Source organism: Cryptomeria japonica, chromosome 9 (assembly GCF_030272615.1).
Source record: "Cryptomeria japonica chromosome 9, Sugi_1.0, whole genome shotgun sequence".
NCBI lineage: Eukaryota > Viridiplantae > Streptophyta > Pinopsida > Cupressales > Cupressaceae > Cryptomeria > Cryptomeria japonica.
Window position 1 is genome coordinate 642,105,258 of NC_081413.1, and position 144,179 is coordinate 642,249,436.

General features: G+C 36.4%; 1 protein-coding gene across 1 annotated transcript; it reads left to right on the forward strand.

Annotated features, from left to right (window-relative positions):
- Window positions 1-138,690: 138,690 nt before the first annotated feature.
- On the forward strand, window positions 138,691-140,262 carry LOC131858142 (ER-bound oxygenase mpaB-like). The gene is made up of 2 exons (XM_059211192.1): window positions 138,691-139,175; window positions 139,283-140,262. The coding sequence occupies exons 1-2, from the start codon at window positions 138,715-138,717 to the stop codon at window positions 139,980-139,982; spliced, it is 1,161 nt and encodes a 386-aa protein (XP_059067175.1). The 5' UTR covers window positions 138,691-138,714; the 3' UTR covers window positions 139,983-140,262.
- Window positions 140,263-144,179: the final 3,917 nt, after the last annotated feature.

Consider the following 144,179-nt stretch of genomic DNA (forward strand, 5'->3'; position numbering starts at 1 on the left):
CCCGAGCGCCACGGTCCCGGACATTTTTTCTGAAATTTTGGGAGACTGTCGTGATTGCATTTAACAGCTTAAATCTAGAAGATTGGCTGATTTTACTGAAAATTGCTACCTCTAAAAATCAAAATTTTCTCTCTCTCTCTCTAGTGCATGAGTTTTACAACAATAAGCCCTACTTACACTATTCCCGTTAGACGAAGCCGTAGAATTAAGTCTTTCCGAGATTTAACTACCGAGGAGATAGAACCTAATTTGAATAGCCTTTTTAACGAGGACATGGGTAATTCCTCTAATCCTCCTAATGATGAAGAAGCTCTCCATGAGGTTTCTATTGAACAACTTGCGAAATTGGATAATCAATTTGACGATTTTCGACAATGGATGTCTCAAGAATACCCCGATAGTCAAGCTCTTCCTTTAATTGAGGGTTTAAAACATATGCTTCAAAGTGATAAGAATGGAATTGATATTTTGCGTGGTATTGCACACATTGTGGATTCGAATGTGATGCCTATGAAGAGTTGTGCCAAAACTTTAGGTTATACACAACCTCCCACACAAGTTAATCATTCTATTCCTTTAACAACTTCTATTGCTAGCATACCTACCTTTACATCAAACATAATGACTACTTCTATACAAGACATTCTGCCTATGATCACTAGTCATGGGGGCAATCCTTCCTCTTCAATTAACCCTCTTCCTTCATTCAATCCGACTTCTTCATTCATTCCTTCAACGAGTGTTCCTATTACATCTCCACAAATGAACATGACACAAGGGGGCAATTCATTTAACCATTCCATTCCTCCTTGTAGTGTTCCTCCTGTCCAATCATCTCCTATGACTAATTATCATAGAGTCCCACCACCTTACTCTTTACCTTCTTTCAATAACATAACACCTCCATCTCAATCTAACACATCTAATATGAATTCTTCGACTGAAGCGACCATTAATAATCTTGCACAAACTGTCTCTTCTTTACAGCAACAAATTGCCTCTATGAATCAATCTAAGTTTAGTGTGCCCACATTTGATGTTGCGAGCCCACTTTCTCTTGACATTGTTCGAGCTATCCCTCCTAAACATGTTGAAATCCCGCATTTGGAGCTTTATAATGGTAAAGGTGATCCTCTAACACATGTTAAGACTTTTCAAACAATTTGTACCGATTTTGCTTATGACCAAAGGTTGCTTGCAAAACTATTCACTAAAACATTAAGAGACAAAGCCCTACAATGGTATTGCTCATTGCCTTCTTATTCTATTACTTCTTTCGAACAACTTGCAAATGCTTTCATTCAACAATTTCAAAACAATATAAGTCCTAAGGTTACTTTGATTGATTTAATACATTGTAAACAAGGTGTTAAAGAAAAAGTGACTGATTTCATTGGTAGATATAAGCATTTGTATGCTCAAATTTCTTTTCCAGTGCCTGACAATGATATTCAAAGAATATTTATTGCTGATTTACAAAAAGATATTTGAGACAAACTTCTGTTTTCTGAGTTTACTTCTTTCCAACAGTTGTGTGCAACTCTTCACAATTATCAACTGACTGTGAGTCAAATGGAACAATCACATCCTATGGCTCCGAGTGATAAGGGTGATAGCAGTCAACAACCATTTGGAAAGTTTAAACCGAACAGAGATTCTATCAAATTCAATGAAAACATCATCAACAACAATGTGAATGCAGCATCAGGTGTGCCTCCTATTTCTAAATTTTTCAAGAAAGAAAGAAAGTATACTCCTTTGAATGAATCATTGCATAGTATTAAGAATAAGTTATTGGAACAAAATGTGCTTACTCTTCCTCCTATAAGGCAAATTGATCCTACAAAGATTACTTCACCCTATTTTGATAACAAATCTTTTTGTCAATTTCATCGTCAGCCTGGGCATGATACTGAAAAATGTTTTTCTTTAAAGGGTAAAATTCAAGATTTGATTGATAATAATACTATCTTTGTTTCCGGAGTGAATGATAAAGGCAACACATCTGTAGCTCCTCCTAACCAAAATCTTCAGATTTTTACTGATCCATTACCTTCTCATACCTCTAATGCGATTGAGACTAATGATTCCTCTCTCTCATCTGATGGTCTTGTGTCTATGACTCCGAATGTGATTAACTTTGTAGAGCAGCAAGAAAACCCTAAAGAACCTTCCATCACATTTGATTCTAATGAAACTATCAGGGCACCTGATGGTCCTTTATACATAGTTGCAAAAGTCAAGAATACACCTTGCCATATAGTGCTTATTGATCCTTCGTGCATGGTTAATGTTATTACTGAGGAATTTCTTTTTACTTTGCAATTGAATCAAGTGATCTATGACAAAAAAGATGTGATTGTGAAATTATTTGATGCATTTTCTTCTCCTACAATTGGATCTATTACATTACCTATTGAGGTCCATAACAAATCCCTTGATGTGAACTTTGCTATTATTCCTTCGTCCGAACAATTTCGTGTGAAGCTTGGCTATCCTTGGCTATCTTCCATGAAAGCTATTGCTTCTCCTATACATAAATGTTTGAAATTTCCCCATAATGGTGAAGTTGTTACTGTCAATCGTAGTCTCTTTAAACCAACTGAAAGAACTTCTAGCGTTCCTATTGATTATTTTTGGCCTAAACAATTCCAATCCCTTCCTCCGCGAAGTGATCATCTTTTCAAATCTTATCAAAAGTGGAAAACAGATATGATCCTATCTCTAAGTGAACCTAGAACACCCAAACTTGATATTCCTATCGTTCTTGAGAAGGAAGTTCTTCCTTTGAAAGATAAAACTAATGTCTTTCCTCAAGAAGATTCCCAACCCATCCCTATGGATGTGACTATGTCTATGCCTAATAAACCTTCTAAAAGTAGACCTATACCTCCTCGTCATGATGGACTTGGTCTTCTTCCTAAACCAAAAATTCCTCCTTTGTATGGAGCAGTTCCTCCTCCTTCCTTTTATAGAGAGAAGAGACCTTCTTCTTCTCCTATTATCCAGCCTAAGAGACCACAACCTAAACACCCAAAAGATAAGGATGAGAACATTCCTCCTCCTCAATCTTCTCCACTTCCTACTAAGACTAGACGAAATCATTCTGCACATGAACACCGATGAAAGCGTCGTCTTAGAGCTCAAGCAGTTGCTTCTCAAACTTCGCAATCTCCAAAAACACCTTCAACAAGCATTATTCCATTTTCTCCAAAATCTCCTAAACATAAGATGCATGATGGTCTTGATCCTGTGCGAGTTAAAGATCCTATTTTTATAAATCTTGAAGATGACATAGATGAAAATGTTTTTCATGATGAAAATGTTACTTCTCTTGCTTCCGATAGTGAATATGAACTTGTTGATATTGATAACCATTTATCTAACGAATTTTCTAAAGCACTTATCCTAGCTCCTAGACAAGAACAACGTGGCTTGGAACATGAACATAGCCCTTGTTTGGATCTTGTGATAGCTCCATCTGCTGTGTTGGATGTTCCTCCTCTAGCATGTTCCCTGCCTTCCTGAAACATTGATCAGCAAGATCGGGGGGTAGATGACATGCTAGACTAGTTACATTAGCATAGCAGACTCTCTCCTCCTCTCTTTTGTTACTTCTTCTGTGTTATTCTCATTCTTCTATTTGTTGTCCTTAGTGTTGTCTACTTGAGGACGATGCAAAACATTGAAATCTCTTTTGGTCTCTCTCATGTTGACTCAAAAGACACATGTATTCCCTTCTTCTAGATGACCTTCCTTGATTGGGGAATGAAGAACAATTATGCATACATACATATGATATATATACATGAACTACCATACAGCATACTGACCCCGAGGAAAGCGAAGTCACCTCATGCTTTGTGTTTTGTGTCTATTATCCTTGGGTTTATCTCACACTTGGGGGCTAAATCTTTGTGATAACGTGCTCCTTTTCTTTCTCATTTCTTATGTGTATCACTACGTTAAAACAATCACCCCTGTTGAGGCGTGTGCGATCGCTTTAACGTAGGGGGGCATACACCCCGTCTATCCCTTCAAGATACTTGAAAATTTCTTGGCAAACTTAGCTTTGCCTTGAAAATTTTTGGTATTTTTCTTGCATGACTCGTAGTGAGGGAACCTTACTACTGACAGTCATGGTTCTCCCTTGTGATCTTCCCTTTTACTTTGTCAATCGAAGTCGTAAGATCCTTAGTCCATTTGGGGCTTGGTGTATCTTGCCTCCTTGACGTGGTGAAAGTCTTTCAATGTTATTTTCTTGTACTTTATCGGAAGTATGAGCATACATACTCCCGCTAAAGTGGGGGCTAAATGTAGCGTCCTAAAATTGCGACACTTGCAATTTCGACTGCATTTCGGTCTTCAGGATGGTGACACAACACGGAACCTGAATGGAGACCCCGAAACCTGTTTATGACACCAAAAACTGCATTTTCAAGCACCCTGGCCTGAACCTCCTTTGCACCCTGCTGTCCCGGGAGGTGGGACCAGAGCGCCCAGCGCCTTGGTCCCTGGCCCTATTTTGGGCCCGGTCTCCTTTGGGACTTTGGGTCTTTTTGTTTGCAATTTGGAAAATAACATTTCCTGGTCGGCCTAAGGTCGGAAAAATCAGTCTATCAACCCTAATTGGCAAGTATATAAACTACATTTTCCTCTCCCATTTGGCAAGATGAATGGATGGAAAAAAGGCGAAAGCGATACTCAAACATTCAAGCATTCAAGCATTCAAGCATTCCCTCTAAGTCTCCATTCAAGGCTAAGTGTTGCATTCAAGACAAGGATTCAACCATTGAAGAGGAGATCACTTACTACATGCTACATACAACAAACAACAACATCTATACCTTCGCACATAAGGATACAAACATCCTTACAACAAGGTATTAGTACTTGTTTTACATTAAAGACATTTACATTTACAACATTTCTCATTTCTTGGTTAATTCCAAAACCGGGGTTTGACCTAAAGGCAAACCCCTAATCCCTAGCCCCCCAATCGTCTTCGCTTTTCTATGTGTAGGTTGCAGGTATGCGGCTAAAATTGAAGATCTGAAATCCTTGTGCAGAGACGAATAGATCCCCCTTCGTTTCGCGGATTTTTCGGAGGACCGTGTGCACGCTGGGCGCCATCATCCCGTCAACTTTTGCTCAAATTTGCAGGACAACGCCGTATCGACATTTTACTACTAATTCCAGGTCCGCAGCTTCATCCTATATCCCTATCTCAGTTTATAAGCGAATCTTTCTCACTTTCTATGCATTCCTAGCTTAATTCTCTTATCAACATTCTTTACAAAAGAGGGTAGCCTTGCTGTCTTAACCCTTGAATCTCATTTAGCATCCAATCTTGCATTGTGTGGGATTGGATCTTGTGGGTTTCAACCCCTCTTTTGAATGTAAAGTCTCCCTAAGTGAAAACCATCAACCCTAGCAACCTCCCTTCTCTCTCCTTGGAGTTGGAAGAGGGGAGAGCAACTAGGGTTCGATCGATTTTCTGCTTTACACAAAGCATTTGAAGATTACTGTTCCTTAAATGGGATTTGAAAGTAGAAGACAGTTCCAGGAACTCCACAGGAAAATGGTGTGTCAGAGAGAATGAATAGGACCATCATGGAACGTGCGAGGAGCATGAGATTGCATGCTGGATTGCCCTTACATTTTTGGGCAGCTGCTATACATACTGCTGTCTATTTGATAAATAGAGGACCTTCAACCCCTTTGGATGATGGTATTCTAGAGGAGGCATGGACTGGTAAAAAGGTAAATTATTCTTTTCTAAAAACTTTTGGTTGCGAAGCTTTTGTCCACAAACTCCTGCAAGTGTTAGACATTCTACGAGGACAAGTAGACCCCCTGAAAGATTTTCTCCTTCTTTGTATTCTATTTTATTAACGGATTCTGGTGAACCAGAATAATATGAAGAAGCAATGCAGGTGGATGCCAAACAACAGTGGCAACTAGGCATGAAAGAGGAGATGGACTCCTTGATGAAAAATAAGACTTGGGAATTAGTCCCTTTACCTGCAGAAAAAAAAGCCTTGCCTAACAAATGGGTTTATCGGCTGAAGGAGGAGGAAGGAGGTCAGAAAAGATATAAGGCCAGACTTGTGGTAAAAGGTTTTGCACAGAAAAAGGGTATAGATTATGATGAAATATTTTCTCCAGTTGTAAAAATGACTTCAATTAGAACTGTACTTAGTCTTATGGCTGCAGATGATTTACATCTTGAACAATTAGATGTCAAAACATCTTTTCTCCATGGAGATTTGGAGGAGGAAATTTACATGTTGCAACCATAGGGATATGAGGTCAAAGGTAAGGAGAACTTGGTGTGCAGGTTGAAGAAAAGTCTATATGGCCTAAAGCAAGCACCCCGACAATGGTATTTAAAATTTGATAGTTTCATGGCTGAACACGGTTATCATAGATGTCATTCTGATCATTGTGTATATTTTAAGAGATTTGATAATGGCAGTTATATTATCCTGTTGCTTTATGTTGATGACATGTTTGTTGCTGGGTCTAACATGCAACATATAAATGATCTTAAACAGAAATTAGCCAGGTCATTTGCTATGAAGGATTTGGGTGCAGCTAAGAAAATTCTCGGTATGAGGATTACACGGGACAGGAAAAATAGAACCTTGAATTTGTCCCAAAGTGAGTATATAAAGAAGGTGTTGAAAATATTTAACATGCAGGATGCAAAAGCAGTTAGTACACCTTTGGCTAGTCATTTCAAATTGACTAAGGAGATGTGCCCAAAGGCACAGGAAGAGGTTAATAAAATGTCTAACATCCCGTATTCATCAGCTGTTGGTAGTCTGATGTATGCAATGGTATGCACAAGGCCAGATATTGCACATGCAGTGGGAATTGTGAGCAGGTTTATGAGTAATCCGGGTATGGAACATTGGAATGCTGTGAAATGGATTCTTCGGTATTTGAAAGGAACTACTACGAAGGCATTATGTTTCAAAGGATCTAATGCTGCTCTAAGTGGATTTGTTGACTCTGATCTGGCGGGTGATATTGATTCACGGAGGAGTACTACAGGGTATGTTTTTACTATAGGGGGAACTGCAGTCAGTTGGATTTCTAGGCTGCAAAAGGTTGTTGCACTTTCAACCACTGAAGCTGAGTATGTTGCTGTTACAGAAGCCAGCAAAGAGATGATTTGGTTGCAACGTTTTCTGAAGGAATTGGGTCAGACACAAGAGCATAGCCCATTGTATACTAATAGCCAGAGTGCCATTCATCTTGCTAAGAACTCTACTTTTCATTCAAGGACAAAGCACATTCAGCTCAGGTACCACTTCATCCAGACTATTTTGGAGGAGGGTCAGTTACGGCTTGAGAAGATTCACACAAGTGAGAATCCTGTCGATATGTTCACAAAGGCAGTTCCACAGGAGAAGCTGATTTCTTCATCAGTTTTTGTTGGTCTTCTTGATTGATAATTGTGGAATTTATACCAGTCAAGTCCTAGTGTTTTATCCAGCGAATGTTACATGTACAGTGGTGTCATGTAGTATCAATCTCCAAGTGGGAGATTGTTCGGTGTGGAGCTTGATTAGTCTCCAAGTGGGAGATTGTTGAAATGTGGCGACTGATCAGCAAAGTACTGTACACTCAGCACGTATCCTCGCCGGGGTCCGGGGCCGGGCCAGGCCCTGGGCAGGGGTTCGGGGGCGGCAGCCCCCGAGAAAAGCGGGGGTTCGGGGGCGGTAGCACCCGACAAATTTTTTTTGCCATTTTTTGTTGATGAAAACCAACATTGTAATAAAACCCTAAAAAAGGCCGACTTTGTTTGTTGCCCTAAAAACGCATGTTATAAGCGGCTGGGATGCTTAAGGCATTGTAAGGTTGATGTATTGTTTTGCTGGATAATAAAAAAGATTGGACAACTGTGTATGGTGGACGTAACCCATTCTGGGTGAACCACATTAAATCTCTGTGTTATCTGTGTCCTTTTTATTTCTTTATCTTTTGTATTTAAATCTACATATAATTGTTAGTTCATATTTGCTTCGGATCTGCTTGAAACCCTAACATTACTGAGTATGCCTAGATTCACTGAACCTAGGAAATTGTAATGTAATCCTATTGGACCGACATGAAATCAGATTCCTTTAAAAGGACATCATGTCTAGGGTTTTTGAGTTGTTGAAGAAGTTTGCGAATAGGTTTTATGTTGAGCTAGGGTTTAAGGTGGAAGTGGAGATCGATCTTATCAAAGAAGATTGAGTTGTAACTGAGAGAGAGATAGAGGAGACTGAAGTAATGCTGGAATGCATTAGTTGTGAGCAATATTGGATCTAACCAAGCAATTTGTGCTAGTAGATAGATCAAACACTTGTTGATTGCTCACATCTTTAACAAGTCAGTAGCCCTTAACCGTGTAGGCCTCAAAGCCTTTGTAAAATCCTCTAACAAGGTGGTTCACACATGTGAATATAAAATCCTCTAACAAGGTAGTCTTTAATCGGACTTATCTCCTAACAGAGATTGAGATTCCTAACAGGATCTGTTTTGGTGAAGAACATTGTAAGACCTTAATCGGTCTGACCTTAACCGGTCTGGTTTCTATTCTGCAGATAGTGACTTGTGAGTTCCATCTCACCGTGGTTTTTCCCAGTTGGGTTTCCACATCAAATATCTTGTGTTATGGTTGTATTACTTTTGTGGGTGAATGTTTTATTCGCATTTTGGTTGGTATGTGTGGTAACTGGTTTTATTGTCAGACTAATTTGCCGGTTTATCTTTAGACTGTGTAAGTGTTTTAGTGCAAATATTTTTGGCATACTAATTCACCCCCCTCTCTTAGTATTCATCACTCTCTCCCTCTCCCCATCTCCTTTTCCCAATATCCCTCTCTCTCCCTCTCCCCCTCTCCTTTCCCCAATCTCCCTCTCTTCCTCCCCCTCTCCTTCTCTCCCTCTCTCCCTCTCCTTTTCCCAATCTCCCTCTCTCTCCCCCTCTCTCTCTCTCTCTCTCTCTCTCTCTCTCTCTCTCTCTCCCTTCCCCTCTCCCTCTCTCCTTTCCCAAATATCTCTTTTTCCCAATGTCCCTCTCTCTCCCTCCCCCTCTCCTTTTCCCAATCTCCCTCTCTCTCCCTCTCTCTCTCTCTCTCCTTCCCCCTCTCCCTCTCTCCTTTCCCAAATATCTCTTTTTCCCAATGTCCCTCTCTCTCCCTCCCCCTCTCCTTTTCCCAATCTCTCTCTCTCTCTCTCTCCCTCTCTGTCTCCCCCTCTCCTTCTCTCCCTCTCTCCCTCTCCCCCTCTCCTTTTCCCAGTCTCCCTCTCTCTCCCTCTCCCCCTCTCCTTTCCCCAATCTCCCTCTCTCCCTCCCCCTCTCCTTCTCTCCCTCTCTCACTCTCCTTTTCCCAATCTCCCTCTCTCTCCCTCTCCCCCTCTCCTTTTCCCAATCTCCCTCTCTCCCTCGTCCTCTCCTTCTCTCCCTCTCTCCCTCTCCTTTTCCCAATCTCCCTCTCTCTCCCTCTCCCTCTCCCTTCCTCTCTCCCTCCCCCTCTCCTTCTCTCCCTCCCTCTCCCTCCCTCTCTTCATCTTCCCCTCTCCTTTTCCCAATCTCGCTTTCTCTCCCTCTCCCCCTCTCCTTTCCCCAATCTCCCTCTCTCTCCCTCTCCATCTCCCCCTCTCCTTTTCCCAATCTTTCTATCTCCCTCTCTCTCTCTCCCTCTCCCCCTCTCCTTTTCCAAATATCCCTCTCTCCCTCCCCCTCTCCTTCTCTCCCTCTCCCCCTCTCCACCTCTCCTTTCCCCAATCTCTCCTTTTCCCAATCTCCCTCTCTCTCCCTCTCCCTCCCCCTCTCCTTTTCCCAATTTCCCTCTCTCTCCCTCTCCCCCTTTCCTTTTCCCAATCTCCCTCTCTCTCCCTCTCCCCCTCTCCTTTCCCCAATCTCCCTCTCTCCCTCCCCCTCTCCTTCTCTCCCTCTCCTTTTCCCAATCTCCCTTTCTCTCCCTCTCCCTCTCCCTCTCCCTTCCTCTCTCCCTATCCTCCTCTCCTTTTCCCTCCCTCTCTCTCCCTCTCTTCATCTCCCCCTCTCCTTTCCCCAATCTCCCTCTCTCTCCCTCTCCCTCTCCCCATCTCCTTTTCCCAATCTCGCTTTCTCTCCCTCTCCCCCTCTCCTTTCCCCAATCTCTCCTTTTCCCAATCTCCCTCTCTCTCCCTCTCCCTCCCCCTCTCCTTTTCCCAATCTTGCTCTCTCCCTCTCTCCCTCTCCCTCTCCTTTTCCCAATATCGCTCTCCCCTCTCCTTTCCCCAATCTCCCTCTCTCCCTCCCCCTCTCCTTTTCCCAATCTCTCTCTCCCCCTCTCCTTTTCCCAATCTTGCTCTCCCCCTCTCCCTCTCCTTCTCTCCCTCTCTCCCTCTCCCCCTCTCCTTTCCCTAATGTCCCTCTCTCCCTCCCCCTCTCCTTCTCTCCTTCTCTCCCTCTCTCCCTCTCCCCCTCTCCTTTTCCCTCCCTCTCCCTCCCTCTCTCTCCCTCTCCCTATCTCCCTCTCCCTCCCTCTCTCCCTCTCCCCCTCTCCTTTTCCTAGTTCTACATAGCCTGTACGGGTAGAACTAAGGCCAAAAATTCTAGTTCTACATAACCCATATGGGTTATGAGAAATTGTGAACGTTGTCATATAAGGTTTCCATAACCCGTATGGGTTATGGGTAAATCTTTATATATTTTAGTCCCAATGGCCTAAAAAACAACATTGCAAGTTGTTTGAAGGCCCCACTACTTTTGCTTTGGAATGATTTATTTTTAAGTTATTTTATAATTGTTACTTTAGATAATAACAAAATCATGATCATTTGTTGTTTTTTTGCTTTGATTATGATTTATTTGTCTTGTATTTTGGTTTTTTTTGAAGTTATTTTATTATTGTTACTTTAGATTATAACAAAATGATGCTCATTTGTTGTTTTTTTGCTATTTGATTGTGGATTGTCATCATGATGTTATGTGTAGGACAATGGGAAAGAATAAGAGAGGAACAAATGAACAAAGAGAGGCAGTAAAGGAAAGACAAAGGGAGCATATGAAGAGATTACGTCAAGGTACATCATCTAATGCACCTAATGAAAGTGATGAACATTCAACAATTGAAATTGATATGATTAATTCACCAAATCAAAATGATCAACATACACCAATTCAAATACATATGATGAATGCACCTAATGAATGCAATGAACATAGACCATTTGAAAATGATTCGGTGAATGCACATGTTAATGAAATTGAAGAAGATTTACCATTTGAATTTGATGTGATCAATGCTCATAATGCACCTAATGAAAATGAAGAGCATGCACCAATCTTAACACCTCTTAGAATAATTCGTAGAAAACCAAAGTTCCTAATAGATATTGATGACAATATTGTGAAGCCAATGCATGATAAAATTTCTGAAAGAACTTGTAGAAGAACGGTTAGAAGAATGTGGAATAACTATTTTGAAAACTTAAATCAAAGTGGAATATGCCAATTAGTTGTTGAAATGATTAAAAATCTGAAATTTAGAGAGACAATGAAATTTTTAGGGTTAAGAACATCCGAAAATAATAGTGAAAGAACCATTGTGAGAAATATTTTTGATGCATACCAAGCCATTGGTTCAAAATCATGCACTAAAGATGCTAATGTTACTCGTCATGTCCTCACATCAACCATAATGGGAAAGGAAATGAAAAAATCTCGTTTAATAAGCAAAACAAGCAAGTCATTAAGGATAAGTAGAACCACATTACACTATGCCTTAGAGAGGCGAGAGAAAATTGAGGATCCTAACAATAATTCTCTTTGGGCATTCTCTAGTAGACTCCCACGCAAGGACAAGGTTGTTGTTGATGCACTAAGAACGCTAATTGAGAGATTTTGGCATGACAACATAAGGGTTTCACCCAACTAAAGAGATGTTGTTAGAAGGCGAATTGGAATTAGTAATCGTGAGCCACATCCAAAACACTATTTAGATACAACGCAAACACAATTTTATGAAAGGTTTCTTCAAAGATTTCCTCAGATTAAAATTAGTCAGATTTTTTGAGATGAAAAAACCATTTTATGTTAAGATTAATCATGCACGTACTACATGTTGTTGTAGGGTCCATGTTGAACGAAAGATGCACCATTTTGCCACCTCTCACTGACGGTTTTTGATGCGATAGAAAAAATCTCACCACAAGAAAATGAAATCAAGTTGCTTGAAATTGAGATAGGATTTTGTAGGCAGCAATAACATGACCCCATAGGTTCAAACAGAACATCCATAAGTGCCATGGTCTCTGAGTTAGGCTACGTCAAATTTTGATCATTTTTTTCACTTTGAGCGCTCTAGGGAAAATGTCGCTACGAGGTGGCTCGTAACGATAAGAGGCCTTGGGGAGAAATACAAGGGTACACCTAGCATAAAATTGGCCACTCGGATGCGCTCGCGCTGACGGTTCGTTCCCACGACAAGCATAACGAAAGATGCACTATTTTGCCACCTCTCACTGACGGTTTTTGATGCGACAGAAAAAATCTCACCACAAGAAAATGAAATTGATTTTCTTGAATCTGAGATAGGATTTTGTAGGAAGTGATAACATGACCCCATAGGTTCAAACGGATCATCGATAAGTTCCACGGTCTTCGAGTTAGGCTATGTCAAAGTTTGACCATTTTTCCGCTTTGAGCACTCTAGGGAAAACGTCGCTACGAGGTGGCTCATAATGATCAAACACCTTGGGGAGTAAGACAAGGGAACACATAGCATAAAAATGGCCACCTGGATGTGCTCACATTGATGGTTCATTCCCATGACAAGCATAACGAAAGATGTACTATTTTGCCACCTCTTACTGACGGTTTTTGATGCGATAGAAAAAATCTCACCACAAGAAAACGAAATCGAGTTGCCTGAATCCGAGATAGGATTTTGTAGGTAGTGATAACATGACCCCATAGGTTCAAATGGATCATCCATAAGTTCCATGATCTCCGAGTTAGGCTACGTCAAAGTTTGACCATTTTTTCCGATTTGAGTGCTCTAGGGAAAACATCGCTACGAGGTGGCTCGTAATGATCAGATGCCTTGGGGAGTGAGACAAAGGCACACCTAGCATAAAATCATCCACCCAAATGCACTCGCACTGATGGTTCGTTACCACGACAAGCAGAACAAAAAAATGCACTATTTTGCCACCTCTCGCTGACGGTTTTTGATGTGACAAAAAAAATCTCACCACAAGAAATCAAAATTGAGTTGTCCGAATCCAAGATAGTATTTTGTAGGCAGCGATAACATGACCCCATAGGTTCAAACGGATCATCCATAAGTGCCATGGTCTCCAAGTTAGGCTACGTCAAAGTTTGACCATTTTTTCCGCTTTGAGCGCTCTAGGGAAAACGTCGCTACGAGGTGGCTCATAACGATCAGATGCGTTGGGGAGAAAGACAAGGGCACACCTAGCATAAACCCGACCACCTAGACGTGCCCGCACTGATGGTTTGTTCCAACGACAAGCAGAATGAAAGATGCACTATTTTGCCACATCTCGCTGACAACTTTTGACGGTTTTTGATGCGACAGAAAATATCTCACCACAAGAAAATGGAATCGAGTTGCCTGAAACAAAGATAGGATTTTTTAGGCAGTGACAAAATGACCCCATAGGTTCAAACAGATTGTCCATAAGTGCTTCAACTCTTCTTTTATAGGTGATGAAATGATGAACTTCACTCCATAAGCATGAAATGATGATCTTAAGCATGAAATGTCTTAATTGGCTCTTGAAATGATGAACTTCACTCCATAAGCACGAGTTTATGAAATAATAACTTCACTCCAATCTCTTCATGCAAGAAGGACTCAAAGCAAATTCACTCAATCAAAATATAGAATATCAACATTATCGGTATCAGTACTTGGGTATACACAATATGAGCAATAGATAGTTTAAAAGTATATGCCATATGAGTTACAAGTAATGAAAAAATTGGATCACATTTCAAGACATATACACAACTAACAAATTTGATCACATTTCAATAGCAAATAACTAAGTTTCAAGAATATCATGTTTCATATATATCAATGAACAAATTGGATCGAATATCAAGTTTCATATATATCAAAATGAACAATAATCATGTACATATATCGAAAAATGGCATAGATGCCAAATCAATAATAGTTACAAAAATGTGGCATGTGCCATGTTTGTCAAAGTTGATATATACATATACAAATGTCGAATATATAAAAAATTGGCCCTTCAATGACCAAAACTATAACTATATGTCTCTATCCGTATCTATGACTGTGGCGGATCATCAAAATCGAGCCTCTTTGAAGTAGTACATGACTCTGCAGGTGGCTGCACAAGGGCAATTCAAATGTCTAATCAGATATATTTTCCCAATATAACATCAAAATAACTAAATACTGAAATCTAAAGTGTTTGAAGTTGAAATGTTGATTACCTCATCTCTGTCTTCTGCAATTCGATGAGGCTGAGGATTCATGGGATGTCCTGCAAGAGGCTGTAACTAGTAAAACAACATTAATACATGTTAATGACATATATGTCAAATACAACATAATAACTAAAAATGAATAGACTAAAAACGTAAAGCATACTGGAGCCTCAGATGGATGTGCTGTGGTTGTAGAAGGCAAAGTCATAGATGAATCAGTTACGACCATTTCCTATATCCATGGTAAGTGATCCAAAAGGAGTCAACTAGACGGTTTCAACTCCATTGTGCACTTAGTGAAAAGGAGTTGATCTAAGACAGACATACCTTTTGCCTTGGTCGTGTTGGATCCCATAATATACATGTAGGACTTCTACTGAAATGGAATGGTAGAATAACAGTAGGAAGTTTGCAAGGGGCCTGTAATAGTTTAAAGACAATCATACAAGTTAATAACCCAAAGTTGTTGACAAACTACATAAAACAAATATTTTTAACATATGTAGAAAAAATGCACACCAAAGCCTTGTATAGTTCTCCTGGAACCTTAGGAGGCCTAGTCGAATCTGATGCAGCTATTACCATTTCCTGTATGAAAAATGATAACATATGATATAGACATAAAAGGATTTAGTTATTTTGAACAAGCAAGAATGCAATCCAAAGTGAATATGAAGATATCACCTCTTCCCTCTGCTGAACCTCATCGACATCAGGTGCATTCATTAATTCTGTAAACCCCATATGTTTTTGTATATAGAACAAATAAATTAAGTGCATTTATCAATATCTACATATACATGTTTAACCATAATATATTTCGACAATTGAATTTAAATTGTAGTGAATTACCTTTTGTCATTTGGGTGTCCGAGAGGATATCTTTTTCTGCCTCTAAGTGCTAGAGGATGGCTTTCTCACACAAGATGTCCTCGAGGTAGGTGGGGTAAACTAATGGAAAAAAATTAACATAAGGGAAAAGAGCATGTATTTAATATATCACTTAAGTAAAAAATATATAAATCTAAATGGTACCGCATAGCTATCTTGGCCAAAGTCAATGGTTGAAAGCATGAAATCATCAAGTTGGGACATCTCAACCACTGATAAGCCCTACAAAATATCAAGTAATGATACATATAATTAACAAAATATATTTTGAATCCAATGTATTATTATATTTTTAACAAATTTACAAATCTTTACCTCTGGTGGTGAAACTACTCATGACCGTGGAGTCGACTGAACAGTATGTGGTGTACTCCCACCACCTGTTGCACCCTGCAATGCATTTTATTTATATGTCACTTTAAATTGTTCTAAAAATAAAAATTCATTTCTTTTTATAAGATTTAGTCACTTAATTGATAACATGTCATAAACAGAATTAAACACACCTATGTCTGATAGAGAGGGTACAACAAATTTAGCAGTTCATCGGTGAGGGCCACATCCTCTGAAGTGGAAGCATGGAATCTACTCCCACAACATGTACACAAGTGAGATGTCCCACCATCCTCGTCCGCATCAATGTCTACACCAGAACATTCACCCTGACAGGTGAGGCACATATGCTGAATGGGTTGGCTCGTGCCAAATGATGCATGAGGTGCTGTTGATGAAGGAGGTGTCGCTGAGGAAGGAGGTACTACTGATGAAGGAGGTGTCACTGATGAAGGTAGTGCTGGTACATCCTCTGCTCCGACCAGCTATGTCCCATGCTGAACAATGACATTAGTCAATGATGTAGTTGCCTGAAGAGTCTATAATTCCATAAACTCCTTCAAGGATATAGGGACAGTGACATGAACCATGGGTTTAGGAGCTGTACACCTCCTATGTTGTGGATCTACCACCCTATGGGCCCCAGGTCTATCCTACGTAGAACCTCTCCCTCTACCCTAAAATTGTCAGATGTCAAAGTAATTCAGCTTGTCGCCGAGGATAAACTCACAATACAACTTTCTCAAAAAATATAGAGGCACCTCCCAATTATTACAAGGTGGTTGGTCAAAGACCATATACCACCTATCCCAAAAAGCATCTTTCAACCTAGCATGAACACACCAATGTATATGAAACCGAGTTGTATTTGGTTCTAGGTTGTTACTGGTAACAGGATCGGTGAAAAGATGACATATGTCAGCTTTAACTATGCCATTTTTCTTCACTTGATCATATGACAACCCATCCGCATAAAATATTCGACATCTATCCCTCCATGAACCCCATTTCGTAACCTCCTTAGATACCTCATTTGCACTATTAGCCATTGTTTCTAGTGTTCTTGCAAGGGTTTAGTGGTGCTCAAGCTTAGAGGTCCTCAACCTATTCACCAATATAGAAATTTGGGCACTATTTTGTGTAAGACGATTGATGAGATCCTCTTGTGTGGCATCTACATGATCTAATGGAGGACGTGGAGGGTTTTGGGGTGGTGGTTGTTGTTGAGGAGCAACATTTTCAGGATTTTGAGGGTTTTCTTGTTGCTCTTGTGCAATGTTAACAGGGTTTTCTTGTGTTGCTTGTGCAGGAGGAGGTCTTTGTTGTCTATTTCATTTTTGGGGATTGCTTGAAGAATCTGACATCAAATTAATAAAAACAAAACTTAAATCAATTAAAAAACCCTAATTTAATTAAAAAGCAGAGAAAAATAATCAAACAAATCAAATCTTACCTATTCGATGGGGTGCCATTGTTGAAAATTTCTTTCGATGATGGGAAAATAAAAAATTGTTGCAAACCCATGCGGGTTCGATGCTTTTTTTGGCTTCTCCTTGCTACTGTTCCACAAAGTGAACTATTTGAAACATTCAAGGAAGAATTTTTAGATGTGAAAATATGTCAAAGAATGTTTGAGAGGTTGCACCCTTTCTTTGTGCGCATAAATAAGGTATGTGAAACTTCTTGTTGAAATCATGTTAGTTTCATCTATACTTAGAGTCATATAAAAAAGCTATGGCAGTACTTAATCTAGATATGGTCATCCTTGGAAGTATGACACAATTTTTGAAATCAATTTAATGTGATAAATTAGAAGATTTAGATGACTTCAATGTACAGTGTATAAAAAGTACATGCATTGATTATGGAGATTTGTAAAAATTTCCATTTCAAATTGAGAATATTGATATTTCAATGCCAGTTTTGTGGAAGAGATTTCAATATGAGACATATCTAACTATGTTAGGAGATGAATCCAAAAAAAATGCATTGAAGGAGAGTGAATTGCCCTACCTTGAATTTATGAACAGATTTCGTACTATGATTTATCCACATATCCAACATTGTCATGGTGCATGATGACAAGCAAAACAATTTTGTGATTTCAAAAATTGTTTTCCATGTGGTTGTATTCTTTCAATTGTAGATTTCTCCCATAACTATACATTTGCCCCCCAATCACATATTCAAGCTCAATATTATCATTCTGATCAAGTTGCAATATTTGTGCAAGTGACCTATAGACATGCACAATTTGATGTGGATGGGGTAGAAAATTGTACTGATCCAAATGAATGCATTATCATCAAGGAGGTTCATTTCTATATCAACGATGATAAGGTTCATGATAGGAGCTTCGTAGCTCATTGTTTTGCAATGTTTTCTGAAGATCTTGTAAATCTTGGGATAAATTTTTCACAACACTGGATTTGGTCGGATGGTTGTGCAGGTGAGTACATAAGTTTTAATTCATTTTCAATTATATGTAAATTTGTATTTGATTTTAATCTGATAAATTTTATTTTAAATTTTCAATTTTACATGTACATGACATACAACTTTATGGAGTAGGACAATTTAAATATGCAAAAGCCTTTAATTGGCTATCCATGCGACATGCTAGATACAATGTTAAGTTTATGTGGAACTTCTTTGAAAGTGGACATGGAAAAGGAGAGAACGATGGAGTAGGAGCATGTGTAAAGCGTGCACTTTGCCAACATGAACTTGCAGGTACTGTTAATTTTGTTTTCAATTTGTTTGTATCTATTTCTTAATATAATTTAATTTAAAAAGAAATGCACATAACAACATCTCTAAGTTCTTTTATGTAGGTAATAGCATAGAGAATGTAAACAAAATTGTTGAATGGTGTCAAAGTCATTTTGCTAGTCGGGACATGCCATACAACAAACATTAGTTTTGGGAAGTGAAAGGTAAAATATTTTTGTTCTCAAGAACTCTTAAAAAATTTCATCAACTCTGCATTTCACTTTTATCCTAACTTAGTTGATCTTAAAATGTGCAAATTTCATTTCATATTTGTAACATGTATTGATCGATCTAATCCTTACAATTGTTAAACAATTGTTGGTATTAGAAGTTTACATCAAGTGATGACTATAGGACACCAGAAGCCTCCATTGATTCAAGTAAGAGAAAACCCATGCTTTTTTGCTGATTGTGTTGAGGACAATCCAATGAGTCAATGCGAGAATATTGCAAATGGATATGTCTCACAATAGGATATGAAAGAGTTAATCAGAATGTCTCCTTATGAAGATGATGAAAATGACATAGACATTCATGATCCTATATATTCAGCTAATTATGAACGTGTTTCTAATTTAGTCGTTTCAATTGTGTGTGTGCATACATGTTCTTTTATTTAGTTTTAATTTAAATCTTGTAGTGACATGTTCAAATTTTATAGATACATCTTACTTTTCTTTTAAATTTATATGGTGTCATCTGGATGTACATACATGTAGGTAATATTTTTGTTGTGGTTGCGGATCCTGACAATATGGAAGGTGTAGATTATTATTGACTAAGATGCACGAAAGCAAAATTCAAATTGCCAGAAGTAATTGTAGACGGTGATGGACAGTCATATCCAACTAGTTCAGTTGTTATAGAAGGCACCTATTATCAGCAAACTAAGATAGACAAAAATGGTGTTCAATTTATTGAATACATGTCTAGAAAAACAATTCTACATTACAGTCACTTGGTTATAGCGACAAAGCTGCAATTTGAGACATTGCCAAAAAAAGGACGCGGCAACCAAAAGTGGAGGTTACCTTTTGAAGAACATGAAATTTTTTTGGAGATAATAAAAGATAGAGATGATCCAGACTATATGTATCAGGAGCTAACTTAGGCTATGTAACTTGTTTTTGTAGCTTGAATACTTTTATATTTGAACTAGAGTTTGAACTCATGTTTAATTTGAAATAGGACTGGATATATATATTTTTGGACCATATTAAAACTTAGAGATGATTTTATAATATTGGATCATATAGATAGTTTTTTTTTTGACATGGTGAACAATGGTTTTCATATATTGTTATGCATGCTCAAGGTTGAAATGCTTTTATATTTATGATTTTATGTATTCTTCAATTACATACATACATGTGCTTTTACATGTGATATACATCCCCTTCAGACAAACGCTTTAGACATCCCCTTAAGACATTGTCTTTGGGCATCCCCTTAAGACATCCCCTTTGGACATCCCCTTAAGACATCCTAATAGGCCCCCTTAGATTATTATTATTAGTGATTATTAGTGATTATTAGTGATTATTTATATTACTTGATTTAGATTATTATTAATTATTTATATTACTTGATTAAGAAATTATTTGTAATTTTTTATATTTCTTGATTAAGAACAAGGCACTAGTCATAATTGCATTATTCATATTTATTAGTGATTATTTCATTGACATCCCCTTAAGACATCCCCTTAATAAAAGTTAGGTATATTCCTAGGATGTAGTTTTAAATAATGTTAAACTGTAGATTAATATCAAACTTATCTCTTACTTTAGTACTAGTTGTGAAGAAAAGCAAGCATCCCATACTACTTGTGGTCATCGTCATTACAGTTTAAGTGTTACAACAAACACAACATGTAATATTGTTAATAATATTTCCACAACCTACTAAAATGATCCATAAACCTATATAAATACCAATACCAATACCAATACCAACCATAAAACCTAGTATATATTATTTGGATATCAATCTAACTGAAATGTAGAAATGATTTGCATATCAATCTAACTAAAATGTAACACATGAAATTTGAACATTGTAACACATAAAATAAACATGTAACTCAAAATTATGAAATTTCTATAAACACGTAACACAACTAAGTAGACAAATTCAATAATAATGAGTTCAAAGAAATTGAATACTAATTTAGCATGTATTATGATCCCCTTAAGACATCCTTTTTCGACTAAATTATGCACTAAATAATAAATTATAAATATTAAGAAAAGGTGTTTCAATGAATTAGGAGAGTGATCTAGTGTGCACCTAATTCAGAGTGAGAGCTCATTGTAACACATAAAATAAACATGTACAACACATGAAATGTAGAAATAAACATGTAACACATGAAATGTCTAGATAACATGTAACATGTATGAAATGTCAAGGTATAATGTCTAAAATAAGGCTACAAATGCAATGTCCATAGTTCATGTATAATATCTAAATGTCCACAACATGTATAATAGAAATCGAGTGCATAATAAAAATATAATGTTCACAACATGTATAATAGAAATGTAAGATATACATAATAAAAGAAGCAAGCATGTATATATAAAAATATAATGAACTATGTCACGCCTTGTCCCAATCCCTGATTTGATCCATCACCTACTCCAGGGGCCTACATTGTGTACACAATTTCTATGTTAAAAACATTATATATATGGTGGATCTTGATGAATAGGAAAAAAATAAGACACATCAATTTAAATTTAAATTTAAATATAAATTTACCTATGTATCTTAATGAATATGATCACCAGGTGCCTGCAAATCTCCATATCTCGCATCCATCATAATCTCCTGTAATATATATTTAAAATTAAAAAAATATGCCAGTACTGTGAATACATAAAAACTTTATATATACAACTAAGTTAAAATCAAAATTTCCAATTTCTTACCTTATTCCTCTCCTTGAATGCGCGCCCGATGCCAGATATCTCCGAAGAGTTTAATGACACAACATCTGGATCAATAAAGTCATCCATAAGAAAAGATGGAAAACCTCATCGCCGAACTCTTGGAGTTTGTGGTGTATGATGCATTGTAGTCTCAGGAGTTGTAGGAGGTATCAAAATATCCTCCTTCCTGGAACTACCAGGCTCTGAATCTACTCCACCATGGCTGGTACTAGTCAAGGATCTTTTCAGTACTCGTCTAATGAACTCAGGAAGCTATTGAGGAGTGATCCCATGTAATGTAGAGAGATCCTGATAAGCATCCACAAGATCACTCACTAAATAGGAGCTCATCTGGGGCATATGATCCTCCGATAAATATGCGATCTTTGTAGGCAACTGTAGCTCATAACGAATATATGGGTCATAAAATGGACCCGTCTCATCAACAATAGGGGTAGTACAAGAACGCAACATATATCTCCCCACGTGATCAGAAGTCATCTCATCAACCTGAGTAGCAATGTTCACAATACTAAAATACATGCCAACGCGTGCCTCCTCAGCTACCATATCACCAGCACCACCTGTGGAAAAATCCAAACCACAAAAAAACCGAAAGGTTTAGACCCACCATTGCCCTCTTACTAGGGGACTGTGTATCATGGTGTCTAAATCTGTCTGCAAATCTGCCCCTACCCTGCCCAGCATGTCGTGGAAAGTCTATGTAATCAACATAATATCCTAGATGAAATTCTGCATACAGATGTTTGCAAAAATATTGTGGCAGCTCATCCTTCTGCGGCCACCTATGATGTGTCACCAACCATATAGGATATATGAATTATGTGACAATAGGGTCCTCACATCTAGTGACCCGATATCCTCTAACCACAACCATTTCCATGTAAAATGGGAACATGGATTTCACATTCATTACAGAAACATCTCTATCTATTGTTTTCTATTTAACCGTGCCATAGACAGTGTGAGATAAAGTCCTATAAAAATGCTCAATGTGAGGCTCATCATATGGGTTCTATGATTGACACATCAACTCATCTCTAATATGTTCTAATTTATCTCTATTGTCTAGCACATAAGTGTTATTTAAAGTCAGTTGTAACTGTGCTAGAGAGGACTGCATTCTCAAAATAGTCTCAGTATGAGCAATCTCTGAATTCTTAGGAGTACTCTTAGGAGTCTCAGACCTATGTGAGGTCTGCTGAGGATCAGGATGCACTCTGCTCAGAAGAAAAATGATGTGAACCACTAGAAGCCATATCTAGATGTGATGTGAAATGTATGAATATATATATGTGTGAATCTACATGTATACATTAAATTGAATTAAAAAAAACTCATATACAATGTATGCCACAAACAAGATGAAACATTGTACAAATATGCACTTGAGTTAAACATTTTAAACAAAACGAATCAAATGAACTGCGACCTATAGACATTGCAACTTAAAGATTACATTGCAAAACAAATTACATGAACATACACATTTACTTATTTAACATAAAAATTATAATATGCATATGCAACTACACCATTATAGGTAATGATTATGAGATCATTTTATTAAACTAGAAAGTTATGCCAAATATCATGTTGATAATAATAATCATTCTAGCATAATTGTACTTCAAATATAAAATTTTGTAATAGGTATATAATATTGGAGTAAAATAGACAATGACCTAATTTATTAATAAATCATTAATTAGATTCCTTTTATTTTATCTAGGGTTTTCATTTTGCTTTTATAAGAAAATTCATTAGTGTAAAATTTAATCTAGTTAATCTAGTTTAACAAAAGATCACACAAAAGGATTGAACCAAAGATCAAAGGACCAAAAATATTTAAGAAATGTAAATGAAGCTATTAAAATGTTCTAAGAATTCTAATAAAAATAATGATTAATGGTAGGGAACCAACATTTAGAATCATGATTTGGGGGTAGAACTTGAGAGAAGTAGGGGATATATGGAGCCAAGACTTAAAAAACAAAAGTTATAATTAGAAGTTGAAATGATGAAGCTCACTATATAGTATTTATTGCACCAAAGGGTTCTAGGATCTCAAAAGGTTCCACAAAGTGATATGCAAGTTTGGAAGACAAAAATTAATCAAGCTTGTCAGTGGCTAATTTATTAGAAACACTCTCTCCGATACATGACTATTTTGATGTATATATTTTTGTCATTTATAAATTTTCTAAAAATCCACTGCATTTCCCAATTGCTAATCAATCTAAGTTTGGTCTTTCATCCTTTCTAGTTCATTTGGATCCACAACTACCATGTCTGATCCTATTTGTTAAGCATACGATACTTGACTTACAAACCTTTAATGAAGAAATGAGAAGTGTGTTTATGGTTAGTGTAACTATCATATGCAAACTCAATTAATGGTAAGTAAGTTCCCATCTTTTTGTTCACTAGTCCTCAAGAATTTGGTTCTCTCTTTTTGTTGATCAATCTTAAGGTGATGGGTTGATCTATAGTCCAATTTACTTCCCAATTATGTGTATGTTTTTTTGAAACCTTGACATTATCTAGGTGTCTCAAATATGATCTTATCAAACTTGCCTTCATTAAATATGATATTCTTTGGTACTCCATGAAACTAAAAGATCTCCTAAACTCTTGGAAGGTATACATGGATGCTTGAATGTAATTAGAGAGATTGTTTGTAAATTATAATCTCTTATATTGTTTGTAATTATATGTTTTTTTGGTTGTATATGTTTTTTGGTTGTATATGTTTTTAATTATATGTAGTTAAAATAATATATATACATATATTATTATTAAAATAATTAAAAAATTAAAAATCTATACATATAAATTAATAAAATAATCAAACAATTAAAAATCGATACATATAAATTATTAAAACAATTAAAAACAAAAAAAAAATATAAAAAATTAAAAAAAGCCTTTCGGCCCTACCTTGCTCGATCAAAAGTCTTCTTAGCCCCCCTCCCGCTCCAGCTATTTCAGAGTGTGCAAATGGGGGGCTCAAAGAAGGAAGGCGGGTATATGTAGAGCCGGATAGTACTCGACTGAGTATACCTTGCCACCTGTCCTCCACGAAGGCGTCATGTGGCACCACATAGACTCAACCAAGGATGACTTCTTTTTGTGTTGCACTTAGCTAAAAGTGCGACACAACACTATGCTTTCACCCCAAAGAGATCACTAGGTATCAACTTGGATAAGAAAAACTAGGAGGTGCAGGCGTCCACAAGACCTTCTACTAGGACCAGAAGCAAGCATCATGGAAAATGTAGTTCGAGGTTCATTATGGAGGAACTACAGGAGATTAATAATAAAGAGATCCAGAAGAATGTTGAGCTTATGAAAGATCTTTATTAGTTTTTTTTTCTTGTGCGTCTTGTTTAGGTCTATTTTTTTTATGGTTTTCTGTTATGGACTGAATCCCCTGTTTCTGTTGTTGTTTAGCAACTGGTTAGACTCTAGTTTCTCTATTTATTTTTTGGATGGATTTGGGTTTCAGGTCCCTGTAAAACCCATTTATCTTAATAAAAAACTACAACCATATTATGTCTAACATAATCATAGGGCTTTTCAAATATCCTCAAATACCTTATCATAATTATTTACTAATATGTATTCACCACATAAGGGACTAGTATAATGAGGATTATTTGGCTCAAATATCTAGTCCATAGAAATTTTTTGTATGTGACTACAAGCTTCCATAGAACTTTTGATATAGAAAAAGACCCCATCGGATAATTTTCACATGTAGTTTTATCATATTCAACTCAACAACCAAGATCAAGAAATTTGCAATACCAAATAACCTTATGCACATAAGATAGAAACAATAAAAGATGCTTCATGAGCTCATCTAATGTAAACAGTTCAAAAGATGTTATTGTACCAAATAAGGATGCAAGATCAAAACTATAAACATGAATACAATATGGGAAAGATGCTCAAAATATAAAATTTACAAGAGAAGCCTTGCCTTTAAATCTAAGGTGAGACTAGAATAAAATCTAGGATTATGTTAAATGTCACAATAATATGATATGGGACATAAATAGAGAAGTATAATATGTGCACCTTACATAAGACTTAAGTAAACTTAAGAGTTGGGTGTGAATATGTCCTAGAAGGAAACCAATTATCAAATAATCAATTTTACATGTAATAACACTTACGAAATATTAGATCAAGTTTGAAGACTTTCTTTTTAGTTCTAAATTAAATTTGTAAAGAATGTAAAATAGAGAAATGATGTATACCAAAATGTTTACAAAAAAATACAACAAACTGAAACTCAATTTCATATATGTGTAGGAAACATTAAATAGTGGTAGTTGGATGGATTTTATTCTTACTTTTTCATATTAAGAAAGAAAGGCATTCATAGTAGTGATCCTATTTTGAGATTTGATAAGGAGAATATTAGGCCCATTGTGAAACAATTATGGAATATTGTGAACACCGCACTTCATACAAAAACCTATGCTCTAAATCTCAAATAATATGTACGAAAGATTGGGAAAGAGCATCCATCTCATGAGGAAGAATTGAAAGAAAGGCTGATGAATTCTCTATGAAAAATGTGTACTAATGAGGGTTTTGTCTTTTAACTCATCAACTAGCCTTTTTCATTCCTTGTTATTCAACCTAAAGCAAACTAAGGCAATGACAAATAAAGATACATTATCTTAAATTGACACTATTAAATGGTGAATGTCATATGGTTAGGATGCACTGGGGTTGGTGGTGCTCTCCTTTAGCCCACTTTCACAAGTTGCTAATTATTTTTTTGCAAAGAAGAATTGGTCCACATATAAATTCGTTGAATCAATCAAGGGGAACAACATTTACCTCTGATTGATCAAAGAAGTTGGAGATCGCTTATAATGTCTCGCAACTACAAAATCAGTAGATAATTTTGATAAACTATTTTATTTTAGTAAAAAAAATTTCAAGTTCAAACTTCATAGAAATCTCATGACAATGGGAGAAATATATCCTAGATTATTGTAACAAGTTCTTTTATGTTGGATCTACTAAAGCATCGCATGTATCAATACTGAAATTACCTAAACATTTGGCATAGTTGTTCTTGAAATTAGAAATTAGAAGGCTAAATAAGTTAGTTTAAAATCTAAATTCTATGAGATAGTTCAAAAGTAATTGCCAAGTGAGTCATACAATCCAAAGAACCAAGTTAATCAATATCCAATAAATTCTTCAATATTTTAGAATAAATAATATTCATAACATACCTCTTTAGAAAGTATTTGTTGCTTTAGAAATTGAGAAACGCAAAAGTTAAGAGACTATTTTATTTACATTTGGTCACATGTCCCCTTCAAACCACTCATTATGATATCCAATAGCTAGCATTTATCCTAGAGCTTGATAAAGCTGAACCAAAACTTATATTCAATTGTTCATATTTTTTGAGACTAATAAAATGATTCCATAAAATTAAGGGTAAAACATATAGCATGAATTATGATTTATCAATCTATATTTAATTGATGAATACACATATTTTGTTTAATTTTTGGTAGCTCATACTTTGGATGTTATATGTGGCCACTAAAAATAACTTCTATGAGTCTATTGTTTTTGCTAAGAGTGAGTTGCACAAATACAAGCTAACAAATGCACATTTGAATGTGAATTGTATGTGTAATCTTTCTCCAAATTAAAAAGCTAAATTTAAAAAAAAATAAAAAATAAAGAAAAATAATAAAAACAATCAAATACCAACGAAAAAGGATACAAAAAGTGACTAATTAATAAAATGGATGACCCAAACTTCCTGACAAAATTCCAAATCTCCCATTTTTACACAGGCTAATCGCATTTGGTTGGAAGTATATAAACACTTTTCATCAAACACAATCATAACATTCAATGAGACCACATTTCTTTGGGGCATTTGTGAAATGGTTAACGTGCCTCCTCTATGCTTTCATAGTTTTGCATAAATGTCTAGCCTAATAATATGCTTTGATGTATGTCTACCCTATTCCGAACCTCCCATTTTGGCATAGGTAGGGAGTATGCTCCAAATAAAAATTGACGGAAACCTGTTCTATGTGGGAACACTCTGAATTCGAAAGTTCACAACGATTTTTATTTGGACACAAGGGATGGGAATGGAATGACAAGTGAAAAGTCTGGGCCAACAGCTACTTAAGCGGTCAAAGGCTTAGTGTGTGTTGTTTAAGGCTGATCGTAAAAAAATGGAAGGCTTGAATAGTCGATGAGTTTGTCCATAATTTAATGGTAAATCTCATAATTCGATGAGTTGATATGGGATTCAACGTAATTGATCCAATATGATTTATTTGATATTTTTTTGAAATTTGACTTGATTTTTTTTTTAAAGAAATTTATTTTTCATTTTGTTATGTCCATAAAGGTTGCAAATAAAATAAAATAAATTAAATAGACAAATATCAAATTTATATTCAATATAAACTAAAATATATAAACGAAAATGTAAATAACAATAGTGCATATTTTAGTGAGGTGAATATGAGCAGTGTGAAGGTGTAGGAAGGCGATAGTGGAACTAGGGTTAAGAAAAAACTTGATGGAGGTTTGTTGGATGTGGATCACATCTCTAAAAGACATGGAGGTGAGGGTGCCTCCAATAGAGAGTCACAAAATATTTCAGGGGAAGCAGTTTAAAAAAATGTTGTAGGAAATGTTAATCTGCAGTTATCAGATGCCATCTCTTGCATCTCCATCCTACAGTCTCTCCTTAATTTGGAGGTTGAGAAACATAGAAATTAGGATATTATTGTTAATTTTGTTGGCATCTAACAACCAATTGAGAGGATTCAATTCTCTAATGTGTTTTTGTGGCCGATTGGTAAAGCGCTACAAGTTTCATTTACACGTTACCTTAAAGCCAACCTATTTGATGTTTTGAAGCCCACGAAGGGTATATATATAGAAGATCAAGCTTATTGATAAATTTAGAGAATAGATGATGAAAGAGATAAGAAAAAAATATAAAAGAGAAAAAATAATACGGCATATAGTCATCTTCAAATCTTAGCAAGTATATTGTTACGAAGTTCTAACCTCCTTGTGCAAAATAATTATGAGTTGTAGGGAGTAGTGAACTTCATTTGATGATAGCCATAAATAATGCTATAGAGATTGACAACTTCCTTTGAGTTTAAGTGATGTAGGAGCATCCCTGGTTCTTGGCAATCTTGCATCAACGAAAAACATTTATTTTCAGTTTGTTTTCTATTTTGCAATTTCAACATTTCTTTCTGCATTTTCTTACATTTGCTCACCAGATCCTACATAGATGGATTATGGTCAAGGATATAATCATCTAACTTATTCCTGAACTACAAAATGTTTGGATCTTTTTCCGGGCAAGTTATCGATTATGGATTTCGAGATAGTTTTTTGGCTTAGAGCTCCGGAACTGTCGAGACCTATCCTACTATTGGGAAGCCTTGAAAATCTTTTCTATTGCTTGCAGAGCCTTAGTTTATTGTTCCAACATTCATTGGCATGTGGTCAACCTTCCTTTTGATTAGCACTTCTTCCTATGGATTTTCCAGAGGATTCTCATTGGTGGAGGCCGACTTGGTGGGTTTACATGTTTCATCATGGTCATCATTGTTTGATTCTCCTTAGGCCGACCTGGATCCCTCTAGACCATATAAATCAATGTAATCTAGCTTGTAGTAATAAGTTTGGGAGAGCCGAGAAGATCTATCTGGTAGATAAGTGGTACGGTGTTGACCAAGATTGTAATTGAGTATGTCTGTAACCGGCCAATGAGCCAAATCTTGCAGCCCGCATGTTGTCGGCAAATTGTAAATAGTTTTTCATGATATAATAAATCAATTCTACATTGGCTCCATCATCTTGTCTTGCTTTCATTGTGTTTCACTCTTGCTGCACAGTTTGGATAGATCTCATTGAGGTTCCTCCTCACCATGGCTGCAGCAAGTGGTATCAGAGCAAGATTCTGTTATGGAGATTGCGTTGTCCTGAGGATTTTTGTTGAGGGGTGGTAGATTGTGGATCCAACCTAAAACTGAAATGGACTCACGTGAAAATGGTGCGAAGAGGAAATAGGAATGGTGGAGCACATGGGAATGTACACTCTGCTATGATGGAAATGCTGAGAGGAATTGCAGCCCGGTTGGAAGCTGTTGAAATGACCCAAAGAAGAGGTTGACATATTGAAGATGTGGGCAAAGATGAGGAAGAAGAAGAACCGACAGAACAAGTAGCAAATCCTTCTATGATCGATCTAGATGAAGAAAGGTTCATGAGAGTTTTGAGTAGGGAAAATACCAAACCACATTTTACCCCATCGGAGTATGATGGCAAGTTGGGTTCAGATGAATTAATGGATTGGATCTCAAAGATGGAGAAGTATTTTGATTTTGAGAATACTGCAGAAGAAAGAAAGGTGAAATATGCCTGTATTAGGTTGAAAGGTCATGCATCTCTTTGGTGGGAACATTTTTAGGTTGATAGAAAAATAAGAGGTAAAGAGAAGATCGAATATTAGGAGTGGATGGTTGCTAAGTTAAAATCAAAGCCAGCCGATTACCAAATAAATCAGTTCTGGAAGTTACAAAACTTGAAGCAGAAGGAATCAAGTGTGAAGGAGTACATCGAAGCATTTTACAAGTTGAATATTAGATTCAGACATGTCGATGATGAGGTTGAACAAGTTGCAAGATATTTGAATGGGTTGCGGATGTCTATAAAACATGAACTCAGTTTGATCAAGTTGCAGAGTGTTGAGGAAGCTTACCAATATGCCCTAAAAGCAGAAGAGAAGTTGAAAAAAACATGAGTTGAGATAGAGAGGTAGAGGTGGAAGGTTTTCTGAAGGAAGATTTCAAGGAGGAAAAGGATATTCTAGAGGGAAAGGAACCTGTACAGATCAGAAAAAAGAAAAGAAAGTAAACAAGGAAGGTAGTTCATACCAAAAGGAGGATAAAAACTTCTATCAGAGAAGAGAACCTAAAGGTTACTGGAATGAGGTTTTGGGAAAAGACAACAGAAGATAGGAAAAGAGAGTATTTAGAGGAACTTGCTTCAATTGCAGAGGAGAAGGACATCATGCATTTGAATGTAAGAAGACAGAGAACACTGGGAGAACAACATTGGTAGAAGAAGACAATACCGGATTAGATAACAAACAGAAAGATGGATAACTTTTGATGATGAGAGATTTATGTCATACCAGAGAAGATGAAGAACCCTTGCAGAGGAGAAATTTGTTCAAGACCAGATGTAAAGTATCAAATAAGTGTTGTAAGGTCATTATTGATAATGGTAGTTCAGATAATATTGTTTCAGAAGAGATGGTGAGTAAATTGAAGTTGGAAAGATTGAAACACCCTAAGCCTTACCAGATAGCATGGATTAAAGATGATCATAAGCTGTTAGTAAGTGAGCAAAGTTTGGTGAAATTGAAAATTGGGAATTATCATGATGAATTTTTGTGTGATATTATGCCTATGGATATTTGTTACATTTTTTTGGGCAGACCTTGGCAGTTTGATAGTCAGGCAATACATGACTAGGAAAGAATATATACACTTTTTTGCAAATGGGATGAAGCAAACCTTGTTACCCTTGGAGGAACCCTTGAAGAGTGAAGTCTGTACAAGTGCTAGATTCTATTTGTTGGATGGAATGAAATTCTTGGATGGAATGAGACATGAGAATGTGTGTTTTTCTTTAGTTCCTAAAAAGACTAAGAACCTGGAGCATGAAGAATAACCAGAGGAGATAAAGGAGTTGCTGATAGAGTATGAAGATATCATTTCAGAGAATATGCCTCATGGATTACCACCTGTAAAGAGTATCTATCATTGCATGGACCTGATTCTTGAAGCTAGTTTACCTAACAAAGCTACACACCGGATGACACTGACAGAGAATGAAGAGTTGAACATGCAAGTGCAGGAGTTGTGAGGAAAGGTTTGATCCGAGAGAGTCTGAGTCCTTGTGCAGTTCCAATAGTATTAGCACATAAGAAGAATGGAGAATGGAGGATGTGTAACGAGTCCAGAGCAATAAACAAGATCACAGTGAAGTATCTATTTCCTTTGCCTAGGATGGATGAAATAATGGATTGTTTGAGTGGAGCCAAATACTACACAAAGATAGATTTTAAGAGTGGATACCATCAAATCAAAATTAGAGAAGGAGATGAGTGGAAGACAACATTCAAGACAAATGAAGGGTTGTATGAATGGTTGGTGATGCCTTTTGGGTTGACTAATGCGCTGAGTACTTTCATGAGATTGATGAATGAGGTGTTGAAGAAATTCTTGGGTAAGTTTCATATTGTATAGTTGGATGTCATTCTAATTTTCAGTAGAACAAGAGAGGAGCACTTCTTGCATTTGAGACAAGTTTTTCAGAGATTGAGAGAAGAGAAGTTGTCGATAAATCTAAAGAAATGTAGTTTCATGAAGTAAGAATTAGTCTATTTGGGATTTTTGATATCTGCGGATGGATTGAAGATGGACCGAAAGAAGGTTAGAGAAATTATTGAATGGAAAACACTAGAAAGCATTGGGGAGGTAAGATCATTTCATGGATTGGCTATTTTCTACCAGAAGTTTATCAAAAATTTCAGTTCATTTTGTAGCCTTATGATTGAGACAATGAGAGGAGATAGGAAGGAATTCAAGTGGACAACTTGAGCAAATAGGAGTTTTGAAATGTTGAAATAGAAGGTGACTGAGCAGCCTGTGTAAGCTTTACCGAATTTCAACAAATTATTTCAAGTGGACCATGATGCAAGTGGGAATGCAATTGGAGGTTTTAGAACACAAGATACCACTGAGAGGGTGGTGAATCAGTGGTTATCAACAACCTTAATCCTTTTAAACCTAAAGATGTGTATCGGTTAGAAATTTTAAGACTAAGGAAGTATATCAGTGAGATAAAGGAAATGATCATAAAACAAGCACACACATAGACTCATCACATAACACCAGATATACGAGGAAAACCCAATGTGGGAATAACCTCAATGAGAAATGTTGCTGGAGTTTACTGCTCGAATCCAACCTCACAATAGAACAACAATATTACAATTATTTAGGGCAACAAACCAAGGAGCACCAACCCCTGCTGATTTAGGGCACCAATCCAAGGAGCACCAACCCTTGCACCGAGTACCAACTTAGTGATGACAATGAATTATATATTTAGTACAAAGTAAGCACCTTGTTACAAATGAGTTTTGCAACCTCTATATAGACTTCACCCTGTCGGTTCAATGCCTCTCTGATTCTTTGCTTCTCATTACTGCCAGTTCTATTCACTCGCACAGTTTTGTTCACTCTGCCGGTTCTGTTCACTCTTCCTGATTCCACTTCTGCTCAACCTCAACCTCACCTAACATCTTCTCACTCTCTCTCTCTGCATCTTTCACTCACTGCTGTTGACTTACCAGTTTAGATTCTGTTGGTTGTATGAACTGTTAGATCATGCACTTGGCTACCAGTTACTCTGGTTACCAGTTTAACTCTTCTTACTGGTTCTCTAAAGCACTCATTCACTTGAATGTTCTTCGATGAACTCTCTAGCTAATTAACTCTCTGATGCACACTCACACTTTGTTCTTCAATATCTGGCACCACAATATCATCAACGTAAATCTTTCGTTTGCATATTAATCTTTGAGTTTTCCCACCAAAACATAAATTCAATCTGGGCATGCTAGGGTTTCTTTCACCAACTCCATTTGTATCAGATCATATCCGATCTGATCTCATCTTCAAGATTCACAACCTGCATCTGAATAGACAGTACTACCATATTTTATTCTTCCAAAACATGTTTACTATCTTTAGCAAACACGACCCTTCTTTAGTCAATCACAATAAATGAACCAACAACTTCCTCTTCCAGATAGACAAGATGATCAGATATCTTGCTTCGATCAACTCACCAAGAGTTGTCCTTCGATCTTCTTTAAGCCGCAATCCTCTGGAACTCATCCCTTGATTTTTGTAGTCTACATTAATACTGACTTAGTTGAAAACTACTCCACCGACACACCCTTCATCTACAACTGCACATTTGCCTCCTGGAGACCACGTATCTGTTAGCATTATGTGAACCAGTATGAGGACATAATGACATTGTATGTTGTCATTGATGTCAATATGCTGAAGAGGTGAGAACCGACATAACACTGTGAACCGACATTCATGCCAAAGTGAAGCGGTGTGCTTGTTCAAGGTGAATCGGCATATGGTTATGGGAACCGGCACATGGAAGCGTTGTATGACTACCGGTTGGTAGTCTCAACTTTAGGGTTTTCGATTGAAGTGCTTCAAGCCTGTGTGGCCCAACCAGTGACATTGTGTGATGAGTTAGTATTGTAATGAAGAACAGATCATGTTGCCACGTCAGCCTTGTGCGCGTGAAGGATCTTGCATGAAGGAGATTGTTCCTATCTACCTCGGGAATGTGCGAAGTCTGTTAAATGGTGATAATGTGTGATGGGTTATCAACCACCATGAAATCGGTGAAAATGGACGATGGAGAATGTCTTGAGTTTGGATCAAGACTGTTGCAATTAATGGAGTGTTCTCAACGGTCAGGATTGAACCGTTTGAATTCCTTAACCTAACAGGTTTAGGGTTTAGGGTTTATGCTACCGACCTATCTATTTTCCTATAAGGTCGATGTTGTGTCTCTTTCTGAGGTTGTTGGCAAAAGTTGTGTGTGTGTATCCAAGAGAAGGGATACGAGATTCTTGCCAGACCAAAAGAAGAGAAGTGATACCTATAGAGTGTAAGTGCAGAAGGTGAAGAGGAGCTTAAGCAGATCTGCATTGGCATTGAGTGTTGTTACCAGATCATTGTAATACCTATTGATCTCTAACCACCTCAACAGTTGGAAAATCCCTTAACAGGGTAGCCTTAACCGGCTTGCTGTAAATCATTTAACAGGGTAATTCAAAGCTATTGAGTTCGAAATCCTCTATCTATTGAGTTCTTGAAATCCTCTAACAAGGTAACCTTTAACAGGGTTTAACCCTTAACCGGGTATTGTAGCCATCCCTTAACCGGGTGATCTCTAATAGGATCGGTTCCTAGCAGAACCTTTTGTAATGTCTCTAACCGGAGAAGGCTCCTAACAGAGCGAACTTTTGAAGAGTTCAAAAACAGCTTGTGGGTATTCATCCCCACCATGGTTTTTCTCAGTTGGGTTTCCACGTGAAAAATATGTGTGTCATGTGTGATGCTTTGCTATTGTCTGTCAAGCATATAATGGTTCTATGTGTTATGCCTGTCAATAAAACATGTTGAACTAGCTGTTATTACAATCTAATGGTAGATTACCTATTTATGCGTAAGGGAGAAAAGGTAAGGTAGTCTTGAGTTGAGTGAAAAGCTACATGAGTAACCGGTTAATGCTTGTCTCAGTCAGTCTTAGCTTTATCTGTTGCACTCTATTTCAAATTGGTGTTACTGTTTGCCAGTCATTTGAAGTGTTTGCTGTCAGACTGGTTTAGGATTGTATTTTTGTCTGTACTGATTCACCCCCCCCTCTAGTACCAGATTAGTACTTTTAGTTCATCATTGAGTTATCAATTGGTATCAGAGTGTCCTCTAGGTCCTCTGTGTTATAAGCTTAACTGCTTGAGGTAAAATCCCAGTCTAATGATGAAAAGGGAAGGTCCAAAGTTTAACAGAGAAAATTTCAGTATATGGAAAGACATAATGAAGATATTCATTAGAAGCATGGGTGCTCAACATTGGAGCTATGTTGAGACTGTCTATGTTGCTCCTACCGGTACCCTTATCGATGACCAAAAGAGAGAGATGCAGGAGAATGGACAAGTCATGGAAGCCCTAATTAGTAGTTTATCTGACATTGAGTTCATTGATGTTCAGGATAAGGTAAATCCCAAAGAGGTATGGGATACTCTTGAAAATATCTATGGTGGTGATGAACATGTAAAACAGGCTAAGGAAGAAATCCTTAGAGGGAATTTTGAATATATGCGAATGGTTGAAGGTGAGACCATTCAACAGTATGGAATAAGAATCAAAACTGTTGTTGGAGATATCAAGAGTGCAGGTGGTAAAATAGAAGATGCCACTATGGTAAGCAAAGTCCTGAGATCCCTATTGCCGGTCTATGCAATAAGGTTTGCTGCTATTCAAGAGCTAAGATCAATAGACAAGACTAAGGTATCCCTAGATTCCATCATTGCAAAGTTGACAGCCTATGAGCTAAATAGTTTTGATGGAAGTGTTCAAAAGACTGAATCAACTTTTAAAGCTTCTGCAGTACCATCCAGAAAAGGAAAAGAAGCTAGCACTAGTGGTGAACCAAGACAGGGCAGAGAAATGGATGATGAGGAAATTCTAATGGCATTTGAAGCTCTCCTTTCCAGGAAACTTCAAAAAGGAACTGGCAAATATAGAGGTAAGCTACCTTTGAAATGCTTCTCTTGTAACTGGATAAGACATATTGCTATAAACTTTCATAATGGTGACAACAAGGACAAACCGAAAAGGTTCAAGAAATTCAAAGGAGGAAACCGAAGAAACTATTTTGTGGCAGTTGATGAAGGTGTCATAGATGAAGAATCAGAGGATGAAGAAAATGAAGATATTGTGTTTGTTGTTTTCAAGGAAGATGTGTCTAACAAGAAGGCTCTTGTCTCCCAGTTTGATAATTCCAATGAGTGGACCATTGACAGTGGCTGTTCTCACCATATGACTAGTGACCAGAGCAAGTTTCTATCATTGGAGGAGTATGATGGTGGTGTGGTTCGCTTTGGCAATGATACACCATGCATGGTCAAAGGCAGAGGGTCCATCTCTCTGAATGGAAAGAGTAGTGCTGACAATGTGTATTGGGTTGATGGTCTTAGACACAACCTTTTGAGTGTTGCCCAGTTGAATGACAGTGGCCTCACTCTGGAATTCAAGAATGGAGTTTGCAGAATCAAAGGAAAGGATGGTGAATTGGTGGCCATCGGCATGCAAACCAAAGGTAACCTATTTCATCTGAATGCAAATATAAGTACATAATATAAGTACATGTCTTATGGCTAAATTTGATGATAGCTGGATATGGCATAGGAGACTCTGCCATGTAAACTTTGATAACATTGTGAAGGCTAGTAAGATCAAGGCAGTTAGAGGGTTGCCGGTGCTAAGCAAACTAGATAATACCTTCTATAGAGAGTGTCAATAGGGGAAAATATCTTCCTCAACCTTTAAAGGTAAATCTTTCACTACTGACAACTTGCTTGATCTTGTGCATACTGATTTGTGTGGTCCTATGAAAACTAGAAGTGTGCAGGGTGATAAGTACTTCATGATTCTCACTGATGACTACTCAAGAATGATGCGGGTCACATTCTTGAAAGACAAGTCTGAAGCCTTTGTAAAGTTCAAAGCTTTTAGAGCTTTAGTGGAGAAGGAAAGCAGTAAAAGGATCAAGTGCCTGAGAACTGATCAAGGAGGGGAATTCACTTCCGGTGAATTCAACAAGTATTGTGAAGAACATGGCATCAAGAGGCAATTGTCTGCCCCCCGGACTCCACAAAAGATAGAGAGGAATAACCAAACCATGGTTGAAGCAGCTAGAACCATGTTGATTCAAGGAAAGGTAGCTCACACCTTTTGGAGAGAAGCGGTGAGCACTGCAGTCTACACAATGAACTGGGTACTCATCAAGAAAGGTAAGGATAAAACTGCTTATGAGTATTGGACTGGTAAGACACCTATGGTTAGCTACTTTAGAGTGTTTTGTAGCATATGTTACATCAAGAGGAGTGAGAACCAGAGCAAATTTGATTGAAAATGTGATGAGGGAATATTCCTAGGATATTCCACCAAGAGCAAAGCTCTCAAGTGTTTCAACAATAGGACTCAGAGAATTATGGAAAGCATCAATGTAAGAGTTGATGAAACCTTTGAGAAAACTAAGGAAACTAGTAGTGAGCAAGCAGTAAATGAACCGGTTGCAACCTTCTAGGAACCAGTTGTCAGTCAACCAAGTACCAGTAACAATGTTCCTACACCGGCAAATGTAGATGCTGATATTGATGGAGATGAGGATGAAGAAGAAAAGCAAGAGGAATCTATCAAGACCATTCCTCGGTATGTCAAGCTGAATCATGATCCTAAGAAGATCATATGAGATAAGGATGCAAGAATCCTTACAAGAAGAAAGGTCAAGGAAAACTCATGTATGATCTCTGAATTTGAGCTAAAAAATTCAAAGAGGCACATAAAGATGAAGACTGGATCAAGACAATGGAAGAGGAACTTGACCAGATAGAGAAAAATGGTACATGGACTTTGGTACCCAGACCGGAGCATAAAAATGTCATTGGTAGCAAATGGGTCTTCAGAAATAAGCTGAATGAGGATGGCACAGTGATAAGAAACAAAGCCAGATTGGTATGCAAAGGATATGCTCAAGAAGAAGGAGAAGACTATGGAGAAACCTTTGCTCCTGTAGCTAGATTGGAAGGAGTTTGTATGCTTCTTGCATATGCAGCTTTTCAAGGTTTCAAAGTATATCAAATGGATGTGAAATCTACATTCCTAAATGGTGTACTTGAAGAGGAGGTGTAAATTGAGCAACCAGATGGGTTTGCCCTATCTGAAGAAAGTGACATGGTATGTAGGCTACATAAAGCCCTATATGGACTAAAGCAGGCACCTAGGGCATGGTATGAACATCTACATTCCCATCTTGTGAAGATTGGATTTGAGAGAACAAGTGAAGATAGTAATATCTACTTGAAGTTTGAAGGAGATCAGATCTTGATCTGTGAGGTATTTGTTGATGACATTATCTTTGGTGGAGATGACAAGATGAGTCATGAGTTCGCAGATGAGATGAAGAAAGAGTTTGAAATGTCACTCATAGGGGAGATTAAATTCTTCATTGGACTGCAGATCTAGCAGATGAAGGATGGAATCTTTATCACTCAGTCCAAGTATGTCAAAGAGGTGTTGAAGACCTTTGGCATGAAAGATAGCAAACTGGTTGGTACTCCGATGGTGACCAGTTGTAAACTATCTAAAGAAGATGACTCAGAATTGGTTGATGAGAAGGAATACCGATCAATAATTGGTAAGTTGCATTATGTAGTGCATAGTAGACCGGATATTGCACATGTAGTTGGCATTACTGCAAGATTCCAGAAAAGCCCAAGAGAATCTCACTTGGTTGCAGTCAAGTGGATTCTTAGGTATCTGAAAGGAACTGTTGACTATGGATTGTGGTATCCTTATAGCAAGGATGTCAACTTGAAAGTATACACAGATGCTGATTGGGCAGGCAATGTAGATGACTAGAAAAGCACAACCGGTGGTGCATTTTTTCTTGGTGATAGACTGGTCTCATGGATGAGTAAGAAGCAGAGTTGTATCTCTCAGTCTATAGTAGAAGTAGAGTATGTTGCAGCCTTCATGAACTGCACTCAGACAATTTGGATGAAGCACGTATTAAATGGCATCAAAGTTCCTGTATCTGAACCGGTAATTATATTTTGTGACAATACTAGTACAATTAATATCTCCAAGAATCCGGTTTTACATTCTAGAACCAAGCACTTTGAGCTTAAGTATCATTTCTTAAGGGAAAAGGTTCAGAACAAAGAGATTGCACTAGAACATGTTTCCAGAAAGGAGCAGTTAGCAGACATATTCACCAAGCCTCTCCCAAAGACTACATTTATGCACTTAAGAGGTGAATTAGGGGTGTTGCCCCTTCAAGAGGTAAAATAAAAGAATATGCTCCACATTAGTCAGGTAGTACATAGTCAAATTTATTTTGGATTGATGTGTTGAAGGATGCTACTCCTCAGAGGGAGCAGCATAATGGAACAGGGAAGCCTGTGCCTCCACTTTGGCATTGTTGTCAAAGGGGGAGAAGATGTGAAGTGGAGAGGTATCTTTGTATATTGCCATCAATGCCAAAGGGGGAGATTGTTGGCATTATGTGAACCGATATGAGGACATAATGACATTGTATGTTGTCATTGATGTCAATATGCTGAAGAGGTGAGAACCGACATAACACCGTGAACCGACATAACACCGTGAACCGACATTCGTGCCAAAGTGAAGTGGTGTGCTTGTTCAAGGTGAACTGACATATGGTTATGGGAACTGGCACATGGAAGCGTTGTATGACTACCGGTTGGTAGTCTCAACTTCAGGGTTTACGGTTGAAGTGCTTCAAGCCTGTGTGGCCCAACCGGTGACATTGTGTGATGAGTTAGCATTGTAATGAAGAATAGATCATGTTGCCACATCAGCCTTGTGCGCGTGAAGGATCTTGCATGAAGGAGATTGTTCCTATCTACCTCGAGAATGTGTGAGGTCTGTTAAATGGTGATAACGTGTGATGGGTTATCAGCCGCAATGAAATCAGTGAAAATGGACGATGGAGAATGTCTTGAGATTGGATCAAGACAGTTGCAATTAATGGAGTGTTCTCAACGGTCAGGATTGAACCATTTGAATTCCTTAACCTAACAAGTTTAGGGTTTAGGGTTTATGCTACTGACCTATCTGTTTTCCTATAAGGTCGATGTTGTGTCTCTTTCCTGAGGTTGTTGGCAAAAGTTGTGTGTGTGTATCCAAGAGAAGGGATATGAGATTATTGCCAGACCAAAAGAAGAGAAGTGACACCTGCAGAGTGTAAGTGCAGAAGGTGAAGGGGAGCTTAAGCGGACCTGCATTGGCATTGAGTGTTGTTACCAGATCATTGTAATACCTATTGATCTCTAACCACCTCAACAATTGGAAAATCCCTTAATAGGGTAGCCTTAACTGGCTTGCTGTAAATCCTTTAACAGGGTAATTCAAAGCTATTAAGTTTGAAATCCTCTAGCTATTGAGTTCTTGAAATCCTCTAACAAGGTAACCTTTAACAGGGTTTAACCCTTAACCGGGTATTGTAGCCATCCCTTAACCAGGTGATCTCTAACAGGATCGGTTCTTAGCAGAACCTTTTGTAATGTCTCTAACCAGACAAGCTCCTAACAGAGCGAACTTCTAAAGAGTTCAAAAATAGATTGTGGGTATTCATCCCCACCGTGGTTTTTCCCAGTTGGGTTTCCACGTGAAAAATATGTGTGTCATGTGTGATGCTTTTATCTTGTGATGCTTTGCTATTGTCTGTCAAGCATATAAAGGTTCTGTATTTTATGCTTGTCAATAAAACATGTTGAACTAGTTGTTATTACGATCTGATGGTAGATTACTTGTTTATGCATAAGGGAGAAAAGGTAAGGTAGTCTTGAGTTGAGTGAAAAGCTACATGAGTAACCGGTTAATGCTTGTCTCAGTCAGTCTTAGCTTTATCGGTTGCACTTTGTTTCAAATCGGTGTCACTTTTTGCCAGTCATTTGAAGTGTTTGCTGTCAGACTGATTTAGGATTGTATTTTTTTCTGTACTGATTCACCCCCCCCTCTCAGTACCAGATTAGTACTATCAGTTCATCATTGAGTTATCAGTATCAACTTTGTTGGCATCCACCTAAGTTCACTGTGTCGGTTCAGGCTTAGTCACTGACCAAGTGCACTACCAGTATACACCTACCAGTTCATCTTACCTTACTGGTTGCATTAACCGGTTAACCTTCATGCCAGCTCATCTATGTTCTTCTGGTTGGAACATATCAGCCTAGTCACCAACCTTGCTAATCACAACATTTACCTAGAGTGAGTGACTATGCACATCTCCATTTGATGAGAGTCCTTCACTTGGTCTCTTTGTTAGCTTACCGGTTGCCCTACGTACCTGCATGCTAGACTAGTATTCATTCTTCTTCACAAAGCACATATCGATCAATTATAAATGTGCTCTCCAGTTCACCAAACTTGATGCGGTTTCAATCGCAAACACATGCCGATATTATGAACATATATTCTAAATCTTGTCTAATCATCTATACCAATTGTTTGATCACCGCTTTGTTCCTATTTACCGGTTGACCATACTACGGCCAGCATACTGGTAACATCCTTGATGAATCCATGCCATCAATCTGCAACTGACATGCACCAATATACATCTGCATTCCAGTTGACATTGACATCTCTATTGATATCAACAACCCGGAGTAGGTCCATGTCTACAGATGCAAAAGCTTTCCTTCTCCTTCATTAGCTAGGTTCTCATCTCAACCGGTTTGTCAAAGTGACAAACTCATCACAACTTACTCTTCCTCTTCTGTACTAGTATCTCATCATGCCTTCTCTTGTTGATCCGGTTCATATATTTGGTTTCATATATTAGAGACTTCCTCATGATTCAGTCTGGCCATCCAGTATAAGCCTTCAACCACCTGCCTTTAACCTCTTTGACAATCTTATCCCAGTGGGTTATGATATTGCCAAGCATGTTGTGAGATAAGCTAAGTATTATCACTAACCAATGGGAGTAGATGGACTGATGCACTTAATTTGCCAAGTACCTGGTGGGAGTGGATCCTTGTCACCTGCTGGCCAATAACTGGTGGGAACCGGTTGATATCACATTTCTCTCTCTGCTTCCAACATTTCACCAATATAACTTCCTTGTTTGAGAAAACACAACTTCAACCGGACATATAACCCGGTTGAGCACACTCTCTGTTAGTCTTCTTTTCATCCCGTGACAACATATTTATCTAGTGGGAGTCTTGCTGTATGACATCAAAGTACATACCTATTTCTTGCACATTATTTATTGGATTGGTCACATGCTTACCAGTTGGCAACAACACACTGCCAACACATCACTCACCGGTTGAAATACCATACTAGTCTCCAATACTTACTTACCAGCCAACCCCAACTTGTAACATACCGATTGACATCCCATACTTACCGGTGACAATCTATATCGGTAACATGCTATATCGATTGACATCAATGACAACACAATGCCAACATAGCCGTGCTAAGTCATGAAGGGAGAGCAGTAGCCTATTTCAGTGAGAAGTTGTGGTACTGTCATTGGTTAGGAGGGACCTCAAAGAGAGCAATCCAGACTGGTCAACAAGAGTAAACACAATAGAAACACAAGGATACAATGGAGGCAATGCAGAATTGAACGAATTATATCATGAAAACTATTTACACTCAACCAGTAGCTACTGGGTTACAAAAATTGGCTCACTGGCCCTGTATGTGACAATCTTGATTTTGGGAAATGGTAAGACTGTTAGATTATGGGAAGATTCATGGCTCTCTCTTGGCCCTGTATGTGACAATCCTGATTTTGCTCCTTTTATGGAGGATTGTAAAGGCAGTTTTGGTGTTTTTGTGGCGGACTACTGGAAGGACTCTGGGTGGGTTAATTTTTCTGATGTCTTCCTATCCAACTATCTTTTCTCTCTTGCCTCCCTTGTTTGGACTCTCAGGATTCTTTGATTTGGAAAGGAACGTCTTCAAGTCACTTCTCGGTGGCCTTTGTTGTTTCTTTGTTGTCTCCTGCTTCCTCTCCCCTCTGCTGGGCGAAAGAGTGGGTGAAGAACCTTATCCCTAAAGTTAACATCTTTTTATAGCTTATGCTTCAGAATAAAATTCTCACTACTGATAATCTTTGATATTTGGAGCAGGGCCCTTCAAAAGTGGAACCTGTGTTGGGTCTTCCCTTAGAATGTTTTGGATTTTTTAAGCAATGGTGGTGTCCTTCTTCTAATTCTACCTTAAAGGTGTTGTGGTGTTTTATTTTCCCTCATGTCTCTTGGGGGATATGGAAGGAGAGGAATAAATGTATTTTCAGGGATTCTTCTCTTCCTCCCGATGTGGTTGTTGGAAAATATTGTAGGGCCATTTCTGAGAAAATTAATTTGGTGTTCATTGTTGTTTCTTCATCTTCTTCTACTATGAGTAGTGATTATGATAGTGCTGGCTCTAAGGAGTGGAGAGTTGTAATGCCTAGATTTCAAAGTCAGGAGAAGAAGACTAGAGATGGTAGTGTGTGGAGCTTTCCTCCTTTAGGATGGGTTACGATTAACTTTAATGGGGCAACTAAGGGCAATCTGGGGTCGGTTGGGTGTGGGGGAGTGATAAGGGATGAGCATGGTAGGTGTATTCCAGTGGTGGCACTCCCCATGGGTACCCATACCAACCACCTTGCTAAAGCCATGGGTGCCTTCCAAACATTGCAAATTACTAGACAATTACGATGCAGGAAGGTATGGATTAAGGGTGACATGAATAACTATATTTAGTGCTTAAGGGGGAAAAGTAAGCTTTCTTGGACTATTGAGAATATCATTAAGGCCTCTATGGATATAATCAAAACTTTTGATGAGTCCTACATTTCCCATTACTATAGGGAAGTTAATTATGTAGAAGATTATTTTTCCAATATGGGGGTTAGGGTTGATTTGAGGAAGACTTAGTTTAAGGAAGATACCCTATAGGTTGAGGTTCGATCCTTTCTCATGCTTGCTCGAACACATGGAAGATTTGATGGGATTCCTACTAAATTTGATGATGAAATTAATTAATATTGCCATCATTTTTTGGCTTGTTTTTTCTCTAAATGCTTTCAGTTATAATTATTACCTCCAGACCTCGCACGTTATATGGGTGTTACTTGTTTTGGAAGTTGTTGCTGGTTTTTTTGTTACCGACTCTATTTCTACAAAGAGTGTTGTTTCTTTGTCAAGAATTGAGACTATGGGGGGTAAGAGGCGCAAAGTGGAGCCGACTAATTGTGATAACTAGAAGAAGAACCCTACCATTTGACACAAGCTGCAAAAGGTGGGCGTGACACAATTCCTAGAGAAGCTACATGGGCACAACTAGAGTATTACCAAACAATTTGTGAAGGGGTGGAAGAATGGTAAGGTGGACCTGTTCGGTAGGTTTATAGAGATTAATGAAGAGCTTATAGCTGAAGTGACAGGCATGTCTATGGAGGTGATAAATTTTTACAAAGATAGAAAGATGTTTGATGTTACTGTGAAGATATTACCCAAGAAAGACAAGGAGCGTGAGTGCCTGGTGAAAGCGAACAAGATCCATTTTGAGCCACATTAGAGTAAGGCCATTTGGAGGGGGCTCTTGAGGGCGATTATGGAATTATTCACTTTGGATGGCAGATTCACCAAAATCTACGGGTATCATTTTGTGCTCCTTAACCATTTTCGCCATAATGAGAAAATTTCTTTTCCATTCTATTTGCTATCTTCTTTGAGCACTAGTATTTCAAATTTTAAGGAGAATCCCCATGTTAATCCAGTTTTGCACCAAGGATTAATATCTCTTATCTATGAGCATTTGAAGGTTAGGGCTTCCAAAAACCCTAGCAAGCCCCCTCCCAATTCTGCAGAAGAGATTGATGATAGTGAGGATTCAGAGTCAGAGGGTTGGGATACTGACAGTAATGATGGGGATTTCCTCCCCCACAAAAACAAAAGGGCTAAAACTAGGCTTAAGATGGTTTCCTCGAGTGTTAGTAAGGGGTCCCCTGATGTTGGTGGAGAGGGTTCAAGTTAACGACCTAAGGGGAAAGCTCAAATGACCACCTTGATGGTTTCAGACAGCTCTGGTGAACAAGACTCCTTGGATCAGACACAAAATATTGAGGCGTCTTCTTCCTCCCATGGTTTGGTACACAATTCCCTGGAGTCGGTGGATTTTTCTTCATAAGAATTTCATCCTAAACAAGAGATCTTGTTTGATGTGCTGAATATTGCCATGAACAGCTCTCTGGAGGTTTGTTGACTTTTCAGGTTGGTGTTTTATGAGATTAAGAATATTAATCTTAAGCTACGGTCTTTATCTTCCAAAATGGAAGTTGTGTAGGCTAATGTGAGTGTTGGGGACAAGTCGCAAGCTACTGATGTTTCTCATCCTATTAGTATTGGTAAGGAGGTGGTTGAGGGGGCTTCGACGGGTGCTCTCTAGACTAAAATCGAAAATAATGTTATGACTGATTGTATGGCCAAAAACATGGAAGCCACCCAAAAGGTTAAGGATATTTGTGATAAAAAATTTGTGGATGTTGATGTTAGGATTGCTAAATGTGAGGCTACCCTACGGGGCATTATGGAAAGTAGTCATAATATTGTTAAGGCCTTTGCTGAGACTATTTCCACCATGGTTGGCAAGTTGGAGAAATTTCATATAAAAAGGACTATTGTGGATGTGGATAAGGAAGTGGCTGTTGGTGTTGAGGAGTCGGGTCCTCTAGGTAAACACACTCGAGCGAGCTTGAAAAGAGAGTCATTGAAGTGCCCCAAGACATTTTAGATTTGAATAATGCTGCCAAGAAGATGCATCAGCTGAGTGCTAATGTTGCTAAGAATTTAAAAAATATGGGTTAATTTTATGTTTCCGTTGTTGTGTCTATGTTGGTTGTTTGTTGTCTAGGTGGGTTGGGTGGTCTTTTTTGTTTGTTTCTACCGTCTGTTGGTCCCTTGGGTTTTTTTTTTATGGTTTTGTTCTATTATGGGCATTCAATGATATATCTTATGTAATTTTTATGTAAAGGGTTTCAGGTCCCTTCAAAACATTATTTTTTTGTAATAAAAAACATGAATAATAATCACCCATAAATCATCAAATATAGACCCATCTTCATATCCAATTCAATCGTGAAATAGGGTTAGTACATAGCATGATACCAACAAATCATCATAAAGTAGACTAAGCTAGATAAATATAATCCTTTGATGTACAAAAAGACAAGATGAATTAGGGAGGGGCACCACACTGTTTTATATAGATGTTAAGCATAATTGATGAAGTTTGATATTTCAACAGAAGATTAAAGTTTGGTAAAAGTTTTAATATCTATGGGAATACTGATTCACCCCCCCTCTTAGTATTTTGGTCCTTTCAACCAAGTCAACATTGAGCTCTCATGTACAATGCAAAGGAGCAAAACTAATCAATCAAGCAAGATCAATGGAGATAGGAAACTATGGAGATCAAACCCTACGAACATGTGAAGGTATAACATTTCAATATTTGTTGTTTGCATGGTTTTAGGTTCTTCATTGGTGTATGTTGGATTAATTGTAGAACTAGGTTTATGTGCTTTAATCCTTTAGGTTTTACAATATTTTAGTTTCCAATTCTAACATATATAGGTTTATACAAAGAATTTAAGTCTATAATAATAAGTTATGAAAAAAATAGTATTCTATATGAAGTGTCAAAATCTATTATTATTATAAAATAAATGTTCAATCCATCTTGTATGAGACTTATTTTTTTTATATAGAAACATCAAAGAATTATTAATTCATAGTTTGAAACTAAATCCTTGTAACTCTCCTATATTTTATGTTTGCATGTTTGTTTCATGCGTGAGTGGTAAGTTAGATCGACTTAGTTTCATATCATTCTCGGATTAGTGAACCTTGTGCAGATAAGAATTGGTCATTATCCAATACTTGGTGATCGCTTAGAAGACATCAAGCATAGTTGCCATAAGCAATGACCACCTATTTAATACATAGTGGGAAATTCAATTTTTTGGACTAGCTAGAAAATATAAGAATAATGCTCTGGCAATCTACCTTGCATATCTTCATATTTTTGGTTTGAACCAAACACTCTTCTTTTCTGGTTTGGTGCACCCCAAACTTCCCTTAAAAAAAAGATTGATTGTCTTGAGTTTTTTTGGGGGTAATTACACACAGCCTCAACTCTCCTATGAGCTATTCAAATCTCTTCTATTGAATTCTCCACTCTTGATATATTTGGATGCTTTGATGAATAGTGTTTATATTATTGTTTTTGAGATTTCTTTGAATATTTTTAATATTATTTTATAAATTTAAGATTTTTGTTTTGGAATATAAACATTTGAATATTATATTTTTGAGATTGTAAATGATATTCTTTTAGAATATTTTGAAGATTATTTTAAATATTTTTTAATATATTTAGAAATTTAAGATTTATGTTTTGTGTGCAACTTTTATAATTTACAATGTATCTCATTTTAGAGAAATCAATACTAATTTATATTATTTAAATATAAGATAATAATAGTTTTTCTAATTAAAATTGAATTTTATGTTTTCAATTCTCCTATTTCAAATTGCTTCGTTGTTTGTATTTAAAATGTTGGATCTCATTATGGAAATAACTTTGCCTTGCAATTCTATTACATTGTTAGTTAAGAGTTTTATAACGTTGTGAGGGTGTTGTGATTCATATGCTTGTTGAAAATGCAAGAGTTCAATCTTTATTAGAAAGGGAAAAGACATTTCCATTTGTGATCTTGGTATTAAATGTTTCAATTATAAAAATGTCGACATTTTGTTGCACGAAAAAAACATGCAGCTGGTAGTTTTATTAACTTCTTTCCTTACATAAGTGGTATCGATTATTTTACTAAAGATGATAAAAAATATTCTTTTATGATTGCCTTTAAAACAATGAGTCTTGTCAATGGACTTTTGATCTATTGGTAAAGTTGAATGGTTCTAAATGAGTTTGGATCAAATCTTGCTACATATAAAACATAAATATCATTATAATTGAAATTGAAATTGAGACTGGACAAATTTAATGAATTGAATACTCCTCTTACAGAAAGAAGTTTAAGCACAAATACACATGCATAAAAAGATTCCCCCTAGTGCTGACTTTTAATTTTCTAATACTGTGAAGTGTGATTGGCTCCTTTGGTAGTCTTATCCAAGCGTAATAAAAAATAATCCTGCCAAATAATTTAGTCGGTGAGAAGCATACAGAACAATTTTAAAATAAAAATGCTTACGCCATTGTAGATTATCTTTATGTGTGCTGCAGATGCATCTCATTCACTCGGCTCTCTATCCAATACCTGTAGATTACTTTATTTGGGAAATCGCCCAAAAATATCGACTCCGGTAATCACCTCTTTATGATCATGTGACTCGGAATTTAAAATCCAATTTATCATTTTTCTGAGATTTACAGTGTGCTATATGATAAAAGATCATCAACCGAAAGGCGCAAAGCCAGCCATTGGCCTGAAATGTGGTCTCATTGAATGCTCTAAATATAGGATATGTACAAAACGTGTTTGTTGAAAAGTATTCAGAATTGCGAAGGCCCTCGTTGGGCTGGCAGCTCGCGGGCTGTCCTGCTGGCAGGTCTGGATCTCCATCCAAAATAAAAATAAAAATATTCAGAAACTCTCAAGCAAATGTGTAGGTGTAAAGCTACACTCCGCAACCTTTGCCAACATCCTCACAACCAGAGCCAAAATAAGATCTTCAGAATAGGGTATGTACATCTGTCATAAGATAAACAATGGAGGAATTTCATCATATGCTGTACTTGCAACTTCCCTGGTAGACATGCATGCAAAAAAGTAAACCCAGCATTTTAAACCAAAAAAAATCTTCACACAATTTAGATCAGACTCTACTCATCATTCAGAATAATTTTAGAGAGAGAAATTTCAATATACAATGACATTTTTTCAAAGTCAATATATAGATCAGACTTGTCATTCAGATAGAGAAATTTCAGTATACAATAATATTTTTTTGAAAGTCAAAATAGGAAAATTGTTAACCTTCACAATTTGTATCTGCAAAGATGCTAAGTTCATTTGACATTATAAGATTATTAAAATTGGTATGACAATTATATGTATTAATTAAAAAAGCTACGATTTCTAGATAATCTAATCTCCCTTTAAGCTTGTGAATGGGATTTTAAAGTTACAAACTATTCAAGTTTGTATTTTCTATAGTTATTTATTGTGTATTTAAACATAACAGATTTAGTTTATTGTTTCTATAATAATTTTTTTTATTTAAGGAAGGGACCCAACCTATTATAGAACTGAAAAAGATCAATTGAAACACATGCTATTGGAGAACAAAATGACAAGGTTACTGAAAAACTAATCACAACACAACACAACCAAGCCAAATTGAACCAAAACAATTAAAACAAGCTATTGAAGATGAAAATTGGGACCTAGGAGTGAGTCTAACAAGACAATCTCATTTTTTTTTTGGGTCAAGAGGGATTGGTTCTTCTTGCTACAAAAAATAGTCTAATAGGAAACATTTTTATTCAAAAATACAAAAGAAGTGTTGAAAGAGCCACAAAGGCAATAGACAAGTTTAACAAGCAGGCCATCGAGCCCAAAATGGGAACCTGATAGCCCAGAGATAGAGAGTTAACAACCATGGAAAATATGATGCCATAACTAGGAGTAACAACATCAGAATTCGACAAAATAGGGGCTACAATAGTAGGGGTTATCCTATTTTAGATCATTCTCATTTGAATAATTTACAACACTTTAAATATTTTCAATTTCATTGTGATATTATATGCCATTAAATATGCTTGATGTATATAGAGTAGTAGGTAGACCTTTTGTAATCTTGACATTCTACGTGTTGAGTGGGCTCCACTTATTCTTTTCAAATATTTAAATTTTTCTTTGCAACACATTTGGAAGTATTCTCTTTAAATAAGGTGGCATTGGGATTGTGAAAAGTTGCTTCCTTATTCTTCTTTGGAGCATAAAGATGAAACCTTCCATGTTTCATGTATATGGAGGAATGAAATCATTCTTGCTTTATTGGTAGTGAACAAGGGTTATAAGTTGGCTTTCGTGCTTAGGAGCATTGAGAAGTAATGGAGAGCCTTTTTATTAAATTTTTATTGGTTTTTTATTGTAGATTCCTTTGGTTTGATTAATAAATTGTATCTTTGTGTTCATAAGAAGCCACAATTTAATGTTCCTTGCTCTTACAATCATAACACATGTTCTTGATAGTGTCCAACATAATCTTCAAGTTTGGACTGAATTGACTCTAAAACGTAATCATAATTATTTGAATCATTTGAAATATCTTAGAAATATTGTAATCATCATGAGAAAGAATATCTTAGTAACATGTAATAAAAATGCTAAATGTAATCATCATATAGAAAAGTATTGAAGTTTTTTATCAATATATAGTAGGGTAATAGAAAATGCCAAAATATATGCCTTCCAATTGGGGGACACCATCAAAATATTTTTAAGTACACATACATGTATATGTAGAGTACAAAATCTCCTAATATCAACCAATAATATTAGATACATTATCATCTAATAGATTGTTCTCATCTTATTTATGTGGTATGCACAACTTTTATTGTTTTAAAATTTAACATGTATGATGCCATCAAATACATGCTTGATATATTCTAAGAGGAGAAAGACTTGTGCAATATTTTTATTGTATTTGTGGAGTTAGACTCACTTGTTCTTTTTGAATATTTTAGTTTTTCTTTTGAACCCATATTTAAGTAGCACCATTAAAAGATATGGCAATTGGATTGTTAAAAGTTTCTTTGTTATTCTTATTTAAAGCATAAGGAAGAAATTATCCTTGCTTTGGTACATATGAAGGAATGAAAGCATGACATTCTTTCTTTATTGATGGAGTACAAGAGTTATAATTTCATTGTTGTGCTAGAGGAGTATTAACAGACAATGAAGAGGGCTTCATTTCCTCCTTATTTTCCCTTTTAAATTTGTCTTGATTGTTTTGTTGCACGTGTTTGCTATAATTAATGAATTACATCCTTCATTTTTATAAGGAGTTTCTTTTTTTCGTACCTTTCCTTTATAGACATAACAAATGTCCTTGAGAGTGACAATATAATTTTCAAGTATGAAGTATGTCACCTAAAAATAGGTACATATGCATCTCCTCATAAAATGAGGTAATTGAAGGCATATAAGGAAGTGAAATTTTATGAGTATATTTAGCAATAAATTATTTTGTAGAAGTACAAGAAGAGGAGCAAACATTATTTGTATCCATGTGATCTTTATTCATATGTGTAAACATCATAGAACTAGTAGGATGATTGAATACTTATTATTTGCTCAATATTAGATTTTGTATGTAATAGAAAACTATTACCATAAAAATTTTCAATTTTTTTCTAATCGAGCAACTGAATTTTTTTGCCTCATCATTCACACTATCAACATGAATTATATTATTATCAATGAGATCTAGACTTTTATGCTCTAGTATGATACAAGTGTATTTATGGTGTCCATTAACTTAATAAAAATTGTAGAAGGTTTATTCATTATCACTCTTAGATAATCTTATAAAGGAATCCAGTAAGTTAATGGAATTAAGGCTAACCAAATTATTAGGAAGGTTTGATGAACATTATCCAATGATTTTATAAACTTTGTAAATTCCCTAGGTCCTTAATGTTTGAATGACACAATTAAATGCTGTAGACATTTTGATTGGAAACCGATTTAAATTATTTCTTGTCATTTTCCTTTTGAAATTTATTGATTTTGACATTTTATATGGTTGGAAGAAGTAGGGGAGATCTCACAATTCAATGATTTGCTAAACTTTGTAAATTCCTTAGGTCCTTAATGTTTGAATGACACAATAAAATGTTGTAGACATTTTGATTAGAACTAGATTTAAATTATTTCTTGTTATTTTCCTTTTGAAATTAATTATTATTTTGACATTTTATATGGTTGGAAGAAGTAAGGGAGATCCCACAATCCCAACCATTAGATTAATATAATATATATTAATATTATATTATATAAATGCATCATATTTTTAAAAATGTCAAAAAGAAAAAGGTATCAGATATTCAATACATATCGGATATCCGATACCTATAGGTATTTTATATACCCGATTGTAGCCCCCCTTTTACATAGATTATATACATGTCTACATAGATTGATAGTTTCACATACTTTTCAATTTTATTTACAAGGAATTGTTGGCTTCACATCCTTGTTGACTACAACCACAATACTTGAAGAAGCAAAAGAAGAGATGCCTTAGGTACATTTATTTATTTTATTTTGTGTTTAGTAGATATGTCCTTATCACCAACAATTATATGCTAACTTGTATCCATGATATGTTTGTGAACATATATAGGTTGTCTACAAAAATATCGATAACATCCCTTCTCCACCATAGGCATATTCTAGGACTTTCGATCCTCCTAAGAAAAGACGTGGACTTGGTAATGAAGAATTCAATTTTAGAGTTCAATAGAAAGTTCAATGTATATTTATTTTTATGTTAATTTTTTGAATGTAAATCATATAATATAACTAATCTCAATAGTGGTTCAAATTTTTCTTGTGCAGGATCCTTTAGAGCCAAGGAGTGCTTCAAAGAGGATCGATTTTGATGATCCATCAGTAGTTTAGGATGTGATAGAGAAATTTTGGGATACATACATGTTTATTTGGCATTCATATGTTTTATATCAAAATACACTTACATATATGGACATACATTTTGTTTGAGTTGGCATTTATGCCATTTTGTATATGGACATAGACTTGTAATTATTCGACAATTTGATACATACAAGGTGATATTTGACAAAAATTCAGATTTGATATATCATTCAAGAACTAAATTATCTATAACTACAACCATATTATGTTTGAGGCAAATGTGGCCTACATTGGGCTTAAAATGGCTAGCCACGAAGGATTTAAGAAGGTATGGTTGGAGAGTGATTCATTAAATATAATAAATTGTTTGAAGAAAAAATTCCCTCCTGGCTGGACGATTAACTATTTAATGTAGGAGTGTTTGGAAATGATTGTTAGCACCTGGGAAGGAAAATTGAGAGGGGGGGGGGGTGAATCAGTTGTGAACCAGTTGTCAATAAATTGTAATCCAAATGCAAATTATTCCGACTTAAACTTAGTGCCGGTAAACCAAACTTAAATGTCGATAAAACAAATTAACATTAATAGCAGTACCAGTTTAACTTAATGCATGAAACATAAAGAGAAATAACATCCACAACATATGACACAGAGATTTTGACGTGGAAACCTAGTAAGGGAAAAACCACAATGGGAAACCTTAGCCACAATCAGATGATACTACTATAGATAGTAAGTGTATACAAATGGGGTCTGTACATGCAAAAAGGCCAATGCCTAGAGCTCATCGCTTAATCACAAAATAGGAGTCATACTAACTACAATTGGATGATTAAATTCAATAACAATGTACTAATCAAAATAGCATCTGCAATGATGGATTTAATACCGATTTAAGCTCTGAACATGAGTGCTAAACTCGTTTATAACCTTCCTTCAACCTTCAAATAATGTTTGTGTGATTCGCACAAGGATCTGCTTATTTTTGCTCTTCAATATTTGAACACACTCATCATGATCCTATATTTGATCTTCACTAAGATCTTACAATCATATATACAAAACCTAAGACCAAATGTATAGGTCGGCTCACTAAATATATTAAATCAATTACAAATAAGTCTTGATGCAATACAACATGTCGGCTCAATACATTTACCACATTATCCAATCAATGAACCATTTCTGAAACGTGTTGTGTTCATCTCGAATAGATATCATGTACCGGTCCATAACCTGGACCTATCTGCCAGTAAAGGCAAATCTCTCAACCCGATTAGATAAATAAGAAAAACACCAAATACAAATATCCAATCCATGTCTTCGACATAACCAATTGATCTCCAGATGATACTAAGTCAGCATCGTTGCTGGTGAACAATATAACCTACTAGTGAACATATACCAGTGACTGTGCATAAGCCACTAACCATACCAGTGAATATAATATGTCGGTTCAATAATAAACCAATATAACCATAGTTCCAAATCAACAATGTAGACCTCCAAGAAGATAAGTGTTGACATCAATGACAAAACCAATGAAATACATGACAAAGTCATCCATAATACCAACAATCTCCCCCTTTGGCATTGATGGCAACACTAGATGGAAAAACATCTAAGTGCTAAAAATAGAATGCCAAAACCCAATAAACCAACAATCTCCCAAAGATAGATCAATACAAAGTTTTGTAATAGAAACAAAAAACAAAAACCAAAATACATCTCTCCCAAGTTACAAAGTTTTTCCATAGATATCTCTCCCCCTTTGACATCAAATGCCAAAGCAGTTTAGAATTCAAAACATAACATACAACTGACTGCTCCCCTTGAGTAGTAGCTCTCCTTCATCAAAGCCAAAAAAATATTTTTCTATTAGTCTCTATCGGTTTGGTGCTAATCTTCATCATTTAAGTCTCTACCGGTGGGGAAATTACCCCAACTTTCTCTTTGAGATATTCAAATGTTTCCTTAGGCAAAGGCTTTGTAAAGATATCTGCAATTTTCTCTTTAGTATTCACATAAACCAATCTTCATTTTCTTCAACATTCTCTTTCATAAAATTGTACTTAATAGAAACATGCTTTGTCTTAGAGTGAAATACTGGATTCTTTGATATATCAATTGCTGCTAAATTATCACAATAAATGATTATTGGTTCTTTGCATTTTACCTTTATATCCTTCAACATTTGCTTGATCCATAATACCCGAGTACAATTAGTTGCTGCTACAATATATTCTGATTCTGCTGTTGATAATGATGTACAAGTCTGCTTCTTGCTTATCCATGAAATCAATCTTTTGCCAAGAAAGAATGCACTGCCAGTGGTACTCTTTTTGTCATCTACATCTCCTACCCAATTTGCATCGATGTATGCACATAAATCAAAATTTTCATCCTTAGGATACCATAAACCAAGATTTGTTGTGCCTTGTAGGTACTGGAAAATCCTTTTAACTGTTGATTCATGATTTTCTTTCGGATTGATTGAAATCTAGATACAATATGTATATTGCATTCATTATATCAGGTCTAGTTTGTGTCAAATACAGTAAACCTCCAAACATAGATTTGTACCTTGTCAAATTAATAGGAGCTAAATCATCCTTTAATGTCAATTTATCAGTTGTAGTCATAGGAGTACTTACTGGTTTGGAATTTTTCATACCAAATTTCTTCAAAAGTTCCTTCAAGTACTTTGTTTGACATATGAATATACCTTTATCTATTTGTAAAATCTGCAAACCTAGAATTTTTTTTATCGCTCCAATCATAGACATTTCAAATTCTTTTTGCATCTGGTTAGCAATGTCTTTACATAATACATCTTCACCTCCAAAAATGATATCATCCACAAATACTTCAATAACTAAAATATTATCATTGGTAACTTTGTAATACAAATTGCTGTCAGCATTACCTTTTGTGTAACTAAGCTTCAAAATATATTTATCAAGTCTAGCATACCAAGCTCTGGGAGCTTTCTTCAATCCATATAAAGCTTTCCTTAACCTGCAAACCATATCCTTATTATCTGTCAAAGAAAATACATTAGGTTGTTCAATGTAAACTTCCCCCTCAAGCTTTCCATTCAAAAATGCACATTTTACATCCATCTGATAAACTTTATAGTTGTTATGAGCTACAAATGCAAGAAATAGTCTAACTGCCTCAATTCTGGCTACCGGTGCAAAGGTTTCATTATAATCAATTCCTTCTTTATGTGAATAACCTTTACAAACTAATATTGCTTTTTTCCTGATTACTTCACCATTCTCATTAAGTTTATTTCTATATATCGATTTATTTCCAATTACATTTTTGTCTTTAGGCCGGGGAACTAATGTCCAAGTATTATTCTTTTCAGTTTGTTCTAATCCATCTTCCATTTCTTTTATCCAATGTTCATCCTAACATGCTTCAATAAAAGATGCTGGTTCAACTTGAGAAATTAAACATACCTCTTCATTTGCCAATCTTCCTCTAGTCATAACAACTTCATTCTTATTTCCAATTATTTGATTCTCTGAACGATTCAATCTTACATACCTCTGTTTGTTCTGATTTCCACTTACATGCTACTGTTCTTCAGTCACAGTTGAGTTTTCTTATGATGCGGTGTGACTGGATCTTCACTCTGTACCGGTGCAATCTATGCTAGTTGATCTATGATCATTTCAACTGTCGGTTCAACATATCTTGAATCTCCTCTAAAATGTTCATCTATCTTCACATTAGTACTCTCAATGATTTTCTGCAATATTTTATTATAACATCTACATGCCTTGCTTTTAGATGAATAACCAAGAAATATTCCTTCATCACTTTTAGGATCAAATTTGCCAATATACTCATCTCTTCTAATATAATATTTGCTTCCAAATATTCTGAAGTACTTAAGAGTGGGAATATGACCAAACCATAGTTCATAAGGGGTCTTACCGGTTTCACTTTTGATGTGAATTCTGTTGAAAGTATAAACCATTGTATTCACTGCTTCTCTCCAGTACACATGAGGTAGATTTGCATCCATTAACATGGTTCCTGCTACATCTAGAATAGTTATGTTCTTCCTTTCCACAACTCCATTCTACTGGGGTGTTCGTGGTGCTCATAGTTGTCTTTTGATTTCACTCACTTCACAGAATGCATTAAATTCTCTAGATGTAAACTCTCCTTTTTGATCTGATGTCAAACATTTGATTTTGCTATCAGTTTCATTCTCTACCATTTCCTTGTATATTTTGAATCTTCCAAAAGCTTATTATTTCTCCCTAAGAAAAGTGACCCAACACATTCTAGAATAATCATCAATTATTAGCATAAAGTACCTATCACCTTGTAGACTTCTTGTTCTTGCTGGACCACATAAATCAATATGAATCAAATCAAGAATATCATTGGATTTCTCAGTAATGCTCTTAAATGTTGTTCTAACTTGCTTTCCCATTTGACATTCCTTACATATCAGATTATGAGGTTTCACAATCTTAGGTAAATCCCTTACTTCCTTAGCTAAACTGATCTTTATAATGCAATCAAAATTCACATGACAGAGTCTTTTATGCCATTACCAAATTTCATCAATGTGTGCAATTAAGCATGTCTTATCACTAGTATTCAAGTGAAAGATATTATCTTTAGTCTAATTACTGGTTGCAATCTCCAATCCAGTTCTATTTATGATTTTGCATTTTCCATTCTTGAATTGTAACTAAAATCCTTTCTCAACTAATTGACCAACACTCAAAAGATTATTATTTAAACCTTCTACATAATATAAAATTGTCAATATTGTTCTTAGAATCCAAAGATATAGTGCTTTTCCTTTGATTAAACAAGCTTTCTCATCTCCAAACCTTACTAGAGCTCCATGAATTTCCTGAAATGATAAGAATTTGCTTTTATCACCAGTCATATGATGCGAGCATCGATTATCTATGATCTATTCATCCCTGTCTTCAATTTTTGCTGCTAGTGCCTACTCTACCGGTTTGACAATGGGTGTTGGTTGATCTTCTTTTATTGCAACAAAATCCCATCTGCTATCTACTGGATCTTCATCTGCATAGTAACATGACTTATCTCTATTTTTCTTAAATTTGTATCTCTAATATTCAGGGTTAGGCTTATATGATCTTTTTGCTTCCTCCCTTAGTCTTGCACATCTATCAGGACATCTAGAAGCTATATAACCAACTTTATTGCAATTAAAACATTTGAAAGGTGCTTTACCTTCATACTTACTTCCTGCTAGACCTTTAGGCATCTTCCTTGAAAATAGTGCTTCAAGTTCTTCATTTTCTCTCCTCATATCTTCAAGTTCTTTTGCATAAAGTTCTTTCCAATCAATTTTGTCAGATGAGGATGATGATGCTGATGCTGATGATGCTTTGAAAGCTAAATCAATTTTAACTGTAGCAACAAGACCAAACTCTTCAAGCTCAAATGCAAAAAGTTTTCCAACCAAAGTATCTCTAGAAACTGAAGTATGAGGCATTGTTCTCAACTTTAGACCCAATTTCATCTTCACTTAAAGATCCTCCACAACATTGTATTCCTGAAACAATTTCATTAACTCTTTCCATAAATGAATAAATTCTTTCTGTAAAGACGTCAATCTAGGATCTAAACCTAAACTACTCTTTATTCATAAATAAACATAAATTTCAATCTCTAAGCATATTTTATACAAGATATAAGAAAACATCGAATGTGGATATAAAAACATTCATAGATATATCATTATAAAGCAAATGAATAATACAATTTGTCACTTAGAAGTTCTTATTTCCTATTTAGGCTTCCAAATTTCCTTAAAAATATACAAGAAGATGCATCTGTTGATCTTTAGTCTGAGTCGCTTCCTTCAGTCCTTTGAACACAGACGAGAACAAGAATCAGGCACTTTTTCCGCCCAACCTTGAAGCTTACGCTTCCTCAAAATTCTTGGTCAATCAAGAATACCTGACCTTGCATGAATTGGTTTAACCAAAGAATTCGAAAGCAAGAGGGAATTTGGTGCATGCCTAGATAATATATGCATTTTCATTTTTCTACTTCATTCTAAGAAACAAAAATTCGCTATCATACTAGGATGTGGTAGAGAGCATAAATAAGGAATTTCCATCTTTTTCTATGGATAATTCAAACAATAACTCAGTCGAGTATAATGCCATGCACAACAAAATAATATTTGGAAAAAGCAACTATTCTCCATAAAAACATCCACATTCAGCACCCGTCCCGAAAGGTAATTTTCTAACTCAAGCTTAACCCTACCTTGGCTCCCTCAAACACAAATTCCATTGAGAATACAATCTTTCTTTTAAAACAGAAATAGAGATACCATTTTCTTTACTAATCATTACTTGTCTAATATATCTATTAAAGACAATCTTTCATATTTTGGAAAATGATAAACTTTCATAAGCAATAATCTTTAAAATCAATCTTTTGACTAAATAAGGTACATGCAAAAGAAGGTGTTATACATGTATGAATTTAATCTCATATATAACCAAAAAAAGTACGCAAACACATTCTTAAAATAAAATTAGAACTAACTATTTTGGACAAAATACGTTATTAACAATTAGTTAACATCTTTTCTCTATATTCTTTTCTTCTATTCTAAAATGATTTACAATGCATTTCAAATAGGATAATGACATATGAAACAAATTTGGATAATCATACCTAATATCTAAAGCTTCTAATTCTATGCATTCTCATACCAAATCATAACAAATAACAACCATAAACAAAGGTATTCTGACCTTTTGTAAACTTGGTCTAGTTTGTACGACCTTGACGTTCTTTCGTCCAATAGTTCCTTGCCTTCTTCGCAAGTCTCTCTCAAAACTATTCCTATCAAATCTGTCTCTATTCTATTTCTCTCTTTCAATAATATCAAATTATCTTCTCCTCTCTTCTAATCTATCCTTCCCTTCAAGAGTTTATCGCCCTTCTCTGCTTGTGAAAATGATTGAATGAATGTGTGTTTTCCTCTCATCCTCCATCTCTATTTATTCCCCTTTTCCCTACGTTTACACCTTTATTAAGGGATCGGTGATAGTAGTTGTTTAAAAATCTTTTACCTTTATATCCTCTTAGTCTTCCACGTCTGAGAGATATGTTATTCTTTGATGCGTGTTTGGCATTCAACTGGCTTCTACGGTTGATAGGTCTTTCTCCTATCACCGTGAGATGGGGAGTCTATTTACAGATTTGTGATGGTAGTCACTTACGTTGAGGCTAACTTGCTTAATTTATGCCACCACTAAGAGTCTTCCTTTTGCTGCGTGGAGATGGAGAAGTAAAACTGAAGTAAATTGAGGTTTCAAACATATGCTGCGTGGAGTGGAGAAGTAAACTGAGGTTTCAAACATGTGCTGGCTATTTCAACGCTCCATGCATGGCCACGTTTGCTATGTTTAGTTTATGCCATTGTATCCCATGTCCTCCATGTTAAAACCTTGAGTTTTGCATTAAATCCGCTAGTCTTTGCATCTTCTAATGTTAACTATGGTCTTATGTCTTTTGCATGCTAAGTTCCATGTTAAAATCTTCTAATTCATGCATTTAATCGCTGGTTTTTGCATCACTAAAGTCTTTGTTTTAAGTTCCAACGTTTGCATGCCATCAACTCTACATTAACATCCTCTAATTTCTGCATTAAAACCTTTATCTTCTACGTGTTAATAATATCTTTATTTTATGCCATGTATATCAACTTATATTAGTCGTGGTTTTTAACTCCATGTTTAGTTGATATGCATTTATTGATTGGAGTCTAATCAATCTTCCTTAGTTCATGCAACATAGTCGCTTTTCACATTAAAACTAAGTTGCCACCTTTTGTTAAAAAATGCAACTATCTAATAAAAATAATAAACTTATACATTTAAAGTTATAATATATATTTCTAATTTAATATAACGTGAACTATATTAACTTTTGAATATACAAGTTTGTATAGAGTCCTAATATTTAAAATACGTACTAATCTAGTATAATTCCAAAAATGAAACATAATTACAGTTTTGATAATTTTGACACAAAGGATGTGACATCATAAAAATCATTATATATTTCAAAATTTTAATTGATTTTTCATCCTATTTTAACATAATATTTCACTCATAAATGCAGACATAAACATATATGCATATTTTCTCTATTGTGGTGTGTGAGATTCCCTTTTCCATCGAAGTCATTTAGTTAAAAACAATTCTACTTGATTCATGTTCTCGCCTTCGACCTTGTTCACCTGATCTTGCATCACTTGCACTCAATAGTTTATCAGTATTGACAAACCCAAATAAAAGAACATTAAATGTTGAATTTTATACCAGTTGGAGGAATTAAAATGCATGCAATATTTCTAGATTATGAATGATCTAATCTATTTTAATTTCAAAATCACATTAAATCTTTAAATTGCACATTATTAAATAAAACGATTCGTGACACTTTCATCTTCTTCCATTTTTAAGTTTTCATACCTAACCCGGTAACATTCCAATTTTGCAATTTTGACAATGGTATCTCCTTCACTCAGTGTTTCCAGTTTATCCCAAATAGCTTTAGCAGTAGATCGGTCTGATGGTCCCATGATTTTCCGATTTGATGATGCACTCATAAGTGCTTCTGTTGCTTTGCAATCATTGTCCAAGTCCTTAGCCAATGTTGGTGGATGAGGTTGATTCAGAGTAGGACCAACATAGCCATTCTTAGTAACATCCCATATATCTCTTCCAATGCAGTTCGGATGTGTTTCCATTCTGATCTTCCATATACCATAGCTAGTTCCATCAAGTTTTAGATTGTCCTTCCTGAAAATATTTGTTGCCAAAGGATCTCCTCAAGCTATTAGGCTTCTGCAAAAAGAGGACTTAGCTCTGATACCAATTGTTAGGAATTGGGAAGGACAACTCAGAGGGAGGGTCTGAATCAGTTGTGAACCAGTTGTCAATAAATTATACAAATCCAAATTATTCCAACTTAAATGCCAATAAAACATATTAACAGTAATAGCAGTACCGGTTTAACTTAATGCATGAAACATAAAGAGAAACAACATCCACAACATATGAAACAAAGATTTTGACATGGAAACCCGGTAAGGGAAAAACCACAGTGGGAAACCTTACCGACAATCAAATGATACTACTGCAGATAGTAAGTTTATACAAATGGGGTCTGCACATGCATAAAGGCCAACCACCTAGAGCTCATTGTTCAATCACAAAATAGGAGTCACACTGACTACAATTGGATGATTAAATCCAATAACAATGTACTGCTCAAAATAGCATCTGCAATGATGGATTCGGTACCATTTTAAGCTCTGAACATGAGTGCTAAACAACTTAATAACCTTCCTTCAACCTTCAAATAATGTTTGCGTGATTCACACAAGGATCTGCTTATTTTTTGCTCTTCAATATTTGAAGACACTCATCATGATCCTATATCCGATCTTCACTAAGATCTTACAATCATATATACAAAACCTAAGACCAAATGTATAGGTCGGCTCACTAAAGATATTAAATAAATTACAAATAAGTCTTGATGCGATACAACATGTCAGCTCAATACATTTACCACATTATCCAATCAATGAACCATTTCCAAAACGTGTTGTGCTTATCTGGAATAGATATCATGTACCGGTCCATAACCTAGACCTATCTGCCGATAAAGGGAAATCTCTCAACCCAATTAGACAAATAAGAAAAACACCAAATCCAAACATCCAATCCATGTCTTCGACATAACCAATTGATCTCCATATGATAACATGTCATCATCGCTGTTGGTGAACAATATAACCTGTTGGTGAACATATACTGATGACTGTGCATAAGCCACTAACCATACTGGTGAACATAATATGCCGGTTCAACAAAAAACCAATATAACCATAGTGCCAAATGAACAATGTAGACCTCCAAGAAGATAAGTGTTGGCATCAATGACAAAACCAATGCAACACATGATGAAGTCATCCATAATACCAACAATGATGATAAAATTCGAGGCTATTAAAAACTTGCACATTTTGGGGGAGGGTAACAGGTATGCAGACCACATGGCTAATCTCGGTGTGGCTAGAGATGATGAAAAGTGGTGGCAGGAAGGCGATTCCTTCCCATTACATTTGTGTGAGTTGGCGATGAGGGACGCCGAAATATCTCTTTACTTGATCATTAATGATGATAGATCACATGTGTAGGACTTCTCTTAGAAAGAAGCAAAGGTAGATTTCTAGATTGTTCCTATGGATTTGTTTGTTTTGCGCCTATCTATTGCCTAGTTTCGGTGTCACTGGAAAGACTTACAGAGGCAGTAACATAATGGGAGGAGACAAGAATAGAGTGAAGCCATCCTTGTGTGAACTTTGGGAAAACAATGAGGAGGTTGGGAGGGAAGTCATAGATGGGGGAGTGGAGCCCTTTGTTCAAAAACTTCATGTATAGAACCATAAGCTCACAGATTTGTTTGTGAGCAAATTTTCAGGGAAAGGAAGAATTTGGAAGAAGCCCTGTCATTTTTCTATGAAAAATAGAGTGAAAGAAGAAGGGTTAAGAAGAACTCAGATGGTGGCTACAATAGGTTGGACCTTTAGAGTCTCTGGGCGGACATGGTTGAGTTCATAATGAGGTACATAACCCTTGATGGCCACTTTTATATCATCTTTTCTTACCATTTAATGATTCTGAATCATTTTAGGCATGACAAAGGAATTTCCATTCCGTTTTATTTGTTATCTTCTCTAGAGCTATCCATTCAAAAGCATTTTAAGAATTAGGATAATCTAGTTCTGCATGAGGGTTTAATCCTCCTAACCATGGAGTATGCTAAAGCTCATGAGGTCAAACCCTCTCCTATTTTGAAAAACCCAAAGTCTTTAGCTATCTAGGAGGTGCAGGATGTTTTAGATATGGAGTTTGACGATGCAGAGGGAAGAATGGCTATGGACTGGAATGATGTCCATGTGTTGCACAAATTATATTATAAACCCTCAAAGGATGAGGGTCCCTCGTAGAAGACCAATCTAGGTACTAGTAGCAGTATAAAAAACCCACCTAGATGGGCTGCAAAAAGAAATACCCTGTTTTGCAGCCCCACATGTTAGGCCTGCATAATCTGAAAAAATAGAAGAGTGGGAAAAAGGTGGAGATCCTTGAAAAGGAGGATAATGAAATTAAAATTGAAATTCGCCTTAATGTGGACCCCAATGAGACTAAAGATGATGAAATGGATGTTGATAAGCTCATGGAGAATTCACTGATGAACCAGGAGAAGTGCTTCTGATGGGCTTTTTGGGAAATTAATTTCTTGAAACATGGGATTAAGGATCTCATTGACACCTTCACTAAGAATCCGACTCCAGATAAGACTGACAAACTCTTGAAGTTGTCCCAAGAAATTGTGAAGGATATTAAGGTTATGAAGACTGAACATCAGGCTCAAATCGACAGGCTGGATAATGAAATACAGGAGCTAAAAAATAAACTTAAGGGTTTGGTGGAGGTGAGCAAGGAAGCCATGTATAACAGTGCCAAAGGCCTCAAAAGAGTCAATGAGGGAATTGCTATTCAGAAGGAGTAGATGACCAGAGCTGAGAGATTACCAGATATCAACTTGGATAATAAAAACTAGGAGGTGCCGACGTCCACAGGACCATAAGCAAGCATCAGGAAAAAGGTAGTTCGAGGTTCATTATGGAGGAACTACATGAGATTAATAATAAAGTGATCCAGAAGAATGTTGAGCTTATGAAAGACCTTTCTTAGTTTTTTTTGCTTGTGTGTCTTGTTTAGGTCTATTTTTTTCATGGTTTTCTGTTATGGGGTGAGTCCCCTGTTTCCGTTCTTGTTTAGTGACTGGTTAGACTTTGGTTTCTATGTTTATTTTTTGGATGAATTTAGGTTTCAGGTCCATGTAAAACCCGTTTATCTTAATCAAAAACTACAACCATATTATGTCTAACATAATCATAAGGGCTTTTCAAATATCCTGAAATAACTTATCATCATTATTTAATAATATTTATTCACCACATAAGGGACTAGTATAGTGAGAATTATTTGGCTCAAATATCTAGTCCTTAAAAAAAATTTGTATATGACTACAAGATTCCATATAAGTTTTGATATAGAAAAAGACCCAATCAGATAATTTCATATGTAGTTTTATCATATTGAAGTCAACAACCAAGATCAAGAAATTTGCAATACCAAATAACCTTATGCACATAAGATAGAAACAATAAAAGATGCTTCATGAGCTCATCTAATGTAAATGGTTCAAAACATGTTATTGTACCAAATAAGGATGCAAGATAAAAACTATAAACATGAATGCAATATGGGAAAGATGCTCAAGATATAAAATTCATAGAGAAGCCTTGCCTTTAAATCTAAGGTGAGACTAGAATAAAATATAGGATTATGTTAAATGTCACAATAATATTATATGTGACATAAATAGAGAAGTATAATATGTGTACCTTACATAAGACTTAATTAAACTTAAGAGTTGGGTGTGAATAGGTCCTAGAAGGAAACCGATTAGCTCAAATAATTAATTTCACATGTAATAACACTTGCGAAATATTAGATCAAGTTTGAAGACTTTATTTTTGGTTGTATTTCAAATTTGTAAAGAATGTAAAATAGAGAAATTGGGTAAACCAAAATGTTTACCAAAAAATACAACAAAATGAAACTCAATTTCAAATATGTGCAGGAAGGATCAAATAGTGGTAGTTGGATGATTTTATTCTTACTTTTTTCACATTAAGAAAGAAAGGCATTCATAGTAGTGATCATACTTTGAGATTTGATAAGGAGAATATTAGGCCCATTGTGAAACAATTATGGAATATTTTGAACACAACACTTCATACGAAAACCTATGCTCTAAATCTCAAATAATATGTACAAAGGATTGGGAAAGAACATCCATCTCATGGGGAAGAATTGAAAGAAAGGCTGATGAATTCCCTATGAAAAATGTATACTAATGAGGGTTAACTCTTTTAACACATCAACTAGCCTTTTTCATTCCTTGTAATTCACCCTAACTTCATAGACCCTTGTTGTGCATGGAGAACCCTAATTTTGGCACACCGACCGAGGTATGGGTAGTATAAGTATTTTCAAACCCTAAATTAATGGGTTGGATGTCAGAGATTGTACGACTCAAGCAAACTGAATTGACTATGACTGTTTTTGGGTTACCAGACAGTTTGAATGCAGTTACCGAGCAAACTAATGGATTGATTTGCAAGAAAACCTGTGTGGAATGTCTTCTTTGGTGTATATATCTTCACTATGAGTGATTAGATTAGCTTTTTGTTGACCAGTTGAGTGTGTTTGTAAATAATTTGTAAGTTGCAGTCTTACTGTCCAGTTTTGGACTGGTTTGAGTAAATGAAGTCTTAACTCCATTCCCCATTGTGGAACCACCATGAAACTATGGGGAATGGATGTGAAGACCCTATACTATAGTCCCAAGAAAGAAAGACCCTTGGAAATGCAAGGAGGCCAATCAAAGACCCATTCCTAGGTGAGACTGGACAGTGCCCGGTTAGGAATGGTTGTTGGTGCAGAGGTCTTGGAGAGCAAGGTTGATTAGTGGAGAGTGCATCCTTTGGAGGAAGTGCAGAGGAGTGAGTGAAGAATCATTGGTTTGAAGGAGGAGCCTCCACAAATCCAAACAAGGTGGCTAGAATACAAAACCTTCATTGTGACCCAGGCAGACTCTAAAAGCCCTCACAAAAACCCTTGAAAACCTTTAAAATCCACCTAGGATAGTGTACGGACACTTGGAGGCCTAAAACCTAGAAAATCCTTGAGTCCTTTCCAAATGAATGGTAGTCCTTTTTGGGAGATTGGGTTGTTTGTGCACCATTTGTGAGAGGGAGCCCTAGAAGACCGGTTAGGAGGCCTAATTGGTCCTAATCCTTGTAGCCCTTTTTGAAGAAAAAAACCCAAATTTGTGAAATCGGTAAGGGGTTAGAATCTTGAAACCTCTTGGGGGCTCATGAATGGGTGGATAGACCATGAAATAGACCTGAAACAAGATTGCCAAGACCTTGGAAGGTGTGGAACAAAATTAGCCCTTATTAGCCATAGTAAGGGGTTTTTGAGTCTCATGAGTAGGTGAGACCTTAGGAGCAGTTTTGCAACTCATTGGTGGGTGGATTGGGCATGGTCAGGGGATTCCTCAAGCAAAGGGAAGTCCTAGAGACCCTAGGGTGTGTAGAGAACACCAGGTGATCCAAGGAAAGGATCCAAGAGCAGAGACTAGGCTAGTCTATCCCAAACCCCATCCCATTAGTTAGAGAGGCAAGTGGGAAATGTAGGAGAATGCAAGTGGATGGAGGGTAATTTTAATTAAAACAAATTACTTTATTTCAACAAAATAGATGCAAGTGGGGGATTTAAATAAATTAGATTTATTTATTTAATCAAATAGATGAATGTGAATAATTTAATTAAGCGTAATTTAATTAAATAGAGGAATGAGGTTAAAATGAATATTAAATATTCACTTGGGAAAGTGGTCATTTTTATACGTCTACATTTTGCCCCTCTTTGAAGTGACGTGTGTGCACATGTTAATTGAAAGAAAAATTTGACGTGTCACCAAAATTTGATCGATGAGATGTCATATATCAAGATGTCGATGTTGTGCCCCAGATTTGATAAAGGATATTGATAATGCCCCCTCGGGAGATGAATCAAAAAATAGAAAATTTGGTTGAGTTGATAATCGTTTTAGATTTGATCGCATTTTGAAATTTTGTCCATGTTTAATGCATGTTAATTGATTCATCTCCCGAAAATGATGTTTGGTAGGGTTAAAAGCGAGAGAATGAGCAAAATACATGCCCCACCTACTAACCCTAATTTACTTTTACCCTATAAAAAGGTAAAAAAAACTTATTTGTATCATTTGCACCTTTTAACTTTTTGTGAGAGTTACAAGATGTCGGTTCGCTATACTTCGTATCGATTCATGCGCGTTCGTTGATACCGAAGGCCCACCACGTATGGTCCACCTATAAGTCATCCTTATTTTGTCCTGTTTTCTTTTTGTTTTATTAATTTTGGTCACGTTTTTAATTTTTTGCTTGCAAATTTCATGTTTTAGCATGTTAGGTCTGTCGCCTTGCACATACGATAAAACAGTTAGCACGTAGGGTTCGACAACTAGGGTAGCATCTAGGAGTCGTTGGGTACCGCGTCGCAGGTTTAGGGTAGTGCATGGGGCTAACGAGGTAGCACATGCGGGGAACAGGGTAGTGCGTAGGGTTGACCTAGTGCATAGGGCTCATAGGTTAGCGCGAAGGGTAATTTCAGTAGCGCATAGGGTTAACCTAGCGCACAGGGCAAAGTTTTTAGTGCATAGCCGAGTTTAGCTAGCGCATAGGTGGTAGCGTAGCGCATGGGAGGGTTTTCTTAGTGCGTGAGCAGGAAAAATAGATGGGAAGAAGTGGGAAGATTGCGTTGTGGGAAAAAATAGATGAGGAAGATGATTTTAGGGGTAAATAGGTGTCCGCCAAGTGCTTTGGGATAGATTTTTAGCCAAATTTGTGCTTGCTTGTGATGATGTACGAATCTTGATAGATTGTGAAATCCTATTTTTTTTTCTTTTATTAATTTTGGTCACGTTTTTACGATAAAATAGTTAGCACGTAGGGTTTGACAACTAGGGTAGCATCTAGGAGTTGTTGGGTAGCGCATCGCAGGTTTAGGGTAGTGCATGGGGCTAACGAGGTAGCGCATGCGGGGAACAGGGTAGTGTGTAGGGTTGACCTAGTGCATAGGGCTCATAGGTTAGTGCGACGGGTAATTTTGGTAGAGCATAGGGTTAACCTAGCGCACAAGGCAAAGTTTTTAGTGCATAGCCGAGTTTAGCTAGCACATAGGTGGTAGCGTAGCGCATGGGAGGGTTTTCTTAGCGCGTGAGCAGGAAAAATAGATGGGAAGAAGTGGGAAGATTGCGTTGCAGGAAAAAATAGATGAGGAAGATGATTTTAGGGGTAAATAGGTGTCCGCCAAGTGCTTTGGGATAGATTTTTAGCCAAATTTGTGCTTGCTTGTGATGATGTACGAATCTTGATAGATTGTGAAATGGCTTTTGCTGTTGAAGTACCAAGCTGATTGATTGAATGATGATCTTAATTTGTTATTTGATATGGATCTTTTATTTTTGCCTTGAATTGAATTTGATGTTCGATATGAGTTCTGATTCATGATTTTCGATATGGTTCCTGATGTGATGGATTTTTGATGTGCTTGCGCTATGGGTTTTGGAGTTTGATATCTTGATATGGTTCTTTGATTGTTGATATGATCTTTTGATATGATTTCTTGATATGGTGATGGCGTTATAGGTCTTGATGTTCGATATGGAACTTGATTTAATACTTGTGTTGTTTCAAGTTGATTTGATGTTGATTTTGATATGGGATTTGATTTTTGATATGGAACTTGATTTGATACTTGTGTTGTTTCAAGTTGATTTGATGTTGATTTCGATATGGGATTTGATTTTTGATATGGAACTTGATTTGATACTTGCATTATTTCAAGTTGTTTTTGATTGGATCTATCAGATAGATGTGGGAACTGATGTTGGACATTTGTTTTGTTGTTACAGGAATGACTTTGTGTTCTTCAGTCGTGAGAGCGATTTCCTTGACCATGGTCTTTGATTCCACGATTGACACAGGAAGATAGAGATATTATTGAGAGGTGTGTGTCATCCTCTTTGTTAGACATGCCTCAGTATATCGTTAACCGAGGTTTGCTGACAGCTTTGGCAGAGAGGTGACATAGTGACATGAACACCTTTCATCTGGCTACTAGTGAGATGACAGTTACTCAAGAGGACTGTTATCGAATTTTATGGATTCCACTTATTGGAGCACTATTTCTATATGAGAAGACACGGGAGGATGGGACAGAGGCTCTTCGTCGGATATTTCATGATGATCAGATTTGCGGATATGAGATCCCTTGGCAGGAGATCATAGATTTTGATTATGCTCCACTACCTTCTATACTGGTAGGCTTTGTAGGTGGCTTGTTGTGTCTTGACCGTAGGTCCAAGGGACTAGCAGTGGGGTGGGGATTGGTGCTAGAGGATATGGCGAGACAGGGTCACAAGTTTGCATGGGGGTTCTGTATGTTGGCCCATCTGTATAGAGATCTGCACCAGTTGGTGTATCTAGGATACAACAGTTTAGTAGCCCGGGTCACATTATTATAGGTGTGGGCTTGGGAGCACATTCCCGTAGCGAGGCCACTTGCAGACAGGGATAGGCTAGTTGGTTGGGCTTATGCGTATGGGTACATAGGTATAGTTGTCCAGTGTAAGCTGGGCAAACTAGAGAATTGGAGGAGGGTGTTAGATGACATTGATACGGTTATCTAGACACCATATATGGATTGTGAGGTGTGGGTGGAGGATGAGCTAGAGATGACCTATGTATATATGTCACGATACTTGATAGGGCGGATGCCTTTTATCATTGAGAGGTTCTTGCATAGCCGTGTTTAGCGGTAGTATGGTCGACAACAGGGTATACCATAGGGAGCATGCTTATATGCTCGTCGGAGATAGGATGTGCTAGAGTGGGGTTCGAATGTTGATAGTGCAGCAGTTGTGGAGGAGTACATGCATTTGGCTAGACAAATATGGGATTACGAGTTCAGAGTGGTAGATGTGGGGATGACGAAGGAGTTTGGAGTGCTCTTTATGGCCCATGCCATGGCACGAATATTAGATCCGACAGAGATGATTCTTGCCTTTGACGATGATGAGGATGAGCAGCCAAAGATGGAGGAGGGATATAGGGATGATGGAGGAGATGGGAGGGGAGGTGGTAGAGGTAGATGAGGAGATAGAGGAGGGGGTGGAGGAGATAGAGGGAGGATTGGAGGGGGGTTTGGAGGGAGGAGAGGAGATATTGTGTTAGTTAAATGATCAAGTGGTGATGGAGGTAGATGAGGTTTGGTTCTCAGAGTTGGTGGGGTTGGAAGAGTAGGCGAGGTGCTAGCAGCTATGGGTGGGACGGAGGAGTTCAGGTAGCTGACCTAGAGGAGGAGATTTGATGTATTACCTCCACCTGGGCCTAGGATAGGGATAGGGATGGGTGGTACCATGACACAGGTAACCATTTAGGTCTGGGTACCCACCCACCGATAAGACGCATAGATTAGGTCCCTACAGATGACAGTGCAATAGCTTCAGACATAGGTATTAGCTCAGTAGCGCCAGATTATGCAGATTACCGTAGAGCGAGATATATAGAGAGAGCGTTAGGGTCGAGTGGAGGAGCTTGCAGAGAGACTACAGAGAGCGGCAGCTAGTGCCCCGATGCGGGACACATTGAGAGAGATACGGTACACTACCATGGCAGTTGAGTACTATAGGCATTTGTATGAGGATTTAGTCCCTAGAGAGCAGAGGGCTCCTAGTTTTATTGCTAGTTGATCAGCTTAGAGTCAATCAGGGATAGAGAGAAGAGGTGTTATAGGGCCTTCTCGACGTGATCCACCTGGAGATCTAGGAGCTGGGACATCTATCGTGAGACCATCAGCCTTAGGAGATACTCATACTTGAGAGACTTGTCTCTATTGTATTTTGATCATTATGTTGTATTTTGACAGACATGACATCCTATGTATATTTTGACCATTTTTGAGATATATATATATATATATATATATATATATATATATATATATGACATCGATTTTCTGATCTACATGTGATGTGTTTATGGATGATGATTTATGCATTGATATGATGGTTCTATGATGATGATGTGATGCTTAGATAAATGCTTTTGATTTGATATTGACTAATATGATTGATGATGAAGATGCAATGATATTGATTTGTGAGATGTATCTTGAAAATGAGATGTATGATAATGATAATGCAACTAAATGCAAATTTACATGATATGCAACTAATTGATCATCCTCATTCTATCATTTTGTCATTCTTGTCTAGTCACATGTTTTTGCTCCATTTTTGTTTATCATCATTGAGCTATTGATATGTTGAAATTTTTTACAAGCATAATGGTATAATTGGACCATAATGACCTAAGAAAAACTTACATGAATTTTGGTATTGCAAGATGGCACAAGCATCGAGGTATAATTGAACCAAGACAACCTGAGTGTTGCTTGCGTATAAACAGACAAGATTGGACTAGTTGTATGTGCAAAGTGGAATAATGTCTTCAGTTATGTTCATAATCACGTCTCGAGACAAAATTTGCACAGGACAAGTGATCACCTCATAGACAGAAAACCAAAAAAATATCAGACCCTCCACCTACTTTCTCTAGCTCGATGCATCATTGAGAAAATTAAGGAGATCCAATCATTCAAAAAGTTTAAGTGCAAAATATTGAAAAATTCATGCGAGATGTAAACAAATTATAATTCAGAAAATCATCCATCATGTGTGTGTTGAAATTGTTAATAGGATCAGTGTTTTGTTTTCTCGGCTGATGAGCTTTTGTTGACAGTATTTTCTCAGTGTGCTGCAATTCTTGTTTGCTTGAAGTCAGATGAATGTTGCCCCTAGTTATAGATACCAATTCATGTGGATATTTATAGTGATTAACAAGCCATGGTGGGATATGATGAACTGATCTTTAGATAAGCAAGGATAGTGACTACGCTAAGTATGTCCGGGGTAATGCTGTGTAAAAAGTGTTGGGCGATGGCCATGAGCTTTGACTTTGGCTGTAAAAGATATCAATAATGATAGATAGAGGAGTTGTTCCCTCACAAATAGCACCCGTTGCTAGGTTTTCACCACTTGTTTTTATTGCACTTTTTTGTTGTTTTGATTTTTTAACATTTTTTTTGTATTTTTCTGATTTTTCAATTTTTTTGTATTTTTTGCTTTTTCCGTGCATTAGACCACTCAAGTATAGTATTTCTTCAAATGGATGTTGTTGGTTGGTTCATCAAGCACATCTCCCTTTGAAGTGGTAAGTTGATAGGCACTTGATCCATAGGCTGATATGTTAACATAGGGACCCAACCAGTTAGGTTCAAACTTCCCTTTCTTTTCTCGATCCTGTAGATTTATGGGATTTTCTTTGAGTACAAGATCACCAACTTTAAAAATCCTAGGGATGAATTTGTGGTTGTAGCTTTTGCACATGCGTTGTTGGTATGCTTTGAGGTGATCATAGGCATGCTATCATTTTTCATCCAACAACTCTAGTTCTTGCAATTTGTTGACCTGATACTCCTAATCTGGAATGAGACCTTTCAAAGATACTCTGAGTGATGGAATCTCTACCTCAAGAGGTAAAATTGCTTTTGATCCATATACCAAAGAATATGGCGTAGCCTCTGTAGGTGTCTGGATGCTAGTCCTATAGGCCCAGAGTGCCGGATTCAGTTGCATATGCCAATCCTTTCCTGCATCATTTACTGTCTTCTTTAGGATTTTCAATAGTGTTTTATTTGATGCCTCTTCTTGCCATTCCCCTGTGGGTAGTAATGTGTAGAGAAACGATGTTGGATTTTTAGTTGTTCACATAGTTCTCATACATCCTTATTTTTGAAGGGACGCCCGTTGTTAGTGATGATGGAACTGGGAATGTCGCATCTGTAGATCAAATAATTAATGACAAATGAGGCAATCTGTTTTCTAGTTACAGTGGTCAGTGGGATTGGTTCAATCCATTTTGTGAAATACTCTGTAGTAGTGATTATGAACTTGTGTCCATTTGAAGAGGAAGGATGGATTTTTCCTACTAAATGAAGTCCCCATTGACAGAAAGGCCAAGATGTTGTAAATGGCTGCAATTCCTATGTTGGTGCATGGATAAGATTGCCATGGATTTGGCACTTAGGACATTTCTTTGCAAAGAGATAAGAGTCTTTTTCCATTGTTGGCCAATAATACCCCATTCTCAGAAGTTTTTTAGTGAGAGTAGGACCACTTGAATGTGTGCCACAAATACCCTCGTGAAGCTCATGTAAAGTAGAGTCAGATTCATTACAATCAAGGCAACGAAGAAGAGTACCATCTAGACCTCGACGGTAAAGGGTATCAGCAGTTAAGGTATAACAGGTGGCTTGCCGAATAAAGTTATGTTTTTGGTTCCATGATAGGTCAATGGGTAGGGTATTGGTTTTAAGATAATTATAGATTGTTCTTTATAACGGAGAGTTTGAACTGGTTAAGGCATAGATAACATGGGATGTAAAATTGTCATAGGCTAGGGAAAACAATTTCTCTACCAGAAACTCATAATGACTCTATTGCTCTAGAATTTGTAGTAGAGAAGTGATAGTAGGCATTACATCAGCTACTTTTTTGTCTAACCTTGGTATTTTCTCAAAGGTGATGTGTACAAAGTACTGTTTGAAGTCATCCACCATTCTTTTGTATGGCCGCAACTTGTCATCCTTTGTCTGATATTCATTGTTGATTTGATTTATAACCAATTGGGAATCTCCATAGACTTTCAGTTCCGTGATTCTCCATTCCACGACCATTTTGATTCCTGTGACTAGTGCTTCATACTCAATGATTTTATTTATGCATGGAAACATGAGTCTATATGATCTTGGTATGGTGTGCCCTTCATGAGTGATGAACAAGATGCCAACACATGAGCCATGTTGAGTGTAAGAACCATCAAAATACAAGGTCCATTGTTTGGGTGTAACAGTAAGAACATCCTTGTCTAGAAATTTGACCTCCATTGGTTGCTTATCTGGTAGTGGTGCTTCAACTAATTAATCTGCAATTACTTGTCCCTTGATAGCCCGACGCTCTATTTAGTGGATATCAAATTTGCTGAGAACCATGACCCATTTAGCTAATCTGCCTATAAGAGCTGCTTTGTTGAGTAAATACTTGAGAAGATCAATTTTTGCTACTAGCTTGATTGTGTGAGATAGCATGTAATGTCAGAACTTTTGAGAGGCAAAGACTACAACTAAGTAGGCCTTCTCAATGAATGTGTAATTGAGCTCATAGCCATTTAATGTCCTGCTGATGTAATATATAGCTCGTTCCTTGCCTTCTTGATCTTATTGTGCTAATAGTGCCCCCAATGATATGTTAGTTGTTGATATGTAGAGGACAAGTGATTTTCCTGCTATTGGTGGTACCAGAATTGGTGGATTCATTAGATATTGTTTGATTTGATATAATGATTTTGCACACTTGGCCTCCCATCTAAATGGTATGTTCTTATGTAGTAGATGATTGAATGGTAGGCTTTTATTGGGTAGTTGGGCTATGAATTTCTTGATTGACTAGAACCGTCCTTGTAGAGATCTGAGTTGGCTAATGTTCTTGGGAGGTGGCATCTCCATGATGGCCTGTACCTTCACTGGATCTACTTTAATGCCTTTTGCTGACATGACATAGCCTAATAATTTTCCTGATGTCACCCCGAAGACACACTTCTTAGGGTTCAGCCTAACTTGGAATTTCTCCAATCTTTGAAAGATTTGATCTAATATGCCCAAATAATCTGCTTGGGGAAATGACTTAGCCAGTAAATCATCCACATAGTCCTCCATGAACGTATGCATCATATCATGAAAGATTGTCGTTATTTCTCTTTGATAAGTTGCCCCAACATTCTTCAAGCCAAAAGGCATGACATTCCAACAATACATTCCGCAAGGATAGGTGAATGTTGTTTTATCTTGATCCTCTAGAGCTATCTTGATTTGATTATAGCCAAAGAAACCGTCCATTAATGATAGCATTGCATGGCTTGCTGTGAAGTCTACAATTATGTTGATGCTGCGAAAAGGAAAGTCATTCTTTGGACAGGCTTTGTTAACATCTCTAAAATCTGTGCATAGTCTGACACTTCCATTTGGTTTTGAAACTGGCACAATGTTTGAAATCCATTCAGCATAGTCTATAGGTCAAATAAATCCGATGTCTAATAGTTTCTTTAGTTTAGCTTTGACCATTAGTGCTACATGCGGATTCATCTTTCTTAGTTTTTGCTTGACTGGCTTAGCTCTTGGAGCAATAGATAAATGATTCATGATTAAGTTTGAATCTATTCCGGGCATATCTGCATACGACCAAGCAAAATTGATATGCTTTTCTTTGAAGAATCTGATAAACTCTGGTTTTTCTTCTTCTGTCAGAGATTCTTCTAGGTGTATGTTTTTAACTGCTTCTTCTATACCAATGTTGATTGATTGAGTGGGCTCAATCAATATGGGTGATCGCTCCTGATGGTGGTCAGGAAGAGTGTCAAGTCTCCCATCCTTAGGTGCCTTAAAAAGGTTTTCACCCTTAGATGCATCCTTTATTTTGAATTTTTTGTGATCTAGTGTTGCCATTGACTAGTTTTCAGCATTAGATCCTTTATTTCTTTCATTTTTGCGAATGAGAGACTTGGCACCCTCCTGATTGTAGATATCACTATTTTGTTCATCCCAGTCTATGAGATCAGGAAATACAAGTGGTAAAGAGTCATTGGGTGGGTCGAGGTCGACTGCAATAAGTGTCATGATAGAGGTATCATTAAGGTTGCCTGTGAGATTGGTTAAGTTAATGATAGTGTCGAGGTCTTTTGTGGTATCATCCTCCGTGTAGACTTGCTCTTAGTGTTGATGCTCATTTTCCATAGCTTCATAGATATGTTGCGGACCAAATTCAAGTAATCTAGACTCTGTGTTGTGTCCTTCTTGAGAAAGGGGTGTATGAACAACACCTTTAGGGATATCTTCAGTAATATTTGAACAAGTGCCCCATTCATAGTCATTAGAATTAGTCTCAAAAGTGTTGTCCCAGAGTCTTTCAGTGCTGTTGATAGGTATGTTGTAATGTGAAAAGAGATCCTTGATAATTGATAACAGTCTTGTAGTTTTCTCTAATTCTATATCAGAACCTACTTGTACTCTTTGCATCTGTTCATATATTGTTTCTCCTTGGGGAGTAGTTATTTCTTCAGGAGGTGATTTTTCCTTGTTTTGAATGGGTTCTTGGACATAGTGTACTTCTTCATAAGATGCTTCTTCTCTGTGAATGGCCGACTCCTCTTGTTGTTTCTCTTTTTCCTAGTGTTCTCGCTCTTTCCTTATTGTTTCTGCTGCTAGGTGTAGTGCCTCTTTCCATGAGTCCTCATTGTATTTCTTTTTTGCTTTCCACTGAGGTTTTTTATATTTATTCTTCTTTTTCATTGAGGGTAGGTTGTGTCCATATCCCAATCCTATTTTGTCTCTAGAAAACTGTGAAGGAGGGTCCAATGGTTCTGTAATTCCTTCTTGACACTTGCCTATAGGTCCTTTGCCATTGTATCCCATCCATTGCATGATCAAGAATCCTTTTCCATACTATTGTGTTGGTATGGCTACCTCCATAGTAGCAGCTCTGACTTCTTCTTCATCCTTGTATAGCCAGCTAAGTATTTCTTTCTCTTCTGATTCATGTACTAGTGTGCCCAATTGGATAAATTTGTCATCAAACTTGGTGATTGGCTGTGTTGCTTGATGTGTTGATGTAGAAGGTTTCCCATGAGTTTTTGGTGATGTTGGTAATTTGGTTAGACACATGGGTTCAAAAGAGTATTCCCCCATGCCATGCTCTTTGATTTTCATCTTTTGTTTGAAATCCATGGATAGAGATTTGAAATTTTCTTGATGATGATCTAATCCTGAGGAAGTTTGAGCTTCCCTGTTGTGTGGAACGAAGTTGTCTTGGGCTGCCCCCATGGCATTGCAATGTTGAAAGGGGTTATTATCTATTGATATAGAATTCTCCTATCCATTATATTGGAATTTGACACACTAATGGTAGGTTGATGGTACTGCTTGCATTTCATGTATCCAAGGACAACCCAATAAAATATTGTATGTCAAGTCTATATCTAAGACTTGGCACATAGTGTCCCTTTGTATCGGTCCTACCTAAATAGGCAATATTATTGTTCCCTTGGATGATCTCTCTTCATCATCATATGCCTTGATGGTGATCTTTTTGTGTGGATCAACAGATTGCTTAGAGAAGCCTAATGCATGGATAAGTTTTAAGGTACAGATATTGAGACCAACTCCTCCATCTATTAATACTCTTTTAACTTGATGTTTGTAGACTAAGACTTCAATGTGAAGGGGAGTATTATGTGGATGGATCAAGGAGATATTATCATGTTCAGAAAATGTGAGATTATGAGGCCCTGTTATGTGAGCCACCATGGCTTGAAATTTATCAATATCCAGATCTTGAGGCACATTTGTTTCAACTAGTGCTTGTTCCAAGATTTCCTTATGTTTTGGCGAAAGTTTGAGTAACTCAAGTATGGATATCTGAGCAGGAGTTTTCTGCAGTTGATCAACCAAGTTATATCGAGTCTTGGGGATAGTGGTTGCTGTTGATGTATGCCCTTTCAAGACATATTTTTTAGCTCTGGTGGTTACATTGATTGACTCATGTTCGTGTTTGTCTTTGATTTTAATGACATTTACTTGATTGTCATCTGTCGATATATAATTGATGGTGTTATTATATATGTGATTTATGCGAGCTCCTCTAGTATCATTTGATGATGAAGCTCCTTCCTTGTTGTAATTTGGAAGAGGATTTTTAAACACGTCATGATCATTGTTTGTTTTGAGACCATCGACTGTTAAATCACCTCCATCAATCATGTCTTGAACAATGTTTTTAAGCCTCATGCAATAGTTTGTTTAATGTCCTTTGTTTCGATGAAAATCATAGAAGTGTGAGTCATTCCACCAAGGTGGTTTGACCTGGGGTTCAAAGGTGTTTATGGCTGCTAATGTGATAATCTTGTTTGCCAGGAGTTCTCATAATGCTGATTCTAAGGATGGTTACAATGGTGTGTAGATGCATCTATTTTGGAAATTTTTGGTGTTACCCCTTTGATTTGGATTAGTTCCTCGGTTTGTGTTGTTGCATTGGGCATTGTTGTTGGTATTTGGATTTGAAGGTCCTTGATAGGTATTTGGCGGATAAGTCTTAGTGCCTTGGTTAGCACCCTTTTGATTCTTGGTAGCCTGGGGATTACCTAATAAAGCCAATACTGGTTGTTTGGACTTCATGTCATTAGCATCAGTTCCTCCCTCATTAACAATGTTTTTGTTTCTGGTCCACAATCTGGATTTGTCTAAGTTGTTGTTGTTGTCCTGGTTGTTAAAATGAGAGTTGGATGAATTGGTTCCTTCTTTGAAGAACTTCAATGTTACTTTCTTGATACATGCCTCCTCTACTTGGATTCCATTTTTGATTAACTTAGCAAAAGATCGTATGCATTGGAGCTTGAGTGTATAACTCATCTCACTATTCAGATTGTCGATAAAGATTTCCATCTTTTCTTTCTCAAGCACATCTCGAGGATATCTCGAAACCATACATCTCCATTGTTGAAGAAACACCATGAATGTTTCATTGTTGTTTTGTTTGGTATTACATACATCCATCTTGGTCATTGCATGTTGAATATTGTAGGAGTATTGCATGATAAATTTATTGACCAACTCATCAAAGGATCTAACAAGAGGTGTAAGTTTAGACAACCACTCCATTGTTTTCCCTCCCAAACTTCTTGGGAACAACCTCATCAAATAAGTGTCATCATGAGAAAATTCAAGGGTCATGGTACAAAACTCCCGAACATGATCGTGAGGATCACTCTTACCATCATATTTGTCATATTTGGGTATGTTTGAATTTGGGGGAAAATGTATCATGTTTAATCTCTTGTCAAAGGGGTAAGGACAACTTTCATTTAAGGAGTATCGTACTGTGGTCCCATGTTGCATGTCCTGCATTTGCCTCTACAACATTTACATTTTTTGTGTAAGAGCAACCATGGGCATGTTTGTTTGCTGAGGAAACGGTTCTTCTCTTTCATTATCCCTAGCTTGGGTATGGGTGTATTCTGGTATGTTATGTTATTTAGGTATGTTTTGTTCTGGTTCACGTGTCTCCTCTTCTCTCTATTGTTCTTGATAAGCATAATTTTGAGACCTTGTCCTAAAGATTTTAGTGTCGAAGTCTTCAGGAATCCTAACTCCGTTTCTTATTAGCATGAGCATGTATTTTTCTTTGTCAGCTTCTATGAGTCTTTCCATAAGTTTTTGGAATGAGGGGTTTTCTTGACATTCTTGAATAAGCTCCTCAGTAATCTCTGTTTCCTCTAGATTTGGATACTCGAAAGGGTTTGATAATCTTTGACCCATACTGGACTCTGGTTGCGGTTTGCTTTGCTTGTTTCGTTGAGAGAGAGTGACAATGGGCATCTAGTAGAAACTTTCTGTGATAAAGGGGAAGAACTCCTCTTCTTCGTGTTGTTTGGGGGTTGGTGGTTCAAATCAAGCTATGTTATAAGTGATGCAGACTTCAGGGAAGAAAGCTGGGTTGATCTTTCCTCCCCGATTTAAGCGTTGATTGAATGCTGATTTTTGGAAAAAGGCTCTACTTCTTAATGGTTCTTCATCAAATTTGTTTGACTTGTCTTGAAGATATAAGTGCATATGATGGAGAAAGGCATGATGTGATTTGAAGAGTTGGCAATTGATGTAGAGAAATCTATTCCGTTTGGCAAGTTTTTGAGAACTGAGTTGTCGTTTCTTCAACTTAGTTTTGTGATGAAGACTTTTTCTTCTCAAAATATGAGGAGTGGTCATACACGATTGATCAATGGTTTCCTTTGATGTTTTGGATTGATATACTTCATTTGAAAACTTAAGCCTACTTTTATCGAGTAGAGGTTTAGATTTGCCTCCACGACAAAGTGCATCAAATGATATGGATAAGAGTTTCTTGATATGGAGACTCAATTTGATGACTTAAGTTTAAACTAGGTATGTTTGGTTGATGAAATCCTTTAGATGATGGACTTTTTGATTAATGTGATGATACTACCTGATTCTGATAGGATAAAGTTTTATCTCTAGCTAGTTTCAGTTTTGACAATTTTGTTCTGAGAATGACTTGCTTGATTGTTTGGAATATTTTTATGATGTTTTGGTTCAAGTTTTGCTTGGCAAGGTCAACTGAGGTTCCAAAAGGGTATCTAAGACTACTGATAAATTTTTTCAAAAATGCTCAGTTTTGCTCTCAGTTTTTCTAAGTTTTACCTATGCGCTAAGACACAAACTGGATGCGCTAAAGTTTTATCTAGATGCGCTATCAAAAGCCACCAATGCGCTAAGCTACCTGTGCTATGTGCTAAACCAGAGTTTTGAATTTTGAGTGATCTAGATGGGTTATGCGCTAATTTGTCCTTAATATGTGCTAATGTTTAGATTCAAAGCGCTACAATTTGCCCCCAATGCGCTAGGTTGATGCTTCAAAGTGCTAATATGGTGTCTCAGAGCACTAGTGAAAGTTTGCCAAATGTTCAGATTGTTATCTGCTATTTTTTAGAAGGAATGTGCTAAGTTTTAGCTTTGATGCATTAAAGTGTGTTCTAGATGCGCTAGGAGATTTCTCCTATGCATTAAACTGCACTATTTGTTCTCTTTTTGGTTTGCTTGAAATTTTCCAACATTTGTTTAATGTTGATGGATGATTTTTTGAATTATAAATTGCAAACATAGCAAGAAAAAGACAACCATTTTTTCCTATTCTAAACAAAGAGTGTATGTTTTGTGAGGTTGTGTTCAAATCCCTAATGTTTTCACAGGTTTGGATACAAATAAGACAATTCAGACAAACTCTTTATTCAAAGGTCATCAACAATACCATAGCCCACTAGTCTTGATACTTCGTCAGTTCAAACAGCCATGTCACCCCCTAGGGGGCGCCCATTTTTTTGCCTTTTGCCTAAAATTAACCCAAAGTGAATTGCTTCACAATTGAGTGGATATCTTGGGAGATATATGGTGAGTAATCTTGGGGGTAGATTCTTCCCCACCCTTGCACTATGATATTGAGGATGTTTGGATACTGACTCGGCTCAAGGTTTCTATTGCTAAAGTTTGTAATCAAGCTTCTTGTTCAATCTTCAGTGATAAAGTCCCTCGGGAGGCTTCCCAACCTTTAGAACAAAGACTTTATGTATCATAAAGATACTAGGGGGAGGCTAATCGCTGAGCAAAACTGTTGAAGGGACTTTCATCACCCTCCACTTTTGATTATAGTGGGTTGGAACACTTGGCGATAAAGTCATTTCCCACTTAGGTCTTTCCCCTCTCACTGACCATTTAAAGGGTGCTCTAAGAGCAACTCGGGAGGGTAGGCCTGCTAAAGGATGTAAATGCTTGAAATAGAGAAAGCTTAAGAGTGGTTTGGAATTTTGGTCACCCAGTTAAGGGGAGAGCATATACCTTCCACTTTCGAGACAAGGCACAAAAATGATTCTTTTTAACCTTACAATTTAGTTATTTGCTAACTTCTATTGGGAGATGTTGCTCCAAAAAGGCATGGTGTTCTTTTTAACTCTCAAATCAATCATTTTCTAATCTAAGTAAAGAAATCCTAGTCAACAAAGAATATTCTTCGATATGGTCAACAAAATAAATTCGATAGGGGAAGGATTTCCGTCTTTTGTTCTATCTAGAATTTAGAAATGAGGTTCTTTAGCATATGCAAGAAATGAAGTGAATCCTTTTAAACACCGAAGGATGGTGAGGTTCATTTTAAAAATTTGCACAAATAAAGTTTGGCTTGTTCTTTTTAAACCCAAAATGAAGTGTTTCTCTCCCTATGAAAGCAAGGTAAGGTTTTTGTTTGTTGTTCTATTTAAGTAACCCGAAAGGAAAATGAGTTCATTTTTACCAATAAGGAAATGAGAAAAACTTCTAATAACTAACTTAACAAAGTTAGAAACAAGAAAAATTTAATCAAAATGCCTACACTAGTAAAAGGAAATCTCCCAACCCTGCAAACAAATGTTAGTGACCTGCAAAAAAAACGCTAGTTAGCAAAAGAATTTTTTTTTCCAATGTGGACTTCTACAAGTCTAATTTTCTGTCTCTGTTGCAATTATGTTTTTCTCTCTGTGTCTGTTATGCGCTAATCTGTAGACCCAATGAACTATAGAATCACACCAATGTGCTAACAGAAGATCCAGATGCACTACATTGTTGCATGGATGTGCTGAATTGATGCTTTAAAGCGTTGAGGCTTAATAGGAATCAATAGAAGGGTTATGAGGGTTAACTCTTTTAACACATCAACTAGCCTTTTTCATTCCTTGTAATTCACCCTAAAGCAAATTAAGGTAATGATAGATAAAGCTACATTATCTTAAATTGACACTATTAAATGGTGAATGTCACATGGTTAGGATGCACTAGAGTTGGTGGTGCTTTCACAAAGAAGAATTGGTCCGCATATAAATTTATTCAATCAATCAAGAGGAACAACCTTTAATTTTGTTTGATCAAAGAAGTTGGTGATCGCTTATAATGTCTCACAACTACAAAATCAATAGAGAATTTCGATAAACTATTTTATTTTAGTAAAAAAATTGTTTAAGTTCAAACTTCATAGAAATCTCATGACAATGGGACTAAAATATTCCAGATTATTGTAAGAAGTTCTTTTATGTTGGATCAACTAAAGCATCGCATGTATCAATATTGGAATTACCTAAACATTTGGCATAACTATTCTTGAAATTTGAAATTAGAAGGCTAAATAAGTTAGTGTAAAATCTAAATTCTATGAGATAGTTCAAAAGTAATTGCTAAGTGAGTCATACAATTCAAAGAACCAAGTTAATCAATATCAAATAAATTCTTCAATCTTTTAGAATAAATAGTGTGCGTAGGAAAAGTGGTGCGATGAAACGGATAATACGAATTCAGGACTAGTCCACACACCAATGGGGCTCTTGGTGCAAGTTATGGAGTTATATTGAATAACTCAACTTCCCAAGGGGTGTTCCATTGTTCTCTATCTCACAAGACCCCTCAAGCCAATGCCTTTTCTCTCAAATCACTAAGCAAAGTGACTTAGGGATGACAATCATGAGAATGAGGGATGTTTGATCAATCTAACATGAACGCAATCCTAAATGTGCATGATATTAACCAATATAAATTAAAATAGCATGTATATGATGATAAGATGAAAGAATTAGTAAAAGAACTATTCTAACATGATACACTAGCTTAATATGATTATTATGATAATGGAAATACTTCTAAAATGTTTATTAGATTATTTCTATTCAAAGAGAGACTCAATGCTTTATAAAAATGTGTATAGATTAGATGCATGAAACTTGGATGATCAGTAAAATGTCTATAAGTTTGATACTAAAGACTTGGATATGAAATGGAGGAATGAAAGCTCTATTTATAGGAAGAATAGGGCAATGAATGGTCAAGATTGGATAATCTTATCAAGGGCCAGGATTGAAAGTTATGAATCCATGTTTACAATTCTTACCAATGAAATGGTGACAATTGTCAACATAAGATTGCTTGAGAGGGGACGTAAGAAGCATTAAATGCTTAAGAAGACCTCATGGTTACCTTAGGAGGTAAGGGTTAAGGTTGGGTTAAGGCTATCCATTGGATAAAGCTTTTACCCAAAGGATAAACTCTTGTGAAAGGGTTAAAGGGATAACCATGGTCAAAGAAATGAATGCTTGATTAGACCCTTGGGTTAGATGAGGGTTAAGTTAGAGAGAAAGTCTCTAATCATGCAAGAGGGTTGAGTTAACCATTAATGCTTTAGAAGACTTTCAAGGTTAACTTGTTGAAGACATAAAGCCTTTAATGGTTTCCAAAGACTTTGAGGGTTTGAGAAGTGACTTCCCTTTTCTTAGGGATGTGACAATATTGAGTAAATGGGTTAGGCTAATTTATAAGTGATTAGAAGAATCTAGAAGGGGGGTTAGAGAGGCAAGTGGGAAATGTAGGAGAATACAAGTGGGTGGAGGGTAACTTTAATTAAAATAAATTACTTTATTTAACCAAAATAGATGCAAGTGGGGGATTTAAATAAATTAGATTTATTCATTTGCCATAAGCAATTTAATTAAATGTAGATTTAATTAAATAGGGTAGAAAGGGGATTTAATTAAATATAGTGATTTATTCAATTAAATGGATATGAAAGGCCTATGTGAATTTAATTAAATAAATTGAATAACTTATTTAATAAAATAGATGAATGTGAATAATTTAATTAAACAAAATTTAATTAAATAGAGGAATGAGGTTAAAATGAATATTAAAAATTCACTTAGGAAAGTGGTCATTTTTATACGTCTACAAATAGTATTCATAACATACCTCTTTAGAAAGTATTTGTTGCTCTAGAAATTGAGAAAGCCAAAAGTTAAGAGATTGTGTTATTTATATTTGGTCGCATGTCTCCTTCAAACCACTCATTATGATATCCAATATCTAGGATTTATCTTAGAGTTTGACAAAGCTGAACCAAAACTTATATTCAATTGTTCATATTTTTTGAGACTAATAAAATGATTCCATAAAATTAAGGGTAAAACATATAGCATGAATTATGATTTATCAGTCTATATTTAATTGATGAATACACATATTTTGTTTAATTTTTGGTAGGTTATACTTTAGATGTTATACGTGGTCACTAAAAATAACCTCTATTGTTTTTGCTAAAAGTGGGTTGCACAAATACAAGCTAACAAATGAACATTTGAATGTGAATTGTATGCATAATCTTTCTCCAAATTAAAAAGCTAAATTTTAAGAAAATAATAAAAATAAAAACAAATAATAAAAACAATCAAACACTAATAAAAAAAGATACAAGAAGTGGGTAATTAATGAGCACTTTATAAGAAAATAGATGTCCATACCCTATTCCAAAGCTCCCATTTTCACACAGGCCGAGGGATGTTGGCAAATCTTTACACCTTCTAATCGCATTTGGTTGGAAGTATATAAACACTTTTCATCAAACGCAATCATAACATTCCATGAGACCACATTTCTTTGGGGCATTCCGTGAAATGGTTAACGTGCCTTGTCTATGCTTTCACATTTTTGCATAAATGTCTACTAGAGCATTTCCAACTATACCATGCTTTGATGTATGTCGACCCTATTCCAAAGCTCCCATTTTGGCATAGATAGGGAGTATGCTACAAATAAAAACTAAGGAAAACCTGTTCGTTGCATACGATGAAACATCTATGCGGGAACACTCCAAATTTGAAAGTTAACGACGATGTTTATTTGGACAGAACGGATGGGAATGGAATGCCAAGTGAAAAGTTTGGGTCCAGAACTACTTAAGAGGTCAAAGGCTTAGTGTGTGTTGTTTAAGGCTGATCATAAAAAAATGGAAGGTCTGAATAGTCAACGAGTTTGTCCATAATTTAATTGTAAATATTTTTAATAATTGAATTAATAAATTATTTATTTATTTTTGACATTATAATATTAAATATGTTTTTGATTATGTTAGTTGGGAGAAGACCTTGAATCTTAGAGAGCAACAAAATCAAGGAGTAGCAACATAAGATCTACCATCACAAAGCCAACGAAGGAAACACTACCATCCACTCTAAAACATAGTGAAAAATCATCTTGTCCATGTAACTAAACATACTTTTATGAGCTAACCACCATCTACCTAACATATTACTAGTAGTAAGACAATATAAAGAGTTAGCAAACTTAACAAAGCATCCAATAGTAATAAGAGTGATATTAAATATGTTATAGTTTTATAGGTTTTTAATATTTAAAAAAGTTTAAAATCATTTTTTATTTTTCTATATGTGTTGATTTTCTCTTTTGTATTATGTATTATTTTGTGTAATGAATAGTGTTTATATTATTATTTATAGAATATTGTTACACAGATTTAAAAGATGGGTAGAAGAAATCACATTTGGAAAGTCCAAACAAAACTATTTATTATTATGTACATAAAAAAGTGAACAAATGTTTAGTAACTTTATTTACTTTAAAATTAAAGATTAATTTGATTGGATCAAATAATGATGTTACATATTTTAAATCATTATATGGAGAAAATTATATTGTAACCTTTGACTAATTATCTTAGGCTTCTCAATCTTGGACTCTTTTCCAACATAGAAAGCCTATTAGACATATAATTTGACTTATAAAACACCTTATTTGTATAGTTATTGTTGATATGGGATTCAACATAATTGATCCAATATGATTTATTTGATATTTTATTGAAATTTGACTTGATTGTTTTTCAAAGAAATTTATTTTTCATTTTTTTATGTGTATAAAGGTTGCAAATAAAATAAAATAAACTAAATAGACAAATATCAAATTTATATTCAATATAAACTAAAATATAGAAACGAAAAATGTAAATAACAATAGTGCATATTTTAGTGAGGTGAATATGAGCAATGTGAAGGTGTAGGAAGATGATAGTGGAACTAGGGTTAAGATAAAACTTGATGGAGGTCTATTGGATGTGGATCACGTCTCTAAAAGACATGGAGGTGAGGGTGGCTCCAATAGGAAGTCACAAAATATTTCAGGGGAAGCAGTTTACAAAATTGTTGTAGGAAATGTTAATGTGCAATTATCAGATGCCATCTCTTGTATCTCCATCCTACAGTCTCTCCTTAATTTGGAGGTTGAGAAACTTAGAAAGTAGGATATCATTGTTAACTTTGTTGGCATCTAACAACCAATGGAGAGGATTCAATTCTCTAATGTGTTTTTGTGGCCGATTGGTAAGGCGGTACAAGTTTCATTTACATGTTACCTTAAAGGTAACCTATTTGATGTTTTGAAGCCCACGAAGGGTATATATATAGAAGATCAAGCTTATTGATAAATTTAGAGAATAAATGATGAAAGAGATAAGCAAAAAATACAAAAGAGAAAAAATACTACGGTAGATATTCATCTTCAAATCTTAGCAAGTATATTGTTATGAAGTTCTAGCCTCCTTGTGCAAAATAATTATGAGTTGTAGGGAGTAGTGAACTTCCTTTGATGATAGCCATAAATAATGCTATAGAGATTGACAACTTCCTTTGAGTTGAAGTGATGCACAAGCATCCCTGCTTCTTGGCAATCTTGCATCAACCAAACATTTCTTTTCAGTTTGTTTTCTACTTTGCATTTTCAACATTTCTTTCTGCATTTTCATACATTTGCTCACCAGATCCTTCAAAGATGGATTATGGTCAAGGATATAATCATCTAACTTATTCTTGAACTACGAAATGTTTGGATCTATTTTTGGCAAGTTATCGATTACGAAATTTGAGATAGTTTTTTGGCTTAGAGCTCCGGAACTGTCGAGACCTATCCTACTATTGGCAAGCCTTGCAGATTTTTTTCATTGCTTGTGGAGCCTCAGTTCATTGTTCCAACATTCCTTGGCACGTGGCCGACCTTCCTTTTGATCCACACTTCTTCCTATGGATTTTCTACAGGATTCTTATTAGCGGAGGCTGATTTGGTGGTTTTACATGTTTCATCATGTTCATCATTGTTTAATTCTCCTTGGGCCAACCCAAATCCCTCTAGACCATATAAATCAATGTAATCTAGCTTGTAGTAATAAGTTTGGGAGAAACGGGAAGATCTATCTGGTAGATAAGTGGTTCGATGTTGTCCGAACTTGTAATTGAGTATGTCTGTAACCGACCAGTGAGCCAAATCTTGCAGCCCGCATGTTGTCGGTAGATTGTAAATACTTTTTCATGATATAATAAATCAGTTCTACATTGCCCCATCATCTTGTCTTGCTTTCATTGTGTTTCACTCTTGCTGCATGGTGTGGATAGATCTCATTGAGGTCCCTCCTCACTATGACTGCACCAAGTTTTATTAGAGCAAGATTTTGTTTTGGAGATTGCTTTGTCCTGAGGTTTTTTGTTGTGGGGTGGCAGATTGTGGATTTGACTTGCAACTGCAATGGACTGGTGTGAAAGTGGTGTGAAGAGGAAATAGGAATGATGGAGCATGTGGGAATGTAGACTCTGCTACGATGGAAATGTTGAGTGGAATTGCAGCCTGGTTGGAAGCTGTTGAAACGACCCAGACAAGAGGTTGACATATTGAAGATGTGGGTGAAGATAAGGAAGAAGAAGCATCAATAGAACAAGTATCAAATCCTTCGATGATTGATCCAGATGAAGAAAGGTTCTTGAGAGTTTTGAGTAGGGCAAATACCAAACCATATTTTACCCCACCCGAGTATGATGGCAAGTTGGGTTTAGATGAATTAATGGATTGGATCTTGAAGATGGAGAAGTATTTTGATTTTGAGAATACTTCGGAAGAAAGAAAGGTGAACTATTCCTGTACTAGGTTGAAAGGTCATGCATCTCTTTGGTGGGAACATTTTCAGGTTGGTAGATAGAGAAGAGGTAAAGAGAAGATCAAATCTTAGGAGTGGATGGTTGCCAAGTTAAAATCAAAGTTTATGCTAGAGCTGATTACCAAATAAATCTGTTTTGGATGTTACAAAACTTGAAGCAGAAGGAATCAAGTGTGAAGTAGTACACCGAAGCATTTTACAAGTTGAATATCAGATTCAGACATGTTGATGATGAGGTTGAATAAGTTGTTGCAAGATATTTGAATGGGTTGCGGATGTCTATACAAGACGAACTCAATTTGATCAAGTTGCAGAGTGTTGAGGGAGCTTATCGATATGCCCTGAAAGTAGAAGAGAAGTTGAACAAAATACATGAGCAAAGACAGAGAGGTAGAGGTGGAAGGTTTTCTGAAGGAAGATTTCAAGGAGGAAAAGGATATTTTGGAGGGAAAAGAACCTGTACAGATCAAAAAAAAGACAAGAAAGTAAACAAGGAAGGTAGTTCATACCAGAAGGAGGACAAAAATTTTAACTAGAGAAGAGAACCTAAAGGTTACTGGAATGAGGGTTTTGGAAAAGATGACTGAAGACAGGAAAAGAGAGTATTTAGAGGAACTTGCTTCAAGTGCAGAGGAGAAGGACATTGTGCATTTGAATGTAAGAAGATAGAGAACACTAGGAGAACAACATTGGTAGAAGAAGACCATACCGGATTAGCTAACAAACCAAAAGATGGATAACTTTTGATGATGAGGAGAGCTTTGTGTCATACTAGAGAAGATGAAGAACCCTTGTAGAGGAGAAATTTGCTCAAGACCAGATGTAAAGTATCAAATAAGTGTTGTAAATTCATTATTGATAGTGGTAGCTCAGATAATATTGTTTCAGAAGAGATGGTGAATAAATTAAAGTTGGAAAGATTGAAACACCCAAAGCCTTACCAGATATCATGGATTAAAGATGATCATAAGTTGTTAGTAAGTGAGAAAAGTTTGGTGAAATTGAAAATTGGGAATTATCATGATGAATTTTTGTGTGATATTATGCCTATGGATATTTGTCACATTTTGTTGGGCAGACCTTGGCAGTTTGATAGTCAGGCAATACATGACCAAAGAAAGAACATATACACTATTTTTGCAAATGGGATGAAGCAAACCTTGTTACCCTTGGAGGAACCCTTGAAGAGTGAAGTCTGTACAAATGCTAGATTCTATTTGGTGGATGGAAGGAAATTCTTAGATGGAATGAGACATGAGAATGCGTGTTTTTCTTTAGTTCCTAAAAATACTAAGAACCTAGAGCATGAAGAACAACCAGAGGAGATAAAGGAGTTGTTGACAAAGTATGAAGACATCATTTTAGATAATGTGCCTGATGGGTTACCACCTGTAAGGAGTATCTATCATTGCATGGACCTAATTCTTGAAGCTAGTTTACCTAACAAAGCTACACACCGGATGACACCGACAAATAATGAAGAGTTGAACAAGAAAGTGTAGGAGTTGTTGAGGAAAGATTTGATCCGAGAGAGTCTGAGTCCAAGTGCAGTTCTAATAGTTTTAGCACCTAAGAAGAATGTAGAATGGAGGATGTGTACCAATTCTAGAGCAATAAACAAGATCACAGTGAAGTATCTGTTTCCTTTTCCTAGGATGGATGACATAATGGATTGTTTGAGTGGAGCCAAATACTACACAAAGATAGATTTGAAGAGTGGATATCATCAAATCAAAATCAGAGAAGGAGATGAGTGGAAGACAACATTCAAGACAAATGAAGGGTTGTATGAATGGTTGGTGATGCCTTTTGGTTTGACTAATGCACCGAGTACTTTCATGAGATTGATGAATGAGGTGTTGAAGAAGTTCTTGGGTAAGTTTGCTATTGTATATTTGGATGTCATTCTAATTTTCTATAGAACAAGAGAGGAGCACTTGTTGCATTTGAGACAAGTTTTGTAGAGATTGAGAGAAGAGAAGTTGTCGATAAATCTAAAGAAATGTAGTTTCATGAAGTAAGAATTAGTCTATTTGGGATTTATGATATCTGTGGATGGATTGAAGATGGACCCAGAAAAGGTTAGATAAATTATTGAATGGACAACATCAGAAAGCATTGGGGAGGTGTTGGGCCAATATACAAATTTCCATTCTATATGCACCCCTATTTCTAGTCATGCTGGTCTAGTTCATTGGTCGAAGGCTTGTTTAAAATTTTTCTCTTGTTTTTCGATCCTTGTTAGTCTTCATTGCTTTGAATTTGAACTTGAACTTGAACTTGAACCTTTTTGGATCAAGGTTCAAAGGTCAACGAGCATTGTTTTGAGCGTCCTTCCCTCCCATGCAGCTTTAAGCTTTGCTAGCCTTACTCGCGTTTTGCATTCTTTGAACCTTGAACTTGAACCGTTTTGGTTCAAGGTTCAAGTTCAACATTTGTTGTGTTAATGTTTTTTTTTTGTGGTGCTCGTGCAAGGTTTTGAGTTATATGTTCGGGTTCTTTGGAAGGTGTGTGACTTGCCACGTGGTGATGGCACGGGTTTTTAGAACTCGATTGACAACCGCCGAAGGAAAGAATATTCTTTTTCTAGTGATTTGAAATCCACCATTTATGGCAAGTATGTGTGAAAATTGGCAATGTCAGAAGAGAAGTGACTTAACGGCTAAGGTGAACCACAACGTAATCATTTCAAAGTAACTTCACACGAACAAGGAGCAATGAGGGCAGTTTTAGTAATGATGGGTAAGATTTTCTCTGCTTTAAAACTGAGTAGTTGTCTCATCAGAAGTATTATTTTTCATGAGAAGATTTTGGGGAAGAAGTTTTCAGAGTGGGAAAATTAGGCAGCGATAAGGGTGTACAGAGAGAAAAGGAAGGTATGTTCAACAATTTCCTAAATTGCTGTAGTTTGTTTTAAAAGATCTGGGTGTTCTTTAGCTGCTTGTTTTGTGTTCAATTTCTTTCTTCACCTGGGGTTAATTTGGGAAAAACCACAAACTAGAAGATGAGGCCTATTTCACCCAAATTGGTGAGCTCGTCTTCCCTTGTAAGCTCTTTACCAAAATTGGGAGACACCACCCTAGTTCAGCTAGATTTAGAGGTCTTTTTGGGGAGAATTAAAAATTCAACTGCAGACATGATGAAAGATGTGGCTCAAAGCGGTTTATTGGAAGCCTCTACTTTCCCCACTACCGCTCCTTGTCCAGAATTAGTCTTAGATTGTATGAATCATTATGACAAGGGTAACAGGTGCATAAGGAAAAATGATGGTGAAGTTTTGTTGTCTATTGATAGACAGATGGTAATGGTAGCTATGGGTATCCCACACCCTATAAAGACTGGACCATTGGTAAATCATACGGGATCTTCTCTAAGAAGAAGCAGTATTATAGAATAGTGATTGCCCAAAATTGGCTAATAACATTCCAAAAGGGAGGCTTGAGGTTACCGAGACCCTTAACTCGTGAACACTTAATCCCAGTAATCTGAGATGTGGTCATACTACTGAGCAGGGTAAAAGGTAATTCTCATTCTTTTTACTGGGAAGACTGGATGTATTTCTTCATCCAAGTTACTCTGGATAAAAATCAGTTTATTGATTAGGGAACTATTGTAAAAGAGAGATTACATGAGGGTCTGAGTAACTATCTTGGAATGTCCAATTTTTATATGTCATCCTATCTGCTATACATGCTTGCCTATGTCAAAGAGTGGTCCGGGTTGTCACACGTAAAATGGGTTCAAAGTATGAGAATTTATGAGTATCATCCTAGTTTAACCTTGAAAGGGCATGTTAATGATTACCTCCGTTGGAATGATGTTTTTGCTGGAAGGCTAACCTTCGAGTTACAGGGAAATTTGCATAGAAGAATGTCTGTGGAAGCGGTTGAACTCGTTAATGTATATTGCAGTTTCTTCATACAGTTCAGCCATTTCACTTATTTAAGAGTTGGAGGATTTAAGGGCAAGCCCTTTAGGCTTCCTAGGTATGTCTTAGACTCTTGTATATTGATTGAAGTATCTAGATAGCTCGCTTACGTGGCCAAAGATTATGGCGAGGACTCTGAAACAAGCGGGATTTTTCCCATTGATTTAGGACATTATAGCTATAGATCAGTTTCTGATGCATTGAACCTAGAAATCGAAATTAAAAAGTTTCATTTGAAGTCTTTTGTAAAGAGAGATAAGTTTGATAGTAGGGGTTTCGTTCCTCAGTATGTAAAGAAAGCGGTGTCTGATCAACATGTTTCTCAGTTTGAAGATTATTAGGAGGGCTGTCAAGATGAATTTGAAGTATGAAGAAGGAGTTGGTCAAGACTAACTTTGAAGCAAATTCATGATATGAAGTTACCCATGCATACTTCAGATGTCACCAGTGATGATGAGGATACACCTGACTCTAATTTTATGAGATGGGTTCATAATGAACCTCTTCCAGAAGTAGATTGGAACAAGAAGATGAGTGAGAGTGTTCAGATGCACACTTTTGGTGTAATCCGGAGGATAGAAAATTGGTTGAGGGGTCATCGTTCTCACCCAGAGCGAACCACTAGCCCAAGAAGCAAAACTGGGAAGAAGAATACTATGAATAAAATTTCAGCTGGGACTAACATTCCTGTTTCTAATGTAGGGAAAGTACAGGGAAGGATTAAGGAGGAGAAATATAGCATCGGGGTCAAATTTCCTGTTGCTGGTCAGGTAACCAGATCAAGATCCAAGAAGGGTTTCAAACCGTTGGATTCTCACCTCATTCTGGATTTGGATCCAGAAGAAACACTGAGCAAAATGACATCCCCCATTTTAGAAGTAGACAAGCATTCAATTGACATTGGTACTATTTTTTAGGATTTAGGAACACTTGAGATTCACTCTCATGTAGGTCATACCACTCCCGCGTCCTCAGTAGGGTTTTCATCCATGCCCTCAAAAGAGTTAACCCTAGCACCAAAATGGCTAAATGACTCCATCTCTAGAAAAAGGAATGTAGTTTCAATTTTAGTATCAATGGAGGACGCTATAAGCAAATGCCTGGGAAGGTCTGTGAAGCCTAGAAAGTTAAAAACAGACTCAATGATTGACTTTGATGAAAATACGAAGCACTGGACTACGGATATCACTAGACCCAGGCCTAACAGATATGTTGCTACAACCTCAGAAGCGGATTATGCTATGTAATGGATAGATTTGGGAGTCCGAACCAGAGCTGTGGTTGTTAAACACCTGGAGACTTCTACCAAACAAATCATCTCCCATACCTAGAAGGATGAAAGGGATAAGGCTGAGTTGAGACAGAATTTGACACAAATGGCTCAATATATCCATGCCTTACAGAACAACCCATTGCCATTATCACAACATTTAGGACCTTTTAGTCCAAAGTCACCTAGCAATAAGAAATTCCTGGATGAAGTTCAATGGAACAGGATGACCGCTGAGGTTTTCTCAGAATGGCTCACCACAATCATGTGCCAGGCAACCAATTACATAACTGACTTGGTTCAAATTTTTAAGGATGCCAATGAGGTCACCAAAACCTTAGATACTGACTTGGTCTCATGGCAGAAAGAAAAGTCTAAGTGGACTGTGATTTGGAAGCAGATGAGGGATATCCAATGTTATGGGCTAATGAACTTTCTCGGTGAAAACCAAGTGTCAGGCCTGAATGAAGATGTCATGTTCATTTGCAAAGAAAGTATTGAATGGCACAATCGGATTATTGAGCAGGGTTATAATGAATCAGCCAGCCTGCGCGGTGAATTAACAGCCCTGAGGACAACCATGCAGAAGGACTTGTGGCGTGTGGATGTTCAATTACTTAATGAAGGCAGTGAAACTTTGGAGGACACCACAAAAATGATTAACCAATTCAATAGTCACATCAGGCAGATTAAGATGGAGAAAACCCTATCTGTGGAAGATTTTACATGGATATCTAAGGTGGACTCAATGCTCACCATGTGCCTCGATCATCTGGATTCTCACAGTGATAAAGTGCAAATGGTAAAGAGGAAGAAGGAGCTTTGGAAGAAGAGGGTTATCCATATCAGTTTACTGCACGTAATGGCAATCCAAGAGTTTTCAAAGGTACATCGAGAATGGAGTGTAGCCAAGGTAGTGATGGTGTCAATCTAAGACACTAATCCAAGTGATAATACTGAAACAGAGCAGTTTGCATGACTAGCACTGCTGGCAGTTGTTTGCCAGCAAGTCTAGTTATTTTCTCTAAAATTTAGTTATTGTAGTTAGGGTTAATTTCCATTAACTCTTATGAATTAATTTTACTTTGGTTAAAAACTATTGGGTCTGGTGACCTATAATTATCTAGTGTAATGACTTTGTTGAGGTTGGCTAAGTTTTTGAAAAGACTGGCTTTAAGACTAGTTAAATACATTTTGTGTATGAAGAAAGTGGAGGAACATCTGTGAATGTGAATCTTTTTAATAGCTATTTTTTATTTCAAATCTGTGTGTTTGATTTCAATGTTGATTTTTGTGCAATTCTATTTTGAAGAAAGCATTGTTATACTTTTTATATATGCAGAAGGTTATTAGCTAGATTCATTTTGGAAGTCTTTTCATTTTGTTTTAGCAATCATATGAAGTCTATCAGCTTTATATAAAAAATTATATATGGATCAGTACTTGCATTCATTTTGTATTGACTGGTGTATGTAACTACTGTATATGGTGAAAATGGATAACAATAATAACAAAATTGAAAGGCTAAATGAATTCAACCACCAAACCCTAGCCTAACAACAACAAAGACCCACCATAACATATGAAGATTACCTAAGACAATGCAAATCAAACAAAATCACAAAGATTATACCATCACATGTCCAATAGGGTTTTGATCTCCATTCTTCCTATCTCCATTGATCTTGCTTGATATATTTGCTCTCAGATTTTATGTGCACAAGAGCTCAACAAAGGACGGAATGTGGTTGCAAGTAGGATCATAGTGTAGTCAATTGATCAAGTCATTAGCTCATTAGGGTTTGATAATGAAGGAAGCATCTCCTTATATAGAAGACACTATATGAAATGGAGGGATAGGATTGAGAGGTGTAAAAAGGAGGTCGGCTAGGATTAGAGGGTAGGTAGAATAAATAATAAAATAATGAAAGAGGTCGGTAGTGTAGGAATTAAGAGATGAATGACATGTGTCATGGGTAGAAAAAGGCTAATGAATTAATTAAATAAATAAAGATTTATTTAATTAATAGAAGAAATTAGATCAATTAAATAAATAAATATTTATTTAATTTAGGAAAAGGATAATTTAAATAAATAAATGTATTTATTCAAATGAGAAATAAGGCTAGAAGAGGATAAATGAATTAATTAAATAAATAAAGATTTATTTAATTAATAGAAGAATTAGGCTTAGATAATTAAATAAATAAAATATTTATTTAATTAGACATGACAATTTTGGGTGTCTACATTTTGCCCCTCTTTGAGACAATGCGGCTTGTCGTGTTGTTTCAAAGAAGATAAGATGAACTGATACAGAATTGCCCCAAGATGGGAATGATATGCCTCCTCGAGAGATTGGATGAAAATGTCTGAAAAGATTGTAGACAATCTCTCGATAAGAAAGAATGGCTAGAATGGACTGACTGGAGAAAGTGATAAAGGCACGAGATAATGAAGACTGACTCAAAAATGAGGGCTAAGGCTAGGGTAGGCTATAAGATAGACCATAGGGGGAAAACATCCTCATTGTCATCTACACATCCAAGAGATCAGAGTGCAGAGCGAGAATAGAGCAGCAGTAGTCAGCAGTGATGGCTTTGGTTCACAGATTCGACTGCGTTTGCCGATTCTAGAGGCCAACAGAGGCAGGAGAACTAGTAAGTACCACAAAACCTCCTTGTACTTTGATGCATTTATTGTTGTCATTAATGCATGCTAGGTAGAGTAATATGTCTTCAAGGCCAAATCAACAGTTTTGTGAGGAACATACGCTGTCAATTGGATATGTTGCTGAGAGGATACACTCAAGTAGGTCCTCTAGGGAAGACTAGAATAGATCAAGGCACTTTGTGATGAACAGTGAGTACCAAGATAGAGTACTTTGTGATGAACAGGGAGTACCAAAATATGAGCAGCACTTTGTGATGAATAGTGAGTGCAAATGTGAGGAGCACTTTGTGATGAACAAGGAGTGCAAAACATGTAGTACTTTGTGATGAACAGGGAGTACCACTAGGATAGAAACAACACTTTGTGATGAACAGTGAGTGTCACTGGGATAGATAGCAACACTTTGTGATGAACAGGGAGTGTCACTAGGATAGAATGCCATATGCATTTAGATAAAAAGTAGCATTTTGTGATAAATAGTGAATGCCACTATGACTGACACGATTGATTTGCTTGACTACAGGAGTATTTGCCAATGCTAGAGTCATGGGAGAGATTTCTGTCGACACAGAGATTGCGACCTGAGTTGACACTTGAGGACCGAGCAAGGATTGAGGCTATGGGATTGAGACATGTTCTGTATGTGCCTGAGTTTCAGGCAAACATGGGACTGCTGACTGCACTAGCGGACAGGTGGCACTCTGAGACACGCACTTTTCATTTGCCGATGGGGGAGATGACAGTCACCCTTGAGGATGTATACAGGATTCTGAGGATACCGATCGACAAGGAGCTGATTCCGTACGATCAAGATGGAGACAGGGATGCACTGAGATGAGTGTTCTAGGATCCAGGACTGGAGATGAGGGTGGGACATGTGGCATGGGATACCATGACATGGACAGGATTAGCACTACCAACAGTGTTGGCAGGAGTTATCAGTGGGTTCCTCTGTCCGGATAGGGCGACACGAGGGGTGGCTGCAGGGGACACAGGGGCCAGGAGAGATGATCTTGGGGTGGGTCCTTCTAGGGCTTAGACTCCGTCAAGGCCAACCAGCTTTGAGGGAGGGAGTTCATCGTAGCCGTAGAGGGCTCCCTATGTATCAGTATTGTACCATTTTTGTATGATGATGTAGACACCTGCGGGTGATTGTAGCCATATGATTTTGACATCATTGTATCATGACACTTATGATTATATATATGAGATGATTCATCTTTGCGGCAGCCATATGCATGCATACCTATGTGATGTATGTTTCTATGTGATGCTTATGATATGGATGCAAATATGTATATGATGCAATGCAATATTTTTTTTTGTTCTTTTATGTTTTATATGTGTATGCATGATGCAAATGTGAATGTATGTAATGTAGATGAATATGATAATGCAAATGTAAATTGTGCTAATAGGTGTTGTGTGCAGGATGTGATGCAGTTGTGATATCTATATGTATGTATGAAATGCTTATATGTGGTAATGCAGGTGCAACTACATGAAATGCAAATGTTTTTGGTGTGTCATTATACTCAGTTATGTGATAGCAGGCTACGCGGACTTGAGAAGGATGATGGAAGTCAATCAAGAAAGGGGGATGGAAGATAGAAGATATGAAAGTGAAAGAGCTTCTTGTGTGTTATCATCATTGAGCTTTATTATGGCAAGTAGGCTATGACAATCGAGGCATATGTTTGACCCAAAAAGTCATTGTACCTATTTGCATGGAGATAAGACAGTCACAAACAAGGAATGCCCCAGTTCACACCAGACTCACAGTGTGCTCATATCCTTGGACAAGTCATAGCATTACTAAAAGACAATCCACAGACAGCAAATACAAATAGGTGACAATACCCCATCCTCGCCTTTCTAGTCAAAGACATCCTGGAGATAGAATCTCTAGTCAGAGACATCCCGGAAAAGCTAAAAGACATGTCACCAAAAGATAAAATCAAAAGAAAACCAAGACTCGACACTAACATCTACTGTAGTCCTCAAGTTTACTGTCTCGTCACTTGTATAAGTCTTATTTGATTGTGGTCACAATGTTTACTTTCACAAAAAGGATAGATAGCACAGAACCATATGTTGTCTGAGTCTATTGAAAGATTTGATTTTGTTGAAGCTCATTGTTGCTGTTGTCTCATCTGAAACTGGCTGAATCCATGAAACTGATACTTTATTGCAGAGAAGATGAAATTTTATTGTGGATCTGTGATGCAGATGTTGTTTTATTGCAGATTGTGTGCGGATAGACTGAAGGAAGCTGGAAGAAACTATACTCCTTGAAACATGTGATGTTCTTAGTTCCACACCCATCACTAGACATAGGATTTGCCATAGCCACAGATAAGATTTGATTTATTATGGATGGAAAGGGAGGTGAAAAGGGAGGTTTATTATGAATGGCTAACCAATCTTGGGTATATCAATAACAAGCCATGATGGGATTGAGTAAATTTATTATGGATGAATAGGTTGTGAGTGTGTGCAAAGTGAAAGGATGAAAGTGGATCCTAAAGGAGGGAGGAGCAATGTCTCTACGCATGGTGCTGGTGACCTAGTTTTCACCATGGTACTTGCCCAGGGCGCCACCGAAGTGGTTTTCACCGTTAGATGAAATTATTTCTCTTTACTTTTTTCAATTTTTCAATGTTTTCTGTGTCACAAGGCGCCTGTTTGCCAGGTTTTCACCAAGTAACGATTTTTTTTGTTTTTATAATTTTTTTTGTATTTTTGAATTTTTTTGATTTTTTTTTTGTATTTTTGAATTAGGATATTCCGAAGAGCTATGTGTAGAACCTACGAAGGTGCATGCTGTTGATAGGATCCTCCAAAGGTTCACTCTTTGTAGTTGAGAGCTGATATGCCCCAGATCCATATGCTGCTGTAATGATGTAAGGACCAAGCCAATTTGGTTCGAACTTGCCCTTCTTCTCTCTGTCTTGCTGATTTTTGGGATTTTCTCTGAGAACCAAGTCACCTACCTCAAATGTATGAGGCTTGAATTTGTGATTGTAGCTGTGACTCATTCGTTGTTGGTAAGCCTTGAGATGATTAAAAGTAGTTTGTCTCTATTCATCCAGTAGTTCAAGTTCTTGTAAGCGAGATACCCTATATTCTTCATCATTGATGATGTTTTGCAAAGAGACCTGTAAAGAGGGTAACTCAACCCCAATAGGCAAGATGGCTTCAGTGTCGTAGACAAGTGAATAAGGTGTAGCTTCTATAGGTGTGCGAACATTTGTGTGATAGGCCCAAAGTGCAGGATTAAGTTGGATATGCCAATTACGGCCAGCGTCGTCGACTATCTTCTTGCGGATTTTAAGGATTTTTTTATTAGACGCCTCAACTTGGCCATTACCATGGAGGTAATATGGTGTGGAGAAACGGTGGGAAATATGGAAGCGGTCACAGAGTTCATGAACATCCTAATTTTTGAAGGGATGCCCGTTATAAGTGATAATGGAAACAAGAATACCGTATCGGCAAATGATATAGTTAAGGATGAACGTAGCAATTTGTTTTCCAGTGACTTGTGTGAGAGGCAGTGCTTCAATCCATTTTGTGAAATACTCTGTGGCAGTGATAATGAATTTATGACCATTAGAAGGAGGGTGAATCTTGCTTATGAGATCGAGTCCCCACTGACAAAAGGGCCAGGGAGACGCAAGTTGTTGGAGTTCTTGTGTTGGCGCATGTATGAGGTCTCCATGAATTTGACATTGCTTACATTTCTTGACAAACTAATATGAGTCTTTTTCCATATTGGGCCAGTAATATCCAGTCCTAATGAGTTTCTTGGCCAAGGTGGGACCACTAGCATGTGGGCCACATATCTCTTCATGTACTTCACGTAACACAATCTGAGCTTTGTCGCTTTCTAAACATCTAAGAAGAGTTCCATCTAGACCTCGTCGGTATAGGATATCAGCTAAAATGACATATCGAGAGGATTGGCGAATGAAAGTGCGACATTGCTTATTTGATAAATTAGGAGGAAGGGTATTGTCATGAAGGTATGTGAAGATGGAACCATATAACTGCGACTCGAGACCGACAACACATATCATCTCAGTAGGAGTGATCTCATATGAAGGAACCAAAAGGTTATCCACCAAGAACTCATAGCAAGTCTCATTTGGAGGTAGATCGATTAGTGAAGCAATTGTAGCCATGGCATCTGCGACGCGATTCTGCTCTCTTGGTATCTGCTCAAAATATATCTTTGTGAAGTGTTGTTTCAGGTCATCCACCATTTGTTTGTAAGGCATTAATTTTTCATCTTTTGTTTGGTAATCATCAGTTGCTTGACGGATGACAAGTGGAGAATCCCCAAAAACACGAAGTTCCTGGATCTTCCACTGAACTGCAATCCGTAATCTAGTTGTTAATGCCTCATATTTCACTATATTGTTAGTGCGAGGAAATGATAAGTGGTATGATTTTGGTATAGAGTCTCCTTGAGGAGTTATAAAGAGGATGCCAGCTCCTACCCCATGTTGTGTGTATGAGCCATCGAAGTACACTTGCCATGGCTTTGCATGTGACATTGTTAAAATGAATTCATCTGGAAATTCTGAACTTAGAGGAACATCATCAATCATAGGGGCATCTACTAATTGATCTGCGATGGCTTGTCCTTTTATTGCTTTCCTGTCCACATACTCGATGTCAAATTCACTCAAGATCATTACCCATTTGGCCAGTCGCCCGGTAAGTGTTGCTTTATTGAGAAGGTATTTCAATGAATCTATCCTTGCAATCAACTTAGTCTTATGAGTGAGCATGTAATGTCATAATTTCTATGAAGCAAAGACCATGACGAGACATGCACACTCAATTGGTGTGTAGTTCAACTCATATCCCACCAATGTGTGACTGATATAGTATACTACTTTTTTCTTGCCCTCAGTAATTTGTTGTGCTAAGAGTGCCCCCAGTGCTGTTGGAGTAGCTAATATGTATAGTAACAGAGGCTGATCTAGAACTGGTGGCATCAAAACTGGCAGATTCAGAAGATAATCTTTGAGTGTCTGAAAAGCCTATTGACAGTTATCATCCCATTTGAATTTGATGTTTTTATGTAGCAGGTGTTGAAAAGGATTACACTTATTTGCAAGTTGCGCTATGAATCTCCGTATAGACTGAAGTCTTCCCTATAAGAATCAAAGTTGATTGATATTTCTAGGTGGTGGCATGTCCAAGATGGCCTTGACTTTTGCTGGATCAACTTTGATTCCTCTTTTGGACACAATGAATCTTAGGAGCTTCCTAGAGGCTACTCCAAAGACACATTTCTTGGGGTTTAATCTTACTTTGTACTTTTCTAACCGATCAAAGATGACTAAAAGTATGTCCAAATGTGTATCTCTGTCTATTGATTTACCCAAGAGATCGTCAACATAATCTTCCACGGTTACATGCATGAGATCATGAAAGATAGTAGTCATGGCTCTTTGATATGTAGCACCTGCATTTTTTAGCCCAAAGGGCATGACATTCCAGTAGAAAGTTCCCCAAGGACAAGTGAATGATTTTTTGTGTTGATCCTCGGGTGCGATCCTTATTTGATTATAACCAGAAAATCCATCCATCAATGATAACATTTCATGACCTGCTGTGAGATCAACAATCAAGTCAATATTTGGTAATGGGAAGTCATCCTTTGGACAAGCTTTGTTGATGTCTCTGAAATCTGTACATATTCTGATGCTGTGATTCGGTTTACTGACAGGCACTAAATTGGATATCCATTTAGGATAGTCAATTGGGCGTATGAATTCGACATCCAATAATTTCTCAAGTTCTGCTTTGACTAGTAATGCCACTTATGGATGCATTTTTCTTAATTTTTGTTTCACTGGCTTTTCCCCCGGTTTGACTATCAAATGATGCATTACCAAATCGGGATCTAATCTAGGCATATCAGCGTATGACCATGCAAAGTTGATTTGTCATTCTTTGAAGAAACTTATGAATTTTGACCTTTTGGACTCTGTCAACGATTGAGCTAGGAATATGTTGTGTGGAACCTCTTCTGTACCAATGTTTGTTTTGATAGTCTCCTCTACCAACATGGATGACTTTTCCTCATATAATGCTGGGAGAATGTTGAGCCTTCCATCTTTGGGTGCCTCAGAGAGGTTTTCACCCTTAGATACATCCTTTCCTTTTACTTTTTTGGGGTCAGACAGCGCCACAGTGTGGTTTTCGCCATAAGACCCTTGGTTTGTTTTTATTTTTATATTTTTGCGACTGGAAGGTCTGACACCCTCACCAAAATATGCCATGCTATTGAGTTCTATAGTGTATCCCGCTTTATGGTCCCCAAGGGGAAGGTCGTCTCGTATGCCAAGATAGTCAATAACAGCTTCATCATTTTGGAATGTGTCAAACTGTGCTGGTCCTTCATAATCCCAATCAATGATTTGATGGTAAACAAGGGGAAGGCCTTTAATGTCTTCGGAGTTAGCAGGGCTAAGAGTGAAAATGGATAACAATAATAACAAAATTGAAAGGCTAAATGAATTCAACCACCAAACCCTAGCCTAACAACAACAAAGATCCACCATAACATATGAAGATTACCTAAGACAATGCAAATCAAACAAAATCACAACGATTATACCATCACATGTCCAATAGGGTTTTGATCTCCCTTCTTCCTATCTCCATTGATCTTGCTTGATATATTTGCTCTCAGATTTTATGTGCACAAGAGCTCAACAAAGAACGGAATGTGGTTGCAAGTAGGATCGTAGTGTAGTCAATTGATCAAGTCATTAGCTCATTAGGGTTTGATAATGAAGGAAGCATCTCCTTATATAGAAGACACTATATGAAATGGAGGGATAAGATTGAGAGGTGTAAAAAGGAGGTCGGCTAGGATTGGAGGGTAGATAGAAGAAATAATAAAATAATGAAAGAGGTCGGTAGTGTAGGAATTAAGAGATGAATGACATGTGTCATGGGTAGAAAAAGGCTAATGAATTAATTAAATAAATAAAGATTTATTTAATTAATAGAAGAAATGAGATCAATTAAATAAATAAATATTTATTTAATTTAGGAAAAGGATAATTTAAATAAATAAATGTATTTATTCAAATGAGAAATAAGGCTAGAAGAGGATAAATGAATTAATTAAATAAATAAAGATTTATTTAATTAATAGAAGAATTAGGCTTAGATAATTAAATAAATAAAATATTTATTTAATTAGACATGAAAATTTTGGGTGTCTACAACTACCTTTAAGTTCTTTCTGGTGAAAAACATCCCATTGATTGTATGTAATTTGGAGCCGAATGAACATTAACTAGAGGGAGTTGTACCTAAATTCAAAGGTTAATCAATTAAATGGTTTTCCAATTGTTTGGTAGGAGAAATTGTCTATTTTTTTGTGTTACACACTGATATTATTTAATTACATAACGAAAGACAAATCTAATAACTAACAGATTTTTGGCGACTTTGTTGGGGATAAAGAGAAAAATTGAATTGCGAAACCAGATCGTCTTTATAGTATACTCTATTTTCTATAAATGGTTTTGGCTCTTGAAGGGTTCTTGCCTTTCTTGCAACCAAATTTAAACTAGGTACAAGAGGAACAAAGTAACATTACCTCAGAGTTGGATACTATAGCCTAGAGGCATAGAGGAAGTCGGGCAGAATATGATAGAATCATTGCTCTTCTTAGTGAAATCAAAAGACAATCGGATCAGCCAGAGTTAGTCATTGAAATAATAGTGGTTCCTAGGGTCTTCTTTATTCACGTCCTTGATAATCAATTCCAAATTCCCAGATGTTTGTTGCCCTGATTGTTCCACACTGGACTCCAGACCATATGCCAAATCCTAGAGGAGAGGGGGGGTTTCCGATCCTATCTTTGAAGAATTACAAAATCTAGGTTGCCAACCCAATTTCTCGCCCCAACAAAGGGCAAGAAGTAGACCTCCGTCTCCTTTTCCATAAGCACATGCTTCTCACATTTGTCAATCTTTGGTCTTGCACGACGATCCCATCCCCATTTCATTCAACCCTACTCCCCTTAATATTATACTTCCTATGGCGGCCAACAACCCTTGGGGGGCAACTGTAGGCCCGTTGAACCTAGGTTTGAACCTTAACCCATTGCCCAAGGTTGCTAGAGATCATCTGCCTAAGTTTAGTAGGGATGGGATGATCACTATAAATGAACATTTGAATGCTTTCAGTGTAGCCTATGAAGTAATAGCGGTTCAACATGAGGATGTGGCAATTAGGCTGTTTATCCAAACATTGATAGGAGTGGCGGTGGACTAGTTTTATCATTTGCCAAATAGTGTGATAACTACTTGGCAGGATTTGAAGACAAGATTTGAAGCTAGATTCAAGGTAGCTGAAGATGAACACTCACTTCTAGCTCAGTTGTCTTAGTTGAAAAAGGAACTTCCCAAATCCATGAGAGATTTCGTGGCCAGATTTGATAAGATTCTACACAAGATTCCGATCAACCAAAAACCCTCAGATGATAATCTCAAATGTTTCTTTATTAACTCAATACCCTCTAAAATAAGTTTCTTGATTCATAGGCAAAGGGTTACAGATTTGAGTGCTGCTAAAACCCTTGCAGTTGAATTTGAAGATGATTTGATCACTGTAGGCAAATGGAAATGTGAAGTGCAAACATCTAATGCACAACCTGCTTCTTCTTCAGATCCTGTCATTCAACGGTTAATGAATGATGTAATTTCCTTGAAGAGACAAACCCCTAAAGAAAATACTTGCTATTCCCAGCCATATCAAGACCTTCCCAGGAGATATCCTAATCAACAGGTAGGGGGTGGAGGAAGACAATTACAATTACCCCCTGTCCAACAAAGACTTGCTATTGAGGCACTACCACTCAAAAAAAATTCTTCTGTGTTCCATTTAACTGATGAACATGATGGATCTTCATGCCCGAAGATGGTTCATTTTTCTCAAATGATTAGTAAAGGAGAAATAGTCTTAGAGGCGAATGAAGTAAGCCCTCAAATTATGCCTGGTGACTTTGAAATTCATTATATGGAATATGTCTCCGACTCAGAGAGGGGAGGAAACATGTTGGTATCTTTGGAGGATTCTTCATATGCAATTCTTACAAGAACTCAACAGAATTTGAAATCTCAAGATGTTGCAACACTCATACACAGTTCGGAGAAGGGAAAAGAAATCTTAACCCATCATGGAGGTATGTCAAAAGTGGTTCTAGATGTTGCTCCTTTGAGTTCTCATTCCTTTACTAACCCTTTTGATATCATTGAGTTCTATAAAACATCTCATGTTCAGATTTCCCCAACCGAGTATTTGAAGTTGAACCCATGTTAACTTGATAGATTAGTTGAATTTGTTAAAGGGGATGATGCCTATGCCTTAGCTACCAAAGCCCAAACACCTGTGAATACTGTTTCACCAGCACATGCTGATGTTAGTCCTGCTCAAGTAACTCCTGAAAGCTCATTAAGGTCTTTCCCTTTGCAAGATGACCTCCTTGAACCTAGCCTTGAAGGTAAACTAGAACCTTTCTATGTGTCCTTGTATATTAATGGGCACAAGTTGAGTAATTGCATAATTGACTCGGGAGCATCTGATAACGTCATGCCTTTGGCTGTAGCAAAAGCTTTAAGTTTGACCCTAACAAAGACCTTTGGTAAGTGTTATTCCATGGACTCCAAGCAGGTTCCTTTATTAGGACAAATTAAGGATGCGCAGGTCACCTTAGTTGCACATCCTGCCAAGAGAATTAAGTTGACAATCCTAGTGGCTGATATTCCTGCTAGCTATGGTATGTTGTTGAGTCACACATTTTGTAAAGACATGGGAGGGGAGATTAGGATGGAATGGTCTCAAGTGACAATCTCAGTTGGAAAATAGAGAGTCCTTTTGCACCCTGAAATGAAGGCTAAATACACAGTTTTTCCCTTTGATGATCTGAAAGCTCAAATTTTGTATCAAGATTGTGGCTTTGGCAATTACATGATAATGACTGACCCTCAAGTTGAGAATATTTTACTAGGCGCAGGTAGGTCAAATGAACTCTGGTCCATGGAATTTGATGGGAGTTGTTCATCTTTAGGATCGAGTGTTGGGGTCATTTTGGTGTCCCCTAGTAGAGAGATTATTCCTTATTCCTTTAAGCTGGATTTCCAAAACACAAATAATACGACCGAGTATGAGGCCTTGCTATTAGGTCTGGATGAAACAAAGAGGTTACAAATTAAGATGTTGAGGGTAAAAGGTGATGCAGAACTTATTGTGAAACAGGTGAGGGGCTTATTTCCTGTAAAAAATGAGAGATTAAGACACTATAGAAATCGTGTTTGGGATGAGATTGAGGCCTTTGATGCTTTTTCAATTGAAGCCATTCCTCGGGAATTTAATTCAAAGGTAGATTCTTTGGCGGTATCTGCAACCTTGTTGGTTCCACACCTAGATTTCACAACTGATATGTACAGGGTTGAACTAGTTTATAGACCTAGTGTGCCAGATAATTCTGAATCCTGGCAGGTGTTTGAAAACAATAAATAGATTCAGAGCTTTCTGCAATGTGCTGACATTTTCACATCCTTGTTTTATGAAGGGTTGACAAAGAGTTGTAAGGAGTTTTCTCCTGATATGCAAGAGGAAGCACATGATGGGATGTTGCAGTTGAAGGGAAATAAAATTCCAAAAGGTTTAGTTTCTCTTGAACGTCTCTTCGAGAGGAAAGATGTGTATGTCAAGCGAGGGGACAAAGAAGCCCCTGTGACTTAGAGCTCTGGGGAGTATGAGAAAATTAACATTGGTACTGATGAGGATCCTAAATTGGTTAATTTGGAAAAATGTCGTTCAGAAGTGGAAAAAAAGAAGTTTATTGATTTACTGGTAGAGTTTAAGGATGTATTTGCATGGAGCTATGATGATTTGAAGAACTTTAGAGATGGTAAGTTTCAGCATCAAATTCCTTTCAAACCAAGTGTTAGTCCATTCTGATAGAAGTTAAGAAACTTTAATCCCAAGGTAGCAGAAGCAATTTTTCATGAGGTTGACAAAATGTTGAAGGCTCAAATTATCTATCCTATACATCATTCTACCTGGGTTGCGAACATAGTTCTTGTCTAGAAGAAGAATGGCGAGATACGAATCTGTGTTGATTTTATAAATTTAAATCAAGCATTTTTGAAAGATAATTATCCCCTGCCTATGATGGATCATATTTTACAAATTGTTTCTGGGTCAGAAATGATGTCTATGTTGGACGGTTTTTCTGGATACAATCAGATTAGTGTTGCTGAGCATAATCAACACAAGACAACCTTTATAACTCCCTGGGGCACCTTCGCTTATAATAGGATGCCTTTTGGGCTGATTAACGCGGGAGCTACTTTTCAAAGAGAGATGGACCTCTCCTTTGGGCATTTGAAAGATAAGATTATTGTGGTGTATTTGGATGATTTAACTGTGTTCTTCAGAAAAATGAAACATCATGTGCGGGACTTGAGGAAAGTTTTAATGAGATGCAGAGAGCATGGGGTATCTTTAAATCCTAAAAAGTTTATTTTTGGTGTGACGGAGGGAAAATTTTTGGGGCACATTGTCTCACAGGAAGGAGTGAAAGTTGATCCTCAGAGAGTAAAGGTGATACAATAGCTTGGCCTTCCCTCAAGTAGAAATGGAGTGAGGTCTTTCTTTGGACAGGTGAACTTCTTGAGACACTTTATTCCTGACTTTGCTAAGACTACCAAGTACATTGTGAATATGATGAGTGAAAAGGTAGCTTTTAAATGGAATGAAGCTGGGATAAAAGCTTTCGAAGAGATTAAAAAGGCAATTCCACATGCACCCACCTTGGTAAATCCAGACTTTAATAAAGATTTTATTATTTATTGTTACACATCAGACCATACTATGTCCGGGATTTTGGTACTAAAAGGTGAAGATAATGAAGAAGTGCCGATCTCATTTATGAGTGTTCCCCTAAAGAAGCATGAGCTGAAATACTCATAGATAGAGAAGCACGCTTATGTAGTGGTTAAGGCCGTTAAGCAGTTCAGGTATTATATACTTCACTCACATGCAATTGTCTTTGTTCCTAATACTTCAGTGAAGGCTGTTTTAACTCAACAAGATGTTGGCATCAACAATAGAGCGTCTTGGGTTTCTAAGATATAGGAATTCAATTTAGATATCAAGCCCACTAAACTATTCAGAGGAAAAGGCCTGTGTAGATTGATGGCCGAAAATGAGTTCAAAGAGGACAACAATTTACCTATAACTCTGTTTGTCGATCATCAAGATTCGTGGTTCACTAAGGTGGCGTATTATCTTACATATGGGGATTGTCCAGATGGTCTTTCTCCTAGAGAGAAAAGGAATTTGAGGTTGAAAGCTGCGAAGTATGTTCTCTCGAATAACATATTGTATAAAAAGGGCTTGGATGGCACTTTTCTCCGATGTGTGGATAAGCCACATCAAGAAGCTCTGTTAAAAGCTTTCCATAATGAAGCATGCGACGGTCATTTTTCTTCTACGGTTACTACATACAAAATCTTGCGAAATTGTTACTATTGGCTAGGGATGTTACGGGATGCATACTGGTGGGTGGCAAGGTGTGAGAAATGCAAGCTGTTTACTAGTAAACCCCAATTGGCCGCCTTGCCTTTAAGGCCTGTGGTGATTGAAGAACCATTTAAGCAATGAAGGCTCAATTTTATTGGTCCTTTTGAATCCTAGTTCTAGTGCGGGGCACACTCACATCTTAATGGTGACGGATTATTTCACCAAATGGGTGAAGGCTATTCCTATAAGAAAAACTGCCTCAGAAATTGTGTGTACATTTCTTAAGGAGAATATTCTTGTCAGGTTTGGAGTTCCTCAGAAAATAGTCACAGATAATGCATCAAATTTCTCTTTGTCAGAATTGAGCTTGTTTTGTTATGACCATGGAATTGCCTTGGCACATGCTTCTGATTATTATCTGCAGGGTAATGGTCAAGCAGAATCAAGCAACAAGAACTTGATTAATATTATGAAAAAGTTAGTCAGTGAAAATTTCAAGGATTGGCATAAAAAGCTACATGAAGCACTATGGATGGATCAAAATTCACCAAAGCAGGCCATAGGGATGTCACCATTTGATCTGGTTTATGGAATTGGCACGTAAGTCTCTCTTCCTTTGGAATTAGCTACTTCTAAATTGCAGACGGTGATAGAAGATGCATTTTTTTAGAGCTATCTCGAAAAGTGGGTCATGTATTTAACCAAAATTGAAGAAGAGAGAGAAAAGTTGGTTGACAGGATCACAGAGCATCAGATGAAAGTTAAAAAGATTTTTGATCAGAAGACAAGGCCAAGGAAGTTCATGAAAGGAGACCTAGTGTTATTATGGGATAAAAGAAGGGAATCGAAAGGTGCTCATGGAAAATTTGAGTCGCTGTGGAAAGAACCTTATGTGATCTATGAGGAAAAGGGGCCCAATTCTTTTAAACTTGCTTATCAGGATGGTTTTGAGCTTCCCCTGTCCTATAATGGGCAGGATTTAAAATTGTATCAATTATAAACAGACATTCCCTATTGGCTTGTACATATTTATTTTGTTATGCTAGTTTAAGTATGTTCATTTTGTTTTAAGTAGATCCTTAGTTAGTTATGTTGTGAACCAGAGATCCTGTGATTCATTGCTTGGCATCTTATGACACCTAGTCCCCATGTAGAGCCACTATTGGGCCCATATACAAATTTCCATTCTATATGCACCCCTATTTCTAGTCATGCTAGTCTAGTTCATTGGTCGAATGCTTGTTTAAAATTTTGCTCTTGTTTTTCGGTCCTTGTTAGTCTTCATTTCTTTGAACTTGAACTTGACTTGAACATTTTTGGTTCAAGGTTCAAAGTTCAATGAGCGTTGTTTTGAGTGTCCTTTGCTCCCGTGCAGCTTTAAGCTTTGCTAGCCTTACCCGCGTTTTGCATTCTTTGAACCTTGAACTTGAACCGTTTTGGTTCAAGGTTCAAGTTCAACATTCATCATGTTAATGTTTTTTTTTTTGTGGTGCTTGTGCAAGGTTCTAAGTTATATGTTCGGGTTCTTTGGAAGGCATGTGACTTGCCACATGGTGATTGCGCAGGTTTTCAAAACTTGATTGACAACCGCCGAAGGAAAGAATATTCTTTTTCCAGTGATTTGAAATCCGCCATTTATGGCAAGTATGTGTGAAAATCGGCAATGTTAGAAGAGAAGTGACTTAATGGTTAAGGTGAACCACAACGTAATCATTTCAAAGTAACTTCACATGAACAAGGAGCAATGAGGGCAGTTTTAGTAATGATGGGTAAGATTTTCTCTGCTTTAAAATTGAGTAGTTGTCTTATCAGAAGTATTATTTTTCGTGAGAAGATTTTGGGGAAGAAGTTTTCGGAGCAGGAAAATTAGGCAGCGATAAGGGTGTACAGAGAGAAAAGGAAGGTATGTTCAACAATTTCCTAAATTGCTACAGTTTGTTTTAAAAGATCCAGGTGTTCTTTAGCTGCTTGTTTTGTGTTCAATTTCTTTCTTCACTTGGGGTTAATTTGGGAAAAACCACGAACCAGAAGATGAGGCCTGTTTTACCCAAATTGGTGAGCTCATCTTCCCTTGTAAGCTCTTTACTAGAATTGGGAGACACAGCCCTGGTTCAGCTAGATTTAGAGGTCTTTTTGGGGAGAATTAAAAATTCAACCATAGACATTATGAAAGATGTGGCTCAGAGAGGTTTATTGGAAGCTGCTACTTTCCCCACTGCTGCTCCTTGTCCAGAATTAGTCTTAGATTTTATGAAACATTGTGACAAGGGCAATAGGTGCATAAGGAAAAATGATGGTGAAGTTTTGTTGTCTATTGACAGACATACGGTAATGGCAGCTATGGGTATCCCACACCGGGAACCCTATGAAGATTGGACCATTGGTAAATAATACGGGATCTTCTTTGAGAAGAAGCAGTATTATAGAACAGTGATTGCCCAAAATTGGCTAATAAAATTCCAAAAGGGAGGCTCGAGGTTACCGAGACCCTTAACTCGTGAACACTTAATCCCAGTAATCCAAGACGTGGTCATACTGCTGAGCAAGGAAAAAGGTAATTCTCATTCTTTTTACTGGGAAGACTTGATGTATTTCTTCATCCAAGTTACTCTGGATAAAAATTGGTTTATTGATTGGGGAACTCTTATCGTAGAGAGATTACATGAGGGTCTGAGTAACTATCTTGGAATGTCCAATTTTTTTATGTCATCCTATCTGCTATACATGCTTGCCTATGTCAGAGAGTGGTCCGGGTTGTCACATGTAAAATGGGTTCAAAGTATGAGAATTTATGAGTATCATCCTAGTTTAACCTTGAAAGGGCATGTTAATGATTACCTCCGTTGGAATGATGTTTTTGCTGGAAGGCTAACCTTCAAGTTACAGGGAGATTTGCATAGAAGAATGTCTGCACAAGCAGTTGAACTCATCAATGTAGATGGTAGTTTCTTCATACAGTTCAGCCATTTCACTTATTTAAGAGTTGGAGGATTTAAGGGTGAGCCCTTTAGGCTTCCTAGGTATGTCTCAAACTCTTGTATATTGATTGAAGTATCTAGACAACTCACTTACGTGGCCAAAGATTATGGCGAGGACTCTGACACAAGCGGGATTTTTCCCATTGATTTAGGACATTATAGCTGCAGATCAGTTTCTGATGCATTGAACCTAGAACTCGAATTTAAAAAGTTTCATTTGAAGTCTTTTGTAAAGAAAGATAACTTTGATAGTAGGGGTTTCGTTCCTCAGTATGTAAAGAAAGCAGTGTTTGATCAACATGTTTCTCAGTTTGAAGATTATTGGGAGGGCTATCAAGATGAATTTGAAGTATGGAGAAGGAGTTGGTCAAGACTAACTTTGAAGCAAATTCATGATATGAAGTTACCCATGGATACTTCAGGTGTCACCAATGATGATGAGTATACACCTGACTCTGAGTTTATGAGATGGGTTCATAATGAACCTCTTCCGGAAGTATATTGGAACAAGAAGATGAGTGAGAGTGTTTAGACGCACACTTTTGGTGTAATCCAGAGGATAGAAAATTGGTTGAGGGGTCATCGTTCTCACCTAGAGCGAACCACTAGCCCAAGAAGCAAAAGTGGGAAGAAGAATACTGTGAATAAAATTTCTGCTGGGACTAACATTCCTATTTCTGATGTAGGGAAAGTACAGGGAAGGATTAAGGAGGAGAAATCTAGCATCGGGGTTGAATTTCCTATTGCTGGTCGAGTAACCAGATCAAGATCCAAGAAGGGTTTCAAACCACCATCTTCTCACCTCATTCTAGATTTGGATTTAGAAGAAACACTGAGCAAAATGACATCCCCCATTTCAGAAGCAAACAAGCATTCAATTGACATTAATACTATTTTTCAGGATTCAAGAACACTTGAGATTCAGTCTCATGTAGGTCATACCACTCCCTCATCCTCAGTAGGGTTTTCATCCATGCCCTCAAAAGAGTTAACCCTAGCACCAAAATGGCTAAATGACTCCAACTCCAGAAAAAGGAATGTAGTTCCGATTTTAGTATCAATGGAGGACGCTGTAAGCAAATGCCTGGGAAGGTCTGTGAAGCCTAGAAAGTTAAAAATGGAGTCAATGATTGAATTTGATGAAAATACAAAACATTGGACTCTGGATATCGCTAGACCCGAGCCTAACAAAGATGCTTCTACGGCCTTAGAAGTGGATTATGCTATGGAACGGATAGATTTGGGAGTCAGAACCAGAGTTGTGGATGTTAAACACTTGGAGACTTCTACCAAATGAATCATCTCCTGTACCTGGAAGGATGAAAGGGTCAAGGCTAAGTTGAAATAGAGTTTGACACAAATGGCTCAATATATCCATGCCTTACAGAACAGCCCGTTGCAATTATCACAACATTCAGGACCTTTTAGTCCAAAGACACCTAGCAATTAGAAATTCCTGGATGAAGTTCAACGGAATAGGATGATCACCGAGTTTTTCTCAGAATGGCTCACCATAATCATGTGCCAGGCAACCAATTACATAACTGACTTGGTTCAAATTTTTAAGGATGCTAATGAGGTCACCAAAACCTTAGATACTAACTTGTTCTCATGGCATAAAGGAAAGTCTAAATGGACTGTGATTTTGAAGTAGATGAGGGATATCCAACGTTATGGGCTAATGAACTTTCTCACTGAAAACCAAGTGTCAGGCCTAAATGAAGATGTCATGTTCATTTGCAAAGAAATTATCGAATGGCACAATCAGATTATTGAGCAGGGTTATAATGAATCAGCCAGCCTGCGCAGTGAATTAACAGCCTTGAGGACAACCATGCAGAAGGACTTGCGGTGTGTGGATGTTCAATTACTTAAGGAAGGTAGTGAAACTCTAGAGGACACCGCATAAATGATTAACCAATTCAATAGTCACATCAAGCAGATTAAGACGGAGAAAACCTTGTCTGTGGAAGATTTTACATGGATATCTAAGGTGGAATCAATGCTCACCGTGTGCCTTGATCATCTGGATTCTCACAGGGATAAAGTGCAAATGGTAAAGAGGAAGAAGGAGCTTTGGAAGCAGAGGGTTATTCATATCAGTTTACCACATGTAACGGTAATCAAGGAGTTTTCAAAGGTACATCAAGAATGGAGCGCAACCAAGGTGGTGATGGTGTCAATCCAAGACACTAATCCGAGTGATAACACCGAAACAGAGCAGTCTGCATGACTAGCACTATTGGTAGTTGTTTGCCAACAAGTCTAGTTATTTTCTTTAAAATTTAGTTATTGTAGTTAGGGTTAATTTCCATTAACTCTTATGAGTTAATTTTACTTTGGTTAAAAACTATTGTGTCTAGTGACCTATAAGTATCTGGTGTAATGACTTTGTCCGGGTTGGCTAATTTTTTGAAAAGACTAGCTTTAAGACTAGTTAAATACATTTTGTGTATGAACAAAGTGGAGGAACATCTGTGAATGTGAATCTTTTTAACAGCTATTTTCAATTTCAAATCTGTGTGTTTGATTTCAAAGTTGACTTCTGTGCAAGTCTATTTTGAAGAAAGGGCTATTATACTTTTTATATATGCAGAAGGTTATTAGCTAGATTCATTTTGGAAGTCTTTTCATTTTGTTTTAGCGATCATATGAAGTCTGTCAGCTTTATATAAAAAATTATATATGGATCAGTACCTGCATTCATTTTGTATTGATTGGTGTATGCAACTGCCTTTAAGTGCTTTCTGGTGAAAAGCATCCCATTGATTGTATGTAATTTGGAGCCAAATGAACATTAACTAGAGGGAGTTGTACCTAAATTCAGAGGTTAATCAATTAAATGGTTTTCCAACTATTTGGTAGGAGAAATGATTTGTTTTTCTATGTTACACACTGATGTTATTTAATTACATAATGAAAGACAAATCTGATAACCAACAAGAGGTAAGATCAGTTCATGGATTGGCTATTTTCTACCAGAAGTTTATCGGAAATTTTAGTTCAGTTTGTAGCCCTGTGATTGAGACAATTAGGTGAGATAGGAAGGAATTCAGGTGGACAACTAGAGCAAATAGGAGTTTTAAAATGTTGAAGCAAAAGGTGACTGAGCATCCTGTATTAGCTTTAGTGGATTTTAACAAAGTATTTCAAGTGGACTGTGATGCAAGTGTGAATGCAATTGGAGCTTGTAAAACACAAGATACCATTGAGAGGGGGGTGAATTAGTGGTTATCAACAACCTTAAGCCTTTAAAACCTAAAGATGTGTATCAGTTAGCAATTTGAAGACTAAGTATATTGGTGAGATAAAGGAAATGATCATAAAACAAGAACACACAAAGACTCATCACATAACACCGAATATACGAGGAAAACCTAATGTGGGAATAACCTCGGTGAGAAATGCTCCTGGAGTCTATTGCTCCAATCCAACCTCACAATAAAAAATAATATTACAATTATTTAGGGCACCAAACCAAGGAGCACCAACCCTTGTTGATTTAGGGCACCAACCCAAGGAGCACCAACCCCTACTGATTTAGGGCACAAACCAAAGGAGAACCAACCCCTTCTGATTTAAGGAACCAACCCAAAGAGCACCAACCCCTACTAATTTAGGGCACCAACCCAAGGAGCACCAACCCTTGCATCGAGTACCAACTCAGTGATTATAATGAATTATATATTCAGTACAAAGTAAGCACCTTGTTACGAATGAGTTTTGTAACCTTTGTATACACTTCACCCTGCTGGTTGAACTCGCCTCTGATTATTTGCTTCTCATTACTGCCGGTTCTATTCACTCTATTGATTTTATTCACTCTGCCGGTTCTGTTCACTCTTCTTGATTCCTCTTTTGCTCAGCCTCTGCCTCAACTAACATCTTCGCACTCTCTCTCTCTCTCTTTGCATCTTTCACTCACAGCTGCTGACTTACCAGTTCAGATTCCATTGGTTGTATGAACTATCAGATCATGCACTTGGCTACCAGTTAATCTGCTTACCGGTTTAACCCTTCTTACCAGTTCTCTCAAGCACTCATTCGCTTGAATATTCTTTGATGAAGTCTCTAACTGATTAACTATTTGATGTACACTCACACTCTATTTTTAATATCTGGCAACACAACATCATCAACGTAGATCTTTGTTTGCATATTTATCTTTGAGTTTCCCACCAAAACATAAATTCAATTTGGGCGCGCTAGGGTTTCCTTCACCAACTCCATCTATATCAGATCATATATCTGATCTGATCTGATCTCCAAGGTTCACAACCTGCATCTGAACAGACAGTAATGCCATATTTTATTCTTCTAAAACATGTTTACTATCTTTAGCAAACACGACCCTTCTTTAGTCAATCACAATAAATGAACCAACAACTTCCTTCTCCAGATCGACAAGATGATCATATATCTTGTTTTGATCAACTCACCAAGAGTTGTCCTTCGATCTTCTATGAGCCAGAATCCTCTACAACTCATCCCATGATTTTTGTAGTCTACATTAATACTGAATTAGTCGGAAACTACTCCATCGGCGTACACTTCATCTACAACTGCACGTTTTTCACCTGGAGACCACGTGTCAACTCTATCGGCATCCACCTAAGTTCACTTTGTCAGTTTAGGCTTAGTCACCGACCAAGTGCACTACCGGTATACACCTACTAGTTCATCTTACCTTACCGGTTACACTAACCGGTTAACCTTCATGCCAACTCTTCTCTATTCTGCTGGTTGGAACATATCAGCCTAGTCACCAACCTTGCCAATCACAACATGTACCCAGAGTGAGTCACTATGCACATCTCCATTTGATGAGAGTCCTTCACTTTGTCTCTTTGTTAGCATACCGATTGCCTTACCTACTTGCATGCTGGATCGATATTCATTCTTCTTTAGAGAGCACATATCAGTCAATTATAAATGTGCTCTCTGGTTCACCGAACTTGATGGGGTTTAAATTGCAGACACATGCCAATCTTATGAACATAGATTTTGAACCGCAACACCTGAATCCTCTCCAATCGTCTGTACTGATTGTTGGATCACCGCTTTGTTCCTGTTTACCGGTTGACCATACTACTGCCTACATACCAGTAACATCCTTGATAACTCCATGGCATCAATCTCCAACTTTCATGCACCAATCTACATCTGCATTCCGATTGACATTGACATCCCTATTGATATCAGCAACCCGGAGTAGGTCCATGTCTGCAAATGCAAAACCTTTCCTTCTCCTTCATCAGCCAGGTTCTCATCTCAACCGGTTTGTCAAAGTGACAAAAATATCACAACTTATTCTTCTTCTTCTATCCCGGTATCTCATCATGCCTTTTCTTATTGATCTGATTTATATATTTGGTTTCATATATTGGAGGCTTCCTCATGATTCACTCTAGTCATCCAATATAAGCCTTCAACCACCTGCTTTTAATCTCTTTGATTGTCTTATCCTAGAGGGTTATGACATTGCCAAGCATGTTGTTAGATAAGCTAAGTATTATCACTAACCAGTGGGATAGATGGAATGATGCACTTAATCTACCAAACACCCGGTGGGAGTGGATCCTTGTCACCTACTAGCCAATAACTGGTGGGAACTGGTTGACATCACATTTCTCTCTCTGCTTCCAAAATTGCACCAATATGACTTCCTTGTTTGAGTAGACACAACTTCAACCAGACATATAACCCAATTGAGCACACTCTTTTTCAGTCTTCTTTTCATCCTGTGACATCATCTTTATTAGGTGGGAGTCCTACTATTTGACATCAAACTACATACCCATTTCTTGTACATTCTTTATTGGATCAACCTTGCTTTCTTATTGGTCACATTCTTACCAATTGACAACAACACACTGCGAACACATCACTCACTGGTTGACATACCATATCAGTCTCCGATACTTACTCAATGGTCAACCCCAACTTGTAACATACTAGTTGACATCCCATACTTACTGTTGACAATCTATATCGGTAACATGCTATACAGATTGACATCAATGACAACAATACCGGTTGTCATCAATGATAACACAATGCCAATAGAGCCGTGCTAAGTCAGGAAGGGAGGGTAGTAGCCTATTTTAGTGAGAAGTTGTGGTACAGTCACCGGTTAGAAGGGACCTCAGAGATATCAATCCGGACCGGTCATCAAGAGTAAACACAATAGATACACAAGGATATGATGGAGGCAATGCATAACTGAATGAATTATATCATAAAAACTATTTACACTCAACCGGTAGCTACTGGGTTACAAAAATTGGCTAACTGGCCTACTAAAACATGCTTCATTACAGAACAGGTCACAACTAGGACCTCAAATCATAAGATCTATCTTCTATATTATATATTTTAACTCATCTGTACTTATCTACATTCTAATGCTCAATTACAATGATTTATATGATTCAAGGGAATCCGGTTGGCCCAAAAAGGATCAAATGCTAAAGAACAAGACCTAACATGTAAAACAACAAGGTTGGCCTCTACCGAAGAAATTCCTCAGAAAAATACAAAGGATGAAGTGTAGATCAAAAGGAAGGTTAGCCACACGCCAAGGAACATCAAAATCAATGTTCAAGGCTCCGCAAGCTACAAAATGGATCTGATAGATCCTATTACATTACAAATTCAAATAGGTCCAGGCAACCGGTACCGGAAAAACTGTTTAACTTGCCAGAAAATGGCCCAAATGCTCCATGGTTTAGGAATAAGGTAGATGATCAAGTCCTCAAGAAAAATCCAACTCCTCAAGAGCTGGTGAGCCAATTCTAGAAAATGCATAATGAAATGTTGAAACTGCAAAACAAAAAGGAAATATTTTAGTTTATACAAGATTGCCAGGAATAGGTGATGCTCCTACATCAGACATCTAGGGTTGTTGAAAAAAAGTGAGTCTCTTACTTTGCTTAGGTCAGATGAAAACCAAGGCGGTCTACCTCTACCTGAGAAATCCAAGATGAATCTTCAACTGGTCTACTTTTCGACTTTACAAGATACTCCTTATACTGGCTGCTCTGGGTACTACACCCAATCCTACTATCCAAAATGTCTTCAATCTGATCTGGTTCCTTCCGAGGCAACTATTTCTCCAAGTCTGCAATACTGTCCTCACTGGATTCTGGTGTAGGATACTGATGTAGATCTGCAATGTTAAATACATGTGAAATACTCAGACAATCTGGTAACTCTACTTCATATGCATTTCCAGAACTGAACTTTCTCAAAATCTTGCAAGGTCCAAACTTCCTCATATGCAACTTGTTATAAGTTCCAACTAGGAATCTTTCTTTTCTCAGATACACTATCACTTCATCGCCAACTCCAAATTCCTTATGTCTCCTCTTCTCATCTGCTTTCTCCTTATACTTGTTGTTCATGTTCACAAATCCTGATTAACGTGAATATGTAAGTCCTTTATGTGATCTGCAATTTCTTCTTCTTCTAAACTTCTTTGGTCTTCACTGCTAATATCTCTTAATGTTGATATACCTCTGCGGTGTGCTTCGGTAACAATCTCAAAAGGTTTCCTTCCTATAGTCCTGTTTACTGAATTATTGTAGGCAAACTCTTCTTGTGCAAGAATTAAATCCCAACTTCTGGTTTTGTCTCCAACTAAGCATATTAACAAATTTCCCAAGCTCTGGTTAACTACTTCTGTCTATCCATCAGTCTACAGGTGAAAAGTAGATCTGAACTTCAAATCTTTCTTCATCTTCTTCCAAAGTGTTCTCCAAAAATTCCCTCCACTCATTCTCTCTCCTCATCAAATCCTCTTACAAATCCCATTTGTCCTAATCCCACCTAATCATTCTTCTAAATCTCTCTCCTAATGAGTTGCTAGTGGCTAATCCTCATTATTAGCCACAAATTAAACTCCTTGTCCCCTCACTCACCCACCTTCCTTAAATGCCCTTTTCCTAGGTGAATGTGAGATTTTCAAAATCTCACATTCCTCTAGGTATCCCTTCACCCAAGGAATTTTTAATTCCTCTCTATTCCTCCAATCCCCATGAGCATTCTTTTAATAAATTTTTAATTCCTTCTTCTCATCACTCAAGGAATATTTTATTCTGTTTCTCTTCCCTAGGTGCATTGGGAAGCCTTCCCAATGAACCTTGAGGAGTGCGGAGACAAAAAAAATTCCTTTAAGGCATATCTCTTGGACTCCACACTTGTCTTGTCATCTCCCCTTGGGCCATGTGTGGGCTCACATGCAATCCTAACCCTCCATCTTGGATCAATCCTAGCCCTTCATTTCCTCCCCTCTTCTCCAATAAATTGGAGGCTCCACTCCTTCTTTTGACATCTCCAAGTTATCCAAGTTCATGTTGTCAATTTGAGCTTAGAAAATTATAAAGTATCCAAACTCTAGCTAAATTTTCATTCATCTATCACTTAGCCAATTTCCCATCCATTCCATCTCACCATCCAATATCTTGTGCACAATCTTGGAGAGACAACTATATCAAACAAATGAGCACACCCAATCAGGTTGAAAAGAAGGGTGCAAGTTCAACCTCCTCAAGCTCTATCCGAAGGAGAAGGATAAGATACAAGGTATAATGGTCTTTTAATGTTTTAATGTTTTAATATTGTTCATTTCATTGCTTTGATCATTATTTCCTCTTTCCATCTTTCTCCCTCTTCACACATCATTAAGAAAAATGGACTATAGAAATGATAGACTTCAACAATTAATGCTTGAAAATCTGAAAATGATATGCAATAAAAATCAGATTTGAGCATAAATGGTAGAAGTTATGTAGTGTACAAGTTAGTTTCACCAAAATGTAATATAGTGAAATGAGGTTCACTAGTCTAATCATGCAAACTTGGAAAAACCATTCACAACAACATATCAAGGTAGATAAATCCAATAGGATCAAGTTGAAACCTATCGAAAAGAGATGGACACAATTTTTTTGTCCCTTTATTGCAATTGGATAAGATAGAATGATTAAATGCAATAAATAGGGATAATAATAAAAAATTGAGAGTACTTGGCATAAGTAAAAACTTGGAAGTGAGAGAAATAAATGAAATTATCTATAATTTGAGCCCAATGGTGTTGGACTATGTTTCTAGGCGACCTAGTTCTAGAGGTGTCTATTGCAGATATCAAAAATATAATTTGGATCAGGATGTCACCCCAAGTATCTCCTTTATATCATCTAAAAAATGTCGAACTATGTGGTGAAGCCACAATATCTAAGGTTCTTTGCTTCTTTAAAATTTGGTTCTCTTTGTAATTGTATAGACATTCTAATTCTATATTTCATCTCTTCTGAGTTTGTAAACTGCATGTACATATGAGAGAAAAAATGTTGTTGGTTTGATAGGGGTTTACCTAGGTCAAACCATGGGTTTGGAATAAACCCTATAATGAATTAAATAGAAAAGAGAGCTTACCCTTATATGGTAGAGGCTAGATCTAAAAATAAATGCTTAATTGAAATGCTATACCTTCCTTTATGAATTCCTTTTTCTTTGAAGTCTTCATAAAAAGCTTGATGTTTTCATGTAGAACTCATGCACATCTTCATATATAATTGATCATGGAAGCCATCTTGAATGCTTGGAAATCTAAATACTTGACATCTCCTAAACTTCTCTAATTATGCTTGATTACTTTGCACTTGAATTTGAATTGCTCTTAAGGAAATGTAATTGTGAGATGTTTCAAATGAGAGGGTAAGAACTGATTGTATACCTATCCTCATGAAATGTGTTAAAATTACAAATAAGGCCAACATCAAAAATTATTTCCTGCTTAACATTTTCTAACTATTAGAGGGTTCAAAGTTGGGCCCTTTTAATGTAGGCTAAGGTACCTAGTACCCTAGTCTAGGTGGACAAGGGCACTAGATGACCTAGTCCACTTCGTCTAGGTTGAAACAAGGTCTAGAAGTCAAAACGGAGAATAGGAATCATAGATTTAGTGCTACTGCAAGCAAAATAAGGCATAATCAGGGCATAGAGGGCAAAAAAGCCAAAGTAAGTATGAAAGTGTATAGGATTATAATTTAAGACATTAAAATCTCATATCAAGAAAAATGAGACATGGTATTTAGTTTGAAGACCTAAAGATAAGAATGTGATAGGTACTAAGGGGGTTTTTAGAAATAAGTTGAATGAAGAAGGTAAAGTGATCTTGAATAAAGTTAGACTAGTGTGTAAGGGATATGCTCAAGTTGAAGGCATAGATTTTTGAGAGACATTTTATCTAGTGACTAGATGGGAAGAGATTATCATTTTTTTGGTTTTATCAACATTTAAGAACTTGAAAGTGTTTTTAATAAATGTGAATGTTGCATATTTGAATGGAGAGTTAGAAGAAGTCTAGATATTGAACAACTGAAAATATTTCAATGCTTAGATGATGTGGACTTTGTTTGCAAATTGTAAAAGGCACTATATGGAATTAAGTAAGATCCAAGGGTTTGGCACTCTAGGCTGGATAGGTACTTGCAACAACAAGGTTTCATGAGAGGTTGTGTAGACAACAAATCGTATATAAAAAGTGATTTGATGATCAACACTTGATTGTTGTTGTTTATGTTGCTAATATAATATATGGAGGCAGTAGTGATATTATGTGTAAATAGTTCAAGAAAGATATGCAAAAGGATTTTGAAATTTCTATGCTTGGTGACTTTTATTTCTTTCCTAGATTACAAATTTATCAATTAGAATTTAAGGGAACATTCATTTCTCAAACCAAGTATATAAATGAGATGTTGAGCAAGTTCAAGATGAAATATTGCAACCTTGTAGGAATGCCTATTTTTAGAAGATGAGCAATAAATATTTGAACCAATTTATGAAGGGGATAAATGAACCCAAAATAGGAAGAAGAAAGGAGATAAGTTATTGTAGATAGGTCTTGAGTCCTTGGTCATGACATATTAGATTTATCTAATATATGTTGATGTGCCACCAATATTTTGTTGTTTTCCATCAATAACAAAGGGGGAGATTGTTGAAAAATCTCCCCTAATTTTTCCATATATGAAGTGGAACAAATTTCTTTATTCTTTAGAGGGAGAACCTTAGTCCTTAAGAATCAAAGGATATATTATTATGACATGTATCAAAGAGTGGTAAATACAATTCCAAGGATGGTGATAGGATGTTGGTGACATTTGAAGAGAAAGATGGATTTGATATGCCTATATAATTGTGTTGGTATAAGTGACATTTCCCCAAGGCTGGAACTTTACATGGGTAGCCATTCATAAGACAATACTAACATTAGAAAAAAATAGGAGGATGGGCTTGAGAAATCCATCAAGGTGTTTAATTTACAAGAACGATGAGGAATTAGTGGACCATCTCTTATTGGGATGCCCCTTTTCCTAGGAGTGTTGGTCTTGTGCACAAAATTAGGATGGGTGAATATTCTTCCAAACAAGTGTAGACACCGAAAATTAATATTCAATTAATTTAAGCCTGTCAACATAATAATTGACTTAGTTGTGTTATCCTTATTCTTCTTAATGTTAATTAAATCTAATTTAATTAATTCTATCACTATTATCCAATAATTAATTTATCAAATAAATTAATTATTCCTCTATTCTTCTAAAGTCCCTCCAATAATTATTTCCTCTAAACCCTCTCAGTTAATTAATTCTAATTAATTAACCTAGTCATGTGATTCATACAAATCATTTTTCTTAATCCCACTCAACCTAATTAATCCTTCTAGAATCTCTCATAATCATGATTATCATTATCCCTCAATTTTTAATTCCCACTCATGTCACATCAACATCGAGTCTCTCAAAGAAATTCAAATTTCTTTGAATCCCTCAATGCATCCTTATTTTGGAATTTTTAATTCCTCATATTTGAAATTCAAATTTCTCCCCCCTTTTTCCCAAGGATTTTATATTCCTGTTTATTTTCCCAAGGCACCCTTGATCCATGCCTTATATCTAAAAGCAATCCTCCATTGGCCTTCTCCAATCTATAAATTGAATCTTATTCTCCTCACAAATCATCCACTTCTCATGCATTGTCATGCTACTCTTTTCTCCTCTCTTCTTTCTTCAATCTTTGAATTCAAATCCATCCAATAATCCTATCAAATCCATTATTCTTGTTGAGCAAAGGAGATCAATCCACATCCAAATCAAGCAAGCAACACATCAAGTGGAGCATCAAGGGTGCATCCTCATCATCCACTTCATCAAGCTCAATCCGAAGGAGAAGGTAAAAATGATCTCTTGATGTTTTAGTGTTTTCATGTTTATTTCATTATGTTTTTGATCATTTGACCTTCCATCCCATTTGACCCTCTTCAACAACATACTAAGCCTCTTCAAGTTATGTTCTGTTCTTCACAAGTTTTTAACTTTCTCATGCTTCTTGATATCTCACCATCTATTCTAATCTGGGAATTGTGGAAACAAACAAACCATAAGATATTTCAAGATAAAGAGATGAGGCTAGCCCCTTTTTAGAATAAGGTTGAGGTTTTCATAGTGAAGGTGACCAAGAATAGGCTTCTTCATCATATTAGTGGTAGTTCATCTTTCACATCTTGGGATGTGAAGATTAGGTTTAATTGGTTTGGCCTTCACATTCCTCCTATCAAAGGGTCGAGGGAAAGGATTTTCAAAGTTTGAGGGAAAGGGTAGTTTGGAGAGAACCATAGTTTGAGTGGTACAAGCTAAACTTTGATGGTGTAGCAAGGGAGAATATTGTCTCGTCAAGGGTGGAATGTGTGATTTCTAGGTGGGACAATATACATTTTTGCAAAGTCTTAATGCCATTGTTGGAGGGCACAAACAACATGGTTGACTTTTTGGTTATGATCAATGGATTATAATGCCTCTGTAGGGAGTTGAGAGTGAAAAAGTTATAAATTGAAAGTGATTCCAACTTAGTGACTAATTTCATTAGGAGAGGGAAGACTCCAAGTTGTAAGATAAAAGATTTGTTGGACATGGTGTTGGTGTTGCTACATGAATTTAAAGTATACATAACCAACCATGTCTATAGGGAAGTGAATGCCCGACTCTCTAGCTAATGATGGGGTGGAAGGAGTGGAATCCTGATCCTTCTCTCCATAGTTGCAATGGTGAGAAATTAGAATCCCAAGGGTTGTATTTGTATGCAAAGTTGCAATAGTTCATAGGAAATCTTGTGGCTATGTATGTGAGTTCCTCTTTGATTGGTTCACCCTTGGTCATTGGTAGTGGCGACTCTTTGATCTTAGGTCTATAGACACACATTGGACATGACCCCCTATCCCATAGTTATGGCTACGTCGAAGGCTTCCTGAAAACTATCTGTTCATCACACAAAGGGAACCTATAACTTTAGTAATGCATGCCCAACAGGGATGGAATGCTAGTTTGGATGTTGACTCCATGTGGTCCCTTTGACTCTCTTTTTCATTGGCAAGTATGGTTGTATTTGTTTATTTATAATTAGCAACTTTTGTGCTTGTTGAATTGCATCCCCATAATAAAATATAATATTTTTTCCAGAGGAATATAATTGATGCAACCTTGGTTTGTCGTTATGCATAAAAATTGAATAAGTTATTATTCCTCTCAGTTCTTCCTCCCATTTTTTTGGAAATAAAGACTCTTATAAGAAACTCTTTTATTATTAGAGTGGTAAGTTCAATTTCTAACCAAATTTAAGATTATTTGTACATATATTATTATTAAATTAAATAGTTAGTATTATTACTATTTACTTAAAAATCAATTTTTTTTATTTATTTGTCATTATTAAAAAAAATGGTATTTATTTATTTTACTAATTAATTTTTTGTTTCATTAATGAGTCTTTGTCGAAATAAAATTCATATATTTTCAAAATTGTAAAATAAGATAAAATAAATAAAGGAAGATATCATGACATTTAAGACATAATTTTAACAGGTGTAAGAAAGTATCTATTACAATGTGTAACAAGTTTTCATTTTTTTGGACTCACGGTTGTTATTTTCTTGTTTGGTGGCCTATGTTTATCCTTTCATAAAATTGGACAACCCAATTTATGAGAAAGGTCTTGAAACTTCTAGAAAGATGGTTATTCCCTAAAAAAACTAAAGATCTTCCTACTCTTACTAGTTCTACAATGTACTATATTGAGAAATAAATATAATAAAATTGACATTCCCACATCCCTCTTTGTGACTAAAAATCTAAAAAAAATATTCTTTCACCTAAATTTCTAGAATTAATTTTTTGTTTGGTGGGTTATGTTTATCTTTTCATAAAATTGGACAACCCATTTTATCATAAAGGTCTTGAAACTTCTAGAAAGGTGCTTATTACCAAAAAAAACCAAATTTCTTTTTACTCTTACTAGTTGTACAATTTACTATATTGGAAACTAAATGTAATAAAAGTGACATTCCCATTTCTCTTTATGACTAAACAATCTAAAAAAAAATTCTCACCTAAATTTCTAAATTTTTTTTCCACAAATCAAATATTTTTTTTTAATAAGGATTGGCTACTTTCGCTGTCTGATTATCTTATTTATGGTTTTATACTTCAGAATTTAATGAACGTATTTCCATTTTTTTTCAATGATTAGAGATATCCATTTGAATAAAAAAAAAAATTACTATAAAATTCAATTACGAATTTTATGTGATTTACAGTGCTATAGGGTTAAATAGCCTTGCAAACTCCTACACATAGACAACTTGACTTCCTTTCTCACTATGGACTTTGGGCTTTCTGCGTCTCAATAGTCAGTGAGTTTGTCCATAATTTAATAGTAAACTTCTTTAATAATTGAATTAATAAATTATTTATTTATTTTAAACAAATAATATTATATATGTTAAAAGCTTTCAATATTTAAATAAAGTGTAAAAAAGTTTTTTAATTTTTATTTGTGTTGATGTTTTGTTCTATATTATGTACCGTGTTTTTTGGACAAATAAGATCTATATTAAATCATTTATAAAATAATGTCATATTATTCAAAAAAGAGGGATGATGAATCCAAACACAATTATTGAAAATTATATACACAAAAGTTGACATAAATTTAGATAGATTGGATCAAAGAATGATGTTTACATTTTTTACTCATTACATGGAGAATTTTTTTTATTTGACCTTTTTTTTATTGAACAAAGTAGATATACAATAAAGAAAATAAAAGGCAGCTCAAAATGAACTGCAAGAAATGAAAGAAAGTGCCATAGATCAGCTACACCATTGTCAACATAGTTTGTCACTAGTAATAATAACAAAGAATAACCAACAACTGATCCTCAAATTTTTACAACAAACTCTATGAGCCAAGTAACTAAAGAAAACATGAGAATAGCATCAGTTGTACAAAATAATATTCATTGTTCAAAAATCATATTTAGAATTTGAAGAGATTTTTTAGCTATCTCAAACATTGAACATTCTGAGCATGTATTTGCTTTATTTGTGGCAAAAGCTTGTTGTAGATGGCCTTCTTCTCCAATTGAGAGTAGAAGAAATCAAGTTGTAACATAACGTAATAGTAAAACTACAACATTTCCACTTCCTCACAAGTAATTTGATTGGAAAAAATAGCTAAACATATACTTCTCCAAATATGAAGCAAAATAACAATAATATTCTTTGATAAACCAATACCCATATTTGCTTTTTTCCAACCCAAAACATGCTAAAAAATAGTACGAATATGTTCAAAAATTGAAATCCATTTCTTTTTAGCCCAAAAACAATACCAAAAAATATGTTTCACACTTTCAACACATTGGAAAAAAGGTTAAAGAGTTGGAACAATCTTTATATATCTTAATCTGTCCCCTACATGTAGTTTATGTTGCAAAATTTTCCAAGTTAGAATTTGAGCATTTGAATCAGCTTTGGTCTTCCATATTTGAGCACTAAGATTCCTCCATGTTTTCTCTTTATATTTACAACCCCATTTGTGTCCAACTTGAGTTTAAGCTTCAATTTTGGAAGTAGAGTCAAGTAAGTCTTCTTCAAAAGAAAAAAAATAAGAAAGGAGTTTTCCCAAGCCAAAGTCGGACTTAAAAACACTGCATTGAAGAGGAGAGCAAATTTTCATAAGCAAGTCAACAAGCACTAATGATTTAACAAATGTTAGGGACCCTATAAACTTATTATTCAGCTTGAAGGATACTTTAGTGATATGCTATTCAACCAAATCCAATGAGTTAAGATCCTAGATATCATTAAATTTATGTATGGCCTTCTTAAAAAAATATAAGGCTTGTTTGGGGAAAATGACTTAAAGAGGGAAGTCATGGTATTGCACTAATTTGTTCCACTAAATAGAAGAAGTAGTGAAACTAAACATAGTTTGCAGAGAATTTTTCGATTGTAGCAGATTACAAACATGTTGCCAGGTTTTCCAAATGGACCATAAAGGGAAAGAGGCCCTTAAATGAAAGCAAGATGCCATCCATATTTTATCAATCCATCCCACACATTTCCATTTATTGTTAGTAGTAGCGAGAGAAATATGATGTGATAGCTTTGAAAATTGATTGCATGAAATTTTCAATTTTGAGCTCAAATTTTGATTTTCTGGTTTTGTTTGCATCCTCTATCAATGCTCTAAGGACTAGGGTTTAGGGTTTATCAAAAGTTTCTTATGTTTTGTAAAGAAAACCCTAGCATTGATATATCATGTGATTACCTTTTCCCACTTAAAGCCAAGGGTTGTTTACCATGGGTAGGGCCATTTTACTCCCTAAGTATTAAGTGGTGGTCAACCGGTTTATGAAATATGTTTTTCCTATGGTGCATAGAATTTTTCCCTATAGTCGATCTCCTTTTTAAATTTTTGTGCCCGCACCCATAATTTTCCTAAGTCCAAAAGTATTAAGTATTTCGATTGGCTGCTAAAGACAGAATGAATCCAATGGTTCACGCTTCCCCATGGTCAAAAGTGCAAGGATGATAAAGACTGTGACATAGCGAGATTGTGCCACATGTTTTCAGTGGAAACTGACAAGCTTGCCAGTATAGCCAATCGAAGCATTGTGTTACCGGTCCTCAGGCGGTAAAAGTTGGTTTACTAACAGTCCTATCAATTGGCACATGTTCAAAATGAACAAAGATGTTGTGTCCTGAGGTAAAAGGTGCCCAATTTTTAATTCTGGAGGAGTTAACGGGCATTATACAAAGTGGTAAAGCATGAACAGATCTGATAGCCCCCGTATCCCCGTGATGAAAGTTGCAAGGAAGTTATGGACCGCGACATCACGAGATGATGCCACGTGTCCCAGGCTGACCAAGAAGACCTACGGTGAAGCCGTTGATAGAGTCTAGTTGAAAGATGATATGGCGCTGATTGGTCAGGACTTGGTGGGTCTACAGATACAGATGGAGGGTCAAATGCCGCGTTGACAAAAAACGATCGTTAGTTTTGCTAGGCTAGGTAAAATTTGTGACTGAGTTTCAAATGTAAAATAAGGAGGGGCATTTGAAAGCATTGGTTGTAGCCCGTGCGGGGGAGATGGGATGAATAGGATATAGACTTGTTGACTCAGGATGATTAATGACAAGTTGGGAGATTTTGATGCCAACGTAGTCTAGGAGGATTATCTTCAACTTTTCTATTGAGAAATGACTGATTCAACAAGGCAAGGATGATGTCTCAAAGATGTGAACGGATTAGGATAAGTTTTTGGTTTAGGTGTGATGGATCACAAGTTCTCTGTTGAGTTTAGAGATTTGCTTGTTGACAAAGATCTTGAAGCAGAAGAATGCACACCCATGGAAGAATAAAATCAAGATAAAATGACTCGCATCAGATGAACCTTGACAGAAGAATATAGTGGATGTGATATGCATGATTTCTAGTGTCCATAGCTAACAGGTTGAATTAAGAGCATTAGAGTGATGATGTTTCATGAGCACGCACTACTTGATGAAGTATTTTTAAATATAAATACAACAAGGTGGTGATCAAATTGGTAGGAGAATATGAAGCCATTTCATTTTTCAAGTGAAGTTTTTCTTCTGTGAGGGGAATGATGTTTAAGCAAGCTCGTAAATAGAATTGTAATATACTATGTGATATTGGATGGATTTTTTCTCTTATATGTGAGTATGTCTACTGCCAGAGGGGATGTGAAAGTGGGGAGGATTTCCAGAGGGGGCGTGAAAGCCTTTTCTTATGAAGAAAGGCCATGCATGGCACAACCTCTATGTCTACTTTGTCACTAGATGGCAGGAGGTTCTGAGAGAGATCCCACAGAGGAATGAAAAAGGAACATGTCTGCGTAGGGAGTGGCAGCAATCCATCCATGTAGTTTCATGGAAGTTGCGACCCCTCCCCAGCATATTATGTTTCCCCTATATCACCTCCTCCCACTTTCTCTAATCCTGGGCACAAAGGTTGAAGCTCCTCCTCTAGTTTAGAGGTGTCTTTTCTTCTTGCAGGGACCCTGTTTCGTTTCCTAGAAGGGAAATGCTCAATAAGACAGAAGCGCAATATCTCACACTCCATCTGAAGGTGTCAGGGTGATAACGACATGGCTCAAAAGGTTTTGCCCCTACTAATTTTTAGTTAAGAACGATGATTCACAGGTGCCAGCACATGGATATGCAAACATTTTTGTAATAGGATTGCATACGGCCTTTTAGGGATAATTGTTAAGAATGAATTTGGTGTTGACATGTGTCTTCTAGTCAGAAGCTTGTTGCTCCCTTTATTTTATAAAAAGGGAAATCATGGCCAGAAAAAAGAGTTCATTTTTTTTGGAAATGTATTGCAGGTTCAGTTTTCTTGTTCCTTGGGTTTTTTCTAGTTTGTTTCTAGTAGCGAGTCTAGGAGAAGCAAACAAGCTGTAAAATCTTTTACAGAGAAAATAAAGAAATGTTTTAGTATCAAATTCTATTTAGGTTCTTGAAGGAGTTATATGTAAATTTTATCTTGTGACAAAGATAACATTTTGTTTAAAGAAAAACAAAATTCTGACTCTTTTCTCTCCATTGCATGATCCTATCAATTTTAAAATAAAATAAATCAAGGGTTTATTTCATTTAGTGCATTGTTATGATGTATGTAGCTTTTTGATTATACTTCGACCCAAGGGGTCAATTAAATTGCAAAAATAGAGTTGCAAAATGATAGGGCTTGTGCAAGGATTTTAGATAAGTAATTTTGGGTTGGAATCACAAATGAGATATATTGTAAGGCAGTATCATCTTGTATTTTGTGTTATCAGATCAAATTTTGTCACATTTTCAGGTTTATGTTTTATATCACTCTGGTGCCCAATGGAGTAAGGCACTAATCAATTCTTGTAACTGGTTTTGTTTATCAGCTTTGTTTTTCTTTTAACTGATGATTCTCTACAAATCTCTTAAATATTAGAATATCATTTATTAAGTTCTATGTATTTTCTGAAAGTTGTCCTGCCCATCTCATACTCCAGCTTAAGGTTGAGGATCACTGAAGGACTCGCCATCCTTGAGCATTCTCCCTTTCTTTTGAGTCCTTTTATGAGATTATCTTCTTTGTTTCATGTATAATTTGTGAGTGTGGCATAAAAATCACAAATTGGCATAGGGATCACCCTCCCTAGTTTTGCAGAGCCTAAAGTACAAAAGGATCTTGCATCCTTGTTATACTTGGACCAAGACTGACGGATATTGATAGTTGGAAGTGGCTTTCCATAGATATTTGGAGGAATCAGCTTGGTCTCTACCCTGTGGCAGTGTAAACCCGTTCATTTTTGGGAACCAACATGATGATAGACCATGATTTTCCAAGGTTCATCCCCACTCATCACTCCAATGATCCATTTTTCCAATAAACAATAACCTCGAGTCTTAGGATAAAAAATCCCTAGCCCACCCTTATTTTTTGGTTGTATACAAAGGAACCAAGATAAATATGTAAAACCTGATTTGCCATCACAATTTCACTACAATATGAATTATTGCAGAATCTTATAAAGCTCTTCATAACCTTTGTTAGATGACATCAAACAAGAGGAATAGTAAACAGGGGAGGCCAAAAAGATTTTGTTAGCAACTTGAAGTTTAATAGAAAGTGATAAATATTTATTTTCCCAATTAAAGATCTTGTTTTTTTAGTTTAACTATAAACCAACTCCACATATCTGACAGAGAAACTCCTAAACCAAAAGGTATATCCAAAACTATAAACCAACTCCACATATCTAATAGAGAAAATCCTAAACCAAAAGGTATATCCAAATATTAATTAATTTCTCCATGTCTAATTAGTTTTCATTGTTTGGGGATCCAAGATGGAATCAGATTAGAAATGATCATTAGGAACTCTATTTTGTGATGAGCAAGATTAGAACCTAAAACTAAACTGTAAAGATTTAAGACTTGCATGGCATTAGCAATTTTAGTTTTAGAGTTTTGAATGAATAGAAGACTGTCATCAACAAAGTGTTAATTGATAACTGTTCAATTATTCAGAATATGAATGACCTTAATAAGATTCACTTGATTAAATTTTTGCAATAGATAACCCAAAGCATTTGCAACAAGCACATATAGGAAGGGTGAACAATTTTATGCCTTTTGATCATGGACTCTTCCAACTTAAAAATATTTAAGCTTATTATGAATATAATGTCTTATAAAGAACCTTATTTGTACAATTATTGTTGATATGTGATTTGACCTAATTAATCCAATATGATATATTTTAATATTTTTTTTGAGATTTGACATGATTGTTTGTAAAAGAATTTTATTTTTTATTTTGTAATGCACATAAAGGTTGTGAATAAAATAAAATAACTTAAAATATGTAAAATTTAAAAATATATAAAAAATACAAGAACTCTACTTAATATTTGGTAATTAGTATAAGAGCTAATTCTTATGTTTGAGGTGACAATTAAACTATATGTAAATCAAAACCTATGCATTCAAGTGAATATTTATTATTAAAATCGCACTTAAAAATAACAAATAATTTAAAAAAAAAAAATAAAAAAAATTTGATGGTTGAGCTATTTTTCCTTTGTAAAATGCCCAACACAAGGTTTCCATTAACCTAACAATCCATAAAACATGTTCTCAATTGAAATCTTGCAACTTTACAAATAAATAAAAAATATATATCAATTCTTCATTTTACACCATAGATATTTTTAAAAGAAATTTGGTTAAATTTTCATTTTACTATTCACAAAACAATGAAAAGGGAAATGTCAAATAGATTCAAGCAACTTTTCTTCCATAAAATATCTCATATGCATAAGTTGATTTTATTCATAGAAAATCAATTTTGGATGGTGTGATAATTGCTCAAGAAGTGCTTCATTTGCTACAACACACTAAGAGGCAAGGAATTTTTATCAAATTGGACATTAGAAACGAATATGATAAAGTGGATTGCTGGTTTCTTTTCAAATAATTGGAAGCCTTTGCATTCAATAAAATGTGGCTGATTGGATCTTCAAGTGCATGGCCACTCACGTAGATTCTCTGTACTAATAAATGGTTCTTCAAAGGGGTTCTTTGAATCTTGAAGAGGACTAAGTCAAGCAAACCCATTTCTTGCCCTTCCTATTCATCATTATGGTTGAAGCTTTAGAGATAACCTTGTGACGAGCATCCTCCTATGGATGTCTAGAGGGCAACAAGGTCTCCAACAACATTATGATGGTCTTCCATCAACAATTTATAAATGATATAATTCTTTTTGGTGCCACAAGGAAAAATGTGGCTATTTAGATCAAGAGCATCCTAAAACCTTTATTATAAATCCTTTGAGTAGGAGGCCAAAAATGTAAAAAATGACCTTCTTTTTACACTAATAAGGTTAGAGCTTGAGGTAATTAAGTTTTGAATTTTAAAGTTGGACACTTGCCTTGCACCTACCTTGGTCTCTTCTTAGCAAATGGTCTTAAGAAAACTATAGGACCCTCTTAGGGAAAAGGTGTCAAAAAGGTTGGCCTTATGGAAACAAAAGGTGGTTTTCATGGGATAGGAGATTTACAATGTTGAAGGCGGTGTGTTATAAGTTATCCCCATTTATCTGTTGTCATTTCTAGATTTGCCTATTGGGCTGAATAATAAATTGAATCGAAAAATGAAGAATTCTTTTGGCAATGTAGAGAGGATAAAGATAAGGTGGCCCTTATTGCTTGGGATAAGGTGTATAGAGGTAAAAGGGATGGGGAACTAGGTATCAAGATTCAATCCATCCAAAACAAATCTTTAAGTACAAAACTTGTTTATAGAATATTCAAGGAGCTGAATATTAAACGGGAAAAGATTATTTAGGCCAAGTACTTAGAAGGGAATGGGCATTCTAGCATTTTAGTAACTAACAATGCTCCTCTAGGATAATGTGTATGGAATTTTATGCCAAAATGGAGATCAGTTATCACATATTTTCTCATTTGGGATGTAAATGATGGGAATTTTGCATTGCTTTAGGAGGATTCTTGGATAGGGTATCCAAGTATCAATAAGATTCTACAAGTCAAGCAATTGAGGGCTTACCTCAAACAAATCTAGGGAGAACATGTGAGGGACTATGTGAACAAGTTATGATGGAGGATTTGGCTTCAGGGTGGTCATGGAAGGATTTGAGCTCCTTAAATTTTACCAGTGGATGAAGTGGAATGAGTTTCTTCAGTCCTTAGAGGGAGAAACTTAGTCTCCAAGACTGGGTGAGATGTAATATTATGTAAGTGATCAAAGAGTGACCAATACAATGCCCAAGATGGTTATAGGTTGTTGGTGAAAACTGAAGAGCAGGATAAAATAGATATTACCATATATAATTTGTGAAAGATTAAGTTGTGTTTGTCCAAGGTTGGAACTTTCACTTGGATTTTCATTCAAAAGAAAGTTCTAAAATGATAAAATTTAAGGACGATGAGCTTCATCCATCAATCAAGGTGTGATTTGTGCAAGAACAATAAGCAATCCGTTGGATCATCTCTTATTGGAATGCCTTTTTTTCCCACGACTTTTGGTATTGATTGTGCACCAAATTAGGATTGATGAATTTTCTTTCAAACACCTTACTAAGCCTCTTCAAGTAATGGTCTATTCTTTACAAGTTTGCAACTTTCCCACATCCCTAGACTATCACATCATCAATTATAATATTGGATCTGTGGAAATAAATAAATCATAAGATATTTCAAGTTAAAGAGATGAAATTGGCCTCTTTTCAAAACAAGGTAGAGGTTGCCATAGTAGAGGTGACCAGCCATAGGATTTTTCATTGGATTAGGGGGATTTCATATTTCACAGCTTCAGATGCGACAAATCAAGTTTAATTGGTTTGGTCTTCATATTCCTCTTGTAAAAGAGGCAAGTGGAAAGAACTATCAAAGTTTGAGGGAAAGGGTAGTTTGGAGAGTACCATGTGTTGAGTGGTATAAGCTAAACTTTGATTGTGTAGCAAGGGAGAATCTTGGCCCCTCAAGTGTGGGATGTGTGATCTCCGAGTGGTATGGTATACAAGTTTACAAAGTGTCAAAGTCATTGCCAGAGGGAAGAAACAATGTGGTCGAGTTTTTATCTTTGATCTATGGATTACACCTCTATAGGGAGTTGAGAGTGAAAAAGTTAGAAATTGAATGTGATTCCAACTTAGTGATTAATGTAATCAGGAGAGGGAAGAGTCAGAGATGGAAGTTATAGGCTTTTTTAGAGGTGGTGTTGGTGTCTCTACATGTAAATTTAGAGAATACATAGAAAATGATGTGTATAGGGAAGCAAATGGAATTCTTGGTTCACTAGCCAATGATGGGGTGGAATCATAATCCTTCTCTCCATAGTTGTGATGGTAAGAAACTACACTCCCAAGGGTTATTGTATTTGTGTGTAGAGTGGGCAAAGTTCATATGGAAGGTTGTGGCTTTGTATGTGAGTGCTCTTTAATTGGTTTTCCCTAGGTTAGTGGTAGTGGTGGCTCTTTGATGTTACATCTATAGATGCACATTGGACATGACCCTTTGTCCCATGGTTATATATACATAGAAACCTTACTTAGCACTATCTTTTCATTACACAGAGAGAATCTATATCTTTAGTAATGCATATCTAGTAGGGATGGTATGATGGTTTGGATGTTGACCATGTGGAGTCCCTCTAACTCTCTTTTTTGTAGGCAAGCAGTGTTGTCTTTGATTGTTTGTAATTGGTAGCCTTTGTGCTTTTCAAACTGCATTACCATTGTAAATTGTAATATTTTATTTGAGGAATATAATGAATGCAACCTTGGGTTACCATTATGCATAAAAAGAAGCTATTATTTCTCTCAATTCTCCATCCATTTTTTCTTGTAAAAAAATATTCTTAGAAGAAACTCTTTTGTTATTAGAGTGGTATGTTAATTTTGTAACCAAAACTAAGATTATTTGAACATGTTTTATTATTATTAAAATAAATCAAAAGATATTTCAAGTTAAAGAGATGAAATTGGCCTCTTTTCAAAAAAAGGTAGAGGTGACTAGCCATAGGTTTCTTCATTGGATTAGTGGGATTTCATATTTCACAGCTTCAGATGTGACGAATCAAGTTTAATTGGTTTGGTCTTCATATTCCTCTTGTAAAAGAGGCAAGAGGAAAGAACTATCAAAGTTTGAGGGAAAGGGTAGTTTGGAGAGTACCACATGTTGAGTGGTATAAGCTAAACTTTGATTGTGTAGCAAGGGAGAATCTTGGTCCCTAAAGAGTGGGATGTGTGATCTCCAAGTGGTATGGTGTACAAGTCTACAAAGTATCAAAGTCATTGCCAGGGGGAAGAAACAATGTAGTTGAGTTTTTAGCTCTCATCTATGGATTACACCTCTATAGGGAGTTGAGAGTCCAAAAGTTAGAAATTGAATGTAGTTCCAACTTAGTGATTAATGCTACTAGGAGAGGGAAGGCATATAGATGGAAGTTATAGGATTTTTTAGAGGTGGTGTTGGTGTTGCTACATGTAAATTTGGAGAATACATAGAAATTGATGTGTATAGGGAAGCAAATGGAATTCCTAATTCACTAGCCAATGATGGGGTGGAATCATAATCCTTCTCTCCATAGTTGTGATGGTGAGAAACTAGACTCCTAAGGGTTGTTGTATGTGTGTGTAGAGTGGAAAAAGTTCATATGGAAGGTTGTGGCTATGTATGTGAGTGCTCTTTGATTGGTTCTCCCTAGGTTAGTGGTAGTGGTGACTCCTTGATGTTAGGTCTGTAGATGCACATTGGACATGATCCTTTGTCCCATGGTTATATACACATAGAAGCTTTACTTAGCACTATCTCTTCATCAACAAAGATAATTTATATCTTTAGTAATGCATATCTTGTCGGGATGGTATGATGGTTTGGATGTTGACCATGTGGGGTCCCTTTAACTCTCTTTTTTGTAGGCAAGTATTGTTTTCTTTGATTGTTTGTAATTGGCGGCCTCTGTGCTTGTCAATCTGCATTACCATTGTAAATCGTAATATTTTCTTTGAGGAATATAATGAATGCAACCCTGGGTTGCCATTATGCATAAAAAGAAGCTATTATTTCTCTCAATTTTCCATCCATTCTTGAAAAAAATATTCTTAGAAGAAACTCTTTTGTTATTAGAGTGGTATATTAAATTTGTAACCAAAACCAGGATTAGTTGAACATGTTTTGTTATTATTCAATTAATAATCAAAATTTATATTTCTATGTGCTATTATTGAAAAATTGTTATTTATTTATTTTTTACTAAATTAAATTCTTTATTTTCATTACTAAATCTTTGTCAAAATAAACAATGGAAAAGTTCATGACATCTAAGACATTTAGTAGGTATAAGAAAGCATCTATGACAATCTGTAATAAGGTTTCCTTTTTTTGGGTTCAAGTGGTTGTTATTTTCTCCTTTAATGGACCATGTTTGTCCTGTCCTGAAACTTTGAAGAAGATACTTGTAACTCTTGTCCTATTATGATCACTTTATTTACCATTTACATTTTATCAATATCTATCTCTTAATTAATTTTTTTTGATAATTATTCCTAAAAAAACTAAGGACCTTCCTACTCCTTTGTACAATATACTAGATTGAACTAAATGTAATAGAAGTGATATTCAGACCGACCACAATCTTTTTATGACTAAAAAATCTAAAATTTTTATTCCACATATAATATAATATATATAGAGAGAGAGAGATCCACTACTTTTGCCATCTAATTATTTCGTTTATGGTTTTATATTTCAGACTTCAGCGATTTTAGCCACACAAAAATTATAGGGACGACATTTTTCCACCACCTCTTTTATAAAAATGTCTAAATTATAATATATAGAAAGAAAAAATTCTTTATTTTGTCGTGACTCCTAAATTTCAATGCAAGCGTCACTATAAAATTCGACTACGATTTTTCTGTCGTGATCACCCATAGAGAACTTGAATCCCTTTCACCATGACGGAAACGGCCATTTCTGCTGTGCTATGCACTCTGGGCTTTGCGCTTTTCTTGTGGAAAGCTTGCTTCCTCTTTTTGAGGGCCAAGCGCTTCCGTTACATGGCTTCCCTCTCTCCACAACAGGACGCCCTGCGTCTCTATAAGCTCACCAATTTCGTAGAATTCGGTTTTCTCTCAGAAAAAGGTCTCGAATTTGCACTGTTCAAAAGTTTGGCTATCCCTTCCATCTCCATATTATTACATGCCACTAATTTATTATCCCCCACAAATATTCCCAAACGCCACGATGACACCAGAATTCTCATGGAGGAATTTGCTCTCCATCACGTGGACAGCCGCAGGGGCTCTCGTGCGATCCAACGTCTCAACTTCATCCATGGCCACTACAAAATCTCCAACGATGACTACCTGTATACTCTCTCTTTATTCACTGTGGAGCCCATCAGATTTTCAAACAAGTAAGCCTTTATGTGCCCATGACTTTCCTATATATCGTTTTTATTTTATTTTTCTCTTAGATTAGATAAGTATCTATGATGTGGGCAATTGGTATGTTAAATTGCAGGTACGGTTACAGAAAGTTGAGTGAAGGAGAGAAGCAGGCTCAGTTTATGGTGTGGCATGACATTGGAGTACGTATGGGTATTAAAAACATTCCAGAGAGTTTGGAGGAGATGGATCGGTTTAGCAGGCAATATGAAGCCTCGTATATGGTGTACTCCAAGTCGAACAAAGTCGTTGGAGACAACACGGTGGATCTGTTTTTGTCCAAGGTGCCTGCTTTCCTCTGGCCATTGGCTAAACGGGCATTCTATGCTCTGTGTGAGGAGAGGCTATTGGACGCAATGGGTTATCCACGCCAGCCATTCTGGTTCGTCTGGATTGTGGAGAATATTGCCAAATTTTGCTGTGGTACTTTTGTACGTTGGTTTTTACCCCCGAGACCAGTGAATTGGTCGACTGTGAGGATTCCATTGGAGGAAGATGAGGAGGAAGAGGGAGATGAAGATGAAGATGAAAAGGTGTACAAATTGAGATATCATTTGTACAAACCATGGACGTATCCAAATGGGTACAAGATCAGCAAAATGGGAGCTGCACCAGGTGGGCGTATGGGCAAGGTAGCTGAGGGGCTTGTGCTATGCCCAGTTCTTTACACAAAGAAAATTTACTTAAAGGAGGAGGAGGGGGGAAAAGTATGGACAGTCATATTATGGGATTGTAGTTTGTTATATAATCTTTATGTTATAATAAGTAATAAATGAATTGGCTACATGATGAATGTGGAAATAAAGAAGTCTATACTTGTCTAGGTTGTGAAGTCCAGTTTGTTGTGTTTAGTCTTAGTTTGCAAATTCCTCAAATGATTGTTGAGGTTATTGTATTTGTTTATATATATTATTATGTTGAGTTTGTTGTATTTAGTCTTAGTTTCTTGTCAGTTATATTTAAATTGTTGTTGAATTCTTCAACAAAATTATAGTCAGTTGTTGAGGTTATTGTATCTGTTTATATTTATCATTAAGTCAAGTTTGTTGTCTTTAATCTTAATTTGTTATTGGTCATATCTAGTTTGTTGGCAAATTCCTCAACAAAATTATAGCATGACTGTTGAGGTTACTATATCCATTTATGTATCAAAATATGCAATAAGTTATTCAAATATTTCTTCTGTTTTGTTCTCTGCTTTTTAATGTAATAGAACAATGGATGGTAGTTCAAAGGGACTGTAAAGTTGGTGTATATTTGGTGAATCTCACATGTAAAACACATATTATTAAATTTGATTTAGTTGTTTTGTTCTCTGTTTCTTAGTTCAAAGGGGCCTTAAAGTTTGTGTATATGTGGTGACTCTCATATATATAACAAATATAATTAAATTTAATTGAGAGTTTATATTGAACTTGTGCCAATTTTAATGGATTTTTGTAGTTTATGAAACAAGTTCACTTTATAATTTTCTATTATTAGTGTTATTTATTAGTGTCGTATGTTATTTTTATGAAACAAGTTCAATATAGAATTTTCTGCTATTATGGTATCTATTTTTCTTAGGAAAATGCACTAAATTAGAGTTATGATTAGTGTTAGAGTTATCTTTTATTAGCTAATAATTATTTATTTAATTATTAGTCTATTAAAATTTATGCTTAAGCTAAACTTAGGAATCTTATAATTCTTTAGGGTTTTCACCTTTAGGGTTTCGAGTATCCTCTTATAAGAATTCTCTCTTTTTATTTTCATAACAACTATAATTATTGAATTGCATTCTTGTTGCACAATCAATATGACTCCTCTTTTCTGGATCTCTGAATTCTAGCCTCCATAGCTTTTTTGTTTCTCTCCTTCTATGACAGGTTTGCATGCAAGTGATCTTTGGGAGCTGTAGAGTTGATTTTTTCTCAAATCCAATAATTAGGATTAAGGTTCTATGATAAATTTTAGGGTTAGAGTTATGATTAGAGCTTTCAAATATTTACAATTAGGGTTAGAGATACAATTAGGCTTCAATGAGTGTTAAGGTTCAATCGGGATAAGGGTTTCTATTATTGTAAACTATATGAATACATGTGCATTATATATCTCCCAAAGACACGATTGATGCTTTTAATGAATGCTTCATGTAAACAATTGATATATTCTCAAATTGATTTATTAAAATAATTCTAGTTCATAATCTATTATATTTTATTTAAGTGACATAATCAATTTATTTTTCTTGATACACATATATCTAATTCACTTTAGATTGATTTTATTTTATTTTAAGTTTAAATTTTAATGTACTAGTTAGATAACATTTGCTAACACAAAGTAGTAAATATTTTAGTAATTCCCTTAGAAATAGGTTTAATTAAGATTAAACATATAAATTAATGCTCTCCATGTTGTTTGTGGTTTGTACCCTATTTACATGTGAAATTTCAACTATGCTTCATAAACAAGAGATGAATAATAGGCATTGTGTACTTAAGATCCTAACAAACGATTAGTTTATTTCAAAAATTATAAAATATTTTATTTGGAAACAAGCGAAATAATTTAGTTTGTTAAATCATTTTATGGGGAATATTTTTTAAAATTCAAAATTAAATCTTATTTAATTATTTCTTTAATACTTTAAATCTTGAATCAAATAAATTTATTATGTTTTCTTTTAATTTATAAATTGTAGCACCATAAATTGTACACCCTTAATTGGGTGGTACAGTTCCATGCTAAGGTTAGCACTTGCCTTAGTGTATTTGCATCTTGCATTTAAAATTCCCTTTAAGAATTAAATAAAAGTTAAAGCCCTCTTTTATCACTCTACACATCATAAAATATGGCCCTTTACCCTAAGGGTGCCCCTTTTTATTTTATTCTTCAAATAAATCATTTCATCAAATACCTTAATTATGTCTTATTTCAACCTTCAAGGCCCTATTTCGCATATCTAGACATGTCAAATTCCAATATACTCTTGGAATTTTCTCTAAAATCACAATATCTTGCTTCCCTAAAAATTTGGTAGAAAGTTGGTCAGACTGTGTGTTTGGACCAAGGAGCTACGTACTTGGTCCTGACTTTTTCTCCCTAAATTTAAGGAGCATGTTTTGGCGGCATTTAAATATTCAAATCTAAGAGATTGACGATAAATATTATATCTAGGCCGGCCTATGACTCAAAAAAAAGTTAGGGTTTCCTAAATAAAGCCTTCCTTTCCACATTCGAAGGATCTAAGATCTAGCAATTGAAGGAGCCTCTTGTGAAGAGAAAGTGCAGGTTATATGAAGTCTACAATATAAAATAAAGCATTAACCAAGTCTAAATCAAGTATTTTCAATATCAATTAAGAGCTTTGAAGACATTGAAGAATAATAGGAGATCATTGACTGATGATTAGCTTGTACCTCTCCCTTGGGGTTTGGTATGGTTTCATGTTATTTTCATGTCTTTACATGAGCTTCATTTTTAGATTCACATTCATGCTTTAGATCTTTTATTCCATTTGTGATTTGAAGCATTTGCATTTACATGTACAAGCATTTAGGGTTTTATCTCCAAAGCGTACGGTAGAACTCTAGATTCTTTATTACTCTCATTTAGAATCTTGTATACACACGAGATTCTTGCACACACATTTTTAGTACATTAATATCTATATGTAGAGGTGTAAACCAATAGAACAAGGGGTTTGACTAAGGAAAAACCCTATATAGCCACCTAGACACCCTTTTTCAAGTTGCAGGTGTAGGTACCAGAATTTAATGGATGCATGATTTTTGGGACTAATGAAAGACATAAGTACAAACTCATCTTCAGAAGAAGATCCCAGTTTTCAAGGAGAAACATTTTTTGGAAGTTTAGTACTTCAGGCTCTCAGAATCCAAAATCTAGAAGTTCAGCTTTCTGCTGTATCAGGTACTAGGGCGTGGCACCCTGGCCATGCTTAGTCAGCCCCCAATTTTAGTACCAGGTACACATCAAAATTTCCCTTCCTACTCTGTGCTTCATTTCTCAGTTTTAGTTTAGTCAGTTTTCATATTTTTAGTTTATACTTGCTTCTTTTTTCATCTCCTATCATAGTTGATCATTGCATCATATTTTGTACATCTCCTCTTCATTTGTAGAAAAGGAATAGAAACCCTAAGATATATTCATCGACTCTCTCTCCTCTACAATAAGTAGTCAAAGTGAGATATCTCCCTAGGCTCTTTCGTATTCCAATGTGTGTACATGAGAGTGGGATTAGGTCTTAGCTACTTGGTTCCATTTTTATGCTTCACATTTTGGTGAGCCCGATGTGAATCCAACCTTCTTAGATTTGCATTTTTTGATTAGTTCTTGTTATTACATGTTTCATTTCCATTAAAAACATAAAAACCCCAAAAATATTGTTGTATGCATTGTGTGCTCATTTCTTAAACCTATAGTTCATGCACTTTTATGCTTGCATTTAGTGTATCACATAATTGCTTCATTGCATAGACATTTAGTTTACTTCTATTGCTTGCATTGTTTCTTAGACCTTGTTCTAACACTTCACCCCCTTCCCAATGAGCCTATTGAGGTTATTTTGAGGCAACAGGATGATTTCAATAACACCTTTATTAATGCTCTCCCTCTTAAACATGAAGAATTAATAAAGAATGCTATTCCCTCTCCCAAAATTGACCCTACTCATGAGGGCATCATTATGCAAGAAGATATTTTTAACACTCCTAATGATCTCACTATTTGGGATGAAATGTTGGATGATGATGTTGATTATTCCCTTAATTTTGTTCTCCTTGATGAGAGTACCTTGGTCAAAGAGGATGCAAGTATGATAAAAGAGGGTGATATGATTAACAATTCCCTTAATAACACCTCACCTTCTATTGATTTCAATCATTTTTCCTCTAAAGATGAAGCATCTCCCTCTCCCCAACTTGGCTCTACTCATAAGGATAACCTAGTTCAAGAAGAGATTGTTATTT

What these genes read in the sequence shown, in the direction of transcription:
- LOC131858142 (XM_059211192.1), top strand. Translation starts at nt 138,715, where the DNA reads ATGACGGAAACGGCCATTTCTGCTGTGCTATGCACTCTGGGCTTTGCG. An exon ending in CCCATCAGATTTTCAAACAA is followed by an intron (nt 139,176 to 139,282) that starts GTAAGCCTTTAT and finishes GTTAAATTGCAG; the next exon opens with GTACGGTTACAGAAAGTTGA.